General features: G+C 35.4%; 2 protein-coding genes, 1 pseudogene and 10 gene segments (V, D, J or C); all 13 read right to left on the bottom strand.

Annotated features, from left to right (window-relative positions):
* Positions 1 to 12,183: 12,183 nt before the first annotated feature.
* LOC130416217 (T cell receptor alpha variable 18-like) lies at positions 12,184 to 12,780 on the bottom strand. The segment is given in 2 exon segments: positions 12,184 to 12,494; positions 12,637 to 12,780. Coding segments are annotated over 2 exon segments (351 nt in total).
* A 9,618-nt stretch (positions 12,781 to 22,398) lies between these two features.
* Positions 22,399 to 22,969, bottom strand: LOC130416206 (T cell receptor alpha variable 3-like). The segment is given in 2 exon segments: positions 22,399 to 22,709; positions 22,837 to 22,969. Coding segments are annotated over 2 exon segments (351 nt in total).
* A 9,997-nt stretch (positions 22,970 to 32,966) lies between these two features.
* LOC130416196 (T cell receptor alpha variable 18-like) lies at positions 32,967 to 33,508 on the bottom strand. The segment is given in 2 exon segments: positions 32,967 to 33,277; positions 33,408 to 33,508. Coding segments are annotated over 2 exon segments (351 nt in total).
* A 1,106-nt stretch (positions 33,509 to 34,614) lies between these two features.
* On the bottom strand, positions 34,615 to 35,742 carry LOC130416119 (T cell receptor delta variable 1-like). The segment is given in 4 exon segments: positions 34,615 to 34,928; positions 35,101 to 35,135; positions 35,179 to 35,203; positions 35,727 to 35,742. Coding segments are annotated over 4 exon segments (390 nt in total).
* Positions 35,743 to 60,998: 25,256 nt separating this feature from the next.
* LOC130416112 (Ig kappa chain V-VI region NQ2-48.2.2-like) lies at positions 60,999 to 61,502 on the bottom strand (annotated as a pseudogene).
* A 2,777-nt stretch (positions 61,503 to 64,279) lies between these two features.
* On the bottom strand, positions 64,280 to 75,558 carry LOC130417909 (uncharacterized). The gene is made up of 2 exons (XM_056743758.1): positions 75,476 to 75,558; positions 64,280 to 66,421 (listed from the first exon to the last, which is right to left on the bottom strand). The coding sequence occupies exons 1-2, from the start codon at positions 75,485 to 75,487 to the stop codon at positions 65,435 to 65,437; spliced, it is 999 nt and encodes a 332-aa protein (XP_056599736.1). The 5' UTR covers positions 75,488 to 75,558; the 3' UTR covers positions 64,280 to 65,434.
* A 6,525-nt stretch (positions 75,559 to 82,083) lies between these two features.
* On the bottom strand, positions 82,084 to 84,306 carry LOC130416101 (T cell receptor alpha variable 9-2-like). The segment is given in 3 exon segments: positions 82,084 to 82,244; positions 83,851 to 84,195; positions 84,267 to 84,306. Coding segments are annotated over 3 exon segments (546 nt in total).
* A 4,163-nt stretch (positions 84,307 to 88,469) lies between these two features.
* LOC130416095 (T-cell receptor alpha chain V region RL-5-like) lies at positions 88,470 to 88,987 on the bottom strand. The segment is given in 2 exon segments: positions 88,470 to 88,819; positions 88,898 to 88,987. Coding segments are annotated over 2 exon segments (390 nt in total).
* A 778-nt stretch (positions 88,988 to 89,765) lies between these two features.
* LOC130418446 (gastrula zinc finger protein XlCGF8.2DB-like) lies at positions 89,766 to 92,652 on the bottom strand. The gene is made up of 2 exons (XM_056744597.1): positions 92,453 to 92,652; positions 89,766 to 91,263 (listed from the first exon to the last, which is right to left on the bottom strand). The coding sequence occupies exon 2, from the start codon at positions 91,256 to 91,258 to the stop codon at positions 90,320 to 90,322; it is 939 nt and encodes a 312-aa protein (XP_056600575.1). The 5' UTR covers positions 91,259 to 91,263; positions 92,453 to 92,652; the 3' UTR covers positions 89,766 to 90,319.
* A 4,251-nt stretch (positions 92,653 to 96,903) lies between these two features.
* On the bottom strand, positions 96,904 to 97,448 carry LOC130416090 (T cell receptor alpha variable 14/delta variable 4-like). The segment is given in 2 exon segments: positions 96,904 to 97,220; positions 97,363 to 97,448. Coding segments are annotated over 2 exon segments (357 nt in total).
* Positions 97,449 to 108,589: 11,141 nt separating this feature from the next.
* On the bottom strand, positions 108,590 to 109,088 carry LOC130416082 (T cell receptor alpha variable 18-like). The segment is given in 2 exon segments: positions 108,590 to 108,906; positions 109,021 to 109,088. Coding segments are annotated over 2 exon segments (357 nt in total).
* Positions 109,089 to 111,098: 2,010 nt separating this feature from the next.
* LOC130416028 (T cell receptor alpha variable 18-like) lies at positions 111,099 to 111,990 on the bottom strand. The segment is given in 3 exon segments: positions 111,099 to 111,218; positions 111,472 to 111,815; positions 111,933 to 111,990. Coding segments are annotated over 3 exon segments (504 nt in total).
* A 7,061-nt stretch (positions 111,991 to 119,051) lies between these two features.
* On the bottom strand, positions 119,052 to 119,643 carry LOC130416019 (T cell receptor alpha variable 18-like). The segment is given in 2 exon segments: positions 119,052 to 119,362; positions 119,530 to 119,643. Coding segments are annotated over 2 exon segments (357 nt in total).
* Between the last annotated feature and the right edge of the window lie 8,917 nt (positions 119,644 to 128,560).

The raw sequence follows: 128,560 nt of genomic DNA, 5'->3' as shown, positions 1-128,560 counted from the left end.
TTTGTGTCACTGTGGGCTCCAGGGCGCAGTAATACAGAGCAGAGTCTGATAGAGAAACAGAGGAGATCTCCAGAATCAAATGAGTTTTCTGTTCATTCAATCTTCCAGAGAATCGAGGATCTAGATTCACAATTTCTGACTTTAGTGAAACTTTCCCAGTAGCGTGTAAAATGACTAACAAATATTCAGGAGCTGATCCGGGATATTGGCGATACCACTGTAGAGTATTGGGTGAAGATGATGAATAGTTACAAGAGAGAGTTATATTTTCCCCCTCTGCTCCAGACATCTCAGGTTGAACTGGTGTGATGATGTTTCCAAAACTGTCTCCTTTGTAAAACAAAGATAAACGTTTATGAACATGTGTTAATCTCATAAAGTAACAGGCTAGAATAAAATAAACACAAATGTTATTGTTATGTAATAGAACGGCACTTACTTGCTAAAGAACAAAGAAAAACCCAAACAAACAGCATCATTTTACAGGAGGTTTCTTTAGGTCATCAGCAGCACACACTGAAGTGAATACTAGTTTATTTATCAAGCGGGTGTTGTCTGCACTATAAACCCCTCCTCTAGCTGTGGGTGAATGTAGCAGTAGTCTGTGATATTTAGACAATCCTGAGACTCTTTATTCACACACAGTGTGTCTTTGATAAGAGCTTCAGCTCCCTCAAGATTTACTTAAACCAGCAGTGTAAACTTCGCTCTCATAGTTTTTATTGAAATATCACCCTCTAGTGGCAGATGACAAACAATAAATAATAAACATTTTACAACATATTTGCATTCATAATGCCTTGGCATGTTTGAGTGCTTTTACAAAGTTGAGACAATATTTTATCTCACATCTCAGGTCAGTGAGGTTTCTGTGTGATGTTTCTGTTTTTGGCGAGATTATGGCCTCTCATTGATAAAAATTGGATTAAAGTTTTAAATATTATTACATATTAAATAAATTATACAGTATAGATGAATGTGTTGTGAAATAATGACACAATGTTTGATTTTACCTTCAGTTACAGTCAGTAATGTAAGTTTCAGTCCACATTGCAGAATTCAAAAAACTATCAAATTTCTCCTGCTTGTTTCAGTGATCTGTGATGACAAATCTATGCCAAACTTCACCTTCTGTATGACGGCCCTCGGACAGAAACAGTATCTGAAAAATTCTCAAGATTTCAATAATATAAAGCTCTAAACACTTGTGATTGAATCAGCAGAGGAGTTTACTACAAACACAACTAAGTAAAACATTACAGGGCTCATGAAGTGAAGGATCAAAGTACTCTTAAAGTTATAATACTATTTCCTGATAGAAATAGTTTTTAATGAAACAAATACAATGAACAGAACTCAATAGTATTGTTTTCGCGATTGCATAGTGGGTCTTGAGAAACCAAGAAAGTATTATCTCAGATTTAATGTATTTGTCTCAAAGACCTGCATTGGATCCGAAAATCTTTCAAATAAATAACTTAAAGAATAGGGGAAGATTTTGAAGACTAGACTAAGATCATCAAAAGCTTGTGCAAGAAAACAGCTGCTGAGAAATCACACATTTTGGCCACTTTATTTCATGATTATGTTTAGAGATACAATTTTCTCTACCTTGACATTATGACTGATCTTCATTTATTACAATAATTGTGTGTTTTTCTTTCACTGTGGGCTCCACAGCACAGTAATACACAGCAGAATGTGTGACTGCAGCAGATAAAATCTTCAGATCCACACTGCTCTCGTCTTCTCTGTGATGGATAGAGATTCCAGGAACTGGAGGAACAGCTGTAGTCACTGATCCATAAGAGTCCAGTATGAGGAACTGTATTGATGAATCTGTATATTGACGATAAAAATAAATATTTAAATTAAATCATTTATAGGTGATTTATAAAGAGACGGTGTTTTATTAACACAAGATGTGGAAAGATGTATTGTACTTTAAATATTATATAGCTTAAGCTTCAGTAATCATACATATCAAGGGCTGGAAGTGTGTACAAATATACTTATACATCATATAACTTAAACAAAACTTGCCTTTTTAATTAAGGATATATTACTCGCTTCTTTATTTTGTGTTTAACACTGACAAAATGTCTACAGAAATTTTCTTGATTCTGAAATATTCTCACACAACAATAAGTTTTTGTAGAGTGTTGTTGTGTTTTATGTCACTGTGGGCATCAGGGCGCAGTAATACAGAGCAGAGTCTGTGACTTTAACAGAAGAGATCTTCAGAAACATCTGATCATCTTTCACATTAGCAGAGAATCGAGGATCTGAATCCACAATTTTTGACTTCTGTAAAACTGTCCCGGTGGAATGAAGAATGTTAAAAAGATATTCAGGAGCTAATCTGTGAGACTGGCGATACCACTGTACAGTATTTGCTGAGGAGTAGTCACAGGACAGAGTTATATCATCTCCTTCTGCTCCAGACATCTCAGTCTCAATAGGTGTGATGATACTCGCACAGCTGTAACCTGTCAATAAGATCAAGTGTGTTAGATTAGACAACAAAACAATCAATAAAATCATACAGAAATGTAAAGAAACAAAAGTTTAATGCAGGGTGTCCAGTCCTGCTCCTGGAGGGTCAGTTTGGAAACCCCTGATCTACTGGAACTGAATTGTGAATATTGAACACTTACAGACAAGAGAAGAGAGTAAAAACAAACAACAGATCATCATGTTGAATAAGTTCATCTGAGCACAAACTGGTTACACAGTAAAGTTTCATTGTCAAGTAGATGATGTCTCCTCTGTTAGCTCCTCCCCTAAACACTGACCAATTCACTTCATAAATAACATTCATGAATCCTCTGAGGAAACATTAAGTTAATTTTTACATAGTCACAACATGTACAGACAAATATTCATCTCATATTCTTTTCATTTTTCCAAACTAAATGAATCCTCAGTAGAATATAAAACTCGTGTTAAAATGTATTTAGGATAGATAAGTTTAGTCTACTCTTCTTAAAGCATTACAAAATCAGATGCAATGAATTTGAAAAGTGAAATTAACATAACATTAAATTATTAAATAAATTTTACACAGGTTTGTATTGTTTACAAACATAGTTGTTCAGTGTTTTAAAGTCTAGGACAGTAGTTTTCAACAGGGGGGCTCATACCCACAAAGGGGCCACAGCTGACCTCTAAGCCACAAAATCAGCATTGAAATCCACAAAAAAATAAAACCCAATATACTAATAATATATAATTGTTGTTTTCTAATGAATATACATTTAAAATCAAGATGTAAATTAAAGTATTGAGTCGAAATTTTGAGATTTTACAAGTGGGACGGGAGTTTTTTAATATTGTTGACTACAATATAGCCTTGAAGTCAAAAAGGTTGAGAAACCCCTAGTCAAGGATATACACTAGTTTGCAGTAATTCTTTGTAAAGACAACGCTATGATGCTGTAAGAACTGATGTGACATTTATGTTAACAGGTCGCCTCCTTTTGGTAAACATTGGAAACACTAAAGAAAGTGTGGTGTGTTTAGATCCATTTAAATCATACAGAGTTTATATTCCTGTCATGTTGAGCATTATTTAGATTGATTAACACAATTTTTGCTTGTGTGCATTTGAAGGTTATACAATGACTTTCTGTATTTTTTAAGATTTAATGCATTTGAATTATGGGTTTGGTAGCCTTTAGAGTTTTTATATAGGATTAATCATTACAATAAGAAACCAGTATGTTTACAATAAGAAACCAACAAGTAATTTTTTGTTCTATACACATACTGTATAAACAAGCATGAGTAAGTTTTTGTTCAAGCACTGAATATGGTGTTGTCACAGTGGGCTGCAGAGCGCAGTAATACACAGCAGAGTCACACACATGCAGATGTTGAATTATCAGTGAAACTGATGAAGAATCAAGTTTGGAGTGAAATCTACTCTTGAATTCAGCAGCTTTATCTCCATCTCCATATTTTGATTTTAAAAGGATGTATTTTGGAGAGTCATTGTGTTGTCTGTACCACAGGAGAGTGGGGTTTGATCTTGTAGTTTTGTATTCACATTCCAAAATAATGTTGTCATCTTCATGTGCTGATTGAAAACCTTTCGGCTGATGAACAGAATCCTGTGCTTTTGTTTCTGTGAGAAGAGAAAAATTATTTGTCCACCTAATATGATAAAACAGTCAAAATAAATGTATAAATGTATTTTCATTTATATGTTAAACTTAAACGTACCTGAGTAAATTGACAAAAATATTAAAAGAGTGCCCATAAAGCTTCTCATGGTAAAGCAGATTGTTTGTAACTGATCCCTCAACATGTTCTTCTGTTCAAGTTACTGCTGCAGTTCATTTAAACCTGTGATGTCTGTGAACATCTCGTCCTCTAGTGGTGAAAGTTATAAACACTGCTGCTCTGTGTGTGTTTACAGCATTTACAATGAATCTACAGACAAAAGTCACAACCCGAGTTGTGCAGCATTCAGAATTGAGTTGAGGATGTGTTACTGGAATTTACATTAAGATGAGAAGTTTAATGAAACTGTCCTATTCTGACCTTGACTCTTTTCCTTTAGAATTAAGTTTTCTTTGGTAAACCATTTTGGGGAAAAAAACACATAATAGCTGCGTTTCCATCACACTTGAAATTGAGCCGTTTAAAAAACAACGCATGGAAAATATGACTACTGGAAATACACAAATTTTGCAAAAAGTCCCATGTATGGCAAAACAGTCACAAGTTCACTTATGCATGAGGTGTTTTTAAAAGAAATATGATAAAGACATATTTTGCAAAACTGCAATGGAAACTCTTCTTGTCGTGATAACAAATCAGGTGGCCTACAAAAAAGTTGAATGACCATTCACAGTATGTTTTGTCAGAAAATTTGGAAAGATAGGAGGCAAGGAATTCACATTAGCAATATATTATATGATGGCCCAAATGCAGGAAAATGAGTGAATGGAGATATTTGAGGAACAGTGAGGTATTATGAAAACACACAAAAAATATAGACATTTTTCTTTACTCTATGCAATAAAGTCTACCTGCCATAAAACATACAAAGAAAAATGATGGCTAGGATAACATCGCAATAAGAAACAAAATACACATTCAGTCCTAACGCAATGATAGGTCATGTGCACATTTCTGTCAACGTAATATACATCCCATTGTGCACCCTGTTCACGCTGAAACATTACGTCATCAGCGCAGTCACATACGTTTTTCAGACACCCAGGGGGGTGTTGACCCTTTTGGAGGCAAAGCAAAGTCAAGACTTGAGGTCCCCCTCACATTGCCTAACATTTTTGAATTGTACAGCAGTATTGAGTACATAGAATTAATAAGACATGCTGTATATACAGTACATGCAAATATGTACTGGATTTATTTTAATTTGAACCACATAAAAGTACAAAATTCTCTACAGTTTGTTATAAGAATAATGAAAAAGTGTCCTTTGTTTTATTCAGAATAATACAGAATGCTTTTAGCTACAGTATAAAAAGCCAAAGGTGCAAGATACTTCATTTCATGCTTCTTTTGATAGCATTTTTTTGCTGTAATCGTAATTTTTTTTGTTTTTGCTTTCTTTCGTTTTTTTAGCACGGCTTTGATTCAAATGATTTTACCGCTTGTAGCCACTAGGGGGCCCCAAGCTTGCGGGGCCCTACGCATTTGCGTGGTTTGCTTCAACGCTACAGCAGACACCTAAGTTGTTAAATGTGAGGAAAAAGAAAAAGAAAAAAACATCTTAAAAAATAAGCTAAGAGGTGAAAGCAGGTTTCCATTCGCGAACGCATTCCAGTCAGAATTGAGTTGTTAATAGCAGAGGGCTCTCTCAACTTATGTTTTACATTTTGTGAATTAATAATATAATATTACCTATAAGCTTTTCAATCACACCCGACAAAATCCCCCAGAGAGCCCCACCACTTAACAAATCCCAATTTAACCCCTGCCTGTTTAGAAAAAAATCCAAATATGTATTGTTTTGTCACTGGGACAGTACCCCTCTAAAAAGCTCCTAACACTCTATGTATCATAAGGTAAAAATTACAGAGACAATGACATTTTACAAAACAATTACAAATATTTGTTTAATATTTCAAATACAATGATTAAAAATGAAATACCATTGAATATAGAACTTTTGTGCATTTAAGTTTGAGTCTTTGCTAATACAGGTATGTGTTCATTAAATCTGTCTAACACTATAGCAAAGCGAAGTGATATTGTCATGACTCAGGAAGTGGAGGATGGAGAAGCTGTTTTGGGATGCAGGCTCCAACCCTCCTGTGACGTTGCATTAGATTAATGGGTTTGGAAAATGGATGGATGGATTTGAAGAAAAGAGAAAAAATCATCCACTTTGTCATTGTTGCTGAGAGTTAAAGAAAGAGATTTTCTGATGTGATATTGTCAGCAATCTCTCAGCCGCACCCACACATTTAAGAAAGTTTCCCTCAAGGGGTAAAAATGTGGAATGTGTCAGATATTTCTTGAGTTAGTTTAATAATTTGCAACATTTAAAGATTATTTTACAAACAGTTGCATACAAATAGAACTGTATGTATAAACAAATAATAAACCGTCTTGCTGAATTAAAACATAAAACAGAAGAGTTCACAGGATGAGATTAAAGGGATAGGCCTACTTCACCCAAAAATAAAAATTCTGTCATCATTTACGGACCTACGAGTGGTTCCAAATCTGTATAAATATATTTGTTCTGATGAACACAGAGAAAGATATTTGGACAAATGCAAATTGACTACCATAGTAGAAAAAATACAAAGGTATTCAAAAGTGCCCCAGAACTATGTGCGGTTCTACATTCTTCAAAATGTATTTTTTTTGTGTTCAACAGAAACAATAAAAGCTTATTTTTTTCCTATTATGGGAGTCAATATGTTTGGTTATAAGAATTATTCCAAATATCACAAAAATAAAAAATAAAAATCACAAAAAATAAATTTTACACATTTGGAACAACTCGAAGCTGACTAAATGATGACAGATTTTTCATTTTCGGGTGAACATTCCCTTTAATACAAACCTTTCAACCTGATTATTACAGAATTTTTGGGACTAGAAAGTTCATATCAGAAAAGTTAAAGCTCACTAATTTTCCTTCACCTTTGATATTTAGAGGCATTATGTGTTTCATTTAATAAGATTTTTTGTTTTTATATGAGTGTTGAAATTTGTTTTAGTGACTGTGGGCCTCTGCTGTGTAATACACAGTCACTCACATCTACACCCTGAATTATGATTTTAAAGATGTGCTAAGTTTGGCTTTGAATCTCTCCTTGAACTTGTTGTCAAATCTGTTCAGCATGTATTTTGGGAATTCATTCACTCTTTGTTGATACCAGACGATATCTGGTGTTACTGTAGTTTCAAATGTACAAGTTATTGTTAGTTTTTCCTTCAAAAGCAGTTTGAACTCTTTTACTTTGATCAACGCTGTTCCGAGAGTTACATCCTGAAATAAAACATGAAACAACATTCATAAGGATCTTTGTTCATATTAGAATTAAGGCAGAAGTTTATTAACCACATGAATATTTGAGCATGTTAAACAGATACTTAAATGTAAATGATGAATGTTCTTACCAAAGTCATGAGCAGTGAAGAAAAGAGCAATAATCATCCACTTTGTCATTGTTGATGTGAGTTCAAGAGAGAGAATATATGATGTGATGTGTGGTTTTAATCATTTGTCTTGATATTCTCATGTATCAACAACCCAAATATTTAATAGATGTTTCCCTCTAGTGGTGGATATGTGTAATGTAACCTTTTAAAATCCTTTGTGATATTTGGTGATTTAAAGGAGGACCATTCCTTTGATAGATCATTCATGCTGACATTACTGTGTAACAAAGTTACTGTATATTAATCTACATCATCAATAAAATAAAACATATTTCATTTATTTGAATATAAATGAGAAGACAGATGAGATTAAATGTGATATTTAGGCAAAGTTAAAACTTTAACTTTAAAATGATTGTATAGTAAAAGTTTAAGTGAGTAAACTAACATAAAAAATGTTAGGTTCTTTCTGTTTGGTATAAAAGATGCTTTACATGCTTCCAGACTTGTAATATTCACACAGTGTTTTTGTGTGAGTGTTGATGTGTTTCAGTGACTGTGGGCCTCAGAGCGCAGTAATACACAGCAGAGTCACTCACATCTACATCCTGAATTATCAATGGAACAGTTTCTGAGTTTATTGTTGCATTAAATCTCTTCTGATATTCAGGCTCAGTTGTTCCTTTACCAATTGTAAATTCACTCAGAATGAATGTTGGTGATGTGTTCGGCAGCTGTTTGTACCAGAAGAGATATGAATTTGTTGCAGTTGTAGAAAAATTGCACTGTAGAGTAACTTGATGTCCTTCATTTGCAGTCATTTCTCCTGGAGTCTGTTCAACACTGTCCTTTCCCTCACATCCTGTAAAAAAACATTTTGTCATTTAAATATATTGAAGATGTCAAACAGATATAGTGTCAATAATAAAACAATATCCTTACCAAAATAATGTGCTGTGAAGATAAGAGTTATAATCACTAGTTTTACCATCATCACATATACTTCACTGATACACTTTAAAACTGTTTTCTTCTAATGAGACTCTGTGTGTTTAATAAATATTCTCATTGTGTTGTCAGAATCACATCTCACAGAGACTTATATTTGAGGAATGATGCCCCCTTCTGGTCAAAAACTTTAAACAGTTTTTGCTGAACATGAATAGTCTGCATTAGTCTACATCATCAACATGCATTAAGAATATACTGTGAAAAGGGAAATTTTGTGGCAGTTGGGGCGCCAGAAAATTTCTTTAAAGATACGGAAGAAATATAAACAACTTTGTATCTTAAAACTACATGGCAAAGTGCTTTTCCACAATTCTTAGCTGTGTTTGACATTATTTCATTCCACTTATACAAATATTTCTGTAAATTTAAGTTTTGAACTGTAAAACGTTTTTTTTCCGTATTTTTCACAGAATTTTCAGGTAATCACAGCTGCCGGTTGTTCTTTTTTCCATACTTCAGAAATTCACAGTTTTTTACAGTCTGAAATCAGAATCGTATACTTAATTCATCTTAAATTTTTTGCCTGTTTATTTGATTTATGTTAAGATTTTTTTATATTGTATGATTAATTTGTTTGTCTTATATGCTCACATGTGTCTCTCTGTGTCAGTGTGCAGCTACAGGTCATGAACCATATGAACCAGTACCAGCAAAGTAAAGTAAAGCCAAACTGAACATAACAGTCTACGATTGTTTGTCATGAGACTGATTGTTTTTGTGTGAGTGTTGAGTGTGTTTCAGTGTTGAGTGTGTTTCTTTCTGTTTGTTCCAGACTTGTAATATTCACACAGTGTTTTTGTGTGAGTGTTGATGTGTTTCAGTGACTGTGGGCTTCAGAGCGCAGTAATACACAGCAGAGTCACTCACATGAACATCATGAATGATCAGAGGAACTGAATCTGACTTCACTTCAGACTGAAATCTCTCCTGAAACTCAGTGCCATTATCTCCTCCATATTTACTTCTCCTCAGGATGTATTTAGGAAAGTCATTTACTCTCTGAATGTACCAGAAGAGCTCTGGTTAAGGTGAATCTGTTTTGTATTTACAGTGTAAAGTTACTGATTCTTCAGATTCAGAGATTTGTTTGTCTGGCTGATCAACTTTCTCTTCTCCACGACACTCTGAAGAAAGACAGAAATATATTTATAACCCATAATGATGATATGAAACCTGAAGTACTTTAGAAATTATACACTTGCTCTACTTACCATAACAAATAAATACCAAATTCACCAAGATCATCAAAATCTTCATTCTATATGATGACTGAAACATGAAGAACAAATAAATCATCCAATGAGTTGAGATATGTTTAGTATTGAGTGAGTTTACAATAACAAATGAGATTTAAAATAGAAGGAGGAGTTTGTGTCAGCAGTGTGTGTGAGCTGCGCCCTCTTCAGGATTTTATGTAAAGTCCTTATGAGGCTCAAAAATCACCTAAATTATCACTAATAACAGAAGCGTTAGACCCTAACCCTTCACAAGCAGATTGACCAGGACTGGCAAACTATGAAAAGACGTTTCGTAGAAGTGTTTAAGAGGTAGCCTATGCGCACACACACACACTTTTTTGTTGTATTCCTTCGGGCAGAGGCTATCAAAAGCACTCGGAATAGTGACATCATGTACCCGGGAAGTAGAGAGCTGTAGTCCGATTCCAGCCGTTCTCTGTAGTCCTTGAAGCAAATTCTGTTAAAGACGATATCTCGCTTGGCACTAAACTTTGAGCTTTATCATTTTGCTGGTATTACTTATGCTCTAACAGCAACATTACACACTAACTAAAGGTTTAAAAACTCATCACTTACTCATTTTTTCATCACCCTAATTTTTGTTCTCTAAGTTATATTATTAACATTACTTTCATGTTATAAGTTAAACAGGTGTAATATAAAACTAAGTCTTGTAAACATTTTTGGAAAAAGTGTGTTCATTGAGATTTTGTTTAAAATGTCACTTTTCAAAGGGGGTGTACTCAATTATGCTGAGCACTGTATACGGTCAAGAAATAATCTGTACGTCTATTCTTTCCTCAAAAAATCATGCCATCATATGTATTCGTTTTGTGTTTAGCTTTGTGTTGATCTCATCATTAGTCATGTTTTGGTTGAGTGTTGTTGTGTTTTGTGTCACTGTGGGCTGCAGGGCACAGTAATACAGAGCAGAATCTGTGACTTTAACAGAAGAGATCTTCAGATCAACACTGTTCTCTGTTTTTCTGTGATTGATGGAGATTCCAGAAACTGGAGGACTAGCTTTATTAATGGATCCTGAATAATCCAGTACAAGAAACTGTGGTAGTGCTAGTATTTTTCTCCCGGTGTCCATTGCACCCACGATTACACCCACACCTGGAACTAATTATCATGGCTTTATAATTCCAGGCTGCGTCCGAAATTTACAACTTCTATACTATGTCGTAGGCGATGATTTTGAGTCATAAAAAGTATGTCTGAAACCTTAGTATGCAAAAAACAGTAGGCGAAAAATACCCAGATGGTTTACTACTTCCGTCAAGATTCATGAGGGTGGATTGGATGGACATGATGCCATCCCATGATGTCACATGAGCAGAGCAACGGTCCAATGTCAAAAGCAAATCAAACAAACAAAGAATTAAACTTTAAGGCAGACATCAGTATTTAATGTAAGGGCCAATAAATGAATTTCTTGTGACTAAATTATGTTTTTATAAACGCTCACGTATTGGTTGTTGTTAAAACGTTATAGGTAAAAAAGCATATGGGTCACATGACTTTAAAAAGACGTGCGTAGTATGTCCGAAATATATATTAATACTACACCCACTCACACTATATAGAACGTACTGTTTTAACGCCCGATAGGCAGGTACTTATTTTAAATCTGTACGTACTGTCACAGTATGCGATTTTGGACCAACCCCAAATGGAGAAATTTCAGACACTTCTTGCGTTCCAACTGGGATACATCGCCCTCTGAAGGGCCCTTCAGATTGACAACAATCATGGCCGCCATACTGAAGGGTCAATGCACACCGAAGTGCTCATAACCGGCCACTTCAAAGAGTGAAGGTGCGTGGATTCTTTGCGTGGTGACGTCGCCTCCTTATGGGCGCAGGATGACGATGCAGAAGGGCACTTCAAGAAAGAGCTACTCTGTCCCCTACACACTTTAACTTTTCAAAGCTCTCACTCCAGAGGGTAAACCTTTCGAAGGGCTTAGGGCATAGGGATGAGCCCTTTGAAACTGAACGGAGGGACAGTATAAGATGTGTGCTTTTCTATGATGCTGGTGAGGAGGGAGATTGGTGGCAGGTGTGTGATGGCTGACTTGATGCGATGAGGAGGATTATTGAATATAAGGTCTAAATTGTGAACAGGCTGGGGTACAAATACAGATCATCACACATAATGACTTGTACAGCAGAAATAACTGAACAAAACTATTTTTTATGAACTTTCAGCAGGTGTAACTGTATCCTGTCATACACAAAGCTATGTGGTTTACATACAGAACACCTGTGGTTTGATTTTACTTGATTAAAAACTGTTCAAAGCAATGACTGGCTGTGAGACTTTCAGGCTTTTTGTATCACTGGGCTCCAACTCTCAGAGCACAGTAATATAGAGCTGAATCTGACAGAGACACACTCTTAATAATGAGTTCAGTGGATGATTCAGATGTTTCTGACTGAAAATGTTTGTCTGGTATATCCTCATAACCACTCCATGATCGAGCACCTTTTCGAAGTAAATACTGAGGTTCTCTGTTCGGATTCTGTCTGTACCAGTAAAGCAAAACATCACGGCTAGTTGTTTCATACGTGCAGCTCAGTGTCACAGAATCTCCTTCACTTTTCATTATATTGGTGTCTTTTGGTTTAATGCTGTCAGCAAATACACCTGCAAGAAAACAGAAGAGCAAATAAACAACTTTAAAATATAAATACATTTAATACATATTGTGAATGTTTATCATTTGATGTTTGTTATTGTTAAAAAAGTTCAACATATCTGAGTCATATAGTTTTTGTATGTACTTTACCTGTCACTGTTATGAGAATCAGTAGGATACATCTCTCCATGTTTACTAATAAACTATATGAATCCAGCTTAAGGATAAATGTATGAATTCAGTAGAGAAATTGCTGGTTTGTGACATTAAAGACCCAATGAAGCGCATTGGAATGTGTTGCATTAATTCAAGTGTTGACGTAATTTCAACAGAAAAAATAAGACAGAGCGAGACATATTGAGTGGCCCCTCCCCCTTTTAAAATAACCAATAACTTTGATTTACGTCAGTCCGGCAAAGAAGTTTCATTTGGCCGGATGATAGTCACAGTTATGAGTCTGATGGAAAGAACAGACTTTTCAGGAAGGTCAGTGATATCACTGATGTGTCCTTTAAAGCTTGAGATTTACGTTGGTGTGTAACACTGGTGTTTGTCTTCTCATGTATAATATCACAGCATATTTAAGAAACAATCGTTGAATCACAATGTGAACAGAATACTATTGTTATGTTTAAACATTCTGGTTACATTACGTTATGTTATGTTTAAACATTCTGGTCTTATTGGTTAGTTGTAACTTTATTAACCTCTTTTAAAACTCTTTGACTTTGTAGAGTGTGTATTCAATATTGAAAAGGAACAACAACTCCTTGCACACTTACATGTTTCTAAGCAAGCACATTTGACAAATAAATAGAGATGCAGATAAAAAAGTCTTAGCATGATTTCTCTTTTCATCAACATACAACAATGTCAAATATGTTTAATTCACACTTTACAGTGATCAGCAGAGGAGACAAACAGCAGATCTTATTATTGATGTTCTGATTTGATTTGATGCAATTATGATAGTTCTTCAACCACTGAGTGGAGATCAGTTCAATGTGAGAGAATTTCAATGATATTGTTAAATTTGAATCCTCAGTTCAGAACTGCAATGTGCACGAAAACCACTGCTAAAATAATCCAAACAATTAGCCTTTTTTGTAATTTCGAATTTTTTCAATTAAATTAAATTTTTCACAGAGGTCGCTGCAGTGGACAGCTTTTTAAAAAACTTAAACAAAACACATACTGAACACTTAAGTGGCGATCTCTCTGAAAAAAAAAAGTATAAGTGTATATATAAATGTAATAGTATCTGATGAACAGAATGCTGTGCTTTGCTTTCTATAGGAAGAGAAAATAGTTGTTTACCCACCACAGTGCAGTAGGCCAATACACATTTGGTCAAAATTGAGTTATGATTGAGTTAAGGTTTGAAATGGGTTTTTGACATCTGTCTTGTGACCAGTCTCCACTTTCAATTTTGTCCTTTTTTCAGAGTGTCAAAATTGCAGTAGCTGTCTAGTGTAAAAACGATTTATTTTATTTTTTCTCATTTTCAGTGTTTGTGTAGTTACTTCACTTTGCCTTTGTAGGGCAGTATACCTCCTCAACTCTTTTCTTCCTTTCTTCCTGTATTTGATGTTTAGCAGGTGTGTCATTAACAGTCTTTGTGGTTTATTTCTGTGGTTTATTACTATTTGATTGCTGTTGTTCAAAGCAGTAATTGTGTGTTTGAGTTTTTGTAAAGACTCTCAGGCACTTTGTATCACTGGGCTCCAGAGAGCACAGTAATATAGAGCTGAATCTGATAGAGTCACTGTGTTGATAATGAGCTCCGTGGACGTTTGTGATGTAGTCGACTGAAACCGAGGATCAGAAGGAGTACCAGTATCAGTCCATGATCGAGCTTCTTTCCAGATTAAATACTGAAGTTCTGTGTTTGGATATTGTCTGTACCAGTAAAGTCTAACATAATTGTTGCTGGTGTCATATGAACAGCTCAAGGTCACAGTCTCCTGTTCTTTTATGATTATTGATTCTTTATTTGGACCGATCTGATCTGCAGTCATCACGCCTAAAATAAACGAGAATGTTGCATTAAATTATGATTTAGCTTATCACATTAATGTTTTTCACACTACTAGAAGGAAATATTTTACCTGAAATGGTGATTAAAATGACAACCAGGTGTGTGTTCATGTTTATCATTTGTGTGTTGTGTGTGATCTGAGCAGTAGATTTGTGTTACTGTCAGTCTCTGCACTTCACACAGAAAGTCACGTGAAACTTCCTGCTTTGACACATCAGGCCTTTAGGAGCAAAAACTTTCCTATCATGTGCACTCTTACATGTGTGTTCATGCCAGGTTATACCCGTTAGAAAACAGGTCAAAATATGTACTCTTTTGTCACTGGGCAGTACCCGTTCAAAGAGGTCCAATTATACCATTTTAGGTACAGAAATGTGTATTTTCAGTTCCAATATGTACTTTTGTGATATTAATAGTTTGAGGTATTAACATGCACACTTTGTTAGCAATATTTACATCTGAGTTACTAATATGCACTGTTTAGATGCAAATGTCAAACCAATATAAAAGCATGCAAACAACAATAATATTTTACAAAATACTTACAAATATTTATGTTTAAAGTTACGAAAACCGGCATTAAATGCCATTGAATATTAGTACTTTTGACTCTTTTACATGATATTAGTATCATTATTTTAAAAAATATTTTTTTAATACACATTTTCTAGAGCCGTTTATAAAACATAGCAAAGTGATACGTTTTATGACTCAGGAAAAGGAGGATGAAGAAATTGTGTTGGGATACAGGCTCTAACCCTCCCGTGACCTTAAATAAGATAAATGAGTTTGGAAAATAGATTGATGGATGTGAAAAAGAGAGCAAAAATCATCTCTGTCACTATTGCCGTGAGGTTAAGAGAGAGAATATCTGATGTGATATGTGTCTTTAAATCGTTTCTCCTGATATTCTCATGTCTCAGCCGCACAAAAAATAAACAGATGTTTCCCCCTAGTGGTATATATGTGTAATGTGTTTTTTTTTTCTTGAGAGAGTTTAATTATTTGCAATATTTATTTATTTAATCCAGAAAGTAAACTGTATTTAAAGAGGATACAAATATAACTGTATGCATAAACATAATCAGCGTGCTCAATATACTCTAAAATAGATGAGAAGACAGATGAGTTGAGAAAATGTTGGGACTGCATTTATAAAAGCAGTTTTAATTCAGTAAAAAAAGAAAAAGAAATCACAGGTTGACATTTACTTTTGATTAATTCAGGGCATTGTGTGTTAAATATTTTAGGAATATTATGTTTTTGATGTGTTAAGTTCACAAGGTTTTTGTATGAGTGTTGATGTGTTTCAGTGACTGTGGGCCTCAGAGCGCAGTAATACACAGCAGAGTCACTCACATCTACATCTTGAATTATCAGAGGAAATGATTTTGAAGATGTGCTGAGATCTGCGTTAAATCTCTCCTTGAACTCTTTGTCTGTGTCATATCTGTTCAGCATGTATTTTGGGAATTCATTCACTCTTTGTTGATACCAGAAGAGAATCAGGGATGTATCAATGCTTTTATATGTACAAGTGATTGTTGTAGTTTGTCCTTCAAAAGCAGTTTGAACTGTTTCACTTTGATCAACACTGTCCTGAGAGTTACAACCTGAAATAAAACATGAAACAACATTCATTAGGATCTTTGTTCATAGAGTTAAAGCAGAAGTTTATTAACCACAGAAATATTTGTGCATGTTAAAGAGATACTTAAATGTAAATAATGGATGTGCTTACCAACGCCATGAGCAGTGAAGAAAAGAGCAATTATCATCCACTTTGTCATTGTTGATGTGAGTTAAAGAGATAGATCATCTGATGTGATGTGTGGCTTTAATCATTTGTCTTGATATTCTCATGTCTCAGTCTCAAAATGTGTCTCAAAATTTAAGAGATGTTTCCCTCTAGTGGTGGAGATGTGGTACAACCTTTAAAATCCTTTGTGATATTTGATATTTGGTGATTTAAAGCACAGAGGACCTTTGACAGATCATTCATGCTGACATTACTGTGTAACAAAGTTACTGTATATTCATCTACATCTTTAATACACTAAAACATATTTCATTTATTTGAATATAAATGAGATGACAGATGAGTTTACATGTGAGTTTTAGTTAAAGCTAAAACTTTAACTTTAAAATGATTGCACAGTAAAAGTTAAGATGACTAAACTAACATAAAAAACTTTAGGTTCTTTCTGTTTAAGATGCTTTACATGTTTCCAGACTTGTTATATTCACAAAGTGTTTTTGTGTGAGTGTTGATGTGTTTCAGTGACTGTGGGCCTCAGAGCGCAGTAATACACAGCAGAGTCACTCACATCTACATCCTGAATTATCAATGGAACAGTTTTTGCTGTGGTGTTTATTGTTGCATTAAATCTCTTCTGATATTCAGGCTCAGTTGCTCCTTTACCAACTGTAAATTCACTCAGAATGAATGTTGGTGATGTGTTCGGCAGCTGTTTGTACCAGAAAAGATATGGAAATGGATCAGAGGTAGAATAACTGCACTTCAGGGTAACTTGATGTCCTTCATTTGCAGTCATTTCTCTTGGAGTCTGTTCAACACTGTCCTTTCCCTCGCATGCTGAAAAAAATATTTTGTCATTTAAATATATTGAAAATCTCAAACAGATGCTGTATATTGTCAATAATAAAACTATATCCTTACCAAAATAATGTGCTGTGAAGATAAGAGTTATAATCACTAGTTTTACCATCATCACTTACACTTCACTGATACACTTTAAAACTGTTTTCTTCTAATGAGACTCTGTGTGTTTAATAAATATTCTCATTATGTTGCAGAATCACATCTCACAGAGACTTATATTTGAGGAATGATGCCCCCTTCTGGTCAAAAACTTTAAACAGTTTTTGCTGAACATGAACAGTCTGCATTAGTCTACTCTACATCATCAACATGCATTAAGAATATCCTGTGAAAAGGGAAATTTTGTGGCAGTAAGGGCGGCAGAAAATTTCTGTAAAAATACGGAAAAAATGTAAACAACTTTTATAGCTTAAAACTTTATGGCAAAGTGCTTTTCCACAATTCTTAGCTTTGTGTGACATTATTTCATTCCACTTATAAAAATATTTCTGTAAATTTAAGTTTTGAACTGTAAAACGTTTTTTTCCCGTTTTTTTTACAGAATTTTCATGTAATCACAGCTGCCGGTTGTTCTTTTTTCCATACTTCAGAATTTCACAGTTTTTTACAGTCTGAAATCAGAATCGTTTACTTAATTCATCTTAAATTATTTGCCTGTTCATTTGATTTATGTTAAGATTTTTTTTACATTTTATGATTTATTTGTTTGTCTTATATGTTCACATGTGTCTCTCTGTGTCAGTGTGTAGCTACAGGTCATGAACCGTATGAATCTCATAAATCAGGTGATCTGTCATTACACGTCAATATATGTTGATGTCACCTGAAAAGAGTGAATGTATTATTACTGATATCTAGTGTACTTGAATGAGTTGAATTTTGTACACAACCACACAGAGATGTTATTTATCATTATTATGTGTTATAGTTTTTGGGTTTGATGTGGTTTGAGATCAAAGTGGAAAACAAATTTTAGTTTTTGTACAGGGTCACATAGACTTTGTATCACTGGGCTCCAACTCTCAGAGCACAGTAATATAGAGCTGAATCTGACAGAGTCACAGTGTTAATAGTGAGTTCAGTAGTTGTGTATGTTGTAGTCGAACTAAACCGACGATCAGAAGGGTTCCCACCACCACCAGCCGATCGAGCAGATTTATATAATAAATACTGAAGTTCTGTGTCTGGATATTGTCTGTACCAGTAAAGCCAAACAACACTGACACTGGTGTCATATGAACAGCTCAAGGTCACAGTCTCCTGTTCTTTCTTTATAATTATTGTTTCTTTATTTGGACCGATCTGATCTGCAGTCATCACACCTAAAACAAACAAACAAACAAGAACATTCAACTTGAAAACAATCATGAATTTATATTATTTTAACCTGAATTATATTATTATTATCCTGCATGTTTTTATAGTCATTGTCATTATATAGTACTTATTTTACATGAAATGATGATGAAGATGAGAAGCAGGTGTGTGTTCATGTTTGTGAAGTCAGATCAGTTGTGTGTTGATGTTGTGTGTGATGTAAGCTGTAGATTTGTGTTACTGTCAGTCTCTGCACCTCACACATAAAGTCACATGCAACTTCCTGCTGTCTGTCAGATGATGCTGTGACTCTTCTAATCATATTTTGATTTAACATGTTGTTAACAGTGTTGTAGTTTAAATCAAAGATTTGTAACAATGTTTATTATTATTCAGGAAAACAATTATATTCATACTGGACGCTTTTATCTTAAGTGAAAACATGATGAATAACAGAGATCCAACATCACTAACAAATTTTTAAAATGACCAGGAATGCCTATATACTGTATATATCCACTATGGTAAAGGACCCATTTATACAATTTTTACAACGTTGCTTTATCTGGAACTTTTTTGAAATTCAAACAAAAGTCTTTTCATTTTCTACTTCTACTTTCTACTTGTTGTCGTATTAGGGTACTGTAAAATGTTTGTGTGAGAGTAAAAATGTGTGTGTATATCTGTAGAATGATCCTTCTGTTACTTTTCTCTGCAGCTCGAGTTGCTTGAAGAGACTTCAGTCCTCATCTGACCCTGAAGAGGACAAACAGATTTGGAAAGCAAAGTTCATTCATTCTTGCATGTTAAATAAAAGATTATTTAATGCACATAACATATCCAAAATATTATAACAAGAAAGTGATAAACTGAACATAACAGTCTACGATTGTTTGTCATTAGACTGATTGTTTCTGTGTGAGTGTTGAGTGTGTTTCAGTGTTGAGTGTGTTTCTTTCTGTTTGGTATATAAGATACTTTTCATGTTTCCAGACTTGTAATATTCACACAGTGTTTTTGTGTGAGTGTTGAGTGTGTTTCAGTGACTGTGGGCCTCAGAGCGCAGTAATACACAGCAGAGTCACTCACATGAACATCATGAATGATCAGAGGAACTGAATCTGACTTCACTTCAGACTGAAATCTCTCCTGAAACTCAGTGCCATTATCTCCTCCATATTTACTTCTTCTCAGGATGTATTTAGGAAAGTCATTTACTCTCTGAATGTACCAGAAGAGCTCTGGTTAAGGTGAAGCTGTTTTGTATTTACAGTGTAAAGTTACTGATTCTTCAGATTCAGAGATTTGTTTGTCTGGCTGATCAACTTTATCTTCTCCACGACACTCTGAAGAAAGACAGAAATATATTTATAAACCATAATGATGATATGAAACCTAAAGTACTTCAGAGATAATAGACTTGCTCTACTTACCATAACAAATCAAAACCAAATTCACCAAGATCATCAGGATCTTCATTCTATGTGCTGACTGAAACATGAAGAACAAATAAATCATCCAGTGAGTTGAGATATGTTTAGTATTGAGTGAGTTTACAATAACAAATGAGATTTAAAATAGAAGGAGGAGTTTGTGTCAGCAGTGTGTGTGAACTGCGCCCTCTTCAGGATTTTATGTAAAGTCCTTCTGATGCTCAAAAATCACCTTAATTAACACTAATAACAGAAGCGTTAGTTTTGCCTTTTTATATTTGACCCGAGCTAGATGATAAAACAAGCAGATTGACCAGGAGACATTTGCAAGCAGGACTGGCAAACTATGAAAAGACGTTTCGTAGAAGTGTTCAAGAGGTAGCCTATGCGCACACACACACATGTTTTTGTTGTATTCCTTCGGGCAGAGGCTATCAAAAGCCTTCGGAATAGTGACATCATGTACCCGGGAAGTAGAGAGCTGTAGTCCGATTCCAGCCGTTCTCTGTAGTCCTTGAAGCAAATTCTGTTAAAGACGATATCTTGCTTGGCACTAAACTTTGAGCTTTATCATTTTGCTGGTATTACTTATGCTCTAACAGCAACATTACACACTAACTAAAGGTTTAAAAACTCATCACTTACTCATTTTTTCATCACCCTAATTTTTGTTCTCTAAGTTATATTATTAACATTACTTTCATGTTATAAGTTAAACAGGTGTAATATAAAACTAAGTCTTGTAAACATTTTTGGAAAAAGTGTGTTCATTGAGATTTTGTTTAAAATGTCACTTTTCAAAGGGGGTGTACTCATTTACGCTGGGCACTGTATACAGTCAAGAAATTAACTGTACGTTTATTCTTTCCTCAAAAAATCATGCCATCATATGTATTCGTTTTGTGTTTAGCTTTGTGTTGATCTCATCATTAGTCATGTTTTTGTACAGTGTTGTTGTGTTTTGTGTCACTGTGGAATGCAGGGCACAGTAATACAGAGCAGAATCTGTGACTTTAACAGAAGAGATCTTCAGATCAACACTGTTCTCTGTTTTTCTGTGATTGATGGAGATTCCAGAAACTGGAGGACTAGCTTTATTAATGGATCCTGAATAATCCAGTACAAGAAACTGTGGTAGTGTAGCAGCAGTTGCTGGTATTTTCTCCCGGCAATCGCTGGTATTTTCTCCCGGTGTCCATTGCACCCACGATTACACCCACACCTGGAACTCATTATCATGGCTTTATAATTCCAGGCTGCGTCCGAAATTTACAACTTCTATACTATGTCGTAGGCGATGATTTTGAGACATAAAAAGTATGTCTGAAACCTTAGTATGCAAAAAACAGTAGGCGAAAAATACCCAGATGGTTTACTACTTCCGCCAAGATTCATGAGGGTGGATTGGATGGACATGATGCCATCCCATGATGTCACGTGAGCAGACTAACGGTACAATGTCAATAGCAAATCAAACAAACAAAGAATTAAACTTTAAGGCAGACGTCCGTATTTAATGTAAGGGCCAATAAATGAATTTCCTGTGACTAAATTATGGTTTTATAAACGCTCACGTATTGGTTGTTGTTAAAACGTTATAGGTCAAAAAGCATATGGGTCACATGACTATAAAAAACGACGGGCGTAGTATGTCCGAAATATATTAATACTACACCCACTCACACTATATAGAACGTACTGTTTTAACGGCCGATAGTCAGGTACTTATTTTAAATCTGTACGTACTGTCACAGTATGCGATTTTGGACCAACCCCAAATGGAGAAATTTCAGACACTTCTTGAGTTCCAACTGGGATATATCGCCCTCTGAAGGGCCCTTCGGAGTGACAACGATCATGGCCGCCATACTGAAGGGTCGTTGCACACCGAAGTGCTCATAACCGGCCACTTCAAAGAGTGAAGGATTTCGAAGGGTACATCTGATGATCACTTTGGGCTTCCATGATTCTTTGCGTAGATTCTTTGCGTGGTGACATCGCCTCCTTATGGGCGCAGGATGACGATGCAGAAGGGCACTTCAAGAAAGAGCTACTCTGTCCCCTACACACTTTAACCCTTCAAAGCTCTAACTCCAGAGGGTAAACCATTGGAAGGGCTTAGGGCATAGGGATGAGTCATTCGAAATGGAACGGAGGGACAGTATAAGGTGTGTGCTTTTATATGATGCTGGTGAGGAGGGAGATTGGTGGCAGGTGTGTGATGGCTGACTTGATGCGATGAGGAGGATTATTGAATATAAGGTCTAAATTGTGAACATGCTGGGTACAAATACAGATCATGACACATAATGACTTGTACAGCAGAAATAACTGAACAAAACTATTTTTTATGAACTTTCAGCAGGTGCTGCTGTATCCTGTCATACACAAAGCTTTGTGGTTTACATACAGAACACCTGTGGTTTGATTTTACTTGATAAAAAACTGTTCAAAGCAATAATTGTGTGTGAGTTTTTGTAAAGACTTTCAGGCTTTTTGTATCACTGGGCTTCAACTCTCAGAGCACAGTAATATAGAGCTGAATCTGACAGAGAAACACTCTTAATAATGAGTTCAGTGGATGATTCAGATGTTTCTGACTGAAAATGTTTGTCTGGTATATCATCATAACCACTCCATGATCGAGCACCTTTTCGAAGTAAATACTGAAGTTCTCTGTTAGGATTCTGTCGGTACCAGTAAAGATAAACACCACGGCTAGTTGTTTCATACGTGCAGCTCAGTGTCACAGAATCTCCTTCACTTTTCATTATATTGGTGTCTTTTGGTTTGATGCTGTCAGCAAATACACCTGCAAGGAAACAGAAGAGAAAATAAACAACTTTAAAAAATATATATTGTGAATGTTTAACATTTGATGTATGTTATGGTAAAAAGTTCAACATATCTGAGTTAAATAGTTTTTGTATGTACTTTACCTGTCACTGTTATGAGAATCAGTAGGATACATCTCTCCATGTTTACTAATAAACTATATGAATCTGCTATGAGAAATTGCTGGTTTGTGACATTAAAGACTCAATGAAGCGCATTGGAATGTGTTGCATTAATTCAAGTGTTGACGTAATTTCAACAGAAAAAATAAGACAGAGCGAGACATATTGAGTGGCCCCTCCCCCTTTTAAAATAACCAATAACGTTTGATTTATGTCAGTCTGGCAAAGAAGTTGCATTTGGCCGGATGATAGTCACAGTTATATGAGTCTGATGGAAAGAACAGACTTTTCAGGAAGGTCAGTGATACCACTGATGTGTTCTTTAAAGCTTGAGATTTACGTTGGTGTGTAACACTGGTGTTTGTCTTCTCCTGTATAATATCACAGCATATTTAAGAAACAATCGTTGAATCACAATGTGAACAGAATACTATTGTTATGTTTAAACATTCTGCCCCTTCTGTTTAAATTCAATATTTGTCTCCTTATTGGTTAGTTGTAACTTTATTAACCTCTTTTAAAACTCTTTGACTTTGTAGAGTGTGTATTCAATATTGAAAAGGAACAACAACTCCTTGCACACTTACATGTTTCTAAGCAAGCACATTTGACAAATAAATAGAGATGTAGATAAAAAAGTCTTAGCATGATTTCTCTTTTCATCAACATACAACAATGTCAAATATGTTTAATTCACACTTCTCAGTGATCAGCAGAAGAGACAAACAGCAGATCTTATTATTGATGTTCTGATTTGATTTGATGCAATTATGATAGTTCTTCAACCACTGAGTGGAGATCAGTTCAATGTGAGAGAATTTTAATGATATTGTTAAATTTGAATCCTCAGTTCAGAACTGCAATGTGCACGAAAACCACTGCTAAAATAATCCAAACAATTAAGCCATTTTTGTAATTTCCATTTTTTTTCAATTAAATTAAATTTTTCACAGAGGTCGCTGCATTGGACAGCTTTTTAAAAAAACTTAAACAAAACACATACTGACCACTCAAGTGGCGATCTCTCTGAAAAAAAAAATGTATATATGTATATATAAATGTTAATAGTATCTGATGAACAGAATGCTGTGCTTTGCTTTCTATAGGAAGAGAAAATAGTTGTTTACCCACCACAGTGCAGTAGGCCTATACACATTTGGTCAAAATTGAGTTATGATTGAGTTAAGGCTTGAAATGGGTTTGTGACATCTGTCTTGTGAACAGTCTCCTCTTTCAATTTTGTCCTTTTTTCAGAGTGTCAAAATTGCAGTAACTGTCTAGTGTAAAAACGATTTATTTTATTTTTTCTCATTTTCAGTGTTTGTGTAGTTACTTCACTTTGCCTTTGTAGGGCAGTATACCTCCTCAACTCTTTTCTTCCTTTCTTCCTGTATTTGATGTTCAGCAGGTGTTTTGATTCTCTGTCATTATCAGTCTTTGTGGTTTATTTCTGTGGTTTATTACTATTTGATTGCTGTTGTTCAAAGCAGTAATTGTGTGTTTGAGTTTTTGTAAAGACTCTCAGGCACTTTGTATCACTGGGCTCCAGAGAGCACAGTAATATAGAGCTGAATCTGACAGAGTCACTGTGTTGATAATGAGCTCCGTGGACGTTTGTGATGTAGTCGACTGAAACCGAGGATCAGAAGGAGTACCAGTATCAGTCCATGATCGAGCTTCTTTCCAGATTAAATACTGAAGTTCTGTGTTTGGATATTGTCTGTACCAGTAAAGTCTAACATAATTGTTGCTGGTGTCATATGAACAGCTCAAGGTCACAGTCTCCTGTTCTTTTATGATTATTGATTCTTTATTTGGACCGATCTGATCTGCAGTCATCACGCCTAAAATAAACGAGAATGTTGCATTAAATTATGATTTAGCTTATCACATTAATGTTTTTCACACTACTAGAAGGAAATATTTTACCTGAAATGGTGATTAAAATGACAACCAGGTGTGTGTTCATGTTTATCATTTGTGTGTTGTGTGTGATCTGAGCAGTAGATTTGTGTTACTGTCAGTCTCTGCACTTCACACAGAAAGTCACGTGAAACTTCCTGCTTTGACACATCAGGCCTTTAGGAGCAAAAACTTTCCTATCATGTGCACTCTTACATGTGTGTTCATGCCAGGTTATACCCGTTAGAAAACAGGTCAAAATATGTACTCTTTTGTCACTGGGGCAGTACCCGTTCAAAGAGGTCCAATTATACCATTTTAGGTACAGAAATGTGTATTTTCAGTTCCAATATGTACTTTTGTGATATTAATAGTTTGAGGTATTAACATGCACACTTTGTTAGCAATATTTACATCTGAGTTACTAATATGCACTGTTTAGATGCAAATGTCAAACCAATATAAAAGCATGCAAACAACAATAATATTTTACAAAATACTTACAAATATTTATGTTTAAAGTTACGAAAACCGGCATTAAATGCCATTGAATATTAGTACTTTTGAGTCTTTTACATGATATTAGTATCATTATTTTTAAAAATATTTTTTTAATACACATTTTCTAGAGCCGTTTATAAAACATAGCAAAGTGATACGTTTTATGACTCAGGAAAAGGAGGATGAAGAAATTGTGTTGGGATACAGGCTCTAACCCTCCCGTGACCTTAAATAAGATAAATGAGTTTGGAAAATAGATTGATGGATGTGAAAAAGAGAGCAAAAATCATCCACTCTGTCACTATTGCCGTGAGGTTAAGAGAGAGAATATCTGATGTGATATGTGTCTTTAAATCGTTTCTCCTGATATTCTCATGTCTCAGCCGCACAAAAAATAAACAGATGTTTCCCCCTAGTGGTATATATGTGTAATGTGTTGTTTTTTTCTTGAGAGAGTTTAATTATTTGCAATATTTATTTATTTAATCCACAAAGTAAACTGTATTTAAAGAGGATACAAATATAACTGTATGCATAAACATAATCAGCGTGCTCAATATACTCTAAAATAGATGAGAAGACAGATGAGTTGAGAAAATGTTGGGACTGCATTTATAAAAGCAGTTTTAATTCAGTAAAAAAAGAAAAAGAAATCACAAGTTGACATTAACTTTTGATTAATTCAGGGCATTGTGTGTTAAATATTTTAGGAATATTATGTTTTTGATGTGTAAAGTTCACAAGGTTTTTGTATGAGTGTTGATGTGTTTCAGTGACTGTGGGCCTCAGAGCGCAGTAATACACAGCAGAGTCACTCACATCTACATCCTGAATTATCAGAGGAAATGATTTTGAAGATGTGCTGAGATCTGCGTTAAATCTCTCCTTGAACTCTTTGTCTGTGTCATATCTGTTCAGCATGTATTTTGGGAATTCTTTCACTCTTTGTTGATACCAGAAGAGAGTCGGGGATGGATCAATGCTTTTATATGTACAAGTGATTGTTGTAGTTTGTCCTTCAAAAGCAGTTTGAACTGTTTCACTTTGATCAACACTGTCCTGAGAGTTACAACCTGAAATAAAACATGAAACAACATTCATAAGGATCTTTGTTCATAGAGTTAAAGCAGAAGTTTATTAACCGCAGAAATATTTGTGCATGTTAAACAGATACTTAAATGTAAATGATGAATGTTCTTACCAAAGTCATGAGACGTGAAGAAAAGAGCAATAATCATCCACTTTGTCATTGTTGATGTGAGTTAAAGAGAGATCATCTGATGTGTGTCTTTGAATCATTTGTCTTGATATTCTCATGTCTCAGTCTCAAAATGTGTCTCAAAATTGAAGAGATGTTTCCCTCTAGTGGTGGAGATGTGTAAAGTAACATTTGAAATCATTTGTGATATTTGGTGATTTAAAGCACAGTGGACCATTCCTTTGATAGATCATTCATGCTGACATTACTGTGTAACAAAGTTACTGTATATTCATCTACATCTTTAATACAATAAAACATATTTCATTTATTAGAAAATAAATGAGATGACAGATGAGTTTACATGTTATTTTTAGTCAAAGCTAAAACTTTAACTTTAAAATGATTGTACAGTAAAAGTTAAGATGACTAAACTAACATAAAAAACTTTAGGTTCTTTCTGTTTGGTAAATAAGATGCTTTACATGTTTCCAGACTTGTAATATTCACAAAGTGTTTTTGTGTGAGTGTTGATGTGTTTCAGTGACTGTGGGCCTCAGAGCGCAGTAATACACAGCAGAGTCACTCACATCTACATCCTGAATTATCAATGGAACAGTTTTTGTTGTGGTGTTTAAATATTGTAAATATTAATTTAAATGAAACAACACTTTTAATTTAGAACAGCTCTGTCTCACTGTATGCTGATTGTTATAACTCACTTTTTTGACGGTAAAATTTGTAAAATCACAGACATTAACAAATGAATAGTACACAAGTTTGAATAAAAGCACTATAACAGGAAAACTGTTTGTCAAAAGAAGGTTAATGTGGGATACATACATAATGTTGTGTGTGAGGTTTTTGTACAGTGTTGTTGTGTTTTGTGTCACTGTGGGCCTCAGGGCGCAGTAATAGAGAGCAGAGTCTGATAGAGACACAGAGGAGATCTTCAGATACACACGTTTTTCTTCCTCTTTGGTGATGACAGCAGTGAATCTGGCATCTATATCAGTCTTCTGAGTTTTCACACTGTCTGGAATGAGCACGAGGAATTCAGGAGCTGATCTTGGATACTGACGGTACCAAAGTAAAGACCACGCAGAGGAATAACTGCAGAATAATGAAACATCTGAACCATCTTCAGCAAAATCCTCTGTTCTGTTTGCTGTTATAGTATCTCCATTAATGACTCCAGCTGTAAAAGAAAAACAATATGTAGTATTGCAATTGTTGTTTAATAAATGCCAATATTGTCAGGAATTATAAAAAAAATGTAATGAAAAAACAAAAGTAACTTACATAATAAGACGACGAGCAGAATAACTGGATAGAGTTTCATTGTGCACATGTTCACAGAGATCTGAGCTTCAATACTCTGATGTTACTCTTTCAGCTTCAAAACAAGATCTTCTTTGAGCTCCTCCTTCCTCAACCACCAGCAAATACAAATGCATCAAAATATAATTTTGTCAGTGTCACATTAATTGAACAGTTTTCATTAAATCTGTTATAAACACAAGTCATCCAGTCTTATATAAAATAGTTATTTATATAAAATTGAAATCATTTAAATGTTTAGTCCATATCACATCAAATCCAGAGTAAATGCTGATTTATTTTTTACCAGCGTTGTGTCAAAAAGGAGACAACCCCAACATTAGCTTCTGTTTACCCACATAATCTGAAAGCCTAGTTAATAAGATTTCTATTAGTATATGAGTTGATAGAATAGGACAATATGTGGCGGAGATATAACCATTTTTAAACTCAAGATTCTGAGGGTCTAAAAAATCAGAGGCACCACCATGCACTTACAAAATTCCATTCCATTCCATTCCATTTTCTACCGCTTATCCGAACTACCTCGGGTCACGGGGAGCCTGTGCCTATCTCAGGAGTCATCGGGCATCAAGGCAGGATACACCCTGGATGGAGTGCCAACCCATTGCAGGGCACACACACTCACTCATTCACTCACGCACTCACACCCTACGGACAATTTTTCCAGAGATGCCAATCAACCTACCATGCATGTCTTTGGACCAGGGGAGGAAACCGGAGTACCCGGAGGAAACCCCCGAGGCACGGGGAGAACATGCAAACTCCACACACACAAGTCGGAAGCGGGAATCGAACCCCCAACACACTTACAAAATAATGTTTTTATTTAAGGTAAGAAATTTACAAAAAATCTTAATGGAACATGATCTTTACTTCATATCATAATGATTTTTGACATAAAAGAAAAATCGATAATTTTGACCCATACAGTGTGTTTTTCTCTTTTAGTAAAAATGTTCCTGTGCTAATTAAGACTGGTTTTGTGATCCAGGGTCAAATATTTGATTTAACAATGAGTTGAAACAACCCAGAAGAGGTTAATTTACAACCCAGTGGGTTGAGTTTGTCCCTTTTACCCAGTGAAAGGTTGAAAATGACCCAGCATTTTTTTAAGTGCAGGTTAAGTCTTACATCTATTTTTTACATTTGAAAGAAAGACAAACCTGATTTTTTATTAAGTTTAATACTATTTATTAAACAAAAATTACTGTATGATAATAAACAACTGATAAATATAAACATCTACTGTCTTTCAAGTCTGCTTGTGGTTGTTTATATTCATCAGACTCTGATCGTTCCTAAACTTGTCTTGAAGTGTTGGTAACCTTTAAAAAGATTTTTTTTAATAGATAAATATTACATTTATAAAGTTATAACAGTTATAAATAATAAAGATTAAATGTAAAAGAGAAATTTAGTAAAATTAGTGTATATACAGTATGTTACACATTCAGTGTTGTGTATGAGGTTTTTGTAGAGTGTTGTTGTGTTTTGTGTCATTGTGAGCTGCTGAGCGCAGTAATACAGATCAGAGTCTGATAGAGAAACAGAGGAGATCTCCAGATACACATGTTTGAGATGTTTTACAACATGTGAATAAAGATGACGAGCAGGTTCAGATGTGTTTGAATATTCTGTGACTGACAGTAGAAACTCTGGTTTTGTGTTGAGATTCTGTCGATACCACTGGAGAGAACTAACTGTGACACCACGAGTGATAGTGTATTTACAAGAGAGACTCACATTTGTACCCTCAAACTCATGTTTTTCTGTAATCAACGGCTCGATTTTATCAGCAAACAAAGTTCCTGTGAAAAAAAGAAAAGAGTAAGCAATACAAATAAATTAATCAAGCTTTAAAATAATTATTTTGTACATTTTAATGTTTGTATTTATTTTTAATTTGACTGAAATGTTGTTTTAATTAATATCTCTTACCAATGTAAAATGGTATTATTGTCCAGGTAAAGAAAAACATGATGTGTTCAGAGATTCTGTACACACTGAAGAAGAAAACAGCATCAGATGATTCTCTCTGTCAGTCTCTGACATTCTCAACATCTTTGTGAATAAACTCCACCCACTGCTTATGTACTTTCACTTAAAACTGTGGAAAAGAATGGTGGAAAGGTGAAATAAAAAGGATTTAATAAGTATTTCAGTCACCTGACTAAAATGCGTGTCACATTGTTTTGTAGATTAAAACGTAATTAAGGCAATATATTGATTTGTTTTATTACAAAAACACTTTGAAATAGATGACTGATGACAAAAAAAGATGCCCCAAAAAGAGCCCAGATCAGGAGCTACTTTAATTCAGTTTTAAAAGTCTTTCAGGGTGAAACCTCATCAAGATGATTAATAAAATGTATTTGTTTTATAAATTCTAGTAATTTTTTTTTTTTTAAATGCAAAAATTTGGTTTATTTAGCCACAACATAATTGTTATATTAAAAATAGTTACGTTTTACATGTTTGTGTTTACCATTTTTTCTACAACGTGGATAAAAAAATAAAGAAAGAATGTGCTCATATCATTTGTGATATAATGTTTGTTATGTTTGACATAAGTATGGCATCATCAGAGTTTAGATGTGTTAGTTCTTGTAAGGAAGTTTAGTGTGTTTTAGTGACTGTGGGCTTCAGAGCACAATAATACACAGCAGAGTCACTCACACACACATCCTGAATGATCAGAGAAACTGAGGATCTGCTCACATCTGCATGAAATCTTTCCTCAAATTGTGTTTCACTGCTGCTTGATCCAGTCGAGAGCTTTTGCAGTATGTATGTTGGGAATCCATTGGTTTATGTTGGTACCAGTAAAAATAAGGTAAAGGGTCACTGGTTTTATATGTACAGTGAAGTGTAACAGCTTCATGTTCAAAAGCAGATTGAACTCTTGTTGGTTGATCAACAGAATCTTCTGTGTTGCATTCTACAGAAAATTAAACCAATTAATAAAGTAAAAATCATTAATAATATCAAAACAAGATCAAAACATTGCAGGCATATTATTATTGAAGAGTTATAGGTAAATTTAAAATGAAATGGCCTTTACCTTGAACTGCAAGCATTAAAAGTAAATGTATCAGCCAGATGAACATAGTTCATATTTAACACAGACAATGTTAGTGATGAAAATGAGACAATTTACTGTTTACATTTCACATATAGTTCTCTTAACTACACACAGATGTAGGAGGAGTTTATATACATCACATACATATTCTGACTCACGGTGGCTATGATGTGCAGTTACATCATTTCCCTAAAACATACTCTTCTCACTTCATGTAACAAAATACCTGAACATATTAATACACAAAATAATCTCTGACTTAAACCTCATACAAATGTAACCATGTTTTATTTTCTTTGTGAATATATTGTTGTTTTCTTTATGGTTTTAGCACAGGTTCAATGTGTAAATATCTTTTAGGATTTTGTACGACGTGTTTCATGTTTTGTATCACTGGGCTTCAACTCTCAGAGCACAGTAATATAGAGCTGAATCTGACAGAGTCACATCATTAATATTGAGTTCAGTGGATGTGTCTGATGCTGTTGCTTTAAACCGTTGATCTGAAGTATCTTCAGCACTATATGATCGAGCACCTTTATACGCTAAATACAGAAATTCACTGTGAGAAAACTTTCATTACCAATAAAGTTGAACATCATTGCTGGTTGAACTATATGAACAGCTCAGTTTTATATTTTCTTTCTCTTTTACAGTGATTGTTGAACCCTTTATCTGGCTCAATTTTTGTTACCAGTCACCAAACCTGTAAACAATAAACACAAAATCATACAATTCAATTGAGCAAAGTTGGAAAAAACGAATACAATTTCAACAACAGAACACAATCAATGAAACGTTTAGATTTTTAAATCTTTGATTCTATAAACGATATACCTGTAGTCATAATAAGAATCATTAAACACCATTCATTTATGTTAAATAAGAGTCTTTCAGATCTGTGTTTGTGTATCAGACTCTGTATGTCACTGCCAATCAAAAATAAAGACACACATCAACTTCCTGTTCTGCACCTATTGGTCATCATGAGTGTCATTCTGATCACAATCGTTTCAAGTGTTGTCATGTAGCTGGTAAAACCGGATATGTTGGGCTCATAGGGTACTTCTGTATGGTGAAGAGTCTCCACCTAGTGCTAAAACATTAATATTGAGCATCTGAGAAGTGAGAAGTTTAAAATCATACTTCAACCATTTCTAGGGTTATGTTTCTTTAGCTGTTTTTGAGGATTTTATAATGTTTTTTGGGTGTTTAACAATGGAGTTAATGTTTCTAATTTAAAACATTCGTGATTCAATTATGATTTTATAAACGATCAAGTATAGGTTGTTGTCAAAACGTCATAGGTCAAAGAGCATATCGGTCACATAACTACAAAACTAGTTTTGGACTATAAAACATGGCAGGTACAGTATGTCCGTTCTATTTTAATACTACACACATTCATTCTATATAGAACGTACTGTTTTAACGGCCGATAAGTAGGTGCTCATTTAAATTCAGTATGTACTGTCACAGTATGCAATTTTGGACAGCCCAAGCGAGTAATTTCATACACTTGATGGACACTTCAATTAGGCTCCCATAATTCTTTGCGCAGATTCTTTGTGTGGTCATGTCGCCTTCTTATGGGCGTGGGATGATGATGCAGAAGGGCACTTCAAGAAACAGTTTTTCTTTACCCTACACACTTTTACCCTTCAAAGCTCTCACTTCAAAGGGTAAACCTTTCAAAGGGCTTAGGGCAAAGGGATGAGCCCTTCGAAACTATACGCAGGGAAGGTATAAGGTGTGTGCTTTTCTATGATGCTGGTGAGGAGGGAAATTGGTGGCAGGTGTGTGATGGCTGACTAGATGCGATCAGGAGGATAATTGAAAATGCAGGTCTAAATTGTGAACAGGCTGGGGTACAAATACAGATCATCACACATAATGACTTGTACAGCAGAAATAACTGAAAAAAACTATTTTTTATGAACTTTCAGCAGGTGCTGCTGTATCCTGTCATACACAAAGCTTTGTGGTCTACATAAAGAACACCTGTGGTTTGATTTTACTTGATTAAAAACTGTTCAAAGCAATAATTGTGTGTCAGTTTTTGTAAAGACTATCAGGCTCTTTGTATCACTGGGCTCCAACTCTCAGAGCACAGTAATATAGAGCTGAATCTGACAGAGAAACACTCTTAATAATGAGTTCAGTGGATGTGTCTGATGTTTCTGACTGAAACCGAGGGTCTGGTATATCCTCATAACTACTCGATGATCGAGCACCTTTATACAGTAAATACTGAAGTTCTCTGTTAGGATTCTGTCTGTACCAGTAAAGATAAACATAACGGCTAGTTGTTTCATACGTGCAGCTCAGTGTCACAGAATCTTCTTCACTTTTCATTATATTGGTGTCTTTTGGATCAATGCTGTCAGCAAATACACCTGCAAGGAAACAGAAGAGCAAATAAACAACTTTAAAATATATATATTGTGAATGTTTAACAGTTGATGTATATTATGGTTAGAAAAAGTTCAACATATCTGAGTCATATAGTTTTTATATGTACTTTACCTGTCACTGTTATGAGAATCAGTAGGATACATCTCTCCATGTTTACTAATAAACTATATGAATCCAGCTTAAAGATAAATATATGAATTGGAATGTGTTGCATTAATTTAAGTGTTGACATAATTTCAACAGAAAAAATAAGACAGAGTGAGACATATTGAGTGGCCCCTCCCCCTTTTAAAATAACCAATAACGTTTGATTTACGTCAGTCCGGCAAAGAAGTTGCATTTGGCCGGGTGATAGTCACAGTTATATGAGTCTGATGGAAAGAACAGACTTTTCAGGAAGGTCAGTGCTACCACTGATGTGTTCTTTAAAGCTTGAGATTTACGTTGGTGTGTAACACTGGTGTTTGTCTTCTCCTGTATTCTTCAAGGCTGCTGTCTAATGTCTGATGTCTAATCTCTTCCATAGAGCCTCATAAAACCTTTTGTGTAGACTTATACATTTCATTTTCTCAGCAAATTTGTGGCACATATGATCGACTCTATGATATCATGTCTCTTACCTGGAGCACATTTGCATCCGCACGTGTTAATGACGCGAAATTACACTTCATGAACATGTTTACAGTGTGTGAAACATTCATATGACCTATCTGGTGAACTATGCTTGATTCACAGTGTAGGACAAAATAAAAAGACCATCCTCTCCTCCTGTTGGTTCACTTCTATGCGATTATGATGTATTCAGTGTTTTATCAGGAACATCTAAGTCACAAAAAAAATAGTGTAGATTTACATGCAAACAAATGAAAAATCTTTTAAGTGTAAACAATATTTCTTAATCCAAATAAAGCATTAAGAAAACAAGCATATGTGATAAGCTTCTGATTTAACAGACAGTCTGTAATTGTAACTTCACATTAATAGAGTCTAAAGCATAAATAGCTGATGTGTAATAATACTGTTGGCGCTGCTGAACTCTGGAACTCTTCATCAACAAATGAACATGAAAGAGCCTTAAGCATTTGATGTTAAAACAATCTTAGTGAAAGCAACAAAGTAACTTGCTTTTAGTGAGTTCATAGATCCATTATTATTATTATTATTATTATTCACCTCAAATAAACTTTCTGCAGGTGTTACTGTATCCTGTCTTACACAAAGCTTTGTGGTTTACATACAGAGCAGCTGTGGTTTGATTTTACTTGATTAAAAACTGTTCAAAGCAATAATTGTGTGTCAGACTTTCAGGCTTTTTGTATCACTGGGCTACATCTCTCAGAGCACAGTAATATAGAGCTGAATCTGACAGAGACACACTCTTAATAATGAGTTCAGTGGATGTGTCTGATGTCTTTGACTGAAACCGATCATCTGGCATGTGCTGTTCTGAGCTTCCTCTTCGAGCACCTTTATACAGTAAATACTGAGGTTCTGTGTTAGGAGACTGTCTGTACCAGTAAAGCCAAACATAAGTGCTGTCTGTTTCATATGTGCAGCTCAGTGTCACAGAATCTTCTTCATTTCTGATTATATTTGCGTCTCCGTCTGGTCCAATTTTATCTGCAAATGAACCTGAAATTAAATGTATTATATTTTAAAAGGAAATCTAGAATTGTTTGAATAAATAATACATTACAGTACTTTACTTTATGATATGAAATATCAAATATTAAATGCTTTTGCAGTAAAATGTGCATTTGATCATTTGTTCTCCTATACTTGGTAAAAATTTAAGTATATTTACTTGAAACTGCAGTGAAAATCATGAGAAGAGTCATCTGTGTCTCCATCGTGACCGTCCAGACAAGAGTGCAGTTTGTACATATACTGTAAAATAAAACAAATGTCTTACAACGGATGTGGATTCAGTGTAGATTGAGAGATGAGGTGTGTAGTGTTTTATTGAGGTGAGTAAAGATATGTAGGTGGGTGTGGTTAATGAAATGTTCACTCAACACTTTAAACTGATGTCATTAACATGTTTTGTTTAATATGCAACTTCATAAGACGTAAACAACTCAGATCCAGAAGAACACAAGATTTGTGAAAATTAAAAAACAGAAAACCCTAAATACGGTTTGAGGAGTCAAGAGTAAAGATTTAAAAAAAAAAATCAGACATGCTGACATGATTCTGGATCATTCATATTTGGGCTGCGTAAACGTTTACATTTTATGCCAATTTTCCAACTCAAGTCAGATGTACAGCTTCCATTATACATTGCACGGTCGCCCACTACTAGCAGAACCTTTGAAATGAGTTCAAATGAACAGCCGAAGCCTTTAATCACATGAATATGTGGCTTATGTTGTGATTATTAACATAGCAGGTTTGTTTTTATATTCTTTGTATTTCATGCATGCTGTTTACTGTAAACTTGTAACATTACAATGTTTTATCCCTTCTAGGATTATATCGTGTTGAGGTGATTATTTAAACGAAGAAGAAAAGCTCAGTTTACAAAAAAATCGGATACATTTTGCCAGCAGGCGTGAGGAGAGAAAAGTTATTACTTTTGTGTATTTGCAGAATGTGAAACAAACTTTCTTGCACATTTTCTCTGTTTCAACTCTTGATTTTCATTTCTTTTTTCACTGCTGAGTTTATATCTGTAATTTCTCTAAAATGCACTTTATCTGTCTTTGAATGTAGTTTGAAGTGTATTTTACATTTACATTTAGACATTTAGCAGACGCTTTTATCAAAGCGACTTACAAAGAGTTAAGGAGCAATAAGCGAAAGTTCATACAGGAGCCATAATACATTAGGTGCCAATACAAAGTTACTGGTTTCAACAAAAGCTAGACCACAACCTGTTGAGAGAAAGGGTTAGTGTATTTTGTTTTCTTCTCATTTGTTTGTCAAGTATTCACAGAAGAGTTGGGTTTTAAGTAGTTTTTTAAATGTTGTGAGAGATGTGGTTGAACGGAGAGAGTTAGGAAGAATGTTCCACCAGGAAGGAGTTGTGAATGAGAAAGAGCGGGAGAGCGATTTACTGTCCTTATGGGAAGGCAATACAAGCCGCCGCAGGTTTGCTGAACGCAGGGATCTTGATGGGGTGTAGGAGTGCATGAGAGAGTGGAAGTAAGCCGGTGCAGATCCAGTGATAGTCCTGTAGGCAAGCATTAGTGACTTGAATCTGATACGGGCTGCAACCGGTAGCCAGTGGAGTGAGATGAAAAGGGGAGTCACATGAGCCCTTTTGGGCTGTTGGAAGATGAGGCGTGCTGCTGCGTTCTGAACCAGCTGAAGTGGTTTGATAGCCTTTGCAGGAAGACCAGCAAAGAGAGCATTGCAGTAGTCCAAAATACATTTTATTTTAAAGAGGATGAATAAAAATATAACTATATGCAAAAACATAATCAGCATGCTCAATATAATTTAAAATAGTTGAGAAAACAGATGAGTTGAAAGGGTGAGAAAATGTTGGGACTGCATTTTAATAGCAGTTTTAATTCAGTAAAAACAGAAAACACAGGTTGACATGTACTTTTGATTAATTCAGGGCATTGTGTGTTAAATGTTTTAAGAATACATTACTTTTAGATCAAGTTAGTTCACAGTGTTTTTGTGTGAGTGTTGAGTGTGTTTCAGTGACTGTGGGCCTCAGAGCGCAGTAATACACAGCAGAGTCACTCACATCTACATCCTGAATTATCAGAGGAAAAGATTTTGAAATTGTGTTGAGATCTGCGTTAAATCTCTCCTTGAACTCTTTGTCTGTGTCATATCTGTTCAGCATGTATTTTGGGAATTCTTTCACTCTTTGTTGATACCAGAAGAGAGTCGGGGATGGATCAATGCTTTTATATGTACAAGTTATTGTTGTAGTTTGTCCTATAAAAGCAGTTTGAACTGTTTCACTTTGATCAACACTGTCCTGAGAGTTACAACCTGAAATAAAACATGAAACAACATTCATTAGGATCTTTGTTCATAGAGTTAAAGCAGAAGTTTATTAACCGCAGAAATATTTGTGCATGTTAAACAGATACTTAAATGTAAATGATGAATGTTCTTACCAAAGTCATGAGAAGTGAAGAAAAGAGCAATAATCATCCACTTTGTCATTGTTGATGTGAGTTAAAGAGAGAGATCATCTGATGTGATGTGTGGCTTTAATCATTTGTCTTGATATTCTCATGTCTCAGTCTCAAAATGTGTCTCAAAATTTAAGAGATGTTTCCCTCTAGTGGTGGAGATGTGGTACAACCTTTAAAATCCTTTGTGATATTTGATATTTGGTGATTTAAAGCACAGAGGACCTTTGACAGATCATTCATGCTGAGATTACTGTGTAACAAAGTTACTGTATATTCATCTACATCTTTAATACACTAAAACATATTTCATTTATTTGAATATAAATGAGATGACAGATGAGTTTACATGTGAGTTTTAGTTAAAGCTAAAACTTTAACTTTAAAATGATTGCACAGTAAAAGTTAAGATGACTAAACTAACATAAAAAACTTTAGGTTCTTTCTGTTTAAGATGCTTTACATGTTTCCAGACTTGTTATATTCACAAAGTGTTTTTGTGTGAGTGTTGATGTGTTTCAGTGACTGTGGGCCTCAGAGCGCAGTAATACACAGCAGAGTCACTCACACCTACATCCTGAATTATGAATGGAACAGTTTTTGCTGTGGTGTTTATTGTTGCATTAAATCTCTTCTGATATTCAGGCTCAGTTGTTCCTTTACCAACTGTAAATTCACTCAGAATGAATGTTGGTGATGTGTTCGGCAGCTGTTTGTACCAGAAAAGATATGCATTTGTTGCAGTTTAGAATAACTGCACTTTAGAGTAACTTCATGTCCTTCATTTGCAGTCAATTCTCCTGGAGTCTGTTCAACACTGTCCTTTCCCTCACATGCTGAAAAAAACACATTTATACATTAATCAATTAAATATATCGAAAATCTCAAACAGATGCTGTATATTGTCAATAATAAAATAATATCCTTACCAAAATAATGTGTTGTGAAGATAAGAGTTATAATCACTAGTTTTACCATCATCACTTACACTTCACTGATCAACTTTAAAACTGTTTTCTTCTAGTGAGACTCTGTGTGTTTAATAAATATTCTCTTTGTGTTGTCAGATGCACACATCTATATATGAGGAATGATGCCCCCTTCTGGTCAAAACCTTATTAACAGTTTTTGCTGAATATGAACAGTCTACATTAGTCTCCATCAAGGGCGTAGATTTGGTTTGAACATTGGGGGGGTTGAACGTCCCAGATAGCCCACAAACATCACGGAGACGTCTATTTGATGTGTGTGTTTACATCTGGAAGACATATTTTTTAGAGTGTTTGCTCATCTGCAATACGTCTATAGGACGTTTTCTTTTAGAAGATGTCTTTAAGATGTAATGATTTAGAATGTATGTGTAGTGGAGTAGGCGGGGCGAGACCGTGGTTCGAGACCGGTGAGTAATTGTGAATGAGCAGCAGACCGGGATTGAATCACATGGAGATTGGGAGTATATAAGAGAACGAGCGACCGAACCGTGGAAGAGAGAGGACCGGTCCGGAACATGTTTTACGTTTGTAGTTATGGTCTTGTGTTTTGTTTTTATGTTTTAAATATTTTAAACTGACATAAATTCTAACATAGAAGAGATTATAAAAAGAAAGAAATTAAGTATTGAAAGCGCCAGTAGGCGGCTTCGATTCACTGTTTAATGAGTGAGACACTTAAATTATTCATTCATCCAATTCGTTCAAAAGTCAGATTATTTTAGGAAGAAAACAAACATCAATGTGAATGCTTTTGTCATGGATAATTACAGACAATATTGAAAAATGAACTAGCAAAACAGATGGCTGCTTTGGTAACTTGTTATACTGATAGTTATAAGCTAAATACATTTCAATGGATTAGCTAGCTAACATATATGGTGTGTACTTAGCTATTATTACACAATATTCTCATACCTCATTCTCAGTACATGCTTTATTTTTTTTGCATCCCTCTCTCATCAGCAGTTAAATATAGTCCGCTGTGCAGCGCTTCTCTTCATTTTTGGCGTACGTTAAGTTACCCGTGTGCTCTCCCATTCAAACACCACTCGCGTTGTTTTGGTGAAAGTGCGACTCATTGGTTGTGCGTTACCAATCGGTTCAATGGAGGGGGAGTATTTTTTGTCTAATTTATTATGACAAACTCATATTTGATTAGGAACAAAGTTATTGTCACAAAATAAAGTAATTCTACACATTTTTCATTTGATCTACTGTGATTTTCATGTTGAAATATTGGAGGGGTTGTAACTGATGGATTTGAATATTGGGGGGGTTACCTCCCCCCCACCCGCCCCCCATAAACTACGCCCCTGGTCTTCATCATCAACATGCATTAAGAAAATCCTGTGAAAAGGGTAATTTTGTGGCAGATGGGGCGCCAGAAAATTTCTGTAAAGATACTTAAGAAATCTGTAAACAACTTTGTAGCTTAAAACTTCATGGCAAAGTGATTTTCCACAATTCTTAGCTGTGTGTGAAATCACTTCATTCCACTTATAAAAATATTTCTGTAAATTTAAGTTTTGAACTGTAAACCGTTTTTTTCCGTATTTTTACAGAATTTCAGCTAATTTCACAGTTGCCGGTTGTTCTTTTTTCCATACTTCAGAATTTCACAGTTTTTTACAGTCTGAAATAAGAATCGTTTACTTTATTCATCTTAAATTTTTTGCCTGTTTATTTGATTTATGTTAAGATTTTTTTATATTGTATGATTAATTTGTTTGTCTTATATGTTCACATGTGTCTCTCTGTGTCATTGTGTAGCTACAGGTCATGAACCGTATGAATCTCATAAATCAGGTGATCTGTCATTACACGTCAATATATATATATAAAGGAGTGAATGTATTATTACTGATGTCTACTGTACTTGAATGAGTTGAATTTTATACACAACCACACAGAGATGTTATTTATCATTATTATGTGTTATAGATTGTGGGTTTGATGTGGTTTGAGATCAAAGTGGAAAACGAATTTTAGTTTTTGTACAGCGTCACATAGACTTTGTATCACTGGGCTCCAACTCTCAGAGCACAGTAATATAGAGCTGAATCTGACAGAGTCACAGTGTTAATAGTGAGTTCAGTAGTTGTGTATGTTGTAGTCGAACTAAACCGACGATCAGAAGGGTTCCCACCACCACCAGCCGATCGAGCAGGTTTATATAATAAATACTGAAGTTCTCTGTTTGGATATTGTCTGAACCAGTAAAGATAAACATAACTGCTGCTGGTGTCGTATGAGCAGCTCAAGGTCACAGTCTCCTGTTCTTTCTTTATGATTATTGTTTCTTTATTTGGGCCGATTTGATCTGCAGTCATCACGCCTAAAACAAACACACAAGAACATTCAACTTGAAAACAATCATGAATTTATATTATTGTAACCTGAATTAAATCCTGCATGTTTTTATAACTATTGTCATCAAACAGTACTTATTTTACCTGAAATGATGATGTAGATGAGAAGCAGTTGTGTGTTCATTTTTGTGAAGTCAGATCAGTTGTGTGTTGATGTTGTGTGTGATGTGATGTGAGCTGTAGATTTGTATTACTGTCAGTCTCTACACCTCACACATAAAGTCACATGACACTTCCTGCTGTCTGTCAGATGATCCTGTGACTCTTCTTCTATTCATATTTTGATTTAACATGATTTTAACAGTTCTGTAGTTTACATCAAAGGTTTTGTAACAATGTTCATGATTATTCAGGAAATCACTAAATTATTTTTATACTGGATGCTTTTATCTAAAGTACAAACATAATGAATAACAGAGATCCAACAACATTTTCAGAATGCCCTGGAATGCCTTTATACTGTATATATCCACTATGGTAATGGACCGATTGTGATTGAGACAACGTGGTGTTGTATTTATTTTTTAACATGCAGAAATTTAGGACGACATTTTCTTACTCAATTTGCAAAGACATTAAAAAATTTAACTGTTGAAACAAATTCAATACTTTTTACTCACTCATTTTTTTGTCACCAGCTGGTGGGGCAAAAAATGGGGTATGCTGTATATGCGGTGCATAGGATCGCCGCACGAGGGGGGGGGCATTGTGCCAAAATATTATTCAAAGTTAAAATGTCATAAATAGAAAATAAAACCAAAAAAATATTTAAAACGTTTCAGTTTTACTTTTGTCTAGCATTTTGAACGAGTTCAACAAAATATTTTATTTAATCAAGATATTATGTCAACCACTCACTCTGTGAAGGTAACATCACCAAATGGATCAAGCAAGAAATCGTCTTGAGTACCTAAAGGTTGTTAGAGCTGTTAAGTCTCCCACCAATGCGCATTTAAGGTTGTCAGGCTCTCCATTAAACGTCAAAATGCGTCTTCCCCATATGACACGTTCCCCATAGGCCTGTGTTCTTCATACGACACGTGCAGACACTTCTTCTGCAAACAGCGCGCAGCACATCCCACAGATTGTGTGAGGACATTGAATGAATGATGAATGACAACATTGATAACAACAACAACTCCCATTTTATATTTTTATTTTCCAAGTCATTTTAGGTACAATGTATCAATACTTTAATGCAAAATTTAATTTAAATGAAACAACACTTTTAATTTAGAACAGCTCTGTCTCACTGTATGCTGATTGTTAAATCTCACTTTTTTGATGGTAAAATTAGTTAAATAACAGACATTAAATAATAACAAATGAATAGTACACAAGTTTGAATAAAAGCACTATAACAGGAAAACTGTTTGTGAAAAGAAGGTTAATGTGTGATACAGACATAATGTTGTGTGTGAGGTTTTTGTACAGTGTTGTTGTGTTTTGTGTCACTGTGGGCCTCAGGGCGCAGTAATACAGAGCAGAATCTGATAGAGACACAGAGGAGATCTTCAGATACACATGATTTTCTTTCTCTTTGGTGATGACAGCAGTGAATCTGGCATCTATATCAGATTTCTGAGTTTTCACACTGTCTGGAATGAGCACGAGGAATTCAGGAGCTGATCTTGGATACTGACGGTACCAAAGTAAAGACCACGCAGAGGCAGAGGAATAACTGCAGAATAATGAAACATCTGAACCATCTTCAGCAAAATCCTCTGTTCTGTTTGCTGTTATAGTATCTCCATTAATGACTCCAGCTGTAAAAGAAAAACAATATCTCAGTATTTCGATTATTGTTTTAAAAAATGCCAACATTGTTTATTTAATTTCATTTTTTTACAAAATAACTTACATAAAAAGGCGATGAGCAGAATAGCTGGATAGAGTTTCATTGTGCACATGTTCACAGAGATCTGAGCTTCAATCCTATGATGTTTCTCTTTCAGCTTCAAAACAAGATCTTCTTTGAGCTCCTCCTTCCTCAACCACCTGCAAATACAAATCCATCAAAATATAATTTTGTCAGTGTCACTTTAAATAAACATTTTTAGTTAAAGCTGTTATAAATGAAAGTCATCAAGTCTTTTATAAAATAGTTATTTATATAAAATTGAAATCATTTAACTGTTTAGTCCATATCACATCAAATCCAAAGTAAATGCTGATTTATTTTTTACCAGCGTTGGGTCAAAAATGAGATAAACCCCAACAGTCACTTATGTTTACCCACATAATCTGAAAGCTTAGTTAATAAGATTTCTATTGATGTGAGAGTTGTTAGAATAGGACAATAAATGTGGCTGAGATATAACCGTTTAAAACTCAGGAATAAAAAATCAGGGGAACTGTGGCAGGCCATGCACTCACAAAAATAAAGTTTTTATTTAAGGTAGGAAATTGACAAAATATCTTAATCGAACATGATTTTTACTTAATATCAAAGTAATATAGAGCTGAATCTGACAGAGTCACATCATTAATATTGATGTCAGTGGATGTGTCTGATGCTGTTGCTTTAAACCGTTGATCTGAAGTATCTTCAGTACTATATGATCGAGCACCTTTATACGCTAAATACAGAAGTTCACTGTGAAAAAACTTTCTGTACCAATAAAGTCGAACATCATTGCTGGTTGAACTATATGAACAGCTCAGTTTTATATTTTCTTTCTCTTTTACAGTGATTGTTGAACCCTTTATCTGGCTCGATTTTTGTTACCAGTCACCAAACCTGTGAACAATAAACCCAAAATCATACAATTCAATTGAGCAAAGTTGGAAAAAATGAATAATATTTCAACAACAGAACATAATCCATGAAATGTTTAGATTTTTAAATCTTTGATTCTATAAACAATATACCTGTAGTCATAATAAGAATCATTAAACAGCATTCATTTATGATAAATAAGAGTCTTTCAGATCTGTGTTTATGTATCATACACTGCTGATCAAATATAAAGACACATATCAACTTCCTGTTCTGCAGCTATTGGTCATCTTGAGTGTCAAACTGATCACAAGCGATTGAAGTGTTGTCATGTAGCTGGTAAAAAAATGTAGGGTTTAAATGGTACTTTTGTACGGTGAAATGTCTCCACCTAGTGCTAAAATATGATTATTGAGGATCTGAGATGTAAGAAGTTTTGAATCATAAACTTAATACTTCAAGCTCTTCTGTTGTGGTGACATTAAGATATTATTCCCCTAGGTTTTTACATTTAATATATTTTATATAAAAAAAGATATATATTAACTTTATTTGTTTTTATAAAATTCCAATTTATTTTAAATAATCAAATATACAGTATAGAAATTGTTTGTACGTTTATTCTTTTCAAAGAAAATCATGCCGTCACATGTATTTTGTTTTGTTTTGCCTCATCTCACCCTCAGTCATGTTTTTGTTCAGTGTTGTTGTGTTTTGTGTCACTGTGGGCTGCAGGGCGCAGTAATACAGAGCAGAGTCTGTGACTTTAACAGAAGAGATCTTCAGATCAACACTCTTCTCTTTGTTTCTGTGTTTGATGGAGATTCCAGAAACTGGAGGAATAGCTTCAGTTATGACTCCGTTATAATCCAGTATAAGAAACTGTGGTGGTGAAGCAGCATGTTGACGATACCAGTGAAGACCGCGAACAGAACCAGTGTATTTACAAGACAGATTCACATTCTCAGATTCAGTAGCAAACATTACATCTCTGTACGGACTGATGACTTCTTTAGCTCTGTAACCTACAACAAAAGATTATATGAGTATAGTTCAAATAAGAGTATAGTGATATAATGATGTATGAAATATTTACCTTCAGTTACAGTCAATAATAGAAGAACACAAGTATACATGACAGAGGAGATTCAGACACACTTGTCTCAGACAATTTCAGTGATCAACATTACAGATCTTTGTGTTTCACAGGTCTGTGTTAAGCTCCACCTCTTGACATAGTCTGATGACATTCTCAGATGACAGATGCAAATGTACAATTAAACAAAAACATACAGCTGGCCACATTTACATTTACTCATTAGGCAGACAATTTTATTCAAACGACTTACAAATGAGTCAAACTAACGAAGTACAAATACAGCTGCTTCAGAGACTCCAGTTCGCCAGCAAAGAAGTCTACCGCTGGTTTTCTAACATGGATTCCATGTCCATTGCACATACGATTACACCCACACCTGGAACTCATTACCATGGCTTTATAATTCCAGGCTGCGTTCAAAATTTACAACTTCTATTCTATGTAGTAGGCGAAAATGAGTTATGAAAAGTGTGTCCGAAACCAAAGTATGCAAAAAACAGTGGGCGTGAAATACCCAAATGGTTTACTACTTCGGCCAAGATTCTTGAGGGTGGATTGGATGGACACTTGTCTATCCCTTGATGTCACGTGAGCAGAGCAACGGTCAAATTTCAATAGCAAATCAAACAAACATAGCATTAAACTTTAAGGCGGACTTCCATTTTTAATATAAGGGCCAATAAATTAATTTCTTGTGAATAAATTGTGTTTTTATAAACGCTCACGTATAGGTTGTTGTTAAAACGTCATAGTTCTAAAAGCATATGGGTCACATGACTATAAAACATAGCGGGCACAGTATGACTGAAATATATTAATACTACACCCCCTCACACTACATAGAACGTACTGTTTTAACAGCCGATAAGTAGGTACTGTCACAGTATGCGATTTTGTACGCAGCCCAAGGGAGTAATCTTAGACACTACCTGCGTTCCAACTGGGATATATCGCCCTCTGAAGGGCCCTTCGGAGTGACAACGATCATGGCCGCCATACTGAAGGGTCGTTCCAAACCGAAGTGCTCATAACCGGCCACTTCAAAGAGGATTTCGAAGGGAACGTCTGATTGTCACTTCAGGCTCCCATGATTCTTTGTGTGGTGACATCGCCTCCTTATGGGCGCGGGATGATGATGCAGATGGGCAAGTCAAGAAACAGTTGGTCTGTCACCTACACACTTTAACCCTTCAAAGCTCTCACTCCAGAGGGTAAACCATTGGCATAGGATGAGCCCTTCGAACAATATAAGGTGTGTGATTTTATATGGTGCTGGTGAGGAGGGAGATTGGTGGCAGGTGTGTGATGGCTGACTTGATGCGATGAGGAGGATTATTGAATATAAGGTCTAAATTGTGAACATGCTGGGTACAAATACAGATCATGACACATAATGACTTGTACAGCAGTAGTCACTGAACTCTTTTTTATGAACCTTCAGCAGGTGTTACTGTATCCTGTCTTATACAAAGCTTTGTGGTTGACATACAGAACAGGTGTGGTTTGATTTTACTTGATTAAAAACTGTTCAAAGCAATAATTGTGTGTCAGTTTTTGTAAAGACTTTCAGGCTTTTTGTATCACTGGGCTACAACTCTCAGAGCACAGTAATATAGAGCTGAATCTGACAGAGACACACTCTTAATAATGAGTTCAGTGGATGATTCAGATGTTTCTGACTGAAAATGTTTGTCTGGTATATCCTCATAACTACTCGATGCTAGTGCTCGAGCACCTTTATACAGTAAATACTGAGGTTCTCTGTTAGGATTCTGTCTGTACCAGTAAAGATAAACACCACGGCTAGTTGTTTCATACGTGCAGCTCAGTGTCACAGAATCTCCTTCACTTTTCATTATTTTGGTGTCTTTTGGAACAATGCTGTCAGAAAATACACCTGCAAATAGAAGAGCAAATAAACAACTTTAAAATATATATATTGTGAATGTTTAACAGTTGATGTATGTTATGGTTAGAAAAAGTTCAACATATCTGAGTTATATAGTTTTTGTATGTACTTTACCTGTCACTGTTATGAGAATCAGTAGGATACATCTCCCCATGTTTACTAATAAAACAGCTTAAGGATAAATATATGAATTCAGTAGAGAAATTGCTGGTTTGTGACATTAAAGACTCAATGAAGCGCATTGGAATGTGTTGCATTAATTCAAGTGTTGACGTAATTTCAACTTAAAAAATAAGACAGAGCGAGACATATTGAGTGGCCCCTCCCCCTTTAAAATAACCAATAACGTTTGATTTACGTCAGTCTGGCAAAGAAGTTTCATTTGGCCTGATGATAGTCACAGTTATATGAGTCTGATGGAAAGAACAGACTTTTCAGGAAGGTCAGTGATATCACTGATGTGTTCTTTAAAGCTTGAGATTTATGTTGGTGTGTAACACTGGTGTTTGTCTTCTCCTGTATTCTTCAAGGCTTTTGTCTAATGTCTGATGTCTAATCTCTTCCATGGAGCCTCATTAAACCTTTGTGTAGACTTATGCATTTCATTTTTATCAGCAAATTTGCGTCACATATGATAGATCCACTCTGTGATATCATGTCTCTTAACTGGAGCACACTTACAAACCGCACGTGTTAATGACGCGAAATTACACTTCATGAACATGTGTTCAGTGTGTAAAACATTCATATGTCCTATCTTGTGAACTATGCGTGATTCACAATGAAGGACATAATAAATGTGTGAACAAGAGGCTGATTTCATGCGCGCTAAAGATCATTTGATTGGGCAAGAACAAGAGGCTGGAGTTCTTGGAAAGTTAGAGCAAACATATTTTTAATAAAAGGAAACACTTTCATATTGATTTAACTTGGGCCTCAAGACATCCTCTCCTCCTCTTGGTTCACTTCTATGACTATGATGTATTCAGTGTTTTATCAGGAACATGTAAGTCACACAAAAAATAGTGTAGACATACATGCAAATAAATATAAGATCGGCTTTAAATGAAAGTGTCTTTTAAATGTAAACAATATTTTCCAATCCAAATAAAGCATTAAGAACACAAGCATACGTGATAAGCTTCTGATTTAACAGACAGTCTGTAATTGTAACTTCACATTAATAGAGTCTAAAGCATAAATAGCTGATGTGTAGTATTACTGTTGGCGCTGCTGAACTCTGGAACTCTTCATCAACAAATGATCATGAATGAGCCTTAAGCATTTGATGTTAAAACAACAAAGTAACTTGCTTTTAGTGAGTTTGCAGATGCATTATTATTATTATTATTATTATTCACCTCAGATAAACTTTCAGCAGGTGTTACTGTATCCTGTCTTACACAAAGCTTTGTGGTTAACATGCAGAACAGCTGTGGTTTGATTTTACTTGATTAAAAACTGTTCAAAGCAATAATGTTGTGTGTGAGTTTTTGTAAAGACTTTCAGGCTTTTTGTATCACTGGGCTCCAACTCTCAGAGCACAGTAATATACAGCTGAATCTGACAGAGTCACACTCTTAATAATGAGTTCAGTGGATGTGTCTGATGTCTTTGACTGAAACCGATCATCTGGCATGTGCTGTTCTGAGCTACGTGATCGAGCACCTTTGAGCAGTAAATACTGAGGTTCTGTGTTAGGAGACTGTCTGTACCAGTAAAGCCAAACATTATTGCTGACTGTTTCATATGTGCAGCTCAATGTCACAGAATCTCCTTCATTTCTGATTATATTTGCGTCTCCTTCTGGTCCAATTTCATCTGCGAATGAACCTGAAATGAAATGTATTATATTTTAAAATGGAATCTAGAATTGTTTGAATAAATAATGCATTCCAGTTCTTTACTTTAAGATATGAAATATCAAATATTAAATGCTTTTGCAGTAAAATGTGCATTTGATAGTTTGTTCTCCTATACTTGGTAAAAATGAAAGTATATTTACTTGAAACTGCAGTGAAAATCATGAGGAGAGTCATCTGTGTCTCCATCGTGACCATCCAGACAAGAGTGCAGTTTGTACATATACTGTAAAATAAAACAAATGTCTTACAACGGATGTGGATTCACTCTAGATTGAGAGATGAGGTGTGTAGTGTTTTATTGAGGTGAGTAAAGATATGTAGGTGGGTGTGGTTAATAAAATGTTCACTCAACACTTTAAACTGATGTCATTAACATGTTTTGTTTAATATGCAACTTCATAAGACGTAAACAACTCAGATCCAGAAGAACACAAGATTTGTGAAAGTTAAAAAAATAGAAAACCTTAAATACGGTTTGAGGAGATTCAAGAGTAAAAATTAAAAAAATAATTTCAGACATGCTGACATGATTCTGGATCATTCATATTTGGGCTGCGTTAACGTTTTCATTTCATGCAATTTTTCCAACTCAATTCAGATGTACAGCTTCCATTATACATTGCACGGTCGCCCACTATTAGCAGAACCTTTGCAATGAGTTCAAATGAACAGCAGAAGCCTTTAATCACATGAATATGTGACTTATGTTGTGATTATTAACATAGCAGGTTTGTTTTTATATTCTTTGTATTTCATGCATGCTGTTTACGGTAAACTTGGAACATTACAATGTTTTATCTCAGTAAGCCTTCCAGGTTTATATCGTGTTGAGGCGATTATTTAAACGAAGAAGAAAAGCTCAGTTTACAAAAAATCGGATACATTTTGCCACCAGGCGTGAGGAGAGAAAAGTTATTACTTTTGTGTATTTGCAGAATGTGAAACAAACTTTCTTGCACATTTTCTCTGTTTTTTTAACTCTTGATTTTCTTTCATTTTTTCACTGCTGAGTTTATATCCGTAATTTCTCTAAAATGCACTTTATCTGTCTTTGAATGTAGTTGAAAGTGTATTTTAAATGTCATAATATCACAGCATATTTAGGAGAAATCATTGAGATTGTTTTTAGTTGAAAAACAGGGAAGTTGCAAGTTTGATATGTGTTTTTCTTAAATCTGTGTGCTTATCAATTATATATCATGGCATGATGTTGTGTGCATTATATGCAGTCTAACAGTACAGCAAAAAATAAACAGATGTTTCCCCCTAGTGGTAGATATGTGTAATGTGTTGTTTTTTTTTATTTTATTTAAAAGAGGATGAATAAAAATCTAACTATATGCATAAACATAATCAGCATACTCAATATAATTTAAAATAGATGAGAAAACAGATGAGTTGAAAGGGTGAGAAAATGTTGGGACTGCATTTTAATAGCAGTTTTAATTCAGTAAAAACATAAAAACACAGGTTGACATGTACTTTTGATTAATTCAGGACATTATGTGTTAAATGTTTTAAGAATACATTACTTTTAGATCAAGTTAGTTCACACAGTGTTTTTGTATGAGTGTTGAGTGTGTTTCAGTGACTGTGGGCCTCAGAGCGCAGTAATACACAGCAGAGTCACTCACATCTACATCCTGAATTATCAGAGGAAAAGATTTTGAAATTGTGTTGAGATCTGCGTTAAATCTCTCCTTGAACTCTTTGTCCGTGTCATATCTGTTAAGCATGTATTTTGGGAATTCATTCACTCTTTGTTGATACCAGAAGAGAGTCGGGGATGGATCAATGCTTTTATATGTACAAGTGATTGTTGTAGTTTGTCCTATAAAAGCAGTTTGAACTCTTTTACTTTGATCAACACTGTCCTGAGAGTTACAACCTGAAATAAAACATGAAACAACATTCATAAGGATCTTTGTTCATAGAGTTAAAGCAGAAGTATATTAACCGCAGAAATATTTGTGCATGTTAAAGAGATACTTAAATGTAAATGATGAATGTTCTTACCAAAGTCATGAGACGTGAAGAAAAGAGCAATAATCATCCACTTTGTCATTGTTGATGTGAGTTAAAGAGAGAGATCATCTGATGTGATGTGTGGCTTTAATCATTTGTCTTGATATTCTCTTGTCTCAGTCTCAAAATGTGTCTCAAAATTTAAGAGATGTTTCTCTCTAGTGGTGGAGATGTGGTACAACCTTTAAAATCCTTTGTGATATTTGATATTTGGTGATTTAAAGCACAGAGGACCTTTGACAGATCATTCATGCTGACATTACTGTGTAACAAAGTTACTGTACATTCATCTACATCTTTAATACACTAAAACATATTTCATTTATTTGAATATAAATGAGATGACAGATGAGTTTACATGTGAGTTTTAGTTAAAGCTAAAACTTTAACTTTAACATGATTGCACAGTAAAAGCTAATATGACTTAACTAATTTAAAAAACTTTAGGTTCTTTCTGTTTGGTATATAAGATGCTTTACATGTTTCCAGACTTGTAATATTCACACAGTGTTTTTGTATGAGTGTTGATGTGTTTCAGTGACTGTGGGCCTCAGAGCGCAGTAATACACAGCAGAGTCACTCACATCTACATCCTGAATTATCAATGGAACAGTTTTTGCTGTGGTGTTTATTGTTGCGTTAAATCTCTTCTGATATTCAGGCTCAGTTGTTCCTTTACCAATTGTAAATTCACTCAGAATGAATGTTGGTGATGTGTTCGGCAGCTGTTTGAACCAGAAAAGATATGGAGATAGATCAGAGGTAGAATAACTGCACTTCAGAGTAACTTGATGTCCTTCATTTGCAGTCATTTCTCTTGGAGTCTGTTCAACACTGTCCTTTCCCTCACATGCTGAAATAAAGATACATTATACATTAATCTTTCTCAATCAGATATAGTGTCAATAATAAAACAATATCCTTACCAAAATAATGTGCTGTGAAGATAAGAGTACTAATCACTAGTTTTACCATCATCTCTTACACTTCACTGATACACAATAAAACTGTTTTCTTCTAATGAGAGTCTGTGTGTTAGAATTTTTTTCTCATTGTGTTGGCAGATTCTCATATCACAGAGACTTATATTTGAGAAATGATGCCCCCTAGAGGTGAAAAACTTTAAATAGTTAAAAAAATACAGAAAAAAACTTATAATCAACTTAGAATGACAATGCGGTCACATACAACAGCCTTTTAATTCTTTCAGAATGAAACGTTTTGATGATTTTCTAATGTTAAGTATAAAAAAGAAAAGGCTGAGGTGATGATGAGGCAATTTTATTCCCTCATCATGCCAGAATATTACTGTAAAAATTACAACAACTTTGCAGTTAAAAACTTCATATCAGAGTCTTGTATTTTCTACAATACTTGGCTGTGTGTGAACTTATTTAATTTGAGTGCAGTAGAAAGATTGTTTCTTAACATAAAATTAAAATACGTACTGTCTACAAATTAACAATAAAATCTGCAGAATCCAAAAAAATGTATTTCCACAATCCAATGGTAATATACAATGTAAAACAGAACATGAACTCCTCTCCATCTATCAGTCCGCTGTCAGTCCTATTTAAAAAAGAAATGCCTGTTTTTATGTTCAATCCATTTGCAGTGAAAAACATTTTACGCACAGTTTTTCTCATTTGATTATTCGGTTCCACACGGAAATCAGAATACTGAAGACGATCGCCATTTCTGGTTCACAAGACTTTGAAATGTAAACTAAAAAAACGTATTGTACCCAATGGAGAAGTTTGTTTTGGAATCAAAAACACTAAAAACACATAAATACACACACACACACACACACATAATAAACACAACATCACATCTCAAAATCAAACAAAAAACCCTGTACAAATAATAAAAAACACATACCAAGTCATGAACATCACTAACTCATTATTTAACAGTTTGACTGAAATACTTTTTTAATGATTGTATTGGATTTCTGTCCCATCTTCCAGAAGGTTTCAATACATATTGTTCATTACATGCGATGAATCAACTTCAAATCTGAATACAGAGTGTTTCCTTAAGAACCCACTACAGTGACTTAAAGGACTAAATGGTTTATCATGTGTGAAGTCATCATTATAGTGACCCGTGTTTGCTTTAGTTGGGTTCTTCACTCTTGAGCATTTATATGTTTTGTGCAGCCGTTTTTGTGTTTGTTTAAAACATGCTTGTCACAGCAGTGACAGTAGATATGTGATCAGATGATGTGCTCTGTTTGTGTCAATCAGTATTCGAATAAAGTGGCACGCTCTTAACTAAGTTTGTTTATGTGCTTTGCCTTAAATCCCTGCTTCTTTGAAGATATGTCGACATTATTTTTTTTAAGTACATAATGTACTTTAACAGCTCACAACATCTTTAACAGACTTTTCACATATAAACATCAACAATCAGCCTGCTAAACTCAACAGTGGTAACCATCAAATGAAACGCTACATGCTGGGTACCATTAGAGAACAAACTCATCCATGACTCCCAGCATGCATTGTGGCGTGAAGCTTTTCATTTGATTGTCACCACAGTTGAGATTAACATTTTAACATTTTTCTGATGTCTCTGTGTATTTAATCTATGCTGAAGTTTGGTTTGCATGATGTTTTAAAATCTTTTAGGACATATTTCTCAGTTAAAAAGTCATGATCCAGTATAATCTGTAGCATCCACAAGCAGAAGAAAACTCTGAAAATCAGTAAGCACAGATTGAAAACATATCAGTAGATGATGCCTGTATCTTCAATAACCAAAAGATTTTACATGACACTTTATAAAAGCCTTTTCCGTTGTAAGATATTTACACATTTACAACAATTAAAGGTAAAAGAAGACCTAAACTAACATCAAACTAACAGTCAAGAGCTCCACTAATACAAACACTGATAACCATCATGAAAAACTACAGAATTTCACTGTAATTTTACGGGCATTTTTTTATGTGAAATTAGATTAATTAGATTAATTTATTTAATTAATCTTAAATTACTTGCCTGTTAATTCATTTATGTTAAGAACATTGTATGATTTATTTGTTTGTCTTATATGTTCACATGTGTCTCTCTGTGTCAGTGTGTAGCTACAGGTCATGAACCGTATGAATCTCATAAATCAGGTGATCTGTCATTACACGTCAATATATGTTGATGTCACCTGAAAATAGTGAATTACTGATATCTACTGTACTTGAATGAATGAATTTTATACACAAACACACACAGGTGTTGTGTTATCATTATTATGTGTTATAGATTGTGGGTTTGATATGGTTTGAGGTCAAAGTGAAAAATACATTTCAGTTTTTGTACAGCGTCACATAGACTTTGTATCACTGGGCTCCAGAGCACAGTAATATAGAGCTGAATCTGACAGAGTCACAGTGTTAATAGTGAGTTCAGTAGTTGTGTATGTTGTAGTCGAACTAAACCGACGATCAGAAGGGTTTCCAACAGCACTTGCCGATCGTGCAGGTTTATATAATAAATACTGAAGTTCTCTGTCTGGATATTGTCTGTACCAGTAAAGCCAAACATAATCATTGCTGGTGTCATATGAACAGCTGAAGGTCACAGTCTCCTGTTCTTTCTTTATAATTATTGATTCTTTATTTGGACCGATCTGGTCTGCAGTCATCACACCTAAAACAAACAAACAAACAAGAATGTTTAACTTGAACACAATTATAAAATTATATTATTTTTATATGAATTATATTATTATTTTGTATGTATTGTCAGTATACAGTACACATTTTACCTGAAATGATGATGAAGATGAGAAGGAGGTGTGTGTTCATGTTTATGAAGTCAGATCAGTTGTTTGTTGATGTTGTGTGTGATTTGAGCTGTAGATTTGTGTTGCTGTCAGTCTCTACACTTCACACATAAAGTCACATGACACTTCCTGCTCTCTGCCAGACGATTCTGGGACTCTTCTTCTATTAATATTTTGATTTAACATGATTTTAACAGTCCTGTAGTTTACATTAAAACAATGTTTATGATTAACATATTTATGATTCTTCAGGAAATCACACTTAATTATATTAATGCTTGTGGAAGCTTTTATCTAAATAAGAGAGATCCAACAACATTAACACATTTTCAAAATTAACAGGAATGCCTACACATATACAGTATATCCACTATGGTAAAGGACCAATTTTTACTCTCAGATATCAGTAAATGCAGATTGTTTTTACAACGTTGTATTTGGAACTTTATTGAATACAATACTTACAAATTTTTTATTTATATTCACAATTTAAAAACTCCAGAGGACCAAAGTGCTTCACAGAAAGACGATGATCAACGTTTTATAACACACAGCACAAAAAAATTCAATCAATAAAAACACAATAATACTCAAACAGTAAATCAGGGAATATTAAATGCCAGAGAAAAAAATAAGTCTTAAGAGTGGACTTGAAAATAGATAGAGACAGAGTAGTTCTAATATATACCGGGAGGCTATTCCATAGTTCGGGTCCAGCGACATAAAAGCACGGTCCCCTCTTTTTAGTCTTGGCCTTGGAACTCGCATCAAATGCAGAATTTTTTGATCTGAGGAACCTAGAGGAGGTGTAAGGCTTCAACAGATCGGTTAAATGCTGAGACTCTTGTGAAGACTCTTAAAGACAAACATTAGAATTTTAAAACCAATTCTATATTTAACTGGCAGCCAGTGAAGTGAGATCAAAACAAGTGTGATTCTCTCGGCTTTGTGCTTACCAGTTAAAAGCTGAGCCGCTGCGTTTTGGACTAACTGCAAACAAAAAATAAGATTATGGCACAAAATACAAAGAATTGCTGTAGTCGAATCACAATGTTACAAATGCATGTGTGGCTATTTCAAGCTTCTTTAAAGATAAAAAAACGTTATTTTTGAAAGAAGACGAATGTGATGGAAACCGGACTTAACGACAGTAATTCTCTGCTTGTCAAATTTAAGGTTATTATCAAACCAAACATCCAAGTCCCTGACACAAGTGGTGCGGAACGGTGACAGAGATATAGTTTCGAAAACGCATACACATTTTTAATTTGGACGAAACGATAAACTCAGTTTTAAATGAAATTGAGGCGTAAACAATGGCCTACAAACCAAAGTTTCAGTTCTTCCAGACAGTCAAATATAGGCTTTAAGGCATGCTTATTATTACGCTTAAGAGGGATATAAATGTGGTTGTCATTTGCATATAGATGAAAAGAGATACCATATTTGTTAAAAATAGACCCTAACGGAATTATATAATGCGAGAACAGTACCGGACCAAGAATCGAGCCCTGAGGTACACCAGACCGTAAGGGTACCTCAGAGGATGAATGTTGCCCAATATTGACAACAAACCTATGATCAGTAAGATACTACCTAAACCACTGTAATACCCTGTCCCTTAGACCAAAACATGCTTCAAGACGTGATGGACGAATACCATGGTTGAGTAGATCAAAGGCAGAACTAAGGTCTAACAAAACCAAAGCCATAAATTGGCCAGAATCCAGTCACTGTAGTCAATTTTTTTTATCATTAACGACTCTTAAAAGGGCTGACTCTGCTGTGTCAGGATATAAAACCAGACTGAATTTTTCATGAACAGAGTTAAGAAGCAGGTAAGATTGAAGTTGGTTTAAAACAACTTTTTCAAAGGTTTTGATGAAAATGGCAAATTTGAGACGGGGCGAAAATAAGCCAATACAGAGTCCATACTTGATTATTTAAAATGTGGTCGTAGTGTGGCCAGTTTGAGGTCATAGGGGTCTGACCCAGTTTGGATACGTTTGTTTACAACGGAAAATAAATTAGGTTCAACTGTACCTATAACTTCCCCAAGGAAACGTGCTGGAATGACATATTGGGGACATATTGTGAGTTTCAGGCTAGACATAGATGAGAAGTGTTTAAGTTTACAGACTTGAAGGCAGACCAAGTGGAAGCAGAGTATTGAACATCAATCAAATGATATGATGACACTGGCATTGTAGATATAATTTGAGAACAATTTGAGATTAAAATGCTAACAATTTTCTTTTACATTTTCTTGTTAATTTTTGTCGTGCAAATGTACTACTGTGTGTTAGAGTAAATATGTGTGTGTGTATCTGTAGGTGGTCTGCAGTGGAATGACTGTATCTTCTGTTACTTCTCTCTTCAACTCGAGATGCTGAAAGAGACTTCAGTCCTCATGTGACCCTGAAGAGGACAAGCGGATTAAAGATTATTTTATGGACATACCATATTTTATAATATTACAGCACCAAGTGATGAACTGTACATAAAAGTGTAAGATTGTTTGTTTTGGATTCGTATTGTCATAAGACTGATTGTTTTTGTGTGAGTGTTGAGTGTGTTTCAGTGACTGTGGGCTTCAGAGCGCAGTAATACACAGCAGAGTCACTCACATGAACATCATGAATGATCAGAGGAACTGAATCTGGCTTCACTTCAGACTGAAATCTCTCCTGAAACTCAGTGCCATTATCTCCTGCTGCATATGTGTTTCTTCTCAGGATGTATTTAGGAAAGTCATTTACTCTCTGAATGTACCAGAAGAGCTCTGGCTGAGCTGAAGCTGTTTTGTATTTACAGTGTAAAGTTACTGATTCTTCAGATTCAGAGATTTGTTTGTCTGGCTGATCAACTTTCTCTTCTCCACGACACTCTGAAGAAAGACAGAAATACATTTATAACCCATAATGATGATATGAAACCTGAAGTACATCAGAAATAATAGACTTGCTCTACTTACCATAACAAATCAAAACCAAATTCACCAAGATCATCAGGATCTTCATTCTATGTGCTGACTGAAACATGAAGAACAAATAAATCATCCAGTGAGTTGAGATATGTTTAGTATTGAGTGAGTTTAATATAACAAATGAGAGAGAAAATAGAAGGAGGAGTTTGTGTCACCAGTGTGTGTGAACTGCGCCCTCTTCAGGATTTTATTTGAAGTCCTGATGCTCCACATAAAAGCTCCTTATCCCTGTTACCTGGTGTGTTCGCCTGCTTGTATGCACACGTGCTTGTGTACGTGTATGACATAAAAGTGTTTCCGTCTGTAAGGTTATTTAACATTTGTCACTGTGCATATCTCCACTGATTTGAAATGTTAATAAATGTAATTAAACAACTGAATCAATATATTTGACATTGTTGACTTGTGTTTTCTGTATTTGTGTGACATGAGATTAGCTGTAAACTCTGGAGGAGTTCATCATGTTTTCACTGTGAGAGGTGAATAAAGTTTAGTGAATATTTTGATCTTTTTCTAATCTTCACAGTAACTGTGTAACTCCAGTGAATGACAACACAACATTCACATTATTACACTTCTCCACAACATCTGACACTGAATATGAAAACAATACAAGTTTTCCTAGAGCTCAGTTGGTAAAACATTGTATTAATAAACAAACATCAGGGGTTTGATTTGCGGGGAAATGCACTGCATGTTAAAGTGTCTGTCAAATGAGTAAATTTAAATTAGAAAGGTTGTGCTTTTATGTTTTTTGTTTGAGGAGGCTATAAATGGCTTAACATATTTTTAGAATGATCAATATACCGTTTATTTCAGAATTATCCAAAATTTGGATTATACAGATTAATTTACACGCTGTTTATTTTACACGCACATAACATTATTGACAGCCACAACACTTTACAGCATTCACAGTAATGGCTGTAAAGTTGTTTACACACTCAGTCTGAAATGTATCGTTATCATTTTCTCGTATTCCTCTTCCTAAGAGTGTGTCACAAACAAATGTCAGCTTTTAAAAGCACACTGAGCTCTTCTTACATGTAGTTTATCATATGATTTACTCATAAAAGTCATACATGGAGAGATCAATACTGTCCCCTTGTGGATGACAAGTGAAATCGTTAAACACGTAAACTCTCAATACTTCACAAGGTGCTTTCAGTAGATCTGCAAATGTTTTCTAGTAGTAATCAAAATTATAAACAAAATGATATAAGCAACTAACCCACTAAAAGCTCTTTCAGTACATCCACTGTGGGTTTTAGACACATAGAGATCCTGAATTGTTAAAGAAATTGACAGTGAGGACATAAATTAGATTTGCATTAAATCTCTCAGTCAATTCCTCATCTTTGCTCTCAGACAAAAAAGAGCATATGAGAATTATTTGACACAAACGCAAGTAAATAATGATTGATATTTATTTTTAAGAGAACCATTTAAAATGATATTACACAACCAAATATCAAAGTGATATGACTCCCATTTAATATTTTTAATCCAAATCACTTCAGATCCAATGTATCAATAGTTTAAAACATATTTTTATAATTAAATGAAACAATTCTTTTAATTTAGAACAGCTCTGTCTCACTATATGCTAATTGGTATAAAGTAACTTACGTTTGTTACTGCAGTTTTCATAACACGTGGAAATGAGTAAAATGTACATAACAGAAATCAAATAATAACACATGAATAGTACAGAAGCCTGAATAAAAGTATTGTAGCAGTAAACAGTGTATCAAAAGAAGTTTTTTCTGTGTGATTCAGACATATTGTTGTGTATGAGGTTTTTGTTCAGTGTTGTTGTGTTTTGTGTCACTGTGGGCCTCATGGCACAGTAATACAGATCAGAGTCTGATAGAGAAACAGAGGAGATCTCCAGATACACACGATTGAGAAGTTTTACAGCATGTGAAGAGAGACGAAGAGCAGGTTCAGATGTGTTTGAATATTCTGTGACAGACAGTAGAATCTCTGGTTTTGTGTTGAGATTCTGTCGATACCACTGGAGAGAACTAACAGTGACACCACTAGTGATAGTGTATTTACAAGAGAGAGTCACATTTTTACCCTCAAACTCATGTTTCTCTGTAAATGACGGCTCTATTGTTTCAGCAAATGAAGTTCCTGTGAAAAAAAGAAAGAGTAACATATCAATTGATCGAGTTTAATATTTTGTACATTTTTAATGTATGTGTTTATTTTTATTTTGAATGAAATGTTGTAATTATTATGTCTTACCAATGTAAAATTGTATTATTATCCAGGTAAAGAGAAACATGATGTGTTCAGAGATTCTGCAAATACTGAAGAAGAAAACAGCATCTGATGATTCACTCTGTCAGTCTGTGACAAAATCTTTGGGAATAAGCTCCGCCCACTGCTGACATACTTTCACTCACAATAAAAGTGGAATAGTGAAATAAAAAGAATATTTTAGCCAGTAGCATTGCAGTATATGAAAAGGTACATTACCCGTATAATGTTTGTGGTCACTTGATTAAAATACATGTCATGTTGTTTTGTAAATTCAAATTGATTTATGGCAACATATTGATTTGATTTATTACAAAACTTTGTTCAAAAATGTTTTTGAAATAGATAACGGATGACGAAAAAGACTCCAAATAAATGCCCAGAACAAACAGGAGCAACTTTAATTCAGTTTAAAAAGCCTTTCAGGGTGAAACCTCAACAATATGATACATTTTTTATAAATTCTAGAAAACGATGGCTATTTCAAATATGCTAATAGTGACAAATGTCACTATTATATTTGGGGCTGAATAGATTGTGGTTTTGATAATGTTTGTAGTACAGGTTCAATGTGTAAATATCTTTTAGGGTTCATGTTTTGTATCACTGGGCTCCAACTCTCAGAGCACAGTAATATAGAGCTGAATCTGACAGAGTCACATCATTAATATTGAGTTCAGTGGATGTGTCTGATGCTGTTGCTTTAAACCGTTGATCTGAAGTATCTTCAGCACTATATGATCGAGCACCTTTATACACTAAATACAGAAGTTCACTGTGAGAAAACTTTCTGTACCAATAAAGTCGAACAGCATTGCTGGTTGAACTATATGAACAGCTCAGTTTTATATTTTCTTTTTACTTTTACGATGATTGTAGTCCCTTTATCTGGCTCAATTTTGTCCCCAGTCACCAAACCTTTAAACAATAAACACAAAATCATACAATTTATTTAATCAAAGAAAAAAGAAAATAAAAATGGAAACATTGCAAGAACGGTTATCAATGAAACATAGTTTTAAGTTTTTAGTGAGTGATTTTTTATCATTAATTCAAAAAACAATAGGCTATACCTGTTGTCATTATAAGAATCAGTAAACAGCATTCATTCATGTTAAATAAGATGTTAAAGTTTAGTCTTTCAGTTCTGTGTTAGTGAGTCACTGCAGATCAGATATTAAGACACACATCAACTCCTATTGGTCATCATGAGTGTCAAACTGATCACAATCTGTGGAAATTTTGAAATATAGCTGGTAAAACCTGATATATTGGGGTTATGTGAAACTTCTGTATGGTGAAATGTCTCCACCTAGTGAAAAAGTTTAATATTGAGCATCTGAGATGTGAGAAGTTTTAAATCATAACCAGAATACTTCAAGCTCTTATGTTGTGGTGACATAAAGACATTCTTCCCCTATAGGTATTTACATTGAATATATCTTTTCTGAAAAAAAAAATGTTTTAATATGTCATTTATTATTTATTTATTTATTAATAAAATTTCCAATTATTTTAAATAAGCAGAAAGACATTAATCAGAAGTAATCTAAGTATAGAAGTTGACTGTCAGTCTATTATTTTTCAAAAAAGCATGCCATCAAATGTCTTTGTTTTGTTTTGCGTCATCTCACCATCAGTCATGTTTTTGTTCAGTGTTGTTGTGTTTTGTGTCACTGTGGGCTGCAGGGCGCAGTAATACAGAGCAGAGTCTGTGACTTTAACAGAAGAGATCTTCAGATCAACACTCTTCTCTTTGTTTCTGTGTTTGATGGAGATTCCAGAAACTGGAGGAATAGCTTCAGTGCTGACTCCATTATAATCCAGTATAAGAAACTGTGGTGGTGAAGCAGCATATTGACGATACCAGTGAAGACTATCAACAAAACCAGTGTATACAAGACAGAGTCACATTCTCAGATTCAGTGGCAAACATTACATCTCTGTACGGACTGATGACTTCTTTAGCTCTGTAACCTACAACAAAAGATTATATGAGTATAGTTCAAATAAGAGTATATTAATATAATGATGAAAGAATATTTTACCTTCAGTTACAGTCAATAATAGAAGAACACAAGTATACATGACAGAGGAGATTCAGACACACTTGTCTCAGACAATTTCAGTGATCAACATTACAGATCTTTGTGTTTCACAGGTCTGTATTAAGCTCCACCTCTTGACATAGTCTGATGACATTCTCAGATGACAGATGCAAATGTATAATTAAACAAAAACATACAGCTGGACACATTTACATTTAGTCATTTACAGACAATTTTATTCAAACGACTTACAAACGAGTAAAACAAACGAAGTAATTCGACCAACAGAAGCGGCAACAATACTCTAGAGCTACAAAAGCGAAGTGAATATATACAACATACTGCAAACATCTTGATCAGAACTCAAGGGTCAAAAGCTTAACTAAAGGAAACACTAAATACTTTTAAAGTTTCTTCTGGTCCTCATCTTTTTTTGGTTTTGTTTGTTAACAGAAGGTGTTAAAGGCCCCTTGAACCAGAAGTTGCGATCGTTTTTACACTTTGGTTTTTGATGCATTTCCAAGTGAAATGGATTTTTTAATGAGTAAGCGTGGCTTTTATTCAGCAATTTGATTGGATGTATAAGAACACCCGTTGCATTTTGAAATGGACTGGCAGCAGATTGACAGTTGAAGGGGAGAAGTTAATGTATACTCCACCCAAGCCGTCAAACATACTTTATTTAATGTGGGTAGTCATTAGAGAAAGGAAGTGCATTTTCAGATTTTGATTAGGAGGGCACACGAATTTTAAGAAGAGAATGACCCGCTATAATAAACTATATACGATAAATTCTTCAATACAAAAACATGTAGTGTACTTTTTTGTTTCACCGGGACTTTTAAAATCCTTTAATGCACAGCTAGCCATGGATTATCCATGATTTGCACTTTTTCATAAGATGGGTGAAATACATCAGTTAGCCTATGGTTCAAAGTATAAATTAAATGATACGCAAATATCATCCAATCAGCAAAGTAAATGTTTTAAATAGATGCTCACTCTGTTTGCAAGTGTAAAGCCGTGTGTCCACCAAGGCATTTACACCTGCGGCCGGTGTTTTCTTTTCAATTGTTTTCTACGGTAATGCCGCGCTTTAAAAAAAAGCCACCGGTTGACATTTTATTCGGTTCAGAACTGGTCCTATGCATTTTTTCCCTGATCAGCGCCAGCGTTCGACCAAGCTCTGGCCTTTTTCAGCCGCAAAAATGTGCCTCGAGTCTAAACTAAATTTACTCAATTTTAAAATTTTAAAGTAATTATTGAGCAATATTAGGTAGAACTTATCTAATATATTTAGTGTGCCATGACTCATATCTGATAAATTTAGGTACTCTTTACTTAAAAACATAGAATAAAATCTACTCAATCTAATTGAGTGAAAATTCTTGCCTCAATTTTATTGAGAAGATTCAGTAAGTTTGCATGTAGTTTACTTTGCTTCATAATATATGTAAGCAAAATGTAACTGATTTCATGGGTAATATTTACTTACCCTCAATAATCCATTTTTTCAGTGTAGAACATTGCCCTCAGTGCATTCCTACGGTTGGGGTTTCGGGGAACCATTGTGCCCACCTGCAGTACCTCTGTGCTCCCCTGGTTGAGAACCATGTTTCAAGGGCGTTTTCGCACACTACACTAGTTTTTGGTAAAGGGTTATTTTTGTTTGAATAGGGAAACGCGTATGAGATTCTTTGTCAAAACAAGAAGAAAGCTGCATCCCTTTTTCATATGGTTCTAAAAGAGTTCAGAAGGAGAGATGGTCCAACAGCCTCAGCACCGTGAAGAAAGACTTCAGCACATAAAGGTCAGTAAATAACCATATTAAACTCTTATATTCATGCATATACTAGATACCAAGTCAAGAAGCTGTACTTTCCAATGTTAAATATACAGTATGTTAAGTGAACAATGCTTTGGACAAAACAATTATTGAAATCGTTTTTTTAATCTTTTACAAAGAGATTATAGTTTTAATGACACATTTCATAATGCATTGTAGACATATACATAAAAATAAGCAGTACTCCTTTAGAATTATATAAATAAAACCAGAATGATCAGGTTATTTAAACACTTAAATAAAAAAGTCTAAATTTTTAAAGTGTTTCTATTTGTTACATGGAAAACAAGGAGGTTGAGCACAGAAGAAACAACACATAGTGCTCAAAAAAATATTTTTGCTGCCTGTTCAATTTACTTAACTTGCTTAAGTTAAATCAAAACAACTTTTGGAAAATATGGTTACAACATGATTGTTTTATGTTTAGTCATATAACTGAATCCATTCATGTTGGGACAACATAAAGGAGTTGTGTTGTGTTAACATAAAATAGTTATAATAGGGCAGAGGACTTATATTTCCCGGCATGCTTTGCGTACACTGCATTTTGAGAGTTATTTTCTTAAATAAGTGTTTTATATTATGCATTTTTCAATAAAAAGAAACACTTGTTAGTGTTTAATGTTCATTTATCTTAAAAGTTGTAAAGAGTTAGTTATATTTTTGAGTTTGGTGGTTACCTTTGTTCAGAAAAGTGTTGCCTTTGGTTAGGTCGTGGGCAGTTATAATATTATTTTTTTGTATTTCTGTTTTCTCAATATCATCTTATTGAACTTAAATGAGATAATGTCTAATAAATGTTACAAATGTTTAATATAAAAAATGTTGAACATTTCATTTTTTCATACAGACTTAGTTGCTCTAAATTCCAATCATTAAGTACAATCAACACAAATGGATAACATTAGCAAAGCTTATATCTGTTAAATAAATTGAACTTAATCAGGTCATTTTAGATCAAGCTACAGTCATTAAATTCAAGACAATAATTTACATTTATTCAAAAAAAGTGTGTGATGTACCATTTAATTAACACAGTTATGAACGATATACTTAAAACATTATGTTACAATCATAGTTGCCAAGTCCGCTTATAATCCGCGACTTTGGGTTTGTTTTTTTATCAAGTCGCGTTAAAAAATCCTAAATCATGGGTTGCGTTTTTTTGGTCTTATTTAAAAAATATTTGTTGCTTGTTAGGAAAATTTGACAAGCAACTTCGTTTCTATAAATTTATGGTCACAGTTTTACACGCATGCATTGATTTACACTTTCAGATTACAGCTAATCGCCAATCAATGAAGTAAAATCAATTCTGTAACGTATGTCGTCAAAACGTTCAGCCCCCTCCTCCCCCTCTCCCCTCATTGGAGAAAGTCTAATTCAAAGTGCAGGCACGTGACGTTGTAATCCGAGCGATGACATTTCGATGGACATAAATAAAACATGTAAATTTGAGAAAACAATGGTACCAACAAAGTGGTCCAAGTATGGAAAAAAGTACAACAAAGCCCTTTAAGGCTCTTATCTTGTTCTTCTTTTCCATCTCTCCAACCCTATTCTGCTCAGGTCATTGAAGATGAGTGTTTAAAGCGTGCCCTGATGTTTTGTTGCCGTTTGCTGATTTTTACTAAATATCTTCTGCTCTTCATCTTAAAATAAAGAATTTCCAGTTTAAATATTGCAGGCTCATTAATTGTAAAAAAAATTGTTAATGATAAATAAGAACGATGGTAAAAAATAATCGAATTATATTGGGCTTGTTTTGGGCTTGTTTTTAAAGCTGAGGTTGCTTATAGAGTTGGCAACTATTGTTACAATTAATTGTATATTACCTTTTCCATTTAAGCAACTAAGTTTTGTGGGACCGGTTGACATAACTTTATTAATTAAATACAACATTTCATTTCTAAGAGTGTACAGTCATGTAACTTCATTTTGATATTTGAAACTCAAAATACCCCAAATCTTCGAAATAAACAGCTAAATAAAATAACACGAATTGACAAGATGTGGCCATATTGTTAAGATACAAACCACTCATCACCCTTTATTTATTTAAACCTTAACGATTTATCACACCACGAGGTATTTAGTCCGGGGCTAGACTTCTTTGAAACCAGGGGTTATTCATCTTCCACTTTAATCTTCCCAGATAAATTTTCTTCTTTTTCATCTTTTTTTGATTCATATTCTGGCAAACTTTCAAGGAATTCCTTGGCTTCAGCGATGGAAGGGAAACTTCCATTGTTTGAAAGGTCGATTTGATCAATTTCACAAACACTGGGGTTTTGGTCAAGGCTTCTTTTAGGGAAGGCAAGGATCTTATTGGATTCTATATGAAAGGCAAGGCTAAGCTGATCCCACACATAAAATTCAAATGAATTCATAGGTTCTATCACTACATTATTTTCATGTTTTGCCATTTGGAAATTGTGGGTTTCACAAATGGCTTGTGCTTTCCAGATGATTTGTTTTCCGTCATAAGCAACCAATGGGCTGGATGCCAACTCTGGAAGATCTTTGAACCATCTATTAACCTTAGGGCTGTGTACAAGAATGACATACTCAATTTCCTGCTTGAAAAGTTTGGTCTGATATAGCCTGAGAACCGGCTCTTCATCAACACATATCTGCTCCTTATAGGCCTCCATCAGTTCAGTGAGTTGATATGTGAAGCGGAAGTTGCCGTAGCGTGAGGATTCACGGAACAAGGGTGATGTGGTGAACTGACGCAGAAACGGCTGCTGAGCTTCTCTTTCTTCTTTGCTTGAGTTTGGGAAGAAACTCTCAATAAAACGCTCCTCAGCTGCTGTTATATCTTCATCAGAGATTTTCAGGTTCCACCATGACAGTGAATCTTCATCGAGACCCAAAAACCCACATGAGCTCAAGATCCCTTCAATACATTTCTTATTAGTGACATGAGCCACTTCTGTGATGTGAAATTCAACAGGAGTCGGATAATCTGGGATGTCTTTTGAAAGATATTTCCAAGAAATGTGTTCTCCTTTTATGTCATCTCTCAATTTCAGATCTTTAATTTCAATGTATTTTCCATCGCAGACTAGTTCTTTTACATTTCGAGCATTTCTTCTTTCATAAAAGTTTCCCTGGAAAGAGAATGTACAGAAAGTTGAGGTATGTTTTTTTTCTAGTCATATACAGGTAGGATTAAATTTAACTTTAATCTGCAGTGCATATACCCCAGATAGCATATTTTTCCGGCCCACACTTTACTCCCCATGCCACCTCATCTGGCCCACATACCTTGTGGAATGATGGCACTTGGGCGGTCCGCTCCTGTTTGACAGATTTGAGTCACAGGCATGCAAAAGCTATGCCACATGTCAAAAATCAAAACAAATAAACCAGAGCTGTCCCAAATATAAACAATTTATTTGATTGTTATTGCTGTTGACACATTATAAGATCCGAGACCTTGACATTTTGCTGTCTTAAAAGATTTGTGAAATAGAAACACATAAATATACCAACGAAACACAGATTTTAGACACACAGACATGAAGAATCAATGTTTGAATCTCAACAATGGTGACTATCAAACGAAAACTTCATGCCGCAACGCATGCTGGGTAACACCACAGCAAAACACTCATTCATGATTCCCAGCATGCACGGTAGTTTATCTGTTTAGTCTGTTGATTGTCACCATTGCTGAGATTCATACACTGATTCTTGATGTCTGTGTGATTCTAAACTGTTTATTTGTACATACATTTTTCACAAATCTTTCTAAACATCAAATACAATAAAATACAATAAAACTATGATCTTAGAGCCGTGAATAAAATTACAAGATAACAGTGGTTTCAATTGTAATGTGTGAACATGATTTGGTTAGATTCACATGTGCTCTGCCATGACATGTGCACTTTTAAAGTGCACAGATTCAGTGGATAAAATAATGTAATAGTCAAGGGTCAAGATCCCAACTCAAGTCAACACTGATCAATCTTAAAACTTTAAATATGTTTTTAAAACCTATTCAAACACATGAAAAACCTCCAAGGAACATTCTTATAACAAACTTTTGTTTGCTGGTTTGAATTTCAGGTTGCAGTTGATGTGTTTCTTTTAGTAAATTGATTTATTTTCCATTTTTGTTCATCTTTTCTGCAGTGATGCTGTTTGTTCACAGGAGATGTTCATCACTACTTAATCAATCATCACTATAAAAATAATGAAACTCAATACATATTCTATCAAACTGGAGCTTTGAAATGTGTTGGTTTTGGGATAAATCTGGGCAATAATTGAATTGAACAGTTGATTATATTTGGGTCAGCTCTTCTTTATGTGTCTTGTTTTTGGCTGACAAGCGGCATTGCTTTGAAATGCCTGTGGCCCAAATCTGGCAAACAGGACTGGAGGTCCTACCATCCACGAGATATGTGGGCCAGTAGAGGTGGTATGGGGTGTAAGGTGTAGGTCGGACTTGGGCCGTTACAATTTGCTGGTTGGGTTGCTATCTGGGCTGAACCAGGGCTAATAATAGTTTACGCAAGGAATATAAAAAGCCCTGACATGGAGTTGATAAATATAGTGGAAATATATATAGAGAAATTACCCCTCAAAAAAAGTAGAAGCTTCCCCTTCCCGACAGCGAGTGGAGGTTTATTATTTTCAATTGTTTAGCTGAAGTTAGCTTCAACGGAGCGACGCCAATCAAGCAGTCGTGACAACAATATCATGTCAAGACTTAGCGGTCTTTAAACGTGGGACGGGGCATTTTAAATTTAAAGGGACATGACAGCTAGCTCATAAACAAACTTAATATAAATGATTGTTTACAATTAATTCACGAAATTTAACACATCCATTGCATGACTTTAATCACATTTTTTATTTTTACTCAAATAAAAATATCTGAGTGACCCCCCTAAGTCTATTTATTATTTATTATGGGGCAACCTAATGCCTTATGGGGGGTCCCCGGATTCCCCCAACTCCGCTTCAATTCGAGCACTGCATCTATATGTAAGCAAAAGCATTCTGAAAGATTTATTGCAAGGAAGATTTCAATTGCTGATAACAGCTGGAGGGACTTGCTGGTTTTGTTAATCATTGTCTTACTCGACCAGTTAAGAGCTAGCCCCTTTAGCCCCCTTTGGCATGTGTATACAAGCCCCAAAGCACAAGTTTTGTCAGCTGGCAATTTTCAATGCAAATTTGTGATCAATGTGAATACCCAGCTATATGTTAGGTTTTGGCAGAGACGAAACAGACAGAATGGTAAGTTTAATTTGCACACAACGAAATTGTGAATATCCGGTAAGATGACAAAACAGATGGAAACTTATCCGTAGTGTAACCAAGTCTCTCTTTATCTTGCAGATAAAGCTGATGATGAATTTCTTTGCAGGCGGGAAGAAGATTTGCTGAGAAGATCGGGATAGTTGGTAGGAATACAGGTACGTATGGTATAGAGTCTGTGTCATGTGTAGACGAGATCAGACAATGAGTGAATGTTGGTCTGTGGTATAAATGGGTGCACTGCTGATGAGGTCCAGGTGATAGTGATTAGTAATCGGGTGACAATGAGTGTGTGAATGACTGAGTGGGCGGAGTGAGGGAATGAGTGGAGTGAGATGGTGATGGAATCCTGACATTACCCCCCTCCCGAGGCGGCTCTTGACGGCTGGGAAGAAGAGAGATTTTGCCGGCGACGAGGTGGACCCCGACCCCTGGGAGCTGGGCGGTCAGGATGGTCAGCATGGAACTGGGAGAGTAAAGCAGGATTTAGGATATCATCACTGAGTACCCAAGAACGTTCCTCTGACCGTAGTTCTCCCAGTCCACCAGATACTCCAGACGGGGGCCTCGCCGACTGGAGTCCATGATGGATCGGACTGTGTAGATGGACTCTTCTTCCACAGGAACGGGAGGAGGAGGTGCGTCATCAGAGGGTAAATCTGAGGGGACAGAAGAGACTGGTTCAGTGAAGGGTTTGAGGAGAGAGACATGGAAGGAAGGAGAGATCTTGTACTGTGGCGGAAGGTTGAGTCTGTATGTTACTTCGTTCAACTGCCTTTGGATGGTGAAAGGTCCAATGAATCGAGGACTCAGCTTACGGCAAGGCAGGCGGAGACGAATGTCCCTCGTCGATAACCATTGTGGCCAGGTTGGTATTGAGGTGTATCGGAGCGTCGACGATCCGCTTGATCCTTGTGTCTCCGCACTGCCTGTTGTAGATGCACATGAGCTGAGTCCCATACCCCCTCGCTCTGATGGAACCAAAATTCGACAGCTGGAACCTCCGAGGGCTCACCCGACCAAGGGAAGAGAGGTGGCTGGTATCCAAGGAAACACTGAAAGGGGGTGAGCCCGGTGGTACGTTGAGTGAGGGAATTTAGGGCGTATTCAGCCCAGGGGAGGTATCGGTTCCAGCTGTCTTGGTACTGGTGGCAATAAGTCCGCAGATAACGTCCAATCTCCTGAATTTTCCGCTCAGTCTGGCCGTTAGTCTGCGTATGATATCCTGATGAGAGGCTGACAGTGACCCCGAGGAGCTTGAAGGCGTGCCACACCCGGGAAATTGGGGTCCCCTGTCCGAAACGATGTCTTCTGGAATGCCGAAGTTTCTGAATACGTGATGAAACAAGGCTTCAGCAGTTTCTAAAGCTGTGGGTAAACCAGGTAAAGGTATCAGCTTGCAGCCTTTGGAAAATCTATCCACCGCCACGAGTACACAGGTAAATCCACCGGATCTAGGAAGGTCGGTCATGAAGTCCAATCCGATGTGTGACAAAGGGCGTCTGGGGATAGGTAGAGGCACAAGTTTACCCTCAGGTAGTTTTCTGGGCGTGTTGGATATGGCGCAGACTGAGCAGCGGCGGACAAATCTGGCGACATCCTCGGAAATAGATGGCCACCAGTACCGCTGATTGAGGAGCGAGAGGGTACGCTTACTACCTGGATGTCCAGAGCCCGGAGCTGAGTGATCAGAGTCCAGAAGGGGAGTACGGAGATGTTGAGGTATGAAAGTACGCCCCTCTGGACCTCCGGGCGGAGCAGGATGGCGAGAATTTTCTTGAGAGATTTGCTGATCGATGTCCCAGAGAATGGGACTGTACTTCTTGATGAATCTTCTGTAGAAGTTTGCAAAACCGAGGAATCTTTGAAGTTCTTTAACAAAATGGGTAATGGCCAGTCTTGGATTGTTTTCACCTTCCTCTGGTCCATCTGGATACCCTGCTGATCAATGATGTATCCCAGGAATTGAACAGAGGTGATATGGAACTCACACTTCTCCAGTTTCAGATAGAGCTTGTTTTCTCTCAGTTTCTCTAGTACTTGAATGACATGGTAATGGTGTTCAGCAAATGAAGAGGAATAGATAAGAATTTCGTCAATATATACAATCACAAAGCGGTTGAGGTACTCACGGAACACTTCGTTCATGTACCCCTGGAAGACCGCTGGAGCGTTTGACAGTCCGAAGGGCATAACCCGGTACTCATAATGGCCGGATGGGGTGACGAACGCCGTCTTCCACTCATCTCCATGTCGTATCCGAATCAAGTTATATGCACTTCGAAGGTCTAGTTTCGAGAATACACGAGCCCCACGCACCTGCTCCAAGGCAGCTGGGACTAGAGGAAGGGGATAGCTGTATTTGACGGTTTGAGATGACGATAATCGATGCAGGGCCTCAAGCCTCCGTCCTTTTTCCCCCACAAAGAAGAAGCTAGAAGCGGCAGGGGAGGTCGAAGTGCGGATGAACTGTTGTTGCAATGCCTCCTCCACATACTCCTCCATGGCCTTCTGCTCCGGGATGGACAGTGGATAGATACGACCCTTAGGTAGAGTGGCTCCAGGTAGTAAGTCGATTGCGCAGTCCCATGGCCGATGAGGTGGTAGTTTAGTAGCCAGTTTCTTGCTAAACACATCCTGGTACGCCACTGGAATTACTACTTGATGATCTACTTCAGGGCTCTCAACCGAGGTGGAACAAACTGGAACTTTGGACCTCTTCTGAGGTGTCGATGATGATAATGAGGATGATATTTTCTTAATTGTAGATAGACAGGACAAATGACAGGACTTGCCCCAACGCAAAACTTCACCAGACTTCCAATGGAGCGTCGGTTGATGTTGTACTAACCAGGAGCGTCCCAGGATGAGTTCAGCGGTGGACTCCTCCAGCACCATAAAGGAAATTTCTTCAGAATACAGACAACCTACATGCAGCGTCGGAGTAGGTGAGCAGTGACGAATTCGACCTCGACCCAGCGGTTTTCCCTGGATGGTTTGTATAAGGAGGTCTTGGGAGTTGCGATGTTTGCGGATGTTCAATTTTTGGAGAAGCTGGGTGGAGATGAAATTCCCCGCTGAACCGGAGTCAATAAGGGCTTGTGCTGAGACGCAAATGCGAGAGGTTACTATATACACAGTGGTACGATTTAAGGCTTCCACTTTAGGATAAACTTGAATAGTGCTTACCGCTGGGCGTGGGGGTCAAATAGGGCAATTGCTGAGAAGATGATTATCAGATGCACAATAGAGACATAGTTTATGAAGAATTCGTCGTTGACGCTCTGAAACTGGGAGATGGGCGGAGCCAAGATCCATAGGCTCTGGTGCTGGAGGAGATACTGATGGAAGCGAGGGCGGAGGACATACAGTGGGAATCAGAGAGTCACAGGCTGATAATCTTTGCGAAACTCGCATGGATTTTTTTAATTAACTTCTCAATCCCCAGACTGTCGTCATAAACCACCATCAATTGACGAATGTTAGAATTAAAACCGTGACGATAGGCTGTAATCGATGCTGTCTCATTCCATCCACTGGATGCCGCTAAGGTACGGAATTGTAAGGAGAATGTACTCACGGAAGATTTGCCTTGACGAAGATTGTAGAGTTGATCATGAACTGACAAATCGGCAGCAGCTTGACCAAAGACTTCTCTGAAATGTTGTATGAAGGTGAAAAGGGATTGAACGACTTCTGAATTTTAATTCCACAGCGACTGTGCCCACTGAAGTGCTTGCCCAGACAATAGTGAGATAATAAAAGCCACACGAGCTGAATCGTTAGCGAATAGCTGTTCTTGCACGGAGAAATGCAAAGATACCTGAAGAAGAAACCCAATGCAGTCCTCCGCCTCACCGGAGTATGTAGCTGGTCGGGCCATGGGACACGCTGAGGCAGTGAACGAAGCAGCAGGCATTTGAGGACGTGAAACTGAAGAGGTTGGTTGATGAGAGTTGGTTGGGTTAACCGGTGAATTCGTCGCGGATTCCGAAGGATTCTGCATGGTGGTCTGATCTTCTGTCAGGCTTTGGCAGAGACGAAACAGACAGAATGGTAAGTTTATACGTTTAATTTGCAGAATGGATCGGTACAACGAAATAGGTGAATATCCGGTAAGATGACAAAACAGATGGAAACTTATCCGTAGTGTAACCAAGTCTCTCTTTATCTTGCAGATAAAGCTGATGATGAATTCCTTTGCAGGCGGGAAGAAGATTTGCTGAGAAGATCGGGATAGTAGGTAGGAATACAGGTACGTATGGTATGGAGTCTGTGTCATGTGTAGACGAGATCAGACATTGAGTGAATGTTGGTCGGTGGTATAAATGGGTGCACTGCTGATGAGGTCCAGGTGATAGTGATTAGTAATCGGGTGACAATGAGTGTGTGAATGACTGAGTGGGCGGAGTGAGGGAATGAGTGGAGTGAGATGGTAATGGAATCCTGACACTATAAAGTCATTTATTTGTGATATACAATTACTACATAAATTCTATTGGTTTACTATTATGAACCACACATTTTTATTTTACAATTTTTTAAATGTCTTGGACATTAATGTGTGTTATACTGATTCCCATCTACATCACTTGTGTTTTGGGCAGGTAACCAACATAATGTAAAGAATATCCATTGAAAGAAAAATCTTTAGATTTTGATATAGTTTTGATTAAGGCCATGTCGAAAACTTACAGTAAATCATATTGAAACAAATGGTTAAAATCAAACTCTGATGCTCGTCAATAACACGATTTTTAGCCTAGTTTTCACACACTGTGTCACACTGACAAGGCAAGTTGCGCCTATTATTGACATTGAGAGTTAACTATAATAATTCATTAACAATGAGCATTTGTGCAGTTTTATCAAGCAACCGTTGCACTTATAGATTGCTGGCAGTGTCTCTAGCCTGACTTTCAGAAGGCTTGCCAGGAGTTCTCATCTCTTATCATCTAAAATAATTATATAGCCTGGAGTATAAATAATCTCTCCCTCCTTTATTTATTCACCACACGAACTAACGTTTATGAAGTTGGCTAGTTAGATTCAATTTATTATGCCAACATTCCCCTCACACCCAGCCAGCAAGACACATGGGGTCCATTTATCCGCAGGTTCATGTAGGCCCCATATGGGTTAGCCCAGATGAAATGAACACTGTTTAGTGTGCATACTACAGGCTGCTAAATGTAACACTGAATGTTGTAGTTGGTTTCTCTATGACGGCTGTAGCACAAATGGTTATGCCGAGAAAATCTTGAGAGAACATGATCTGATGTGTTTGGCTATTTAGTGCAAAGTGCACAGTTCTGGTGAATTTATTAAGTGTATGGAAGAAGTTTTCGTGAGAATGACTGTGTAATATTTTGATGAATTATTGTAGATGTGTACAAGCTCAATTTATGTTAGAAAATATGAGTTTAAAATCATTGGACACTTTCAACTCGTGCAAGGTTTATTCGCAAAAACATTAAGAATCCGAAAATGAATCTCAACAATGGTAACATGCTTCATGCTGTAATGCATCATACCAAACTCATTTGTGTGACTCCCAGAATGCATTGCAGCAAGAAGCGTTTCACCATTTTTGATATCTGTGTGTGGGCAAGTTTGACCGAATTTCAATGTGCTTGATGTGTACTTTAAATGTGTTCTATTTACTATAGATAAACTCTTTTCTCAATCTACTAAATGATAATTGTGCATTTATTAATCAGACAACAACATGTAATTTATTTTCTCCTGATTGTCTCTGCATAACGATATGAACTACAGCCATCGAGAGAAATTAACAATAAAAAACCAAGAGTCAAACTTCAAAACTAAAACAAACATGGATCACCATAATGAAGACATAACTTATCAAATTATTCTCAGTAAAATATTAACAAAAGAAACCTTTTATTCTCAATAATATAAATAAATAAAGATGTTAATGGTGTTTGTGGAGTTGTGGCTGAAGTCAGTGGTATTTTTTATTTATATTTCTGTGTCGATCAGTTATTTTTCGCGCACAAACTGTCTGAGTGTGAGTGGATCGCTGTAGCTAGCTGGCTTTAAGTTTTGGTAAGTAAAAAAAATTATATACAACATCCTTATTTAGGTAACATTAAACGTTACCCCACACATTTCAATGACAGTTAAAAAAATATGTAAAGATATATGACATTTATAAGTATCGGAACAAACACTTGTTGTTCATTTTAATGTTTTTAAACATGCTTATACTGTTTTAACGCGATTTGATAAGTTGCTGTTAATATGGTTTTATCTATATAAATGAAAAGTATTCCAACTCTGAGTCTGTGTCATTATGTTATTTTAAAAGTCTCTAAAATAGTTATGGGCAAATAAGGACAAGTTATATTAGTTTTGCTGCATCTTTGCCCAAATAATATTAGATCAAATATTTAAATTACTAACTGGTTCCCATCACAATTTTTTATACATTGTCACAACGTGACCAAAACTGCCAGATTATGTCAAAAGATCACGTTGACGTTACGTAACAGTAACGTATATTTGCTAGCTGGGCGTAGCCATAACCGTTTAGAGATTAAATGCAAATACAATGCGATGAAGTCATCCATATGCTAATTAGCACTGCTGCACAGAACAAATTTTGTTCTTTATTTCAAAGTCACAAACTCGGCATCCCTAGTTGATACGTATTCTAGCACTTTTTTAAGTGGGTATACGTAAATTCTCAAACTTTTCTATTGGGTATACGGCGTATAGCTGCGTACTACACCTCTTGCATTATCAAAAAGCGGTAAAATTGTAAAATGATGACTGAGCTGTACACTATATTCAGTACACTTTGGTTCTCACTATTGTTTTGTGTCTGCTAGCAGTTTGTAATCAAATTTAAAGAATTGACTACTTACTGTGGTTGTCATTGTGTGAGGTTTATACTTTCAAGTAAGTGTGCTGTTCTTCTTCTCCGTCTTGTGAGGACCGAGAGTTTCTCTGCTGGTTAAAAAGGGCTTTTCTTTGAGGGTCACGCCCAATGAGGGCATTCTTTAGAAACGAAAGTTATCATCTGTATGAAATCTTATGTAAATAGGAAATGTTGTAAAGTAAATAGGAATTTTTTTCAAATGTTTTTAAAGTTAAAGTTTTAAAGATTTTAAATCTCAACAATGGTAGTGTCATACTGTAATGCATCATACAAAAACAATCATTTAACACCCAGTTCTATTAAGCGAATCTTAACAATATAGTTAAAGGCAGTGACTGCTGTGACTATCAACTTTGGAAGGACCTGCTGGCAGGAGGGAATAGACCCTCCGGGGCAGACAAGGGCTAGCTTCCCATGTTACAGGATCCGTTACTATAAAGTGTAATGGGTCCGCCCACCTACACTGTAAAATAAAATACCTTATATCTACTCAATACAATTATGGGAACATATTAAAAGCATTTTTTTTTAATTAAAAACAACTTATTAAAAGGAGTAGATTTCAATCAATTGTATTGCTTAAAAGTTACATAATATAATTGAGTAAATGCAAATAGTGACAACATAAAATGTACTTAAGGTTATAAGGTCTATTTTATTAAGAATGAATAGTAAATAATCAAAAAGAATAATTGGTTGAAGGTAGAACCTAAAAATGATCAGACACAAAAGGTTCTGAGATTAATTTTTTTTAAAAACTTTTGGAAAAAAAGTCTGAAACACAGAAACATTAAATGAAAGAAGCATGCAGAAAACCACACATATAACTCCATAAATAAGAATAATAACAAATGAATTCCTCTAACAGTGTGACCTAACCAGATGAAACAAGAATCCATGACATTTAAAAAAGCGATTTTGCCGAAGCAGCTAGTAATGCGTCTTTAAACAGCACAGAAAACATATACCCATTTAACAAACATTTTTATAAGAACTTTTCTTAGGGGTGCTTCATGCTTTTGAAAACGTTTTAAAAACATGCAGTCTCCAGTTTTTTTATGTTTTACTAACGTTCCCAGCTGACAAATGTCACCATCATGGTGATCAGTGCTTTCATGAGTTGGGCTCTTGATCCTTGAATTTTTTTTAGCATTTTTTATCTGTGTGCTTTCAAAGTACATTTGTTATGGCAATGCAGCTTGTGAACAGACAAAACTCTGTTTTGCAATAAAAAAAGCGGTTTGTGCCGGTTGCTAGTTAACAGATGGCAGTTGTTTGCGCCGCCTACATCTGGCTGCCGCTGGCATTGTGTTTTGTTTACTCCGTTCCCGATTCTCGTCCAGCCTATATTGGAATACTCTGCACTGAATACTCTTCATGTCTTGTGTGAGCCTGTGGACTGATCTCTGCTGGAGTTTCCGCTGTTGTGGTCTTCCAGTTATTTCATCTTTTTTGCTGTTCCTTAATAAACTCTTTTGCACTTGCACTTTGATCTTGAGACTCATCTATGTGAAAATCGGCTTCCACTACAAATTGCTTTGACTTAAGAAAAGCTATCCACAACACAGACAGCTGACTGACTTTAATGAACATCAACTGAAGATAAAAGAAAACATTCAATCAGAGAATACACTCCACAAACACCATTACGTCTTTTTATATGTTATTGATAATATAGTTCTTTTTTCCGTGTTTTATACTGTTAGTTATGTTTTATTGAAAATAATTGTTAGTTTTGATGTCAGTGTTTTTTTTAGTTTGGTTATTGATTTTATCGTATGATGACATGTAATCATTATGCAGGGAGTGAAATAACTGATCTTGGCGGAGATTTTTACAATATAATATATTAATCTTTGTTTATTTATCTTGTTATACTGTGATGTTAATTCTTTGACCAATATAATAAAGTTCTAGACGACACCAATCACATTCAAATACTGTGAAGTGTACACGCATAAAAACATCGAGGATCAGCATACAAATCTCAACGGATGCAATGCATTCTAGGAGCCATGGATGAGTTTTATATGATGTATGCAGAAAAAATTGTGACTTGAAGCATTCTGTTAAAAGTTTCCTGCAGAATTTACAGTTACTTAATGGCAGCAGTTTGGCAGTAACTTACTCTAAATTATTCTTACAGTGAAAATACTCTTTTAATATCTACAGTAATCATGTCATGACCTTGGTGGAGCGAGAACCCAATTGCAGGCAGACGGTGGTGAAGGGGTTTAAACAAATTGAATATACAAATACATTATACAAAAAGGTAAAACCAAACCCACGAGGGGGAAAACAAGACAAGATAAACAATAAATGACAACAAGGACACTGACTAACTAATCTAGAAATCAAAACACTTGACATAAACTACACTGACTTACTAGGTAAAGATGAAACAAAGGTTAGGGTGACTGGCAAGACAAGGCAGACATGCTCACACGCACAAGGTAGGTACAAACAAAGTTCAATGAACGAGCACAGGACAATAGACATGAGGATTTTTTAAAGAGAGACAGACAAAGGATAATTAACAAGCATCATCTGATAGGGATGAACACTCCAGGAAAGCTAACGAGGAAACGAGATTGCGGGAACAAAGACGCAGACCAGAGAGAGAGCATAGCAAGCCGATTGGATCACTATCTCTCCCTCCACGCACTACCTAAGGCTATGCCATGACGCTGCCCCAAGACCAAGAATAGACATGACATGATAGACAGAGGAATCATGACAAATAATTAACTTGCTTAATCTTTACAGTATAATTTAATTTGCTGTAAATGTATTTACTGTACAGTATTTTCTAACTTTTCGAACATTTTCTTATTTAACACATTGTTATCAATTGGTGAAAAATTACCTCAGCGTTATGAGCGCACACGTAGATTAGCTGGCAGACATTTAAGACGACGTTCGTCATCCTCCCGTGTGCATTCACCCCATTGCTTAAGGAGAATTAGTCTAGAGAGAAAGTCAAGTGTTAAGCAAAGTGTTGACAAACAAACCAAACATTTTCAACAAGACGTCAGTATGAGGAGTTTATTGTCAATGGGAAAGTTTCTCAGACAGTTCTTCTTTAGTCTATAGTCATGATGGTTTATTAGCATTACATTATATGCTATCGGCATGCACACTGAAGCATAATGCCTATGTGTTCAGTTAAATAAAGTTGAGTAGTTGGTTTTGCAAATTATTTCAAGTTTGATTAACTTCTGATTTATTATTATATATTTAATGTACTCTACTGTGGTGTTATGGTGACATAACAGTATGGTGAACTTTTCATTATTTTTTTCATTGTAAAATTACTGTGAAAGTAATGCAACTATTACCCATGAAGTTTCTGTAGAGCCACAGTGAAATTTTTAACAGTTTAGATCTAGCATAGTAAAGACAACACCTTTACGCATCGGTCCAAGTTCAGAAATAAGATGCAGTTCACCCTGCGCACACAATGAATGTGTGGGAAGCACTGTAATACAATTATAAAACTTAAAGGGGTCATTGTATGGCATTTCCATTTTAAATGGTGTGTAATGTATGACCATAAACAACAACTGCAAATCCACAACACGCAAAGTTCACAGAAAAGGGAGCTATTTTCTATAATTCAATAGAGAAGAGCCTACATTTTAATTGACTGTGTTTGTGCCAATAACATGTCAACTCTGATATACTACAATATGATTAAAGCAGTGTTACAGCTGTGATATTTTCCTACAAGGTAAAAAATGTAATCACAGACTCATACACTGTTACACAAATCAACCATTTTTCATATTGATTCAATGTCATTCATCATTCAACTGTCTCACCTAATTGATTTATTTCCATGTGAAAACTGAAAGTACTTATGGCCATGAGATAACGTTAAACTGTAATCATTGATGTATTTGCTTGACGTATACATTCAAGTTTTTTTATCACTATACTGCTGAATCACAAACAGTAAAATATGTATACTTATTGACAATTATTATGCGTATTTCACTTTTGCAAAACTAATCCCCTGACTGAATCATATTTGGTTAGCTTAGTTTAGGGTGATATACCGGTTCATACCGAATACCGGTATGATTTTTTGTTATGATATCTATTTTTTATAAACCGCATTACCGGTGTAAGTCGCTTAAACAATGTGCGGAACACGGCGCAGCGCTACACTGTTTCAGTGGGGTCACTTTTCACTGTTGCACTGTGACCGGCCATTCACACAGAAAGCGTCTTTCTATGTCGCAGCACTATATTATCTTATTTTTCTGTATAAATCTAACCCTTATCGTTGATGTGCTCCACCAAATGTCTCTGCGTTGTGTGATGTACTGGGTGTAAGATGAAGACACCAAGACCGTTGTTGTGTCACAGCAGTGAAGCTTTCTGTGTTTTTATTTGTCTGGTACACATCAGCCACTTGTCACATAGGAAGTGCATTGTGACCGACAACAGCTCCACTCATGTAAAGAGGGCACAAACAACAATGAACCACAGCTCCCCCCTACTGCTGGAGGAACATATTACATCTTCCCCACATACACCCTCTCTTTAAATGATGCCGTCCCAGTCATCACTTAAAAAACAACATTTTTAAGTCAATTTCTTGTCACAGACTCTCATACTGTTCACACTCTTCCTCCACAAATTCTGGAAATTCCACACTTGTACACTGCGTGGATAGTGGCACTGTCTCCACTCATCCTGGTTTCCACTTCTTCCTCTTCTTCCTCGAAAACACTTGAGTCCATTCCAGACACTTCCTCCATGTTAGACTCTTCTCAGCATAGGTACTTTGAACCCACCGGGAAAACATACACTGGGACAGAAGATTGCGGTGGATGACTCTTTCCCTGCCACCATCTTACGGACGAACAACATACGCCTGTTGCTTTGCAACCACATATGGGCATGGTTCCCACCTATCAGCCAGCATCTGTCTCCCCTCGACATGACAGACTTTCACTATCACTCTGTCACCAGGTTCGAACATGTGGCTTTTGACTTTCTTATCATAGTGCTTTTTCTAAAGGTCTTTAGCACGCCTCGACATTCTGTCTGGTTCATCATGAGCTCATATTCACTGTACTCACATGGCTCTTTTGCTGTAGACAGGCCAAAAAGGAGATCAACAGGCAGTCGTATGGGGAGAAACCAGTCGAATCGTGTTGAGTGCAGTTGTAAGTATGTGTCAGTGCATCAATGTATTCATTCCACCTGGGCTTCTGATCAGGATCAAGAGTGCCCATCTAACAGTCCTGTTAAATCTCTCTGTGGTCCCATTGCTCCGTGGGTGGTAGGGACTGGTATGAGTCCTTGTGATTCCTGTCAGCTTACACAACTCCTTCACCACTGTACTCTCGAAATTTCTGCCCTGATCTGCATGCAGTCTTGGTGGGAACCCAAATTGACAGAAGAAATTCTTCCACAGCACCTTCGCCACAGTAACAGCCTTTTGGTCTTTTGAGGGGTAAGCCTGGGCGAATATCGAGAAGTTATCAGTGACCACCAGAACATTCTCTATTCCTCCCTTTGACTTCTTCAGGACAAGAAAATCCATGCAGATGAGTTCCATAGGGGCATTAGTGTGAATGCTCACCAGCGGAGCTCTATTTCCAGCTGTTGGAGTTTTTCTCAGACAACATCTTTCACACTGCTCACACCAGGACTTTATTTCACAATGTATTCTTGGCCAAAAGAATCGTTCCCGGAACAGATTCAAAGTACGCTCAAATCCCAAATGACCAGAGTTGTCATGAAGACTTGTTTTAGCCAGAAGTCGCCTTTTCTCTGGGCAAGACCAGCTGAGCAAACGACCGTACCATGACATCCTTAACATGCCTGTAAATAATTTCATCTTTAACCACCAGCCTCCTCCACTCTTTTAATAGAAGCAGAGCATATTTTACTTTCTCAAACCTTTCTCCACGTCTTGGCTTTCTGTTAAGTGTCTTGAAGTGCATAACTGGCCCAATGACAGGGTCCTCTTTTTGGCATCCTATGATCTCCAGCTTTGTCATTGCAGGCAGCGCATCAGTGCCTGCTCCATCAAATGGAAGGGCAGACTTTTCAACTCGATCCAGAAACTCTCCCTCTTTGCATTCAACAGTTCCCTTCACTTGATCACTAACATCTACTCCCTTCCTTCCTGTCTCAACTTCACAGTACTTGTCTCGTTTGGTGGAGGAAATCCACTGTGGGCAAGACTGAAGAGTTTCTGACCTCTTGTCTCGACATCCTTGAGAGTGCGTCTGCATTAGAGTTCGATCTACCTTGCCTATACTCAATGTCGAAGTCAAACATGGCAAGCTGTGACACCCAGCGCTGACCTGTGGCATCCAACTTTGCGGTACTCATCACATATTACAGTGGGTTGTTGTCAGTCAGCACATAAAACTTATGCTCATAGAGGTGGTCATAAAATGTATCGTAACAGCCCACTTTAGAGCCAAAAACTCTCAAAAAAATAACGTTGGAGTAGCCAAGGATTGGCGCTGTATTCAATCTCTCCTTCAATGCTTCAAATGCCTTCTCGGATTTATCTGACAACTCAAAAGGCTTTGCAGGTCCAGATGTTCCTGTTCCACCCCTTTTCTTTTACTTAGGGTCTCCAGAGGTAAGCTGATACAGGGGTGATGCCAGCGATGCATATCCCTCAATGAATTGCCTATAGTACCCTGTGAAGCCAAGGAACTTCAACACTTCTTTCACACTCGATGGCCGCTTCCAATCTTTGACAAGGCTTATCCTCTCAGGATCTGTATGAATATAACAAGAATATTATCAAAACAAGACCATAACGTTGAAGGCATATTTGTGTTCAAAAGTAAAAATTCAATTAAATCCTTTACCTTGAATTGCAAACATTAAAAGTAAATGTATCAGCCAGATGAACATCGTTTATATTTAACACAGACAATATTAGTGATGAAAATGAGACAATTTACTGTTTACATTTCACATATAGTTCTCTAAACTACACACAGATGTAGGAGGAGTTTACATACATCACAGTCTACAGTTCTGAAGATGACTAATATGTGTGTTTACTTCATTTCCAAAAGCAGAAACACATCGCATAGAAGTGTATAAGTATAATCTACCATTTAAAATAAATTACTGCTTCAGTTTGTAGTTTGCAAAAACTGGAAAGAAAAACCTGAACATAATAATACACAAAATGATCTCTGACTTTAGCATCAAGCAGCTGTTACCACATGTTTATTATATTTGGGAGCTGAATAGATTGTTGTTTTCTTTTCATGGTTTGTACTACAGGTTCAATGTGTAAATATCTTTTAGGTTATTGAACGACGTGTGTCATGTTTTGTATCACTGGGCTTCAACTCTCAGAGCACAGTAATATAGAGCTGAATCTGACAGAGTCACATCATTAATATTGAGTTCAGTAGATGTGTCTGATGCTGTTGCTTTAAACCGTTGATCTAAAGTTTTTGAGCACTTAATGATCGAGACTTTTTATAAAATAAATTCAGAAGTTCCCCGTGAGAAACCCTTCTGAACCAATAAAGTCGAACAGCATTGCTGGTTGTACTATAGGAACAGCTCAGTTTTATGTTTTCTTTTACTTTTACGATGATTGTAGTCCCTTTATCTGGCTCGATTTTGTCCCCAGTGACCAAACCTGTGAACAATAAACACAAAATAATACAATTTATTTAATCAAAGAAAAAATTAAATAAAAATGGAAACATTGCAAGAACGGTTATCAATGAAACATAGTTTTAAGTTTTTAGTTAGTGGTTTTTTATCATTGATTCCAAAAACAATAGGCTATACCTGTTGCCATTATAAGAATCAGTAAACAGCATTCATTCATGTTAAATAAGATGTTAAAGTTGAGTCTTTCAGTTCTGTGTTAGTGAGTCACTGCAGATCAGATATTAAGACACACATCAACTCCTATTGGTCATCATGAGTATCAAACTGATCACAATCTGTGGAAATTTTGAAATATAGCTGGTAAAACCTGATATATTGGGGTTATGTGAAACTTCTGTATGGTGAATTGTCTCCACCTAGTGAAAAAGTTTAATATTGAACATATGAGATGTGAGAAGTTTTAAACCATAACCAGAATACTTCAACCTCTTATGTTGTGGTGACATAAAGACATTCTTCCCCTATAGGTATTTACATTGAATATATCTTTTCTGAAAAAAAAATGTTTTAATATGTCATTTATTATTTATTATTTTTTAATAAAATTTCCAATTATTTTAAATAAGCAGAAAGACATTAATCAGAAAAAAGTATCATCTGTAAAGAAGTTGATTGTAAATTTATTCTTTTTTCAAAATATCATGCAATCACATGTATTTGTTTTGTTTTGCCTCATCTCACCATCAGTCATGTTTTTGTTCAGTGTTGTTGTGTTTTGTGTCACTGTGGGCTCCAGGGCGCAGTAATACAGATCAGAGTCTGTGACTTTAACAGAAGAGATCTTCAGATCAACACTCTTCTCTGTGTTTCTGTGTTTGATGGAGATTCCAGAAACTGGAGGAACAGCTTCAGTGCTGACTCCATTATAATCCAGTATAAGAAACTGTGGTGGTGAAGCAGCATATTGACGATACCAGTGAAGACTATCAACAGAACCAGTGTATTTACAAGACAGATTCACATCCTCAGATTCAGTAGCAAACGTTACATCTCTGTACGGACTGATGACTTCTTTAGCTCTGTAACCTACAACAAAAGATTATATGAGTATAGTTCAAATAAGAGTATATTAATATAATGATGAAAGAATATTTTACCTTCAGTTACAGTCAATAATAGAAGAACACAAGTAAACATGACGATTCAGACACACTTGTCTCAGACAATTTCAGTGATCAACATTACAGATCTTTGTGTTTCACAGGTCTGTGTTAAGCTCCACCTCTTGACATAGTCTGATGACATTCTCACATGACAGATGCAAATGTACATTTAACAAAAACATACAGCTGGCCACATTTACAATTTAGTCATTAAGTAGACAATTTATTCAAACGACTTACAAACGAGTCAAACTAACGAAGTAATTCGACCAACAGAAAGGGGAACAATACTCTAGAGCTACAAAACATTGAGCCACATATCAAGCGAAGTGAAGTGAATGTATACAACATACTTCCAACATCTTGATCACTAGAACTCAAGGGTCAAGAGCTTAACTAAAGGAAACACTAAATACTTTTAAAGTTTCTTCTTGTTCCTCATCTCTTTTTGGTGGTGTTTATTAACAGCAGGTGTTAAAGTCCCCGTGAACCAGGAGTTAATGGATACTCCACCCAAGCCGTCTAACGTACATCATTTAATGTGGATAGTCATTACAGAAAGGAAGTGCATTTTCAGATTTTGACTAAAGATTATGAGGGCACACAAATTTTGAAAAGAGAATTAACCACAAAATAAACTATTTACAATATATGCTTCAATACAAAAGTAGTTATTGTCATTCTTTGTTTCACTGGGACTTTTAAAATCCTTTAATGTACAGCTAGCCATGGATTATCCAGCATGTAAATTGTCACTTGCCAAGATAATAAATTATTATTGATTTGCACTTTTTCATAAAATGGGTGAAGATGACATCAGATAGCCTATGGTTCACAGTATTAATAAAATGATATGCAAATTTGCAATATATATGCAAAAGTAAATGTTAAATATAGATGCTCGCTCTGTTTGCAAATGTTAAGCCGTGTGTCCACAGAGGCGTTTACGCCTGCGGCCGGCGTGTTTTTTCAATTGTTTTCAACGGTAAAACCACGCTTTTAAAAGAAGCCACCAGTTGACGATGGCTATGAAAACCACAGGGATTTATATTCCCGAAAAACAAAATAACCTTAAGTTGAATATGTTAGTATAGCAGACATAAGGTTTGGTTTTACATAACAATAAATTTGATAAAAAATCATACACAGTCAGCTTGATTTGGAGTGTTAACAGACCGCCTTGCAAAGTTACAATATGGCGGACGACCAATAGCTGCCCACAGAAACATGTGCTAATGTGGCATCTAGTTATTTATATCGATGGTTTTTACACTTTTGTTTGTTCTTGACAGTAATGTTTTACCTTTTAAGAATAAGCAAATAAAATGATTTAAATATCTAAAAAATTTAAAAAGCCACATACGTGTAATATTATCTATTTGTTATGACAAATGTCCACGACAGTACTGTCAGACTCAGGCTATCCATCAGTTTCACACACTAATAGACATTCACTTCTTCCCCTTGTCGTGGACTCAAATGTTATACAGAGACCCGTGAAGGAGTGAACAAGAGAGCAATTTAGGACACATTATGCAGGTTTGTGGTTTATATGATGCTGGTGATGAGGGAGATCGGTGGCAGGTGTGTGATGATGATTGGATGCGAAGAGGATGATTGAGAGAAATGGAGTCTAAATTGTGAACAGACTGGGGCACAAATACAGATCGTGACAATAATGACAATAATGACTTTTTTATGAACCTTCAGCAGGTGTTACTGTATCCTGTTTTATACAAAGCTTTGTGGTTTACATACAGAGCACCTGTTGTTTGATTTTACTTGATTAAAAGCTGTTCAAAGAAATTACTGTATGTTTTAGTTTTTGTAAAGACTTTCAGGCTTTTGTATCACTGGGCTTCAACTCTCAGAGCACAGTAATATAGAGCTGAATCTGACAGAGAAACACTCTTAATAATGAGTTCAGTGGATGATTCAGATGTCTTTGACTGAAAATGTTTGTCTGGTATATCCTCATAACCACTTCGTGATAGAGCACCTTTATACAGTAAATACTGAAGTTCTCTGTTTGGATATTGTCTGTACCAGTAAAGATAAACAAGACTGCTGCTCGTGTCATATGAACAGCTGAGGGTTACAGTCTCCTGTTCTTTCTTTATGATTATTGATTCTTTATTTGGACCGATCTGATCTGCAGTCATCACGCCTAAAACAAACAAACAATATTCAACTTAAAAACAATTATAAGATTATATTATTTCAACATGAATTATATTATTATTATCCTGTATGTTTTTATAACTATTGTCATCATACAGTACATATTTTACCTGAGATGATGATGAAGAAGAGAAGCAGGTGTGTGTTCATATTTGTGATGTCAGATCAGTTGTGTGTTGATGTTGTATGTGATGTGAGCTGTAGATTTGTGTTACTGTCAGTCTCTACACCTCACACATAAAGTCACATGAAGCTTCCTGCTGTCAGATGATGCTGTGACTCTTCTTCTATTCATATTTTGATTTAACATGATTTAAACAGTCTTGTAGTTTACGTTAAAGGTTTTGTAACAATGTTTATGATTCTTCAGGAAAACACTTAATTATATTCATATGCTTTTATCTAAAGTACAAACCTGAGGAATAAGAGAGTCCATAAAAAAGAGTTTTGTTCAGTAATTATTGCTGTACAAGTCATTATGTGTCATGATCTGTGTTTGTGCCCCAGCCTGTTCACTGTGTCTGAAATTGCTCTCTTGTTCACTTCTTCACGGGTCCCTGTGTGACATTTGAGACCATGATAAGGGGAAGAAGTGAAGTCTTTGATTTCTGAAACTGATGGATATAGCCTGAGTCTGGCAGCGGACATTCATCATAACAAACAGCTTATATAACATATATATATAACATAATAATATCCAACAACATTGACACATTTTTAAAATGTCCAGGAATGCCTGTATCCTGTATATATCCACTATGGTAAAGGACCCATTTATTCTCTCAAATTCGTGTAAACCCAGATCGTTTTTTCAACGTTGCTGTATGTGGAGCTTTGTTCAAATGGAAACAAAAAACTTTTCAGTTTCCTACTTTATTGTTGTAATGTAAATGTACTCTTAAATTGTGTGTGAGAGTAAGAATGTGTGTGTATATCTGTAGATGGTCTGCAGTGGACTGACTGTATCTTCTGTTACTTCTCTCTGCAGCTTGAGATACAAGAAGAGACTTCAGTCCTCATGTGACCCTGAAGAGAAGAAGCGGGTTTGGAATTCAAAGTTCATTCATTCTTGCATGTTGAATAAAAGATTATTTAATGGACATACTATGTTCAAAAGTGATGAAATGTACATGTGTAAGATTGTTTGTTTTGGGTTCATATTGTCATGAGACTGATTGTTTTTGTGTGAGTGTTGAGTGTGTTTCAGTGACTGTGGGCCTCAGAGCGCAGTAATACACAGCAGAGTCACTCACATGAACATCATGAATGATCAGAGGAACTGAATCTGACTTCACTTCAGACTGAAATCTCTCATGAAACTCAGTGCCGTTATCTCCTCCATATTTACTTCTCCTCAGGATGTATTTAGGAAAGTCGTTTACTCTCTGAATGTACCAAAGGAGATCATCTTGTGCTGAAGATATTTTATATGTACACTGTAATGTTACTGAGCGTCCTTCAGTGTATGTAACAAATTGGTCTGGATGATCAACTTTCTCCTCTAAACGGCACCCTGAGAAATTGTAAAAACATTTGATTGACAGTTTGATACCAGGCATAAATAATCTTTATGAACAATCCATATGTATGTTTAGCTGTATATGCGGACAATACATACCGATAATGAAGAGTGCTAAAATAAAGATTATTTTGAACCTCTGTAACATGTCTGCCTCAATGTTGAACATGCTGTAACATGTCGATGAATCAATCAAAAAGAGTTTTTTCGCTTTTGTTATCATAAGTACGATAAGAGGAGGAGCTCATGGGTCTCTTAAAAAAGCTTGTGTATTGAAAAATATAAAATTGAGTACATAGTGCCCTCTTTTGGTTACTTGCAAGTATTACATAAGGTCGAATTAAAATACTCCAGTAATGTCAAATGATGTATTTAACCCGTTTTTGTGGTATTATGTAATGCACCTGATGTTTTAAGCATATTTGATTTGTCTGATATCCTCATAACTGTAACTTTGGCAGCTCCAGAGTCTTTTTCTCTGTGTTTGTTATTTTGTCTCATTGGAAAAGGTTTTTGTAGTGAGCCGATGTGTTTCCTGTCACTGTGGGCTGCAGGGCGCAGTAATACAGAGCAGAGTCTGTGACTTTAACAGATGAGATCTTAAGATCCACATGAGCTTGTTTTCCTTTTGTGACTTTAACTGAGAATCTTGGATCGACATCAGACGGCTGAGCTTCTTTTTCACTGTTGTAGGTGAGAACAATAAAATCAGGATGAAATCTGTTAAACTGACGGTACCAGTGTAGATAATCTCCAGAGGAATAACTACAGGACAATATGATATCTGAACCCTCCTCAGCAGTAACATCTGTTCTGTTTGGTGTGATGACATTTCCAAACACAGCAGCTAAACAGAAGAGAGGAACATTTTAAGTGAGAATGATTTTAAGTAAATCAACAAAAAATAAATGACCAAGGTACGTACCTGATAATGCACAGACAAGAAAAAAAGTATGAAGGTTCATTGTTGAAGTGTTAAGTCTGAGACCGAAAAAAGCAGTTTAACCAAAGTCTCTGACAGACACGACTGCATCATTTCAGAAACTGAGTCCCTCCTCCTTGTGCCACATTATGCATACATCATATTAATAATTCAATAGAGAAAAGCCTACATTTTAATTGACTGTGTTTGTGTTATTAACGTGTCAACACTGAGATACAACAATATAAAATTAAAGCAGTGTTCCAGCTGTGATATTTTCCTGGAAAGTAACAAATATTTTCAAAGACTCTTATACAAATCAACCTTTTTTCATATTGATTCAATGTCTTCTTGCCATTATACTGCATCCAAATCATACAACTCAGATTAATTCAAAACGTCTCACCTGATTTGCTTGACGTATACATTCAAGTTTTTTTTTGTGTGTATATATGTATACTTAAGGACGATCATTATACGTATTTTCATTTAAGCTAAACTAATCCCCTGACTGAAATTGATGTTTTAAATAACTCAGTTCATGGATGTGATCTTGATAGATCTGGTGGAGAATCATATTTGGTGAGCTTAGCTCATCATTATTTTAACATGCAGCTTAAACCGCAATATGTCCATTGGACGTCAATATCAGACCTTCAGAGGACATCCTAAAAAGTTGTAAAAAACAATCCAATTCAAACACCATAGAGCTCCAATGTAAAAACAGAACATTTGTTGTTGCAGAAATGAAAAAAAATTACAGAAAAGGAAGGTTTAAAAAAGTTATATTGTTCCAAGATTAGAGCTAGAGAATTTGCATACAAGTTATTATTTTATACATTAAATGTCTTGTATATATCAATTTAAAAGGTGTATTTTCTCAACAAAATTTATTCACTTTTGTTACAGGAGTCACATGGGAACATAATACAGGCTTGACTTTGGTTGTTTGTTCATACAGAATTGTTTTGACAGTACATTTTCATTCTCACAACTGTACATAAATCCTATTAGACAATTCTAAACACGAACAGGTAGAACAAAACCTCTGTGAAACATGTTTTGTGTTAAGTTGTGTACAGTGGCAACGTAGGAAAACACACGCAATTAGAAAATCCCCAGAAATCATGAACACATGCACGGCAAAACTCACAACACAACCAAATAGAAATGTCTCTAATGGGACGCAAAAAGTGAAGAACCCTACTGGGATGGTCTTGTAGTGTATTTGTAGTACTTTCCTTTAAATGGCAAGATCCTTCCACACCGCAGACACATGTATGAGCGCACTTTAGCATGAATTTTAGCTTGTATTTCTTAAAACTACTTTTCTGAACAGGTGTATGAGCGTTCTTCAGTGCAAACCTTCATGTGGTTCACAAAATTTATTTTGCATCTAAAACTCTTTTCATACTCTACACATGTCTATTCCCCAGTGTGAGCTCTCATGTGGACATCAAGACTGTTTTTTTGGGTGAAACTCTTTTCACAGTGAACACACACGTATGGACGCTCTCCAGTGTGAACTCTCATGTGGACAACCGGGCTCATTTTATGTGTGAAACTCTTTCCGCACTGAGAACAGGTGTATGGGCGCTCTCCAGTGTGACATCTTATGTGGATATCAAGACTGATTTTTTGTGTGAAACTCTTTCCACACTGAGGACATTTGAAGGGACGCTCTCCAGTATGAATTCTCATGTGGACATCCAGATTTATTTTCTCTGCAAAACTCTTTCCACACTGAACACATGTGTATGGGCGTTCTCCAGTGTGAATTTTTAGGTGAGCAGTATGATTATGTTTCAGTGAAAAACTCTTTCCACACTCATCACATGTGTATGGGCGTTCTCCAGTGTGAACTCTCATGTGAGCTTGAAGATGATGATTTAGTGCGTAACTCTTTTCACAGTGAACACACACGTATGGACGCTCTCCAGTGTGAATCCTCATGTGGGTATTAAGATTTCTTTTATCTGTGAAACTCTTTTCACAGTGAACACACACGTATGGGCGCTCTCCAGTGTGACATCTTATGTGGACATCAAGACTGTTTTTTTGTGTGAAACTCTTTCCACACTGAGGACATTTGTATGGACACTCTCCAGTATGAATTCTCATGTGGACATCAAGATTTCTTTTATCTCCAAAACTCTTTCCACACTCATCACATGTGTATGGACGCTCTTCAATGTGGATTTTCATGTGAGCAGTAAGTCTTCTTTGGCTTGAGAAATGTTTTTTACACTGAGGGCAGGTGAAAGGCTTTTTTCCAGTGTGGATTCTTATGTGCTTCACAAGCTGCTCTTCACTTTCAAGTCCATTTCCACAATGAGGACTTACTGATGTTTCTTTCACTTCCATTAGATCTAAAAACAAAGGAAAGAAGTATTTTATAGTTATTTTATTTGAAGTATTGTTTTTTTAGTAAAGTCTTCGATCTGTCAACATAAACGCATGAATGCATGCAATTAAAAGCACAACATGTAAGATCTTTGCATTAAAATATCCAAAAACCACAAGCACAGTGAAATATATTTATATATATTCACATGTGTACTTTCATTATACCAAACCGCATTAATTCAAAACAGTTAATACATCAACAACAACAAAATAAAGCAAAGAACACTCTTACACTTTTTATCGTACCAAAACTATATAAAAAAGCTTAAAATTCATTATTAAAGATCACCAAACAGACCACCAACAACAAAATGGTATTTTTTATGATAAGCATGGAATACATTTTGAATAATCAAATTTGATTAATACGAATAAAACACATTTTTCTGATATATTACTAAAATATACCACTACTGTTAAGAACCATTTTAAGACCATAAAACCTTAACAAAAAACACAATAATCATGATTTAAAAAAAACTCCCCCTCCAAAGACGAGTTATTACGGCAATCGGTGTTTGTACTGTTGAACACCAGGTGGCGCTGTTTCACACCTTTGGGAACAAGTACAGAATCTCTGAACCTATACGTGTATATTTAATGGGTTTTTAATCGTTGTTCCGAGTCTAATCTGGGCGGAATCTTTGACAATAAATGCTTGTTATTTAGGCGGTTTAATCAAACTGATGCATTTTTGAAGAAACCTACCCACTAAGGAGTGATCAAAAAAGAACAAATTAAGTTAGAAGAATAAACCATGATTTTTCAAAAAAGTCCAACTAAACACAATACGTTTAGCCGTGTCGAGACAGCAAGCCTCCAACAGCTTTTTCAAACTTATAAAAACGTGTTCCCTTCCAAGTCATTACTGAATGAATCTCCATCCACGAATTTGTGTCTGCGAAGGATCTGTATGCGTCAAATAACTGTGTCTGCGAAGGATCTGTATGCGTCAAATAACTGGTGTGTGTTCGTTACCCACAGACGTTTTGGGGTGACTTGGGGGCGAGGGCACCGAAAGAGCTAAAACGCTAACTCGCTTACGGGTTTCCATACAAAAACATCATCTCTATGTACTCTATTTCCCAAGTAACTCAGACAGGGAAACTTTTGAGCAAGTCCAAAACGTTAACATGCATGCAGTGCACTAACCTGTTTTAAAGGTCTTGTTATGCAGCAGTTCTCAAAGCCTCCAATATTCTCAATATCACTTTCTGGTTACGTTTGTCCCGTCAGTCCGTCTCCTGTTCCTTCACTTCTTTTAAGTTCTGTGTACTGCAGCCTCGGGCTAGAGGACGATCGCACGGTTGTGAAATATTTGGTGCTTGAGATCTTTGTCGGTACAGGATCCGGGATGCCCGCACGATCCGTTCTGCGCATGCGCGTAATTACGTAGTAGAAAACGTCACGGTTCCCCAACGCTATTGGTGTCAGGAATGCGATGAAACCTTCAGTTTCCGTCATACTCCCAATTCTAGTCAACTTTAAATTGAGTAATTTTGTATTTGATATGGATCTATATAGACCAATTTATCTATCTATATAATCTAAATAATCACTTGAATAATCTTAATAATAGTAATAATTGACTTTGATTTAATTTGAGTCGAAATTTATACTGTAAAGAATGATAAGGGGAGAAATAAAGCTGATTGTGTCCAAAATACCCAACTGAGAAATTTAATATAATATCACAAAATAAATGATAAAAAATGTTTTCCACTTGTTTATTGTGGTAATGTAATTTTATAGCCATTCTTATCTGTGATGATTATTCCTAAATATATATTTTGTAAGGTGAGAAAGGGCGCAAAATAGTTTTTTTTGTCGCAGAGGTTGCCGACCCCTGGCCTAGGCCTGCATTAAAAGTTAAATAAAAACATAAACATATTTTTCATAAAATCATATTCTAAAAATAATAAATACACAGAATATTTGACCATCAGCAGATTAACAAAACGAAAGGGAAAAAACAGTGAAAATATGCTGCTGAGTTTGGTTCAGTTTGTAAGGCGCATGCGCTCCATAAATAAGTTCAAGAAAAGGAGATGACAGAGCGAATCCTGTAAGTTTTCTTTCTTTTGCAAAAAATAAAAGCCAAAGCAAGAGTTTTATAACTAAAATGATCTAACTTTAAAGTATCGAATGACTCATTGACTCGGACTCTATAGCTGAAAGACTTCAGACTTGACTCAGACTCTAAAAGACTTGTGAACATCTCTGAGATCTGCTTACTGTTATAAGATGCAGACAGGCAAATGCAGACAATTAGCTAAACACTTTATATGAATATAGTTTATTACGTTACTGTTTGCTATTTTTGTGAGCAAATTCAGACGCAGCATGTAGTGCCAGGGAACAATGGCATTTTCACTCAGTGGCTTCAAGATCCACCTATAGGATTACAGTCAATGACGTGAGTTTAATTATCCAAACACTACATCATACATTTCACAAACAAAATGGAGAATAACGTCAAGTTATAAGTTTCTATCTTATTTCACAAATATGAAAAAAACACTAAGTACTTATTTGAGGCTTGATCACAGGGGCACTGAACAATGCTGAGCTGTAGTGCTTTAGGTTCACTACAATGTAAACTTTTTTAAATCAATTTATCAGGATCGCTTGGTAAAAAACTACTTCAGTGCTATGAGAGTTGAAGTGGCTCAGCTAGCTGATATTTAAGCGTAAGTATTTCATCGCCATGTGTGCATATACCCAAATTCACAGCTGTCAACCACATCCCCTTTACTTGTGTTGTGTGGTTTACAGAAAACTCATGTGGTTTGATGAAATTTGATAATACACTCTTCAAAGTTTTCATTTTGTGTTTGAGTTTTTGTAAAGACTGTCAGGTTTTTTGTATCACTGGGCTCCATCTCTCATAGCACAGTAATATAGAGCAGAATCTGACAGACTGACACTGTCAATAATGAGTTCAGTGGATGATTGAGATATTTTTGACTGAAAATGATCGTCTGGTATATAGTCATCACCAGTATTTGTTCGAGCTCCTTTATACAGAATAAACTGAGGTTCTGTGTTAGGATACTGTCTGTACCAGTAAAGTCTAATATAACTGCTGGTTGTTTCATATGTGCAGCTCAGAGACACAGATTCTCCGTCACTTCTGTTGATATTACTCTCTTCTTCTCTTGGTCCAATTCTATCAGCAAATCCACCTGAAAATAAATAAATTATTTTAAAACATAGAATGATTTAAGGAAGTCGTTGTGATAAATCACTTGTGATAGATGTACCTGTAAATGTGAAGAGTATGATGAATGTCATCTGTTTATTATTCATGTTGTTTGACCGTCTTTAAATATCACAGTGTTAGTTTAAAGGCCTAAGCCGCTAAATGAATGTGTATAAGAGCAGGTGTTGTGTGTGTGTGGTTATGTCAAACACATGAGGGTGGATCTTAGCGTTTGTGGTTCTGAAATTATTTGTTTATGACACAATAGAAGCTTCACAAAAAAAGGAGACGGTACTTAAATCTCATACGCTGATAGATTTGCGCAGTGCCGCATTAAGTTAAACACATATATTTTCCTAAATACGCTGATAAGCTTGTTCAGTTGTTTTATATCATACCTGTGGCTAAACTGGGAAGGCAAATGGATCTCACCTGCCAGACTTGAGAACCACTGCAATACACCCTCCACATAAATGTATTTTATATTTAGTTAATATAGTACTGGTGTAGTTTGTTATTTGTATATGTTGTGCTCTTGAAAATGGGTGATAAAAGGCTTTCCTCCAAACTTCTCCTGTATATACATATATGTATAGAGCCACTGTTGTTAGGGAGAGCAAAAATATATCTCTTATATCAGAAAAATTAAGTTTGAGTTGAAAATATTTGGTTTGATTTATGTGTCTGAATATGAATGAAATTTAAGATACAATAAGAGATTAAAAAACTATTGGATTAAATTAGATTCTAGTATGTAGAAATCAAACCATTAAATTTCCTGTAGCTCAGTGGTAAGAGCAAGGTTGTGGGTTCAATCCCAGGGGACTGAAAATACCTAAGTAAAATGTATAGGATAAAGCAATGTAAATCGCTTTGGATAAAAGCGTAGTCTGCCAAATGCCTAAAATGTAAATGTAAAAATGTAAATTGATCTGGTTGCACAATTTTAGTGTACGGAACAAAAAACAAATAAATTCTACTCAAAATAGTTTAGCTGAAATTATGAATATAATTAAACTAAAATTACTGAACCAATTTATAAAATATAAGTACAATCCACTTATAAAATATTAGTACACTTGATTTAAAAAATATATCTGGTTTTAGATACATTTATTTCGTGAAACCCCTTGACATAAAAAAATTAAGTAAATTCAACATAACAATTTTTTTCGGTGTAAGTTATGCTTCCTTTTTGTCTCCTTTTCAGCTTTTGCTACTGTTTCCTCCAAGTTTGATTTAACTATCCTCTTCTTTTTCTATGGTTACCTATGATACAACATTTTGTCTGAATATAGTAATAGAGATTCCAGGAACTGGAGGAACAGCTGTAGTCACTGATCCATAAAAGTCCAGATGATCCTTGACTTCGCTTATGATTGGTTGAAAGGAAAATTTGGATCTGATTAGCTCAAAAGTATGACAACTTACGTGGGAGGGGTATCGCAGCCAAATTGAGTCTCAAAATACACAAACACACAAATCCAATGTGATTAACCCCCGAGTGAAGATTTGAACATTCACATTCCATGATAAAAGTTTACATTTCTACACGTGAAACTGGCTAAGCAAGAGTACATCATGTTTTACACGTGAATAAATAATGAGATTGAAATCGCTCCATAGTGTTAGATATGCCCACAGTTTAATTTGATTTAATTTCAGTAGATATCCGCAGTGGTGAGGTGAAACCTTTTTTTATTAGTTTAACATTCAAGCCTTAAAGATCTTGAAATATTTTATCACAATAGTATCATACATTTTATCAATAGTATGTTCATCAACAACAGTGGCTTAAAGTGATCAATGTTTTCCTCTCATGTCAGTACTGTTAGTTTATCAAAACTATTCTTACCGTCAGTCTTAATGCCTGTATACAACAGTGGATTTATACATAAGTTTTAGAGCAAACAATGTTTTTTGGTAAAAAAAACAATTTTCTGATTTTAATTGGGAGCTATCATATCCAGTTTGGTGCCATTTCTTGTTTCTGACTTGTGTTTTCTCTTGAGTCCTTTTAGTCAGGACATACATTCTGTTGTATTTTTTAGTTGTTATGAAGATATTATTTTGGGAAGTAGGTTTTTTGTTTCCATTAGCCCATCATGAAGCACATTTCCTCCATGTTTACAAGATTGTGTTGATTCCACAAAAGACAAAAATACAGTGTAATTACTTTTTTATATGATTTAAATTTTTGGTTGCTCCCAAAACAGGGGTCATGAATGCATAACTGCTAACCTTTCTTCCTGAACTTGTATTTCATGTTCAGCAGGTGTTTTTATTTTCTGTCGTTTACAGCCTTTGTGGTTTATTTCTGTGGTTTGCCTCAATTTGATATCTGTTGTTCAACGTAAAATTGTATGTTTTAGTTTTTGTAAAGACTGTCAGGCACTTTGTATCACTGGGCTCCAACTCTCAGAGCACAGTAATATAGAGCTGAATCTGACAGAGTCACAGTGTTAATAATGAGTTCTGTGGATGAGCGTGATGTAGTCGACTGAATCCGAGGATCAGAAGGAGTACCAGTACTACTCCACGATCGAGCCTCTTTCCAGATTAAATACTGAAGTTCTGTGTTTGGATATTGTCTGTACCAGTAAAGTCTAACATAACTGCTGCTGGTGTCGTATGAACAGCTCAAGGTCACAGTCTCCTGTTCTTTCTTTATGATTATTGTTTCTTTATTTGGACCGATCTGATCTGCAGTCATCACACCTTAAATAAACAAACAAACAAACAAACAAACAAACAAACAAACAAGAATATTTCATCATATTATTATCTTGTTAATTATTCAACATTAATATTTTCTTAAATATTTTAACACTACTGCAATGAAATGTGTTTTTCATCTTACCTGAAATGATGATGAAGATGAGAAGCAGGTGTGTGATCATGTTTGTGAAGTCAGATCAGTTGTGTGTTGATGTTGTGTGTGATTTGAGCTGAAGATTAGTGTTACTGTTAGTGTCTTCACCTCACACGTAAACTCACATGAAACTTCCTGCTGTCTGTCAGATGATGCTGTGTTTCATAACACACTGTACACACACTGTAGACCTACCAGTCATTTTTACAGTAATATTTGGCCACATTGTTGGCAGTTAGTTACTGTAGGTCTTTTTTGGAAAACTACTGTATGAAGATACGTCATTAAAATGATCTATTAACTCTCTTACATCACAAAATCAATGTTTCAATGTTGACTCTGCTACGATATAGCAGATTAATTCGCTTTATCTGTGTCAAACCAGTTTAGTGTGTATTTTGGGAATTTATTCACTATTTGTGGGTACCAGTATAGATCTGAGCAGTGTAGAAAAGAGCAAAATTCATCCACTTTGTAATTGTTGATGTGAGTTAAAGAGAGACAATATCTGATGTGATGTGTGTCTTTAAATCATTTACCTTAATATTTTCAGTCAGAACCCAAAATGTAAGATGTTTCCCCCTAGTGGTGATTATGTGGTATATGTTGGATTTTCATTTTATTTGAAACTTGTGTAATTATGCTTTACAATCTAACTTTGTATAACTTATAATCAACATACTCTATGCAAACAGTGATTGTTCTTCTCCTTTTATTATTTAGAGCCATTATGTGTTTAATATTTAGGAATAACATGTTTCCAGACTTGTAATATTCACACAGTGTTTTTGTGTGAGTGTTGAGTGTGTTTCAGTGACTGTGGGCCTCAGAGCGCAGTAATACACAGCAGAGTCACTCACATCTACATCCTGAATTATCAATGGAACAGTTTTTGAGTTTATTGTTGCAGAAAATCTCTTCTGATATTCAGGCTCAGTTGTTCCTCCACCAAAGGAATATTTACTCAGAATGAATGTTGGTGATGTGTTCGGCAGCTGTTTGTACCAGAAGAGATATGCTGTTTTATCAGAGGTAGAAAAACTGCACTGTAGAGTAACTTCATGTCCTTCATTTGAAGGAATTCCTCCTTGAGTCTGTTCAACACTGTCCTTCACATTCTGAAAAACCATGAATCATTTGCATAGGCTATATTAAAGATGTAAAACAGATATAGAGTCAATAATAAAAACAATATTCTAACCTGAATAATGTGCTGTGAAGATAAGAGTAATAATCACTAGCTTTGACATATTCACTTACACTTCACTGATACACTTTAATGTTTTCTCTCTTTGTGTTTTCAGATTCTGAGATCCCACAGACGTATATAAGTATCTGAGGAATGATGCCTCCTTGTGGTGAAAATGTTGAAGCACTTATTGTGGAGCAAGAACAATTTACATTGTTTTATTTATATCTACATGGCCTGTGTTTTTCTGGGTTTAAGGTAAAGGTAAAATTCAGTCGTGGGTCAGCAGATTTTACTGTTTGATGGTACCAGAAGAGAGTCGGAGATCCAGAAGATTCATATGTACAGTTTATTGATACAGTTTCACCTTCAGAAGCAGTTTGAACTCTTGTATTCTGCTCAACACTGTCCTGTGATTTGATTCCTGTAGAGTTTCATGATAAACTAAATTAGTAAAAATAATTAAAAGACATTGATTGAAATAATCTTGTTGATGTTTTAAACAGAAAAAAATTCTACTTACCCATGAAATATATGAAAAGAATGAGAGTTTGTTTAATCCAGTGTGTGGGCATGTTTCCTGGTGAAGTGATGAAAAACATTATTTATTATCTACATAAATTCAGACACATTTCCAGCATCTACTTTAGTCTGTGACTGAGTCACTGAAAGTGTCAGACTGACATCTTATGACTCCACCCTCTGAATACAGCAGGTTTACCATCTATACTTCTATAGTGGATCTTAACATAATCATATTCCTCTTTAATCCTGTTCCACATCATCACACTAAGATTTCAAAAAGTAAAACAAGTAAAAGTAAAACATGATGTAAGACAAAACAATAGAGCTAGATTTCTAATAAAATTGTGTCTGTTATTGTTCATCATGACAATATTTAGAGTTTATCATGTTAATTTTCTTGAACCTCTTCACACTTCCTTTATTAATTATATGTTTATTAGTTTATTTGCTGTTGTCTGTGTCTGACTTCTGTTTGGATGTCTTACATATACAGTATGTATCAACCTCACAGCTTGAGTATATTTTTGTGAGATCATGTGAAAGGTTTGATTCATGATCAGTTTGATAACACAGCAACCATGTGGCGATAATGTGCTTGTACACGGTTACATGTGTTATTTATTAACTTTAATGTATATCACGCTTTAAAGCCTATCTTAGTCTTCCTTTCAGTAACGTTGTGCTGTATATTACAACAATAATAATAAACTGTATTGATCTGTCTATTTAAAATATTAATATCATGTATCTCTCTCTATATCTTTCTGAATCTCTCTCTCTCTCTCTCTCTCTCTCTCTCTCACTCTGGGGTTTTTGTCGGGGTGTGAATGGTTTTCTGTCACTGTGGGCCTCATGGCACAGTAATACAGAGCAGAGTCTGATAGAGAAACAGAGGAGATCTCCAGATGAACATGTTTCTGCTCCTGTTTAGTGAGTTTCACAGACATTCTTGGATCTACTTCAGACGTTTTGTCATTAGTTGTGCGATCAAGAATAAGTACAAGAAATTCAGGAGCTGATCCGGGATACTGACGGTACCAGTACAGATAATCTGCAGAGGAATAACTGCAAGATAATGTGACATGTGAATCCTCCTCAGCAGAAATGTTTTCCTCATCTGCTGTGATGTCTGATCCAGAAACAGCATCTGAAAAATAAGAGGTACAATTACAATACAGAATCTTTCCTCATGAAAACACACATTCTGATTAAATATATAAATTCAGTGTAAGTCGCGTTTGATAAAATCATTTACGTGTAAAAATACATACATGCTGAAGCACAGAGGAGAATAAGTGTATAAACATCAATTACACATGCAGCACTGAATTCAAGAGAGGACACAGAATAGTTTCATCTCAGTGTGAAATGAGCAGATCAATAAATCTACTGTATGAAGCTCCTCCTCTTCAGACCACATCATGATTCTCATTTATATTTCACATTCACTCTCTTCTGGGCATTATTAATATGTGTAACAAATTATTTTTTATAAGATAAAATGTATCTTATACTCAGTGTAGTCCATGTCCATTATTATTCTACAACTTTTGTTGGGGCTTCTTAAAAGAAACACAATTTCTTATTTTAATACATAATGTCGTTTTAGATATTTGAGTTATGCTATTCTACAATAATTCATCAGCCTGTCATCCATTCTGTCCTGTTTATCCTGATCAGCCTGTAGAAGGTAAATCATTTTTCCCTTTCACACGTGTGTCAGGTTTATGTGAACTGTAGTTGTGTTTTGTGTCACTGTGGGCTCCAGGGCACAGAAATAAAGAGCAGAGTCTGATAGAGCAGCAGAGGAGATCTCCAGATGAACATGTTTATCATTTCCTTTAGTAAGTTTAGCAGTGAATCTTTGATCTACATCAGATCTCTTGTCTTCTTTCTGACCATCTATGATGTTTAAGAGGAACTGAGGAGCTGATCTTGGATACTGACGGTACCAGAATAAAGTGACAGCAGATGAATAACTGCAGAATAATGAAACACTTGAACCCTCAACAGCAAACTCCTCAGTTTTGTTTATTTTAATTTCAGTTCCATGTGTGACGCCTGCAAAAGTAGATCTGATATAAATCTGTGAAGAGTTTGTGTTTAGAATCAATCATAAATGTTGTCAGTGATTATACTTTATTTAAAAACCATAAAGTGTCTGTAACAGTTTACGGGTCACATGATCTCCAAATTCTGGCAACTTATTTACAATTATTGAAGAAAATAATAAAATACTTACATGTAAAGGCAAAGAGCAGAATTACAGAATGGAGAAACATTGTGTTTATTTAGTAAGACAGCTTGAATGTTTACTGTAACCGACTGTGAATGGATTTCACAAGATGACATCATAGATGAGATTTGAGCTCCTCCTCTTTCAGATTAATAGTAGCTCACATTTTAAAATCTGCTTAGAAAAGCAAAGTGCCTTTGAATGTAAAGTTTTACTTACAACCAATGTATTAAAAAAGAAATTAAAGCCAAGCACAATAATAAATTATAGTGTTTGATGTTGCTGAAATTATTTTAGCCTGAAGATTTAATATGACACTGATGTTAAACATTTTATTAGAGTTGTAGTCTTGTTTTTATCAGTGGATCTCAACCTTTTTACAATCTCAAACTATCCACAACAATATTATAAGACCATTCTCACTCTGTCATGTATGTTTTCTCATGTTGTGTTTCTGTGTTGAGTTTTATTTCTATGGTGTTTTTTTCTCTTTCTGTGCTCTGTCATCAGCTGTAGTTAATGATTTTAATTCATGTTTTGTAACCTCAGTTACTGATGAAGTTCACACCAGTTTTCTGTTAAAGTTTCTTCATTAATACTGTCTGGTGAGTTCAGTTTTTTATCAGTCTTTGCTTAAATTCAGTTGGTATTTTATTTTGATTAAATGTATCTTCCTTGTATTCAATGGAGTGTGTTACACACCCACAATTTCTGTAGTTGAGTTTAGTTGTAAAATTGTAATGCTTGCTTTGTCTTATTTAAATAATATAAGTCTTGCAGCTCTTGATATTTTGTTGATAACTCAGAACCTGCTTTAGAAACACTTTAAGCGTGAGCAGCGCCCTCTTCTGGTTATATACAGCTATTGTAATCTTTACATGAAGGTGATGTATTTTGTATGTATGTTAATTTCTTTTTCTTTTCTGGTTTTGGTAGTGAATCTGGGATCTATTTCAGATGTCCTGCTCACTTTCACTCCTTCAGAAATGAGCACAAGAAATTCAGGAGCTCTTCTGGGATACTGACGGTACCACTGAAGATTATGAGCAGAAGAATAACTGCAGGAGAACTGAACACTTGAACCTTCCACAACAACCTCTTCAGGTCTGTCTGATGTGATTTCATTTCCAAAAATGACATCTGGAGAAATAGATCAACAGTTCATTTAATATTAAATATAATAGCGATCTGGTCTTTAAAATATTACAATTAAAAGTTAGAAAATACATTGAAGGTTTAAATGTTGTTCATTATGGATTCCTATGATAGAAAGTCCAAAACATTATTTAGGATTCAGTAGATGAACTAAAGTTAAAACTCCAAACATGTGTTATGTATAATATTAAGATAGCCGACTTACACACAAAGACAGAAAGCAGAATAACTGATTCACAATAAGTGAATCTCTGCTAAAGTCTCTGTCAAACTGAACAAGATCACACATCTCACACACAAACCCCTCCTACCATCACCTAACATAAACAGAACGGAAAAACAAACTTGATTCTGTAAGGAGAAACTAACATATATTTAGAACAAGTATAGTTGAGCTGTGGGTCATGACCGAAAGGACAAGATCCCGGATACAGGTGGCCGAAATGAGCTTTCTCCGTAGGGTGGCTGGGCGATCCCTTAGAGATAGGGTGAGAAGCTCGGTCACTCGGGAGGAGCTCAGAGTAGATCTGCTGCTCCTCCACATCGAGAGGGGCCAGCTGAGGTGGCTCGGGCATCTTTTCCGGATGCCCCCTGGACGCCTTCCCGGGAAGATGTTCCAGGCATGCCCCTGCGGGAGAAGTCCCCGGGGAAGACCTAGGACACGCTGGAGGGACTATGTCTCCCGGCTGGCCTGGGAACGCCTCAGTGTCCCCCCGGAAGAGCTGGAGGAAGTGTCTATGGAGAGGGAAGTCTGGGCATCCCTGCTTAGACTGCTGCCCCTGCGACCCGGCCCCGGATAAGCGGAAGAAAATGGATGGATGGATGGATGGATGGATAGTTGTTATAATTTAAAGTTTTAGTTAGGATTTCATTATGATGTTTGTGTATTTGAGTAATCAAAAAAAAACAGTGAACATCTGATTGTGTCTTGATTTAAATTATAACTGCTTAAAACTCCTAATTTACTATTGTGAACATACATGTTGTTTTATTGTTTACTTTATATTTCTATGGTGAATATGATTGGAGCATATATCATATGTAGTCTTGTTCAGTGTTGTTGTGTTTTCTGTCACTGTGGTCTGCAGTAATACAGAGCAGAGTCTGTGACTTTAACAGAAGAGATCTTCAGATCAACACTGATCTCAGCTTTTCTGTGTTTGATGGAGATTCCAGAAACTGGAGGATCAGCTTCAATAATTGTGTCATATGTATCCAGTATGAGAAACTGTGGTGGTGAATCTTCATATTTCTAATACCACTGAAGACTATTGACTACAGAAGCATTATTTACATTTACGTTTACATTTATGCATTTGACCATTTTATCCAAATTGACTTTTGTTGCATTTTACATTTGTTTTTGACTATTTGCAATCCCCTGGAATCAACCCACGACCTTGGCATTGCTAGTGCCATGTTCTGACCACAGAGCCTCAGGAAAGATTATAATTATAATTACCAATCAGTGTTCCAATTTCATTGAAAGTGATGGTGTCTATGGCCTTACATGATTTTATAGATTATTAATAAAATACAAACATATTTTTTCTTTATTTGAACTCACTGTTGAACGTGACATTAACATCCATGACATCTGCTCCACAGGTATTGGACTCATTTTAACTGATACCCGAGGAAACATGAAGATGATTTTATATGGGTCTGAATTGGTTTATTTGTTAACCTTTGTTTCATGTTTTTTAAACAAATTGTTAAATATTTGAATTCAAACGTTGAATAATAGTGTTTTTGTGAACTGCCTGTGAGTGTTTTTGATGTTCAGATACATTTTACTTAACACATCAGTATTTTTACTTCAAAAACATTGAAGTAATACTTTTTTAGAAATGAAGCGTAGACAGCAGCTTTGTGAACGTACACAAATTTTACATTTATGCAATTGACAGACGCTTTTTTCAAAGCGATATACATTGCATTATTCTATACTTTTATGCACAGGTATGTACAGTTCCCTGGGATCGAACCTACAGCCTTGCGTTGCTAATGCAATGCTCTTACTACTGAGCTACATGAAAGCAGTTTTCTAGAGCTTAAACTATGTGCTTAATGTGTGAAACTTTAGGAGTAGTGAAGAGGACTAAGTCAATAAGTCCAACTCACAACAATCCTAAAAGTGCTGTTACACCTTTAGCCTGCCTTGAAACATTTTAGACAGATTTCAAGGCAATGAGCTTAACCATAGAGACCACTCATATCTTCTTGCTGTTTATAAGATGCAGGCAGGCAAAATACAATAAGCTAAACATATACTTTATATGAAATCAGTTTAATTGCAAAAACATTGTGTTATTACGTTACTGTTTGCATTTTTTTGTGAGCGAATTCAGACGCAGCATGTAGTGCCAGGGAACAATGGCATTTTCACTCAGTGGCTTCAAGATCCACCTATAGGATTACAGTCAATGACGTGAGTTTAATTATCCAAACACTACATCATACATTTGACAAACAAAATGGAGAATAACCTCAAGTTATACGTTTCAAGCTATTTTCACAAATATGAAAAAAAACACTAAGTACTTATTTGAGGCTTGATCACAGGGGCACTGAACAATGCTGAGCTGTAGTGCTGTAGGTTCACTAAAATGTAAACTTTTTTAAATCAATTTATCAGGATCGCTTGGTAAAAAACTACTTCAGTGCTATGAGAGTTGAAGTGGCTCAGCTAGCTGATATTTTAGTGGAAGTATGTCATCGACCTCGCCATGTGTGCATATACCCAAATTCACAGCTGTCACCACATTCCCTTAACTGCAGTGTTGAGTGGTTTACATAAAACTCATGTGGTTTGATAAAATTTGATAGTACATTCTTCAAAGTCTTCATTTGTATGTGAGTTTTTGTAAAGACTTTCAGGCTTTTTGTATCACTGGGCTCCATCTCTCAGAGCACAGTAATATAGAGCTGAATCTGACAGATCTACACTTATAATAATGAGTTCAGTGGATGATTCAGATATTTTTGACTGAAAATGATCGTCTGGTATATTGTCATAACCAGTATTTGTTCGAGCGCCTTTATACAGAATAAACTGAGGTTCTGTGTTAGGATACTGTCTGTACCAGTAAAGTCTAATATAACTGCTGGTTGTTTCATATGTGCAGCTCAGAGACACAGATTCTCCGTCACTTCTGATGATATTACTCTCTTCTTCTCTTGGTCCAATTCGAGCAGCAAATCCACCTGAAAAAAAAAATGAATTATTTTAAAACATATTATGATTTAAGGAAGTCGATGTGATAAATAACTTGTGAGAGATGTACCTGTAAATGTGAAGAGAATGATGAATATCATCTGTTTATTATTCATGTTGTCCGTCTTTAAATATCACAGTGTTAGTTAACAGTGGTGCTGTAATAAACCAGGGTGTCCGTGGGGTTTTAAAAAGTATTAAAAGTTGATAAATAAATATAGAGAAAATTAAGGCCTTTAAAAAGTATTAAAAAGGCTTAAATGCAATTTTCTAAGGTATTCAATCTTATCATTTCTTCATGTTTGTCCACAGAAGTCAATTGCTAAATTTTGTCTGAATTCAATCATTGTGTAGGCGAAGAGTGGGAGGTCCTTTTACACCCTGTTGTTAAACAACATCCTTGACTAGGGTTGCAAAGATTAACTCAGCTCACGATGGGATACGATTCACGATTCTTATCTCACGATGCGATTTTATCACAATTTTTTACACAATTAGTTGAAGAAAATTGCCTTTTTATTATTTCTGTAATGCTGCACAATTCTTTGTTAACTAAAAATGTATTTTATGTCAAATAACAAAACTAAATTGCAGTCTTTAAACAAATTCCAAATAAAATAAAAAATGAACAATACAAAAATCTCTTTAATTTAAACAAAATAAGACTTTCATAACTTTTACTTTTTTAAGAAATATCAGCATATCCACGTTTACCAAGTTTGCAGAAAAACAGCGGCCCCTGCTGTTCAAAACTATACTGCGCCTTTTATAACGTCTATTCACAAATAATAATCGATTTTCAACCGGCTCACGGTGAATCGTTACACCCTTTCGTTGACTAATTGGGAAACTTCAAGTTTTTGTCCGAAATGGTTGGAGCATGAAGTGTTGAAACCATGGTTGAGGTCCATCTCTTGGAATAACCGTGAGGAGTAGGCCTACTACTGCTCTGTGTGTCGGAAGACATTTAGCGTAGCCTCCTTTCGCCTTCTAATAAAACTTGCATTGGTTTAGTCACTCAATGAATTCTATTGTGGTTTGTTCCCACCCTTCTGAATTATGCTGCATTAATACAGAGTCATCACAAACTAAGACTGTTTTACAATCAGTATATAGTAAATGTAAGTCAAAGTGTTGCCAAAGTAACTTGAAGTGGTCTTAAAATGTATGGAAAGAGTCTTAAAAATGGTCTTAAACAGTATTCAATTTAGATATATGAATACTGTAAATAGGCTACCTTGTAAAATATGAAAACAATTTAGTGACTCATTATAACATACATTTTTGTCAGGAGTGTCTCAAGCTACATACCAAAGTAAATCAGACAAACGCTCTACGAGGAGTTAAAACGTTTATTGTGACAAATTAAAAATGCCGGACAATGTACTTGACAGAAAATGATATCATCGGAATGGTTTCAGAGGGAAAATATTTTGTTTCTATGACTTACAGTTCAGAAGAATGAGCAAAAATGTTTGTAAAACTGGTTTTTGCATTTTTGGAATAAAATATATTTTATATACCACTATATATAACACTAAATACCATAGTGTTAGATATGCCCACAGTTTAATTTTTATTTTTATTTCAGTGAATATCCGCATTGGTGAGGTGAAACCTTTTTTTTAGTAGTATAACATTCAAGCCTTAAAGTTCTTGAAATATTTGATCTCAATAGTATCATACAATTAACCAGCAGTATGTTCATCAACAACAGTGGCTTCAAGTGATCAATGTTTTCCTCTCATGTGTCAGTAATGTTAGGTAATCAAAGCTATTCTCACAGTCTCAATGGCACGAAACGTGTGGTGAGAGAACCCAAATGCAGGCAGACGGTGGTAAGGTAAAACAAAATACTTTTATATTTAAACAGGAAACACAAAGCAAAAACCCACAATGGGGTAAAATACAGGGGATAACAAAGACCACCAAACAGGAACGAAAAACTCATGGAGGGTAACAAGCTGTGACAAAAATCTTAAATAAAAAATCAGGAAAAGAGCGCTGGAGCAGAAACTCTGGGACACAGCGTAGGGACAAATCCTCAATAGATTTCCACAGAACGTGCAGGTACTACAAAGTATAAGAAGGTACAAGAACAAACGTGCACAGGACAGAGAAAACAAGGGCATTCAATTGGGAGACGAACAAAGGATAATTAACAAGGAACAGGTGCTGGGGATGAAGCACTAATGGGAAGGTAACAAGGAAACGAGTGGGCGGGAAACACTGATGAGACACGAGAAAGAACATGACAGCCAATATCTAAGCAAAAACCACTTTCTCACTCATAACCCAAGGCTATGCCATGACTCCGCTGCAAGAACAAGAATAAACATGACATGATAGCGGAATCATGACACTTAATATCTGTATACACACAACAGTGGATTTATACATAAGTTTTAGAGCAACACAATGTCTTTTTTGTAAGAAAAGAATATACAGATTTTAATTGGGTGCTGTCATATCCAGTTTGGGGCCATTTCTTGTTTCTGACTTGTTTCGCCTCTTTATTCCTTTTAGTTAGGACATACATTCTGATGTATTTTTTAGTTGTTATGAAGATATTATTTTGGGAAGTAGGTCGTTTTTTGTTTCCATTAGCCCATAATGAATCACATTTCTTCCATGTTTACAAGATTGTGTTGATTCCACAAAAGACAGAAAACAAAGTGTAATTACTTTTTTATCATTAAAATTTTTGTTTGCACCCCAAACAGGGGTCATAGTCTAATCTTTCTTTCATGTATTTCATGTTCAGCAGGTGTTTTTATTCTCTGTCATTTACAGTCTTTGTGGTTTATTTCTGTGGTTTGCCACAATTTGATATCTGTTGTTCAACGTAAAATTGTGTGTTTTAGTTTTTGTAAAGACTCTCAGGCTTTTTGTATCACTGGGCTAAAACTCTCAGAGCACAGTAATATAGAGCTGAATCTGACAGAGAAACACTCTTAATAATGAGTTCAGTGGACGTGTATGATGTAGTCGACTGAAACCGAGGATCAGAAGGAGTACCAGTATCAGTCCATGATCGAGCATTTTTCCAGATTAAATACTGAAGTTCTGTGTTTGGATATTGTCTGTACCAGTAAAGTGTAACATAACTGCTGCTGGTGTCATATGAACAGCTCAAGGTCACAGTCTCCTGTTCTTTCTTTATGATTATTGATTCTTTATGTGGGCCGATCTGATCTGCAGTCATCACACCTAAAACGAACAGACAAGAATATTTCATCATATTATTATCTTGTTAATTATTCAACATTAATATTTTCTTAAAAGTTTTAACACTACTGCAATGAAATGTGTTTTTCATCTTACCTGAAATGATGATGAAGATGAGAAGCAGGTGTGTGATCATGTTTGTGAAGTCAGATCAGTTGTGTGTTGATGTTGTGTGTGATTTGAGCTGTAGATTAGTGTTACTGTTAGTGTCTTCACCTCACACGTAAACTCACATGAAACTTCCTGCTGTCTGTCAGATGATGCTGTGTCTCATAACACACTGTACACACACTGTAGACCTTACCAGACATATTTACAGTAATATATTGGCCACATTGTTGGCAGTTAGTTACTGTAGGTCTTTTTTGGAAAACTACTGTATGAAGATACGTCATTAAAATTATCTATTAACTCTCTTACATCACACAATCTTACATGAACATCAAATATGACTGATTTATTAATAGTCTTGTCTAGGAGAGTACCTCAAACTACAATATGTTTTTGTTTTGTTTTAGGTTTTGTTGAGGAGATTAATTTTTATATTTATACACAACACTAGCCAGCAGCGCTAGCTTCCTAATACCTGCATGTGTTTACATAGACTCTCTTAATGTGATTGATGCCTTAAGGCCAAATTGTCAACAGTCTTAATTACAACAATAACTCATCTCTAGAAAGTAACTTTTCCTGTCCCACGTCCCACATTCTGTGGATAAAACATTTAGATAAAAATATTAGCAGAGCCTTGTATGCTTAACCTGAACAAGAAAAAGTGTCCAAAGCGTTTTAAACAAGCGCAAACAGTTACAGTAAAACTTAAGTTAAAAAGCCAAAGCATTCATTTGAAGGTTTTGTAAAATGCTTTCAATGTTGACTCTGCTAAGATATAGCAGAGTCACACAAGTTAATTCTCTTTATCTGTGTCAAACCAGTTTAGTGTGTATTTTAGGAATTTATTCACTCTTTGTTGGTACCAGTATAGATGTGAGCAGTGTAGAAAAGAGCAAAATTCATCCACTGAGTCATTGTTGATGTGAGTTAAAGAGAGACAATATCTGATGTGATGTGTGTCTTTAAATCATTTACCTTGAAATTCTCAGCCTCAACCCAAAATGTAAGAGATGTTTCCCCCTAGTGGTGATTATGTGGTATATGTTGGTTTTTCATTTTATTTTAAACTTGTGTAATTATGCTTTACAATCTAACTTTGTATAACTTATAATCAACATACTCTATAATAAACCATCTTGTTGAACTGACGGTGGGAAGACAGATGAGTTCACAGGTGACATACATCAAAACTTTCAAATCTATTGTTACAGAGATTTGGGGACTGTATTTGAATAGATTTAAATCATTAAAGCAAACAGTGATTGTTCTTCTCCATTGATTATTTAGAGGCAGTATGTATTTAATGTTTAGGAATATCATGTTTCCAGACTTGTAATATTCACACAGTGTTTTTGTATGAGTGTTGATGTGTTTCAGTGACTGTGGGCCTCAGAGCGCAGTAATACACAGCAGAGTCACTCACATCTACATCCTGAATTATCAATGGAACAGTTTTTGAGTTTATTGTTGCAGAAAATCTCTTCTGATATTCAGGCTCAGTTGTTCCTCCACCAAAAGAATATTTACTCAGAATGAATGTTGGTGATGCGTTCGGCAGCTGTTTGTACCAGAAAAGATATGGAGATGGATCAGAGGTAGAAAAACTGCACTGTAGAGTAACTTCATGTCCTTCATTTGAAGGAATTCCTCCTTGAGTCTGTTCAACACTGTCCTTTCCTTCACATTCTGAAAAAAACATGAATCATTTGCATAGGCTATATTAAAGATGTAAAACAGATATAGAGTCAATAATAAAAACAATATTCTTACCTGAATAATGTGCTGTGAAGATAAGAGTAATAATCACTAGCTTTGACATCTTCACATACACTTCACTGATACACTTTAATGTTTTCTCTCTTTGTGTTTTCAGATTCTGAGATCCCACAGACGTATATAAGTATCAGAGGAATGATGCCTCCTTGTGGTGAAAATGTTGAAGCACTTATTGTGGAGCAAGAACAATTTACATTGTTTTATTTATATCTACATGGCCAGTGTTTTTCTGGGTTTAAGGTAAATGTAAAATTCAGTCGTCATTTTATAACATTTGAGTTGTTTCAAATCTGTATACATTTATTGGTTCTACAGAATGGCATTTTTGATCCTGCTGACCCGGATCCTGCCAGGTGCAGAAGGGTGGGCTTGCAGATATCCTGGGTGGGCACAACAGCACATAGCTGCAGAAAGAAATTAAGAGACCATTTAAAAATAAAAATGTTTTAGAAAAATGATCGTTTTTGTTTTGTTTCTGTGAACTGCTAACAACATTTCTCTCAAATTGCAAATGCAAGGTTGTGGGGTTCATCATGACAATATTTAGAGTTTTTCATGAGAATCTTCTGGAACCTCCTCACACTTCCTCATTAATTATGTGTTTATCTCTCTCTGTATCTTTCTGAATCTCTCTCTCTCTCTCTCTCTCTCTCTCACTCTGGGGTTTTTGTCGGGGTGTGAATGGTTTTCTGTCACTGTGGGCCTCATGGCACAGTAATACAGAGCAGAGTCTGATAGAGCAGCAGAGGAGATCTCCAGATGAACATGTTTCTGCTCCTGTTTAGTGAGTTTCACAGACATTCTTGGATCTACTTCAGACGTTTTGTCATTAGTTGTGCCATCAAGAATAACTACAAGAAATTCAGGAGCTGATCCAGGATACTGACGGTACCAGAACAGATAATCATTAGAGGAATAACTGCAAGATAATGTGACATGTGAATCCTCCTCAGCAGAAATGTTTTCCTCATCTGCTGTGATGTCTGATCCAGAAACAGCATCTGAAACACAAGAGGTACAATTACAATACAGAATCCTTCCACAAGAAAACACACATTCTGATTAAATATATAAATTCACTGTAAGTCGCTTTTGATAAAAGCAGTTAATATACATACATGCTGAAGCACAGAAGAGAATCACTGTATAAACATCCATTACACATGCAGCACTGAATTCAAGAGAGGACACAGAATAGTTTCATCTCAGTGTGAAATGAGCAGATCAATAAATCTACTGTATGAAGCTCCTCCTCTTCAGACCACATCATGATTCTCAATTATATTTCACTTTCACTCTCTTGTGGGCATTATTAATATGAGTTACAAATTATTAATCAGAAAAATCACAAAGTCAAGGTATAAAATGTCATGAATCTCACAGTGGAGACATGGCGTGGGAACCCAAGTGCAGGCAGACACAGACGGTATGATGTAACAGATATTTATTTTAACAAATAAACATTAAACAAAGACCCACGGTGGGGTAAAACAAGACAGGAATATATATATAACTTTAACAAGGACAAGAACACTGACTAACTAAACTATAAAACAAACACTGGTAACAAACACTAGACTAAACTCACTTAGACACGGGAAACAGGAAAGGCAAGGCAAGGCAAGGCAATTTTATTTATATAGCACATTTCATACACAGTGGCAATTCAAAGTGCTTTACATAGAAGAAATTAAAATAATAAAAAGAAATAAGAGTAATTAAAACAGTTTATAAAAGTAAAATACAGTACAGTACAGACAGTCGGACGAACATTGGCAACAGTGCTCATTCATTAAATGCATAGCTAAACAGATGCGTTTTGAGTCTGGATTTGAAAGTGACTATTGTAGGAGCACATCTGATCTCCTCTGGAAGCTGGTTCCAGCTGCGGCTGGCATAATAGCTAAAAGCAGATTCGCCATGCTTTGAGTGAACCCTTGGTATTTCTAGCTCATATGATCCTAGTGATCTGAGTGATCTGTTGGGTTTATATTCATTGAGCATATCTGCAATGTATTGAGGTCCTAGGCCATTGAATGATTTATATACCAGTAATAATACTTTAAAATCAATCCTAAATTTAACTGGGAGCCAGTGTAAAGACCTGAGGACTGGTGTGATATGTTCATATTTTCTAGTTCTGCTCAGAATCCTGGCGGCAGCGTTCTGTATGAGCTGCAACTGTCTAATGGTCTTTTTGGAAAGGCCAGTGAGGAGTCCGTTACAGTAATCCACCCTGCTGGTGATGAAAGCATGAACAAGTTTCTCTAAGTCTTGTCTGGAAACAAAGCATCTAATTCTTGCAATATTTTTCAGATGGTAGTATGCTGATTTGGTTATTGCTTTGACATGACTACTGAAACTAAGGTCTGACTCTAGTGTCACACCAAGATTCCTGACTTGATTTTTAATTGTTTGACCCCTAGAGTGAAGGTATGCGTTCACCTTGAGAAGTTCATCTTTGTTTCCAAATGCAATTGCTTCAGTTTTGTCTTTGTTTAATTGAAGAAAGTTTTGACACATCCAATTGTTGACTTCATCGATGCATTGGCACAGGGAGTCAATGGGGCTGTAATCGTTAGGCGATAGAGCTAAGTAGATCTGTGTGTCGTCTGCATAGCTGTGGTAAGCAATTTTGTTCTTTCTCATTATTTGGCTCATTGGGAGCATATACAGGTTGAACAGGATTGGCGCAAGAATTGAGCCTTGAGGGACTCCGCATGTCATGGATGTCCACTCAGACTTATGATCTCCTATACTCACATAATAACCTCTCCCATCTAACTATCCCAGAAAGCCCCACCCAGGAACAAGGTAAGACGAATGGTAACAGGAACATGAACAGCATACATCAAACAATGCACGAGCAACGAGACAAAGAAACATGAGGACTCTTCATAGGGGAAACAGACAAAGGATAGTTAACGAGAAACAGGTGCTGGGGATTAGCACTGAGGAGAGGCTGACGAGGAACGAGATGTAGGGAACAATGACGAGACACGAGAAAGAATCATTCAATCTCACATAAATCCATAGGTTATGCCATGATTCCACTTGAGACAGGAATAAAACATGACATGGTAGTGGAACCATGACCATAAAATGTATCTTATACTCAGTGTAGTACATGTCCATTGTTATTGTGAGTGGAGGTTTTGTTGGAGCTTCTTAAAAAAACACAATTTCTTATTTTAATATATAATGTCATTTTAGATATTTGAGTTATGATATTCTACAATAATTCTTTAGCCCGTCATCCATTCTGTCCTGTCTATCCTGATCAGCCTGTAGAAGGTAAATCATTTTCCCTTTCACACGTGTGTCAGGTTTATGTGAACTGTAGTTGTGTTTTGTGTCACTGTGGGCTCCAGGGCACAGAAATAAAGAGCAGAGTCTGATAGAGCAGCAGAGGAGATCTCCAGATGAACATGTTTATCATTTCCTTTAGTAAGTTTAGCAGTGAATCTTTGATCTACATCAGATCTCTTGTCTTCTGTCTGACCATCTATGATGTTTAAGAGGAACTGAGGAGCTGATCTTGGATACTGACGGTACCAGAATAAAGTGACAGCAGATGAATAACTGCAGAATAATGAAACACTTGAACCCTCAACAGCAAACTCCTCAGTTTTGTTTATTTTCATTTCAGTTCCATGTGTGACACCTGCAAAAGTAGATCTGATATAAATCTGTGAAGAGTTTGTGTTTAGAATCAATCATACATGTGGTCAGTGATTATATGTTATTTAAAAACCATAAAGTGTCTATAACAGTTTATGGGTCACATGATCTCCAAATTCTGGCAACATATTTACAAGTATTGATAAACAGAATAAAATACTTACATGTAAAGGCAAAGAGCAGAATTACAGAATGGAGAAACATTGTGTTTATTCAGTAAGACAGCTTGAATGATTTCTGTAACCGACTGTGGATGGATTTCACATGATGACATCATAGTTGTTTGAGCTTTGAGCTCCTCCTCTTCAGATCAATAGTAGCTCACATTTTAAAATCTGCTTAGAAAAGCAAAGTGCATTTGAATGCAAAGTTTTACTTACAACCAATGTATTAAAAAAGAAATTAAAGCCAAGGGCAACAATAAATTATAGTGTTTGATGTTACTGAAATTATTTTAGCCTGAAGATTTTATATGACACTGATGTCAAACATTTTATTAGAGTTGTAGTCTTGTTTTTATCAGTAGATCTCAACCTTTTTACAATCTCAAACTATCCACAACAATATTATAAGACCATTCTCACTCTGTCATGTATGTTTTCTCATGTTGTGTTTCTGTATTGAGTTTTATTTCTATTGTGTTTTTTTCTCTTTCTCTGCTCTGTCATCAGCTGTAGTTAATGATTTTAATTCATGTTTGTTACCTCAGTTACTGATGAAGTTCACACCTGTTTTATGTTTAAGTTTGTGTATTTATACTGTCTGATCAGTTCAGTTCTTTATCAGTCTTTGCTTAAATTTTGCTTGTATGCCTATTATGTTTTGATTTAATTTATCTTACTTGATTTCAATGGATTGTGCTTTAGAATGTTACACAACCACAATTTCTATTGTTGAGTATAGTTGTAAAATTGTAATGCTTGCTTTGTCTTATTTAAATAATATAAGTCTTACAGCTCTTGATATTTCGTTGACAACTCAGCAACTGGTTTAGAAAACCCTTCAAGGGTGAGCAGCGCCCTCTTCTGGTTATATACAGCTATTGTAATCTTTACGTGCAGGTGATGTATTTTTATTTTATTCAGTGTTGTTGTGTTTTGTGTCACTGGGGGCATCATGGCACAGTAATACAGAGCAGAGTCTGATAGAGCAGCAGAGGAGATCTCCAGATGAACTTGTTTCTGCTTCTGTTCAGTGAGTTTCACAGATATTCTTGGATCTCCATCAGACATTTTGTCATTTGTTGCGCCTTTGTAAGTAAGCACAAGAAATTCAGGAGCTGATCCGGGATACTGACGGTACCAGTGAAGATATTCTGCTGAGGAATAATTGCAAGATAATGTGACATGTGAATCCTCATCAGCAGAAATATCGCCTTCATCTGCTGTGATGTCTGATCCAGAAACAGCATCTGAAAAACAAGACATACAATACATAATCCTTCCCCAAGAAAACACACATTCTGAATAAATATATAAATGCACTGTAAGTCGCTTTTGATAAAAGCAGTTAATATACATACATGCTGAAGCACAGAAGATAATAACTGAATAAACATCCATTACACATGCAGCACTGAATTCAAGAGAGGACACAGAATAGTTTCATCTCAGTGTGAAATGAGCAGATCAATAAATCTACTGTATAAGGCTCCTCCTCTTCAGACCACATCATGATTCTCATTTATATTTCACATTCACTCTCTTGTGGGCATTTTTAATATGTGTTTCAAATGATTTTATTAATCAGAAAAATCAGAAAGTCCAGGTTTAAAATGTATCTTATACTCAGTGTAGTACATGTCCATTATTATTCTAGAATGTTTGTTGGGGCTTCTTAAAAAAACACAATTTCTTGTTTTAATATATAATGTAATTTTAGATATTTGAGTTATGATATTCTACAATAATTCTTCAGGCTGTCATCCATTCTGTCCTGTCTATCCTGATCAGCCTGTAGAAGGTAAATCATTTTTCCCTTTCACACGTGTGTCAGGTTTATGTGAACTGTAGTTGTGTTTTGTGTCACTGTGGGCTCCAGGGCACAGAAATAAAGAGCAGAGTCTGATAGAGCAGCAGAGGAGATCTCCAGATGAACATGTTTATCATTTCCTTTAGTAAGTTTAGCAGTGAATCTTGGATCTACATCAGATGTCTTGTCTTCTTTCTGAACATCTATGATGTTTAAGAGGAACTCAGGAGCTGATCTTGGATACTGACGGTACCAGAATAAAGTGAGTGCAGATGAATAACTGCAGGATAATAAAACACTTGAACCCTCAACAGCAAACTCCTCAGTTTTGTTTATTTTCATTTCAGTTCCATGTGTGACACCTGCAAAAGTAGATCTGATTTAAATCTGTGAAGAGTTTGTGTTTAGAATCAATCATAAATGTTTTTGGTGATTATACGTTATTTGAAAACCATAAAGTATATGGACTATAACAGTTTATGAGTCACATGATCTTAAAATTCTGGCAACTTATTTACAAGTATTAAGGAAAATCATAAAATACTTACATGTAAAGGCAAAGAGCAGAATTACAGAATGGAGAAACATTGTGTTTATTCAGTAAGACAGCTTGAATGATTTCTGTAGCCGACTGTGAATGGATTTCACAAGATGACATCATAGATGAGCTTTGAGCTCCTCCTCTTTCAGATCAATAGTAGCTCGTATTTTAAAGCCTGCTTAGACAAGCAAAGTGCATTTGAATGCAACTTTTTACTTACAATGAATATATAAAAAAGAAATTAAAGGGTGAGCAGCGCCCTCTTCTGGTTTTATACAGCTATTGTGATCTTTACATGCAGGTGATGTATTTTGTATGTATGTTATTTGATTTTTCTATTCTGAGTTTAGTAGTGAATCTGGGATCTATTTCAGATGTCCTGTCCACTTTCACTCCTTCAGAAATGAACACAAGAAATTCAGGAGCTCTTCTGGGATACTGACGGTACCACTGAAGATTTTGAGCAGAAGAATAACTGCAGGAGAACTGAACACTTGAACCTTCCACAACAACCTCTTAAGGTCTGTCTGATGTGATTTCATTTCCAAAACTGACATCTGGAGAAATAGACCAACAGTTATTTTACTATTCAATATAATATCTATCTTGTCTTTAAAATATAACAATTAAAAGTTAGCAAATACATTAATGGTTTTAATGTTGTTGATTATGGATTCCTATGATACAAAGTCCAAAACATTATTTAGGATTAAGTAGATGAACTAAAGTTAAAACTCCAATATTTTGTGTATAATATTAAGATAGCCGACTTACACACAAAGACAGAAAGCAGAATAACTGAATGAAGTGTCATTGTGTTCTCAGTGAATCTCTGCTACAGTCTCTGTCAAACTGAACAAGATCACAAATCTCACAAATATTCAATTCAATGCAAGTTTATTTATATAGCGCTTTTCACAATGTGCATTGACCAAAGCAGCTTTACAGGGGCAAACAGGAAACACAGAAAAGGTAAAAAGGTTTCTGTCACTGTGGTCTGCAGTAATACAGAGCAGAGTCTGTAACAGAAGAGATCTTCAGATCAACACTGATCTCAGCTTTTCTGTGTTTGATGGAGATTCTAGAAACTGGAGGATCAGCTTCAATAGCTGTGTCATATGTTTCCAGTATGAGAAACTGTGGTGGTGAATCTGCATATTTCTAATACCACTGAAGACTATAGACTACAGAAGCATTATTTACATTTACGTTTACATTTCTGCATTTGGCCATATATTCTAATGGACTTAAGTTGCATTTTACATTTGTTTTTGACTATTTGCAATCCCCTGGGATCGAACCCCATGACCTTGGCATTGCTAGTGCCATGTTCTGACCACTGAGCCTCAGTAAAGATTATTATTGTAATTACCAATCAGTGTAAAAATGTCGCCCTCGATAGCAAATTCAGTTTCGTTGGAAGTGATGGTGTCTATGGCCTTAGTGCCTGTAAATGAAAGAGTTTATAGATTATTAATACAATACAAACATAAATTTTCTTTATTTATACTCACTTTTAGAACGTGACATTAACATCCATGACATCTGCTCCACAGGTATTGGACTCATTTTAACTGATACCAGAGGAAACATGAAGATGATTTTATATGGGTCTGAATTGGTTTATTTGTTAACCTTTGTTTCATGTTTTTTAAACAAATTGTTAAATATTTGAATTCAAACTTTGAATAAAAGTATTTTTGTGAACTGCCTGTGAGTGTTTTTGATGTTCAGATACATTTTACTTAACACATCAGTATTGATGCTTCAAAAAACATTTAAGTAATATTTAGGAAAAATGAAGTGAAGATTAGTGAAGTGTTTGGCCTTTGTGATATATTTACAAATATTTTCTGAGTGAAAAAAACGTTTCTAGTCTTTTGAAGTAAATGTCACTCCTTAAAACCGCTTCATTTCACAGGTGTGGCCACATCCCCTTATTTCCACAGCTGTGCTTATGAAAAGTAATAGAGCTTTGATGTGGTTTGATTAAACACAGTTTAAAGCACATTGAGTTTTTGTAAAGACTTTCAGGCTTTTTGTATCACTGGGCTCCAACTCTCAGAGCACAGTAATATAGAGCTGAATCTGACAGAGACACACGGTCTGTTATCAGTTTAGTGGATGATTGAGATGTTTCAGATTTAAACCGCTTGTCTTGTATACGCTGATCACTCCGTGATCGAGCACCTTTATACAGTATAAACTGAGGTTCTGTGTTAGGAGACTGTCTGTACCAGTAAAGCAGAACATTATTGCTGTCTGTCTCATATGTGCAGGTCAATGTCACAGATTCTCCATCATTTCTGATTATATTTGCGTCTCCTTCTGGTCCAATTCCATCAGCAAATCCACCTGAAATAAAATTAATTATATTTATTTCACACACTGGTTTTATCTTTAATCACATGTGTTTTAAATAAAACATTATTCACTCTTTTAAATATATCATATCAGTTATATTTCATTATATTTGGTTTTTTTTTTTTTTCTGATGTACTTGGTAACAATGAAATATTTACCTGAGACTGCAGTAAAAATCAGGAGAAGAGTCATCTGTGTGTCCATTTTAACAGCCAGACAAGTTCTTCTTGTACAGGAGTTTGTATTGCTGATCAATATTTGAATTATTAAGCTTTTTTACCGGACACACTGAATGTGATTTTACTGCAGATTGTCAAATTCTGGTGTTTTGTAGTACATTACTGAAGTAAGTTATATGTTGCAGATTGTTGTGTAGGTGGGTGTGGTCACTGAAGTGTTCTCTCGATGAATCAGAAGAGTTTATTAGTGCTGTATATTGTGTATATTGTGTATTCATTTTAGGATGATTATGTGACAACAAATATTAAAGCTAATGAATAAATAAAAGAGCAAATCAACTCAATTCTTAGTTTTCCCTTTCACACAATCACAACACTTTTCTCACACACTATAACACAACACAATCCACTTAAAGAGCTTCACAATGATTACATCATAACCAGATCCAGCTGCTAGTTTTCTTTTCCACAACAATTGTGTTTTAACACACTGCTGGCCAACGAAAATCTTACTTATTGATTACTTATTAATATTCAAATAGAATCAAGAGCCCACCTAAAGCAAACACAGATCACAATAATGGTAATGTGATACAATTTCAACATAAACAAATGTGGGTGCAAAGATATTAAAGGTATTAATATCAATGTAATGAACGTTGAAAAATCAAGAATTTTGTATTGAGGTTGCGTGGTGTCGGAGTGGTTATTGCAAGCTGGATAATATTTTTTGTGTTTTTTCTTTAATAGATGCAATCTATTGGGTCAAATAATTTGTTGAGCTATAGTAATGCATCATGCTCACAGTAGCCTATACTGTACGCAGGAAGGAAGTGTACGTAGAAATAGTTGCATTTTTCTGTTATATGTGAAAAGCCAACGAGAGAGGATCAAAACAATAGAAAATATATAGGTTTGAATAATAATATTTTATATGTTGAACAGTTCGATTTAACATTAAGGAAATGTTTAAAAATGCCATTATGCTGCCCCCTTCTGTTTAAACTCAGAACAACATATTCACACTATTGATTAGAATTTTACTAACATTTTGACCTCTTTTAAACCTTTTTTAACTCTTTACTTTTGTAGAATATGAAATGTTGCTTTAGTTGTATAAAGATACAATAAAACACAGTTTTATTAAGATACAACTAAATGATTTCCCTCATCATCAGTTTTGAACTTAAGCTTTCCTGTAGCTCAGTGCGAGCAATGCAAGGTTGTGGGTTTTGATCCCAGATAGCACATGCTTAAAAAACATGTATAGGACAATGCAATGTAAGTCTCTTTGGATACAGGGGCTGCTAAATGTATAAATGTAAATGTTGATCTTATTCTTGATGTTGTGATTTGATGCGATTATAATAATTTTGGAACCACTGAGTGGAGATGACTCATCTCAGATAAGTTAAACCTCTTTTTAATCATGTGAAAGAAAATGTAAAGGATAATGTTCCATTCTAATACTCAGACATTTCTGAACTGCATTCTGCAAGAAAAAAACTGCTGAGACTTCACATTTTCAACCACTTTTTATTCTAAATTCTTTTCCTGATATTCTATCATATAGGTCACACAGTCGACAAATATCTCTTCTAACAAAACTTACATGTCCACTCAAAATCTCTGAAAAATATGTGTACATTTTTTTTGCATGCCCTTTAAGAGCAATTATAGAATATCTGACTGATAATGTCATAAGTTCATACATGAAAGGGTTAACATCAAACGTTTGTGGTTGATTTTATGGTTTTACACTGACTTTATTGTTAAAATTAACTCTACCTCGATAATATGACATATACGAATCTACTATTATAAAAATACAAAACTTAAAACAATGTGTGATTTTTTCTGTAAAGCTCAGTTATTGTAAAAAATATTATTGAATTAATGAATCTGTATATTGAAGATACCAGTGAAGAGAGCGAACAGAAGCGCTGTATTTACAAGAGAGAGTCACACTGTCTCCCTCCACATCAAACTCATTATTACTGTACGGGCTGATGACATTAGCTTTAATACCTAAACACAGAGAATAATCATTAAGATCATATATATCATATATCAATTTATTGTATAAAAGCACAAATCAGCAATTTATTACCTTCTGCTGATGATAGAAATATAATTATATAAATGAACATTTTAACATTAAACAGACTTGAACAGGAGACAAACACATCAGCTGATTCACAGACTTGTGTGAGTTTGATTACTTCATCATTTCACATGACCTTTATGAAGGATATGTCAAAACTCTCTTCTATTTCTCCGTCTCCTGACAAGTGACTTTGCCACTGCGTCATTATTATAACTGGACAATATGACCAAACTGATCTAACAATTTGAATCTACTTGAGAACGCAAAATTAATGTTACAGAGGGGTGATAAATAAAACTGTTTCTACTCTCTACTCATTCACGTCCTGATAATCTCATGTTCATGATGTTTTTCTCTTTCTGTGCTCTGTCATCAGCTGTAGTTAATGATTTTAATTCATGTTTTGTTACCTCAGTTACTGATGAAGTTCACACCAGTTTCTATTAAAGTTTATACATTAATACTGTCTGGTTAGTTCAGTTTTTTATCAGTCTTTGCTTAAATTCAGTTGGTATTATATTTTGATTAAATGTATCTTCCTTGTATTCAATGGATTGTGTTACACACCCACAATTTCTGTTGTTGAGTATAGTTGTAATTGTAATGCTTGCTTTGTCTAATTTTAAATAATTTAAGTCTTGCAGCTCTTGATATTTTGTTGATGCCTCAGCACCTAGTGTAGAAACACTTTAAGGGTGAGCAGCGCCCTCTTCTGGTTATATACAGCTATTGTAATCTTTACATGCAGGTGATGTATTTTTGTTCAGTGTTGTTGTGTTCTGTGTCACTGTGGGGTTCATGGCACAGTAATACAGAGCAGAGTCTGATAGAGAAACAGAGGAGATCTCTAGATACACATGTTGATTTTCATTTATTTTTCTGAGTTTAGTAGTGAATCTGGGATCTATTTCAGATGTCCTGCTCACTTTCACTCCTTCAGAAATGAACACAAGAAATTCAGGAGCTCTTCTGGGATACTGACGGTACCACTGAAGATTTTGAGCAGAGGAATAACTGCAGGAGAACTGAACACTTGAACCTTCCACAACAACCTCTTCAGATCTGTCTGATGTGATTTCATTTCCAAAACTGACATCTGGAGAAAAAGACCAACAGTTATTTTACTATCCAATATTATAAATAAACGTATTATTCAAACATTACGCATATAAAGTTAACAAGTACATTAACATTTTTTATGTTGTTCAAAATGATATAAAAGTGCAAAACACTATTTAGAGATTAAGTAGATTAAAACTCCAAAAATGTGTTATGTATAATATTAAAGTAGACGATTTACACACAAAGACAGAAAGCAGAATAACTGAATATTTCTGATACCACTGAAGACTATTTACTAAAGATGCATTTTATTTACAAAACATTGTCGCCCTCAATAGCAAATACAGTTTCATAATGGGCATATGGCCTTAGAGTCTGTAAATGAGCGTTAAACATACATTTATGTTTTATCAATATAATTCTAAACACATTTTGTTATGATCATTTATGCTTTTATTGTTTTTATTTAAACTCATTATCATAAGGTTTTAAATTTCAATAACATATCGGATTCTGTGCAGTTTCTTACCGCCAGTTGATGACAGTAATATTATTATCCAGATCATCGTGATGTACTCTAAACAGACTTGTAGTCTTGATATAGAAGTCATCTGCTCTGAGGTTTGTGTATCAGTTGATGTTGTGTTAAGCTCCTCCTCTTCACACTGTATGAAAACACATTACAGACACACAACAGCAAAACACACATTAAAGATCACAACACATTAAACGTGATGCATGTGCATGTGAGGATTTGATTAAATTAGCGTTAATTAAATATACATATACACACTATATTGCATAATACATTTATATTGCTTCATGTTAGATAAGACAATTGTGTTTTCCAATTGTGATCCATAAAGTTTGTTTATTTGACTTTTGAGGATGTTAAGAATTGTAGTTTTACACTGTACAGTATTAAATATAATATCTGAGTCTTAACTCTGTGGTTGTCCTCAAAACTGCTGGTTTAAGTTGGACAGAAGATCATCTCATGATCACCGTGGGCTTCAGATCACAGCAGAGTCAAACACACACAGGTTTTGAATTGTCAAAGGAAAAGTTTCATTTGTGTCTTTTGTGATGAGACTGTCTGTGAACTCTTTGCTGTTCTCTTCACTATACTTGTCCTTTCTTATACAGCTTTCCTGTAGCTCAGGGGTGAGAGCATTGCCTTAACTTGTGTGTTCGATCCCAGGGGATTGCTCATACTTAGAAACAATTATACAGGATAATGCAATGTAAGCCGCTTTGGATAAATGCATCTGCCAAATGCGTAAATGTAAATATTCTCAGTATGTGTCTGGGAGAATTTTTTCCATATTGGATTTACCAGAAATCATCAGAGGTGTAGGTGCAGTTAAGAGTCAGTGTTTCTCCGACAGAAGGATCATTTCTTTAACTCTGATCATTGAAAGCACAGAACCACACAAAAAGTTTATCACTGAAAAATATTTGAAGAAAAAGCCTAAAGGAACATTACTGTTTTAGGATCAACTAGTTGTTGTCGAGTAGTAAAGATTGTTTTACCTAAGCAGAATGTAGACAAGATGTGTAAACCTCTTTCTCTGTTTGTCTTCATTACTGGACTGTTCAGTTCACCATAAGAAAGATATGAAAGATTAATAATAGAGCTAATTTATATTCACACATACTACAGTATATTCAGATGTCTGCACGATAACCAAACCCCTTTCAGCTCAACATTCTGGCACTCTCTAGTGGAAAAGATCAGGTGTTATCAGATTTAACCATTAACTGGACTTTTATTTTCTCATATCTCTGTTGCTCTGTTCACAATAATTTTGGTTGCTGTCGATGTGTATATCTGTATATATCTGTATATAAATTGTTTTTCAATTGTGCATTATGTTAATATGGATTTATTCTCTATGAATTCTCACACTTCTTGATTGATGTATTACAGATAAAGAACAGAGATAAATGTACAGTATAGTGTTGATACAGATGAACCGGTTGTTAATGTGACACATCATCATCATCGCCTGGATTCTAATTTGACTTTTTCACCAATTTTCCATGTGCAATTTTAATTGCCTAAAAACTCATGTTTGTATTAAACAGAACTACATGACAATTAACATTGCTTGACTTAACCATGAAAGTGAAGTTCCTCTCATCGTGAGAAAAGGTGATGTGAAACAAACTGAAATATTGCCTCTTTTTATTTATTTATATTTTTTACATTTTATATTATTTATGAAACCTGACAAATTGTGTTAAAAGGAAACTGTAATAAAATTCAAAAGAGGGAAGGAAGGAGAATGGGAACCCGCAAAGTTTTAACCATTTAATAAAACAACATCAAAGTAAAAAACAGACGACTGCCGGCGCATAACACAAACCACAACTAAAAGTCAGGCCTGGTCCTCTCTCATTGACGGTCACTCGGTGCGCGTACAGCTGACGCTCATTATCACTCACTCACCGGCCTCGACTCACAGTCTCGTCCCGCCTACTTCACCACAGAAACGTTTAACTAAAATTTACACAATCTGTAATCAATGTATTCCCTAAATATAATTATTTTAGTAATATACCTTCAGTTAGCTGATGACAGCAGAATCATGATATAGATCAACATGTTTACTTAAAGATCTGTCTGGAAACACAGATCAGCTGCTTCACAGGCGTTTCACTCTAAAAAATAATTCATGGTTTCTGTTTGCACCACTTTATTTAATGTATTATTAAAGTCAAAAATACATGTTTTTGGTTTTATTAAAAGTTTCATGATGAGTTGTAGTGACTTAATAATGTTGATAAGTACTTTAACTTAATATTGTGTGTAATTTAAACCTACAAATCTGTGTTTACAACAATATTTTAGTTGCAGGACCTCAAAGTATAGGCTATAACTTCCTTTTTTAACACCATTTGAATTCCAGATTTCAAGATTCCTCCCAGACCATGTAACACGTAAACAAGTTCAAACTCCATGTGTCAGGCGTATGAAAAGCAGAAAAATATTTTTTTTTCAACACGTTTAGTCACTTAATCTATACAGTAGAGATTTCATGACTGATGTATTAAAGTATTGAACTGTGCCGTACATTTTATTTGTGAGTTATTATTACACAATATTTCTTTAGAGTGTAATGTTTTTCTCAGTTGTGTTTGTTTCTTGACAGTTGCAGATTCTTCACATGTGATTGGAGCTTTATTTTTCTAACCCTGAGGTGACAAAAATTCATATTGTTTATTAATAATGTTTCGAAATTTAGATCCTTAGACATTTCACAAAACATTTTTTGAACTTGTAAATGAAGTATGAGTATGTTTTACAAAAAAAACTTTCTACTTTAAAATGTCACGTTTAATTAAATATGTTACTTGAGGTTCCTTTTTAATTATTTGTGCTCTAATACATAATTCAATTTAAATGAAAATGTCAAGTAATATTTACTTTGTGTTTTTTCATTAAAATAATCAATGTATAAAACTGACGTACGCTAATACCACACAGCCATGAAATAGCTCCCCTACGACAACATTCTTCCCAAGTCTTGCCCTCGCCCTTGTTGGGTATCCCACCAGGGATTGTTCCCTCGGCCTCATCATGGCCTGCCCCTACCAAGCCCCCAGATAACCCTGCCCGGTATCCCTTCTCTGGTCCTCGGACTGTCCCCACCCACCTAAAGACTCTTTCCCCACCCAGCTCTCTCTCAGTGAACTTTGTGGTTCCCCTCCCTTGTTTATTGCTTCATCCCAATCCTGTTATTATGTATTCTCGTTTGCTTGTGTTGCCTTGTCTTCATTTTGCTTTGTTGCCCTGCCAGCCGTGTGTTTTGATTGCCTTGTCGAATTCCTTACCTTGGAGTTATTGCCTTGTCTTGATACCTTGTATATTTCCTAGTCCTGTCAAAGTCGTGTGAGTTTTTAAGTAAAATTTGACCCTCATTGTGGGGTTTTGTTTGGAATTAATCAAGTTTTTTTTCTTCATGAACCGCTGCCTGCACTTGGGTTCTCTTTCCTGCACAATCCCGAACACCATGACATCTGCTCAGGTATTGGACTCACAATTTAACTCATGCCAGAAGAAACGTGAATCTGGTTTAATATGGGTCTGAGCTGGTTTATTTGTTTTATTCGTGTTTCTTAAATAAATGGTTAAATATTTGAATACAAACAATGTATAAAAGTATTTTTGTGAACTGCCCGTGAATGTTTTTATTTGTTTATAATTGTAAATTTTACTTAACACATCAGTATAACCTTTTTCAAGTACATTTTTTTAAATGATTAAATATTTAAAACAATCTCACACACCTTCTACGTAAAACCACTAAATTTTACAGGTGTGGCCACATCCCCCTATTTTCACAGCTGTGGTTATGAAAAGTAACAGAGCTTTGATGTGGTTTTATTAAACACAGTTTAAAGCACATTGAGTTTTTGTAAAGACTCTCAGGCTTTTTGTATCACTGGGCTCCAACTCTCAGAGCACAGTAATATAGAGCTGAATCTGACAGAGACACACGGTCTGTTATCAGTTTAGTGGATGATTGAGATGTTTCAGATTTAAACCGCTATTCTTGTATACGCTGATCACTCCGTGATCGAGCACCTTTATACAGTATAAACTGAGGTTCTGTGTTAGGAAACTGTCTGTACCAGTAAAGCCAAACATTATTGCTGACTGTTTCATATGTGCAGGTCAATGTCACAGAATCTCCATCATTTCTGATTATATTTGCGTCTCCTTCTGGTCCAATTCCATCAGCAAATCCACCTGAAATAAAATTAATTATATTTATTTCACATACTGGTTTTATCTTTAATCACATTTGTTTTAAATAAAACATTATTCACTCTTTAAATATATCATATCAGTTTTATTACATTATATTTGGTCGTTGTTTTTTTTTCTGGTATACTTGGTAACAATGAAATATTTACCTGAGACTGCAGTAAAAATCAGGAGAAGAGTCATCTGTGTGTCCATTTTAACAGCCAGACAAGTTCTTCTTGTACAGGAGTTTGTATTGCTGATCGATTATTGAAGTATTACGTACTGATACCTTACAAACTGAATGTGGTTTTACTGCAGATTGTCAAATGTGAAATTCTGGTGGTTTGTGGTATTTTACTGAAGTAAGTGAAGAGATGTTGCAGATTGTTGTGTAGGTGGGTGTGGTCACTGAAGTGTTCTCTCAATTAATCAGAAGTTTTTAGTAGTGCCGTATATTGTGTATTGATTTATGTATCATGATGTTACAACAAATATTGAAATAAAGCTATTACAGTTTTTAATGAGTAAATAAAAGGGGAACAACAAGTCAATCCTCTGTTTTTCCTTTCACACAGTCACAACACTGCTCTCACACACTGATAACACAACACAATCAAGAACTTCACAATTTTATCATAACCTGATGTACTGCAAGTTTTCTTTTACATTGACATTTATGCATTTCGCAGACGCTTTTATCCAAAGCGACTTACATTGCATCCTAAACAAGGTATTTGCAATCCCATGGGATCAAAACCACAACCATGCATTGTTAACGCAATGTTCTTTCTACTGAGCTATAGGAAAGATTTTCTCCAAATAAAGCAAACGATAATCAAAATAGTTGTGCTTTCATGAAATTTTTAAAAAACTAACGTGAGCAAAAGTGATATTCATTCAATGCAATAAAGATTGACAAATCCAGATTTTTTAACATCGTGGTCGCTTGCTGTCGGGGTGGTTATTGCTAGCTGGATATATTTTTTTCTTTAATCATTGCAACCTGTCTGGTCAAAGAATCTGTAGAGAGATAGAAATATGTGTACAATGTGAACAATAGTAAGAAAAATAGTGAAGAAATAGTT

The sequence above is a fragment of the Triplophysa dalaica genome, chromosome 3 (genome assembly GCF_015846415.1).
Source record: "Triplophysa dalaica isolate WHDGS20190420 chromosome 3, ASM1584641v1, whole genome shotgun sequence".
NCBI classification, from domain to species: Eukaryota; Metazoa; Chordata; class Actinopteri; order Cypriniformes; family Nemacheilidae; genus Triplophysa; species Triplophysa dalaica.
Note: the sequence above shows the minus strand (reverse complement) of the source record. Positions and strands in the feature narration are given on the sequence as shown.

Coding starts and splice junctions, on each gene's coding strand:
- LOC130418446 (XM_056744597.1), bottom strand. CDS start 91,258: ATGGAAGTGAAAGAAACATCAGTAAGTCCTCATTGTGGAAATGGACTT.